Source organism: Budorcas taxicolor, chromosome 9, assembly GCF_023091745.1.
Source record: "Budorcas taxicolor isolate Tak-1 chromosome 9, Takin1.1, whole genome shotgun sequence".
Taxonomy (NCBI): Eukaryota; Metazoa; Chordata; class Mammalia; order Artiodactyla; family Bovidae; genus Budorcas; species Budorcas taxicolor.
The window spans coordinates 45,507,290-45,651,468 of NC_068918.1; positions in this window are offsets into that span (position 1 = coordinate 45,507,290).

A 144,179-nucleotide genomic window follows, 5' to 3' on the forward strand; every position below is an offset into this window, starting at 1 on the left:
TTGAGGCATATTCATCTCACATGAAAAAAACAGGTTTTTGGCTATTTATGATATTACATGGTCCCTTCTGGGCTACATATAGAGAATGCTGAAGGCAGAATGATGGCCTATGGAGTCTGGCTCCAAAGACTTTTTGCTGTATCACCATGGGTACCACTGCCCATGCAGAAACCACTCATGCTCATTGTTATCAAATGTTTTTCCAAAAATCAGAATCCAGTGCAGGCCTAAATTCTTATTGGCTCAATTTTTTTCTGAATTTTTTATTTTGATATCTAACAGGAAGAACTGAGATTGAAAAGGTGAGGGAAAATCTTTAAATTGACAGAGTTGTTGTTGTTGTTGTTTTATTTTTTTCCTCTTCTCCAGTATCTTGCCACTGTGACTAGTCCAGTGATATTTAAAATGACTTTTCCTGTCTCCAGAGACCCCTGAGTCCCAACAGTAGTAATTCCTTCAGTACTAGCTTCCTTAACATGTGAACTATATCTACGTGTCCTGGAATCTAATTACATCTTCTCTTAATAAACGTATTAAAACATCCTGACTGGATCTCTAGCCAACCTATTCTTCATTTGACACTTTTTTCATTGACTAAAAAACAGTTGAGGATTTCAGTGCCACATGCTCAATTATTTCTAGATTTCTCTCAAACTCTACAACAAACGAATGAGTATTGATTGCCCTTCACTTCATCTCTTTTCAGAACACAGCTTTATCTTTTTACACATGTGAAGTTTTACTCGATGAGACCTTTACCAACATTTAGCATCAATAGCTGTTTGCAGGCAATTTGAGTTTCCAATCCATCCAACTCCTTCACAGAATAGGAGTCATAGTAACTATTTCAATAAAATGATTTTCTTAATGCATCTATCACCTAATTTTAATTTAGTTTATCTTTTTGTTTCTGAGTCATTCTTTTTAAAACGTGCTTTGGGAAGCAAAGAGACTTTAGAACTATTTTCTATCATTAAATTACACACTTCTGAAAGGTTATCTTACAGACCATTATGTATCTGGATAAAAATATAAAAGTTAACAAATTTATTATAAGTTTATTTGCTTTGCATTAAGTCCATGGTGACATGTCATTAAAAACTTAGAAGATATTTAGTGTTTGTTAGGTTGTTCTCTCTAAAAGGAAAATGTGTCATTTATATAAAGCCTCAAAGTGAATGTGATTCCAAGAAAATCTTGTAGGCATAAATTCTGGTTATTTCCTAAAGATCAATAAAATCATTTCCATGCTATGAGATATTTATGGTGTTCTCACACTATCTTCTTCCTTCAACTGCAAAAATAAGGGTTAATTTGAGTTTCTCAGTCTCTTAAATATATGGCTTATAATGAAAAACTCTATTGAAAAAGAAACCATCTTTGTAATATATTGTAATTTAAAGTTGTAGTGAGAATATACTATGAAATATTTAGGGATTTGTCCACGAGAAAAAAATTGAAGAGACTGCTACATACTTATTAGAATGGCTACACTTTTAAAAAAAATATGGGCAATACCAGAATACTGATGAGAATATGGAGCACTTTGTAAGTACATCATTTATTAAGGGAAGCCCAGCCTATTCAGATTGTTTAGAGTATTTACTATTTTATTGATTAAATGCTGCTCCAATGTAAGAATACATCACCTTCATTGTATGAATGTAGATTTGGGGACATTGAAGGTTTCAAAGTAGAGACAAAGATATGGTAGAACCTTGATGTCAGGACCCATGATCATTCTATACCTCCAAGATTTCTACTGCTTTCTGCAGAGAAGTCTTGCTTCCTGCAAAGTGGAACAGTGCCTTGGTCCTCAACCATTGCCCTTTGAGCACCACGGTATAAGCACTGGGTGGGTTATGTATGCAAGAAGGAAAGATACTCATTTGTTGTTGTTTAGTTGCTAAGTCATGTCTAACTCTTTCGTGACTCCATGAACTGTAACCTGCCAGGCTCCTCTGTCCATGGGATTTTCTGGGCAAGAATACTGGAGTGGGTTGTCATTCCCTTCTCCAGGGGATCTTCCTGACCCAGGGATTGAACCTGTGTCTCCTTCATTGGTAGCCAGGTTCTTTACCACTGAGCCACCTGGGAAGCCCAAGATACTCATTTATCTTTAGACAAATGGTAACAATGTTACAAAAAAACAAATACAGATGGATCATTTTAAGATGGAATACAGAATAGGGTCACAAATTATTTTTTACCCCAAACAAAGACATCAACAAAGATAATTTAGAAAAGGTTACAACTGCAAGGAATTGTAGCTATCTTTTATAACATCAGAGGGGGCTTGGGAACAAATGGTGGTTCAGGTGATTTCTGGTAGTTAAGGGGTAAACAGTTTACAAGCTAAGCAACCAGTGATCTAAGGGGAGTTGGGAATTACAATGGGCAAATATGATAGAAAAGAGTTCAACAGAGGCCCTACTGGAATGGACAACAGAGACATTAGCAAAACTCAACACACGTAATAGGGTGCTAAGGAAACCAAGGTATGCAGAAGTAAATGCTCTATCAGGTCTCGTATACCACTTTAAAATGAAATAAAAATCCCCAAACTGATAGATTATATGAATGGGTTTTGCAGATTGAGCTCAAATGAAATTTGAGTTTCTATGTGCATTTTACATATTTAATGTGTTTTGTTTTTCTGCTAAATTAACACATCAATATCATATTGTGAAAAAGTGCTTGTCCCTTAATCAGATTTTCTCATGAATATATAACCTGAAGAGTGTTAGCTGCTCAGTCATGTCTGACTCAGGCTCCTCCATCCATGGAATTCTCCAGGCAAGAATACTGGAGTGTGTAGCCATTCTCTTCTCCAGGATAACCTGAAGGAATCCCTTTTAAAAATATGCTTGAAGTGATGTAAAGATTTCTGGAGAAATATGTATTTTTCATTATAATTTTATGATATAGCTTCTTGGGAAAGAAACTTGAGTTAAAAACATAAAGTATTAAAACTCATCAGATTTACACTTTAGCAGTATTCATCATTAGGGATTTATCAATCTATGTACATTTATTTCTACATCTACCTCAATGAAGCTGAGTTTACTCCAATTTTATAAAAAGGAAAGTAGAGTTCTAAAGATTATAGACTTATATGAGGATAGTATGACCAACATGAAAATCCTAAATTTTCCATTTTTATTTTGTATTTATTTTTCTCATAAGAACATAAACTTAAGTTCAGTTTCTCATATCCTCATTGGTTGTATATATTAATAATAGAAAAAATTTAAAAATATCTTTACACTCAATATTTATTAAAGATCTGTTATTGTTAAGTACTTGAATATGATGATTTGAGGAAATAAATAGGAATATACTAGTAGCAATTTCAGATAGCCCTATTTTTAGCTCTATCTGTGGTTAGCAAATGTTTTATTTTGGTTTCACTTTGAAACAAATGACAGAAAATTCATTCTAATACCTACTTTTAAAATATAATCACAAGCTGTTATATATTTTTTTTCTGTTTTATATTTTTAAACCATGTGGCTTTGCAGATCTAGCTATTTTGAATAAAAAATATGCAATGTAAGCAGCATAGGTTAGATATGCTCACATTTGAGACTGTAAGAATGCAAATTATACATACATGTTTATAGACATATTCATAAATCTCTTTATTGTAGATAACTTTATTAATAGATAAAAATAACTGCAACAAAAATTACATTCTTTTAGAAATGGATATTAGATTTTACAGAATACCATACCTAGAACAATGTGAATCATACCTCCATCTCTGATTTTAAGAGTAAAATTGGAAATGATTCTTGAGAGTGAGAAACCAAAGAATAAAGTAATTCCACATATTTGAAATGAAAAATAACTTTTCTAAGAAATTCAGGAATCAAAAAAATGAACTAAATTGTTGTTGTTGTTCACTTGTTCAGACATGACCTCTTTGTGACCCTATGGGCTTCAGGACGCCAGGCTTTCCTGTCCTTCATTGTCTCTCAGAGTTTGCTCAAACTCATGTCCATTGATAGATGATGCCATCCAACTATCTCATCCTCTGTTGCCCCCTTCTCCTCCTGCCCTCAATCTTTCCCAGCATTTTCCAGTGAGTCGGCTCTTCACATCAGGTGGCCAAAGTATTGGAGCTTCAGCTTCTGTATCAGTCCTTCCAATGAGTACTCAGGATTAATTTCCTTTAGGATTGACTGGTTTGATTTCCTTGCTGTCCAAGGGACTCTCAAAAGTCTTCTCCGAAACCACAGTTTGAAAGCATCAGGTTTTCAGTGCTCAACCTTCTTTATGGTCCAAATCTCACATCCATACATGACTACTGAAAAAAACCCATAGATTTGACTATATGGATCTTTTTTGGTAAAGAGATGTCTCTACTTTTTGATATGCTCTCTAGGTTTGTCATAGCTTTTCTTCCAAGAATCAATTATCTTTTAATTTCATGGCTACAGTCACCATCTGTAGTGATTTTCAGTTCAGTTCAGTTCAGTCACTCAGCCGTGTCCGATTCTTTGCGACCCCATGAATCGCAGTACACCAGGCCTCCCTGTCCATCACCATCTCCCGGACTTCACTCAGACTCATGTCCATCGAGTCCGTGATGCCATCCAACCATCTCATCCTGGGTCGTCCCCTTCTCCTCCTTCCCCCAATCCCTCCCGGCATCAAAGTCTTTTCGAATGAGTCAACTCTTTGCATGATTTGGCCAAAGTACTGGAGTTTCAGCTTTAGCATCATTCCTTCCAAAGAAATCCAAGGTCTGATCTCCTTCAGAATGGACTGGTTGGATCTCCTTGCAGTCCAAGGGACTCTCAAGAGTCTTTCCCAACACCACAGTTCAAACACATCAATTCTTCGGCACTCAGCCTTCTTCACAGTCCAACTCTCACATCCATACATGACCACAGGAAAAACCATAGCCTTGACTAGACGGACCTTAGTCGGCAAAGTAATATCTCTGCTTTTCAACATGCTATCTAGGTTGGTCATAACTTTTCTTCCAAGGAGTAAGCGTCTTTAAATTTCATGGCTGCAGTCACCATCTGCAGTGATTTTGGATCCCCAAAAAATAAAGTCTGACACTGTTTCCACTGTTTCCCCATCTATTTCCCATGAAGTGATGGGACCAGATGCCATGATCTTCGTTTTCCGAATGTTGAGCTTTAAGCCAACTTTTTCACTCTCCTCTTTCACTTTCATCAAGAGGCTTTTTAGCTCCTCTTCCCTTTCTGGCGTAAGGGTGGTGTCATCTGCATATCTGAGATTATTGATATTTCTCCTGGCAACCTTTTTTTTTCTCCCGGCAATCTTGATTCCAGCTTGTGTTTCTTCCAGTCCAGTGTTTCTCATGATGTACTCTGCATAGAAGTTAAATAAGCAGGGTGACAATATACAGCCTTGACATTCTCCTTTTCCTATTTGGAATCAGTCTGTTGTTCCATGTCCAGTTCTAACTGTTGCTTCCTGACCTGCATACAGATTTCTCAAGAGGCAGGTTAGGTGGTCTGGTATTCCCATCTCTTTCAGAATTTTCCCCAGTTTATTGTGATCCACGCAGTCAAAGTCTTTGGCATAGTCAATAAAGTAGATGTTTTTCTGGAACTCTCTTGCTTTTTCCATGATCCAGCGGATGTTGGCAATTTGATCTCTGGTTCCTCTGCCTTTTCTAAAACCAGCTTGAACATCAGGAATTTCACGGTTCACGTATTGCTGAAGTCTGGCTTGGAGAATTTTGAGCATTACTTTACTAGCATGTGAGATGAGTGCAATTGTGCGGTAGTTTGAGCATTCTTTGGCATTGCCTTTCTTTGGAATTGGAATGAAAACTGACCTTTTCCAGTCCTGTGGCCACTGCTGAGTTTTCCAAATTTGCTGACATATTGAGTGCAGCACTTTCACAGCATCCTCTTTCAGGGTTTGAAACAGCTCAACTGGAATTCCATCACCTCCAATAGCTTTGTTCGTAGTGATGCTTTCTAAGGCCCACTTGACTTCACATTCCAAGATGTCTGACTCTAGATTAGTGATCACATCATCATGATTATCTGGGTCATGAAGATCTTTTTTGTATAGTTCTTCTGTGTATTCTTGCCACCTCTTTTTAATATCTTCTGCTTCTGTTAGGTTCAGACCATTTAGGCTAAGAAAATAATTAAGACATACTTTAAATAGCAATGAAAATATGAGATATTAAAATATTAGGATGAATCTAAATAGCAGTTTAGAGGAAAATTTACAAACTTAAATGCAAGTATTTGAAATGAAAATTTTTGAAAGATTGAAAATTATTGATATTAATCATTCAGTATATAAATTTAAGAAAGATAAACAGAAAAGTCATATAAAAACAGAAGTAAGAATCTGCCTGCAATGCAGGAGATGTGGGTTGGATCACTGGGTCAGGAAGTTCCCCTGAAGGAAGAAATGGCAACCCACCCCAGTATTCTTGCCTGGAAAATCTCATGAGCAGAGGAGCCTGGACGGTTACATTTCATGGGGTCACAAAGAGTCGGACGCAACTGAACTACTGAGCAGGCACAGCATGCCATGATGAGGCAAAAAAGAATAAAATTTTGAAAATAGCTAAGGTTTTTGAAAAACTGATCAGATAAACTTTTGTCAAATTGAGCAAAAACAGAAATAAATAAGCTAAGAGAAAGCGCACAGATAACAAAAGCTATTTGTATTTCACATGTATTAACTAATTTAATCTGCACTCACCTAACAGAGTAGAGAGTATTACTAGTCTCAGTTTACTGTTGCCCAAGGACACAGATCTGACCAAGGCCACACCACAAGTCAGGAATTAACTTGAGGCAGTGTGCCCTAGGGCCCTTTTGCTTAACCACTGTGTTGTACTTCATCACGAAATAAAATGCTTTTGCTTCCAGAAACTCACCTAAAATAAAAGTATGAAACAATTTATACCAATGAATTTGAACAAAATGGAGTCTTGTGACTAGTAAATGCATCTTGCCTAATTCTGACTTTCATGAAGAGATTTTTCTAAACAATTTTAGTTTTTCTCTTTCCCTTCATTCACTTTCTCTAGGCAAGTGGGGATAATCTGATCAATACGTCTGGGCAGAATAAATGGTACCTTCTCAACTCAGTTCCTCCTGATTCCTCTGGGGAACTGGCTTGCCAGGAAAGCATGTGCCCCACTCCTAGAGGTAGTGTGGGTCATGGTACAGATCTGTCCTCTGGGTTTGGCAAGGCCAGTCTGAGTGGATACACTGAGCTTTTTCTGGATTTTTATAATAGTAAACATGATTGGTTCTCTCCTCAGCCTATTCTTCAAAATCAGCTTTGTTAGCAATATTGGTGATAGTGGAAAGATAACATGTAGAGATGAGATTTCAGTGGTCAGAACATGTGTTTGTTTGTTTTTGGTGGGTTTTTTTTTTTGGAATATAATTGCTTTGCAATGTGTTAGTTATTGCTGTACAATGAACTGAATCAACTATATGATTTATGATAGAACAATGTTCCCAGTGCTTAAAACCATATGTTCCATGCAAATAAAAACTAGAACATGTTGTTTTAAGCATTGAGAATGTTGTTCCAATTTGACCTTGGTAGTTTGCTGCAGCCTATGTCGTAGAGTGTAGCTGCTTTACCATGCGTATGGATGGATTTAACATCAAAACTTAGGTCTGGGACTTTCACCCTGGGTCACTGAAACTTCTGGCGGATGATGAAGTATGATAAGGACCTGGATATGTAATCCTCACTCCTAACTCCTTCCTTTTGAATGGGCCAAATACACCTCCACTGCTCCCTGTTGTGATTGTAAAAGGAATCTCCTTTTGAAAGAGATGACTTTGTTTCCCTTAACCTTCTGCGGCTGACAGATAAACATTTAACTTTGGCAGTCAGGATTAGGGGCTCTTTTACCTGTGGTTATAAGCTGTATTTTTTTTGAACCAAATTTCTTCAATAAGATAAAGGTGATATTTTTATCTCCCACTTCTCCAGTCATTTATTTGATGCATCAGTTTGTTCAGAAGTCATATATGGAACAGAACTGATTTGTATTGTTCACCTTTGTTGCAGGAAGGGGGACCTCTTCCAGGATCTGAGAGTGAACTCTTGTCTAACGCTCAGGAATGAATTGCCCAAGGAGACGCAAGGACAGCCAAAGCAAAAGACTTCATTAAGAAGGGGTAAGGGGACCCAGGAGAAACAGTCTGCCATGTGGTTTGCTGCCTCAGGTTTTATGGTAATCGGATGAGTTTCCAGGTTTTTTCTGGCCAGTCATCGTGTTTGGCTCATATGCTGTCTGATTCAGGATTCTTCTTGGTGGTGCCTGCATCTCTCAGCCAAGATGGACTCCAGGTTCAGGGTTTCTGGGAGGTTGGAAAGACACCCTTTCTCCTCCCTCCTCCTTTCAGCCCCTCCTGAATTCTCCCTGTTAATTTTCTGCAGCAGCATCACCTTCCTTATTGACACCTGCTATTGTGAGGTGACTCATGCAAGCAGTTATCATTGTGCCTGGCCAAGGCAAGTGGTTTTGGTCAATGGTTCCCTAACACTTTAAACTCCAAAATCTCATGTTTCAGTTGAATTCTTGAGTTACAGTCAATTAGTAAAATTGGAAGTTCATAAAAATATATGCATACTGAAGCTTCTGGCAAGGCAGGAAACTTCAGACTTTGATGATACCTTTGTAAAGGAAGGACATATGGAATTTCCATCCAGGTGAGACTCTTCAGTATATGTATAGCAGTTTTCCCCCACCTGGATTTATATACCTGAAGCCATCAACAATAGATTTCCCTGGTGGATTAGTGGTAAAGAATCTGCTGGCCAATGCAGGAGATGCAGGTTTGATTCCTGGGTTGGGGAGATTCCCTGGAGGAGGGCATGGCAACCCACTCCAGTATTCTTGTCTTGGAAATTCCATGGACAGAGGAGCCTGGCAGGCTATAGTCCATGCGATGGCAAAAGCATCAGACAGGACTTACAACTAAACGACAAAGCCCTCAGCAAAAGCACCAGCCTCATGCAGGCTGTTTAGCTACACCCAGGCTTTAGGTCATAGGTTGCTAAAGCTTGTCATTGGAGCACAGCTTTTCCCAAGTGGAAAGAGCTGTAATGAGCATTAGTGTAAAAAAAGGTCATCGTTTAGTCTTAGTAAAAACTTGCTTTGAGCCAAAGGAGTCTCCAATGAAAATTATTTTCTGTTTCACTATGTGACTTAATCAAGTCTGAAAGGGACTTATCAGTGTCAGATGTCAGCAGACACTATAGATTAGCTGTCCTAAGTCCTGTCCCTATTCTGTTTTTTTTTTTTTTTTACTAACCTGTCTTTTGGGTCTGATTCCTATATTTTGTTCATAATCTCTAGTGTCACTTGCCACTAAAAGACATCAGATATTTTGGATTTGTTAAGTTATAAAAGCTCTGAGCATTTCAGAAGTTCAACCCATAGCATTGCTCATAAAAAGGTAGATTTTTATTAAGAAGCAAATGGAAAGGAAGAATGGGGCTTTTTATAGTGACAAAAGTACATAACTTACTGACACAAATTATCACAAACCCTAAGGAAAAAGAAACAATTAACAAGACATATACATATAATGGTCTGTCTTCTAGAATCAAGCTTATCCATGAAATCAAGAAGAAACTAGAATGGTTACCACTGGAACAGGAGCAGTGGAAGAATGAAAATAATGTAAATTGATTAAATTGGAGACAGAGATTTCTTTAGATGAATGTCTGATCAGAGAAAGTTAGGAAAATAAAATATTGAAGGACATTATAGACTGACATGAAAAGGAAACTTACACCTACCAGTATACTTCTATGTACCAGTTTCAATTTCTCAGGATGAATTTTCAGTATGGTGGTGATTAGCTGTTATTAGTTTGGAAGTTGTGTTTTGTGTCCAGTGAAATCTGAAGATGTGTAATCTTAGAGAGTGAATTTGGATGAGTCCAAATTATTGGATCTGTTTCAAAGTGTCATAGATATTCTGGGAATGATGCTATTATTTGAGCTTATGTTCAAGATATTTATGCAGAAAAAGATATGGCAGACATGCAAGGCTGGGGTATTCAAAAGCTGAGAAAAGACAAAACAGCAAGTGTTGGTCCTCCTATGCTCTTGGGGCACTGACTTCAGACGCATCAAATGCAAATTTATTTCAGGAATCCTGCTGAAACACATGGGGATGAGAGAGAAATCATGTCTAGTAAGATGAGGATGGAAAGACACATTATAAACAGATGAAGGAAAACAATTTTGTTGCTGCCAGATGTTACACTCAACTCAGCAAAATTCTTGAGTATGATGAATTAAAAAGAAAGACACCTCATCTGAAGCTTGGTGCTGAGAGAGGGCAATATTGCAAATTTGTGAGTTTCCCAGAAGTTGCAGTGGCAAAGAATCTGCCTGACAGTGCCGGAGACTCAGAGATATGGGTTTGATTCCCGGGTCAGGAAGATACCCTGGAGTTGAAAATGGCAACCTACTCAGTATTCTTGCCTGGAGAATTCCATGGACAGAGAAGCCTGGTGGGCTACAGTCTATGGGATTGAAAAGAGTTGGACTGAACTGAGTGACTGAGCATGCACACGCTGTAAAACAACCCATGACAGCCATACCTGAAGGACAAAAATTTTCTTTCTGGGTCAGAGTACAACCCCATGGATTTTGCCCACTGTAAGTCCCTGACTATTTCTCTTCCCCAGAACACTCTAATTTTTACCCAAATCTGTTTCCCGAATTGAAATTTTTAGGACTTCAAATAAAGTTTTATTTACGACCTTCTGCATTTTTTTTTTTTGGTTTGACACAAGCTAATAGAAATAGGTATACAAAAATGCAAGAAATTAAAAAGAGTAACTTTAAACAGATTGATCAAATAGAAACAAAAAGGTAACATGGTGAGATAAAACAAAGCATACGAATAATAATATGACATGTAAAGGATTAAGTATAAGCAAAATACTAATATTGACAAGTTATGCAACCAAATAAGCCAGTTATATATTTTATACTAGAAGCACACATTTTATACAATATAGAAAGCTTGATAACAGAAAGAAGGATACAAGAAGCTGTACTATGCATATAGTACTTGTACCTTAGCTAAATAAAGTTAATGTAGCTATTTTAATATCACACTAGGCTTTAAATGTTCAAACTATCTCACAATTGCATGCATCTCACATGCTAGCAAAGTAATGATCAAAATTCTCAAGGCTAGGCTTCAACAATAAATGAACCGAGAACTTCCAGATGTTCAAGCTGGATTTAGAAAAGGCAGAGGAACCAGAGATCAGTCGGTAAAGAATTTGCCTGCAGTGCAGGAGACCTGGGTTGGATCCCTGGGTTGGGAAGATCCCCTGGAGAAGGAAATGGCAACCCACTCCAGTATCCTTGCCTGGAAAATCTCATGGACAGAAGAACCTAGTGGACTGCAGTCCATGGGGTCGCAAAGAGTCAGGCACGACTGAGCGACTAACACACACAGAGATCAAATTGCCAACATCCACTGGATCATAGAAAAACGAAGAGAATTCCAGAAAAACATTTGCTTCATTGACTATGCTAAATCGTTTAACTGTGTAGATCACAATAAATTGTGGAAAATTCTTAAAGGGATGGGAATACAAGATCATCTGACTTGCCTCCTGAGAAATCTTTATGCAGGTCAAGAAGCAGCGGTTGGAAATGCACATGGAACAACAGACTGGTTCCAAATTGGGAAAGGAGTAGGTCAAGGTTGTATATTGTCACCCTGCTTATTTAACTTTTATGCAGTATACATCATGAGAAATGCTGGGCTGGATGAAGCACAAGCTGGAATCAAGATTGCAGAGAGAAATATCAATAACCTCAGATTTGCAGATGCCACCACCCTTACAGCAGACAGTAAAGAGGACCTAAAGACACTCTTGGTAAAGGTGAAAGAGGAGAGAGGAAAAGCTGGCTTAAAATTCAACATTCAAAAAATGAAGATCATGCACCCAGTCCCATCACTTCATGGGATGCAGTTAGGGAAATGATGGAAACAGTGATAGACTATTTTCATGGGCTCCAAAATCACTACAGATAGTGACTGCAGCCATAAAATTAAAAGATGCTTGCTCCTTGGAAGAAAAGCTATGACCAACCTAGACAGCATGTTAAAAATCAGAGACATTACTTTGCTAACAAAGGTCCATTTAGTCAAAGCTATGGTTTTTCCAGTAGTCATATATGGTTGTGAGAATTGGACCATAAAGAAAGCTGAGCACTGAAGAATTGATGCTTTTGAATTGTGTTGGAGAAAACTCTTGAGAGTCCCTTGGACTGCAAGGAGACCAAACTAGTCAATCCTAAAGGAAATTAATCCTGAATATTCATTAGAAGGACTAATGCTGAAGCCGAAGCTCCCATACTTTGGCTACCTGGTAGGAAAAGTTGACTCATTGGAAAAGACCCTGATGCTGGGAAGGACTGAAGGCAGAAGGAGAAGGGGATGACAGAGGATGAGATGGTTGGATGGCATCACTGACTCTATGGACATGACTTTGAACAACTCTGGGAGATAGTGAAGGACAGGGAAGCCTGGTATGCTGCAGTCCATGGAGTCACAAAGAGTCAGACACAACTGAGCGATTGATCTGAGCTGAACTAAATTGTTATATGGAGACCTTAACATATCTATCTCATTAGCCAATAGAAGAAGGAAACAAAATTCAGTAAAAATATAAAAGATCTGAAAAAAAATTAACAAGCTTGACATAATGGAAATTTGTCAGCAAATACAAGTGAAAGTATACATGGGCTATTAACCTAAATTATCCTATGCTAGTCAATAAAGACAGCCCTCAATAAATAGCAAAGGATCGAAATGATTCAAAGAATGCTATCTCAACACAGTAGAACTAAGCTAGATTTAAATGACAAAAGAAATTAGAAAATTCTCAACTATCTGGATATTAAAGCACTTCTGAGTAATCTATGCATCAATGATACATATTTTCACAAATGTCTTTTCTAGTGTACTTACGTAAATATATAGACATAGGGATATCTTTCTTTCTCTTTCTACCTATCCTAGAGAAATGCTAATACATGTGCAAAAAAATTTTGAATGATGTTTAAGAACATTTATGTAATTGAAAAAAAGACTTTCATTGAAAGTAAATTATATATATATATATATATATAAAGATGCATAATCAGTATTATATAATTGTTATTGTTCAATTGTTAAGCCATGTTTAACTCTTTGTGATCTCATGGACTATAGCACACCAGGCTTCTCTGTCCTCCATTACCTTCCAGAGTTTGCTCAAATTCATGTTTATTGAGTTGGTGATGCAATTTAACCATCTCATCCTTTGCAGTCCTCTTCTCATTTTGCTTTTGATCTTTCCCTGAATCAGAATCTTTTCCAATGAGTTGATTCTTCACATCAGGTGGCCAGAGTATTAGAGCTTCTGCTTCAGAAACAGTCCTTGCAATGAATATCCAGGGCTGATTTCCTTTAGGATTGACTGGTTTGATCTCCTTGCTGTCCAAGGGATTCTCAAGAGTCTTCTCCAACACCACAGTTCGAAAGCATCACTTCTTCGGCATTCAGCTTTTTTTTTTTTAATTTATTTTTTTAATTGAAAGACGCTTGCTTTACAGAATTTTGTTGTTTTCTGTCAAACCTCGACATGAATCAGCCTTTTTTATGGTCCAACACTCACATCCATACATGACTACTGGAAAAACCATTGCTTTGACTATATGAACCATTGTCAGCGAAGTGATACCTTGGCTTTTTAATGTGTGCGTGTGTGCTCAGCCGGGTCTGACTTTCTGCTTTATAATATGCTCTCTATATGGTGGAATTTATTAATAATTTCATATGTGTGTATACTCAGTTGCTCAGTCGTGTCCAACTCTTTTCGACCCCATAGACTGTACCCCTCCATGCTCCTCTTCCCATAGAATTTTCCAGGTAAGAATACTGGAGTGGGTTTCTATTTCCTACACCAGGAAATAATTGGATGGGCAACCCCAAAGACATTCCAGGCCTGGTGTCAGAATATATATTAATAATTTGTCCTTCTGATACTGGGCATTCTCTGGTAAGAGTACTGTTCTCTGCGTGTTGCTTTGCTTTAGCTAGTGGGAGATTTACCCTCTCAAGTATTTCATACTGAGCAGTAATAGCATAACCAGCTTGGAAATTCTGTTTTTATTTTTACATCACAAACTAAAAAATTAATAAACAGAAACATCCATCAAGAGAGCTGGGAAACCAGAAGAGGGAGCTCTCACACTCTTCAAAGTTTGCAGAGCCCATCAGGAAGGACTCCCTCCTCTTTCCTGGGAAGGACTCAGCCAATAATAATCCAAGGACTCTGTTTACTAAAGCCTTCCCAACTTTCCTTTCCTCTGTATAAAAGGGTTCTCTTTTCTTTCTGTAGGGACTTGCACATGGCTCACCATGGTCAAATAAAATCTATATATGGAACAATCATTACCTTCCATGAAATTCTCCCTGCCATACTAATTCAGGTGATGAGGCAAGGGGCTAAAAATCAGACCATTGGTCATAAGTCTGAACTGGGAAAGTTAAACCTCACAATCTCCTGTCCAGAAATCAGAGCACTATCAGTACAGCTGCTACACAAACAGGGAATGGGAGTGAATTCTTTGAAAAATTCTAAATTCCCCAAAACAAAAATCTATAATGTAAAGAATACTCCTCTGTCTACTCTCATTCCCCTCCAAATATATATACACCCAGTGGCCTTATACTGAGGATCACAACTCCAGTCATAGAGTAGTAAGGATTTTACCAGTATCTCCAGGTGCTTAATCTTCAACCTTGTGTGCAAATCTACGTCAAGAGAATGATGCTGAGATAGCAATAAAAAGTAGAAGAGACAGTTAGGGTGACTTTGAATCTTGATCAGTAGAGGCACCACATCTTACCAAAGTGAGTGTTTCTTATTTCTCTTTTTTATTTTCTTTCCTATTTGGTGACAAGTCACATCTGATATATATTTTGTATCCAAAACGTCATGAATAGTCTCTTGAGTTTTGTTTTGTTTTTTTTTTTTTAATGAGGCATCATTGAAAAATGTGGCCAAATCATTTTAACTCAGTTACACACAGTTACAGTAAGCTATTAAATCAATGGACAATGTTTAATACTGTGTCTTAGTTTCTTCATCTAAGATATGGTGATAAGCATAGTTCAGTTCAGTTGTTCAATTGTGTCCGACTCTTTGTGACCCCATGAACCGCCTCATGCCAGGCCTCCCTGTCTATCACCAACTCCTGGAGTCCACTCAAACCCATGTCCATCAAGTTGGTGATGCCATCCAACCATCTTATCCTCTGTCGTCCCCTTTTTCTCCTGCCCTGAATCTTTCCCAGCATCAGAGTCTTTTCAAATGAGTCAGCTCTTCGTATCTGGTAGCCAAAGTATTAGAGTTTCAGCTTCAACATCAGTCCTTCCAATGAACACCCAGGACTGATCTCCTTCAGAATGGACTGGTTGGATCTCCTTGCAGTCCAAGGGACTCTCAAGAGTCTTCTCCAACACCACAGTTCAAAAGCATCAATTCTTCGGCACTCAGCTTTCTTTATAGTCCAACTCTCAGATCCATACAGGACCACTGGAAAAATTATAGCCTTGACTAGATGGACCTTTGTTGGCAAAGTAATGTCTCTGCTTTTTAATATGCTGTCTAGGTTGGTCATAACTTTCCTTCCAAGGAGTAAGCATCTTTTAATTTCATGGCTACAATCACCATCTGTAATGATTTTGGAGCCCAGAAAAATAAAGTCAGCCACTGTTTTCACTGTTTCCCCATCTATTTGCCATGAAGTGATGGGACTGGAAGCCATGATCTTAGTTTTCTGAATGTTGAGCTTTAAGCCAACTTTTTCACTCTCCTCTTTTACTTTCATCAAGAGGCTCTTCAGTTCCTCTTCCCTTTCTGCCATAAGGGTGGTGTCATCTGCATAGCTGAGGTTATTGATATTTCTCCCAGCAATCTTAATTCCGGCTTGTGCTTCCTCCCTCCCAGCATTTCTCATGATGCACTCTGTATATAAGTTAAATAAGCAGGGTGACAATATACAGCCTTGACATACTCCTTTTCCTATTTGGAACCAGTCTGTTGTTTCATGTCCAGTTCTAACTGTTGCTTCCTGACCTGCATACAGGTTTCTCAAGAGGCAAGTCAGGTGTTCTGGTATGCCCATCTCTTTAAGAATTTTCCACAGTTTATTGTGGTCCACACAGTCAAAGGCTTTGGCATAGTCAATAAAGCAGAAATAGATGTTCTTCTGAAACTCTTTTGTTTTTTCCATGATCCAGTGGATGTTGGCAATTTGATCTCTGTTTCCTCTGCCTTTTCTAAAATCAGCTTGAACATCTGGAAGTTCACGGTTTATGTATTGCTGAAGCCTGGCTTGGAGAATTTTAAGCATTACTTTACTAGCCTGTGAGATGAGTGCAATTGTGTGGTAGCTTGAGCATTCTTTGGCATTGCCTTTCTTTGGGATTGGAGTGAAAACTGATCTTTTCCAGTCCTGTGGGCATGGCTGAGTTTTCCAAATTTGCTGGCATATTGAGTGCAGCACTTTCACAGCATCATCTTCAGGATTTGAAATAGCTCAACTGTAATTTCATCACCTCCACTAGCTTTGTTCATAAGGATGCTTCTTAAGGCTCATTTGACTTCACATTCCAGGATAATGTTAGTACCTTAGGATTATAACAATGATATTATGGGAAATGCATAGTGCTGTGCTGACACGTACAAAGCACTCAGTGAATGTCAGGCATTAATATCATTATTATTGGCATTTTATATATCATTAATCATTCAATTAGATATGCAGCTATTTCCTGAACTATTATGTTTGTCAACTTAATTTAGATGTTGGAAATATACACTGTTACATGAAGTGATAAATGACAAAGATCACCCTCTCAATTTGTCATCTTGAATATGTTTATTTTTTAGGAATCATATGTTATCTTTTACATTTTGAACCATACCTTATAAAATAAGGGTGTTCATTATTAATATTGACAATATAGCATTAATAAGTAATGCTATTATGATATGCATATACTCTGTGGTCATTATTAAAGTAAAATAGAAATGAAAATGAATCTAAGCTCAATCAATTTAAGGATTCCCCTGTTTTATTGTATTATATTTCTTGTATCTAAGTCAATCTTTCTTTTTAAGAAATCATCCTGCTTTATTGATTCTGCTAAATGAATTAGATTATTCTGACAGATTTGAGTGTTGCAACTTGATATCTCTATCATTATCCAAATCTTTTCCTTAAAGATTTCTTTTTCTGTTGACAACATATATAAGTTCAATTTGAACTGCAATCTTTTCAGTATTCTTTTACTATATGGGAAAAAAGGTGGATAAAATCTGGAGTTAAATAATGTTTGTAGGAATTATTAGGTAGTTGCAGATATCATGGATTTTTCTACATATAAACTTAAAGAGGCATCTGACATCAGGAAAAAAAAATGAGACTGAAACACTCATTTTTTAAATACTCATCCTAAACATTTGTGTTTTAACTAGCACGTAAGTTTTGCTCTGTTTCCTTCCTGGAGTATTTATTCCTCTGGTAAATTGTAATACGGACACAGAATGAAAAGAATATGTGTATGTGTATTTATTTTCATAATATCAAAATACCAATATTAATACTAGTATTTGATTAAAAATTACCCAGTATATACTAATAAAAAGCAGTTGAAACTAAATATATAAACAATTCAAAGACTTGTACATATTATAAAGCAAATACAAAATATAAATATACATGATTTATAATCTATGATGCACAGATGCATAAATTTAAAATATACTATAAATCAAATACAGAAAATTATAAATAAGTTATAAAACATCAATTATACTATGAATTAAAATATATGAAATTCAAATTTAACATTCTATTAGTATATTGGTAGCATATAAATTCCCCAAATGAACAATATAAAATGAAAAAGTTATTTAGCATGTAGATTGAAAATGAAATATTATTTTTAAACAAGTGAATTTAAAAATATTGTGCATTCAGGTTGCCATGGTTGAGCTAAAGTATCTTTTCGAGCATTTTTTCCCCTGCTAGATGAAAAATCTCTTTATGTTTCCATGGCATAATGTTGCTAAATTTAGTATGAGCACATTGCAAGCCAAAACCCTGGAGCTCAGCAATCTTGCAGTTTCTGCCTCTTGAGTAGCTAGTAGCATAGGCATGTAACATTATACCCAGTCATTCATGGTACATGTGTGACAGGGGGGAAATTTTCATTTACAACCATTATTGAATTTTAAGAGATGATTCCCGGTAGCATCAGGCTTTTTTGCTAAGTACTATCTTGAACTTTGGCAAATAAGTTTGAAGGCTGGGGCGATGCTAAATATCTTGGTGTAATAATTGGAGTGAAGGAAATTCAGAATTAAGGAATGGAAAAGCCTTGAGACTAGTGCCTGTATAAAAGGCAGAATAGAGCTGTGTCCATTAGAGATGATGGTGGGGAAGAAGGAAATTGCGAAGATCAGATATGTTGGTTTAATGATTTAAAGTAATTTTACTTTGGTTTGTGCTCAGGGCAAACAAGTGACTATAGAGTCAAGAAATATGACGTATGAATTACCTGGTGAAGCTCTATATTTACAACTGTAGAGTTGGACTTTCATGTAGATGCCATTTTACATTCTTGTCAGTGGAGTGCCTGATTCATGTCTTTCTCTGATGGGCATAGTATCATGGAAAGCTTTTTGTAAATCAAATTATTTAGAATTTTATCTGAATTCCAGACACACTATACTCTCTAAAGTTTTACATAAAGTTTGAGCTTTGAAGATAAAATTTCCTCAGTCATTTGGGGTCGAATTTTATTTAGTATTTGGATGCTGCCTTGAGCCAAAATACTTAATTTCCTATTTTGAAATTCAGTTCAGTTCAGTGGCTCAGTCATGTCTGATTCTTTGCAACTGCATGGACTGCAGCATACTAGGCTTCCCTGTCCACCATCAACTCCCAGAACTTACTCAAACTTATGTCCATCAAGTTGGTGATGCCATCCAAACATCTCATCTGTTGCTCCCTCTCCTCCCACTCTCAATCTTTCCCAGCATCAGGGTCTTTTCCAATGGGTCAATTCTTCACATCAGGTGGCCAAAGAATTGTACTTTCAGTCCTTCAAATGAATATTCAGGATTGATTTCCTTTAGGATGGACTGGTTGGATCTCCTTGCAGTCCAAGGGACTCTCAAGAGTCTTCTCCAACACAACAGTTCAAAAGCATCAATTCTTCAGCATTAAGCTTTCTTTAGAGTCCAACTCTCAGATCTATATATGATGAATACTGGGAAAACCATAGCTTTGACTAGATGGACCTTTGTTGGCAAAGTAATGACTCTGATTTTTAATATGCTGTCTAGGTTGGTCATAGCTTTTCTTCCAAGGAGGAAGCATCTTTTAATTTCATGGCTGCAGTCACCATCTGCAGTGATTTGGGAGCCCACAAAAATAGTCTGTGTCTATTTCCATCATTTCCCCAACTATATGCCATGAAGTGATGGGACCAGATGCCATGATCTTAGTTTTTGAATGTTGAGTTTTAAGCCAAATTTTTCACTCTCCTCTTTCACTTTCATCAAGAGGCTCTTTAGTTCTTCTTCACTTTCTGCCATAAGGGTGGTCATCTGCATATCTGAGGTTATTGATATTTCTGCTGGAAATCTTTATTCCTGCTGTGCTTCATACAGCCCAGCATTTCTCATGATGTACTCTGCATATAAGTTAAATAAGCAGGGTGACAATATGCAGCCTTGAGGTACTCCTTTCCTGATTGGAACCAGTCTGTTTTTCCATGTGTGGTTCTAATTGTTACATCTTGACCTGCATACAGATTTCTCAGGAGGCAGGTCAGGTGGTCTGGTATTCCTATCTCTTGAAGAATTTCCATAGTTTGTTGTAATCCACACAGTCAAAGGCTTTGGCCTAAAGCAGAAGCAGATATTTTTCTGGAACTCTTTTGCTTTTTTGATGATCCAACAGATGTTGACAATTTGATCTCTGGTTCCTCTGCCTTTTCTAAATCCAGCTTGAACATCTGGAAGTTCATGGTTCACATACTGTTGAAGACTAACTTGGAGAATTTTGAGCATTATTTTGCTAGCGTATGAGACAAGTGCAATTGTGCAGTAGTTTGAGCATTCTTTGGCATTGCCTTTCTCTGGGATTGGGATGAAAGCTGACCTCTTCCTGTCCTGTAGCCACTGCTGAGTTTTCCACATTTGCTGGCATATTGAGTGCAGCACTTTCACAGCATCGTCTTTTAGGATTTGAAATAGCTCAACTGAATTCTATCACCTCCACTAGCTTTATTCATAGTGATGCCTCCTAAGGTCCACTTGACTTCACATTCCAGGATGTCTGGTTCTAGGTGATAGATCACAGCATTGTGATTATCTGGGTCATGAAGATCTGTTTTCTTGTATAGTTCTCTGTCTATTCTTGCCAGCTCTTCTTGGTATCTTCTGTTTCTGTTAGGTCCATACCATTTCTGTTCTTAATTCTGTCCATCTATGCATAAAATGTTCCCTGGTGTCTCTAATTTTCTTGAAGAGATCTTTAGTCTTTCCCATTCTTTTGTTTTCCTCTATTTCTTTGCACTGATCACTGAGGAAGGCTTTCTCATTTCTCCTTGCTATTCTTTGGAACTCTGCATTCACATTGTTATATCTATCCTTTTCTCTTTTGCCTTTCATGTCTCGTCTTTTCACAGCTATTTGTAAGGCCTCCTCAGACAGCCAGTTTGCCTTTTTGCATTTCTTTTTCTTGGGGATTGTTTTGATCCCTGCCTCCTGTACAATGTCACGAACCTCCATCCATAGTTATTCAGGAACTCTATCAGATCTAATCCCTTAAATTATTTTTCACTTTCACTGTGTAATCATAAGGGATTTGATCCAGGTCATACCTGAATGGTCTAGGGGTTTTCCCTACTTTCTTCAATTTAAGTCTGAATTTGGCAGTAAGGAGTTCATGATGTGAGCCATAGTCAGCTCCCAGTCTTGTTTTTGCTGACTGTATAGAGCTTCTCCATCTTTGGTTTCAAAGAATATAATCAATATGATTTTGGTGTTGACCATCTGGTGATGTCCATGTGTGGCGTCTTCTATTGTGTTGTTGGAAGAGGGTGTTTGCTATGACTTTGTGTTCTCCTGGCAAAACTCTATTAGCATTTGCCCTGCTTTATTCTGTACTCCAAGGCCAAATTTGTCTGCTACTCCACATATTTCTTGACTTCCTACTTTTACATTCCAGCCCCTTATAATGAAAAGGACATGTTTTTTGGGTGTTAGTTCTAGAAGGTCTTGTAGGTATTGATAGAACCATTCAACTTCAGCTTCTTCAGCATTGCTGGTTATATTACCAGCTACTTAAATCTCAGGAAGTGATATAATTTAGATGAACATTCCCTTAGGTACACAATTTGGACAAAATAAAAATGAATTAATTACTGAATTGCTGGTTGTTCAAAATGGTGGTGTTCATAATTCTATCATGTTCAACATTTATTACTTGTTGTTACTTTTACAAGCTGTTCCAATTTCATCTTTACATTCTCTACACCAGAATGAAAAATATATACACTTGATCTTCGCTTTGTATAAGTTTAAAAAAAAAATATTTTCCAGTAAATATAATTTTCCAATAGTAAGTAAATATATAAATATAATCTCACTTGTGACAGAAATTCACTAGCAAATAATATTTAAAAAGAAACCGAACTTCTTTCTTTTTCCTTTGTCTAAACATTGTAGGGCATTTGTATAAGAAGATGCCAGCTCATCCTGTCAGAACAGAGCACAGTGAAGAGGGGTGGATTGCCTGGAACAAGATGTTGGAATCTAAGGAGGATGAGGAAGGCATCTATTTACTGGGGGTGGAGGACTGGAGGGCAGCTGTAATGATCAGCGCGTTGGCTATGCTGGAGCTCTGTGTGTATGCTTGGTCACTCAGGTATATCTGCTCACCAGGTTCCTCTGTTCATGAGACTTTTCCAAGCAAGAATAGTGGAGTGGGTTGCCATTTCCTACTCAGAGGGTCTTCCCAACTCAGGGATTGTACCTGCAAGTCTTGTACCTCCTGCATTGGCAGGCAGATTCCTTATCACTGCACCACCTAGGAAGCCTGTTGAAGCTGTGTACTTTTTTCCAATGGAGAATATGCACAGAATGAGCTTTTCTAGTTTAGTATCCTGAACTATAGAAATAAAGTAAATAGAAATATTGTTTATGACAAGCATGCATTATTTGTATTAATAGAGTGAATCATAATCTTTATTTACACCTAGGTTAAATATTCATTCTGTACCTTTAAATACATTCTTACTGATCCCCACAAAGCTTTGGATACTTTATAAGGGATTGTTTTCTTTAATCATCACAACACCTTTATAAAAGAATTCCCATTTTACAAAGACAAAATTGGGATTGAGAGTGAATAAGACATGTACTCTTTTCTCAGAGATCCTTAAAGGTGGGATGTACATAGAATTTAGTACCATATTTTCAAAATATTTTAGATCAGTTCTTTCCATGGTGTCGTAAGGAAGGCATATTCAACTCTGCAGTGGTTCTCAAACATATTTCTTTAGGCAACACAAGGTTTTCTCCAAAGGAAGTGTCTGGGTAAGCACCATAAGTACATCAAATAAAAGACTCAGGTTGGAGTCCAGAGTTTCTCAATCCTGGTTATACTTTAGATCTGTCTGGAAAGTTGTTAAATGCCTTGGGTCACCAACCTTCTAGGGGTGGAGGGGCATCAGTATATCTTAAACATTCCCCAGATGATTTTATTGTACAGTCGGGGATGAGCTTCACTGTAGCAGTTAAAAAGGGAACACTTAAAGCTGACTGCTATGTTAGGAGTACAGAGGATGACTGAGGGAGAATGCTAGAGGATGGGAAACTAGGTGACACTAGTGAAACCCAGACTTTGGAGGCCAGTTTTAATGAGGTTCTTAAAGGTTTAATTTCTGATACCTGTATATTTTTTATGTAACCCATAAACATATTGGCATAATACAAACTCCTGGCACACCAAAATGACAGATTCTAAGTGTGTGTGTTAAAGAATCTAGAAGTAAAAGACATTTTTTCAATGTGCAACAATGCAGAGAAAAATCAAGGTCAACAAATTAATTGAATGAAATGTTTTTCTGGTGCTAAGTGAATCTAAGAAAATTGATAGGTAAATCGTTATGAAATAACCTTTAGTTTCTTTTTGAAAGCTCTGAATACTTAATAGAATTCTCGACTGTGTCAAATAATTTGAATGTAGTGTCTTGTTAAATGTTTCCTAAACAGAAGTTAGATAAAGAAGCATAAATAATAAGTAAAGACCCTGGCTTTTAATTTCACAACAAATAATCATAGTATTGAATAAGATACAAATACCTCCCAGCAAGAGCTGTATTGTTGAAATTTGGGGGGATAATCTTGGGGAGATATTTTTAAAGGCCTAGGAAAGTATCATTTACAAGTACGAACAATAAAAATGACTGTGCCTGTATTATTCTCAGTTAGTCTGTTTTATAGGACTTTGATTTTGTCTAAGGTTATATATATTACTTAATCATTTTCTCACAATATAAAAATTATATCTTAAATCATGATAAATTAAAGGATAAAAAGAATAAATTTTAGAGTTAGATAAACCTGGATTAGAATTGTGAATTTTGGCTCTGCTATTTGGGTATTGTATGCTTTTGAAATGGTATTTGATATTACTGAGCCCAGTTTTCTCATCTGTAAAATAGTCTTAAATATAGTACTTACTTCACAGGGTTGTTGCAAAGATTGAATTAGTTGACAAATATTAAGTGTCTAAAATAGTGGCTAAAATACAGTCTCCTTCAATAAATGTGATGTGATTATTACTGTACTAATTTATTCAATAGTGAATTTCGGAGAAGGCAATGGCACCCCACACCAGTACTCTTGCCTGGAAAATCCCATGGATGGAGGAGCCTGGTGGGCTGCACTCCATGAGGTCACTGAGAGTCAAACACGACTGAGCGACTTCACTTTGACTTTTCACTCTCATGCGTTGGAGAAGGAAATGGCATCCCACTCCAGTACTGTTGCCTGGAGAATCCCAGGGATAGGGGAGCCTAGTGGGCTGCTGTCTATGGGGTCTCACAGAGTCAGACATGACTGAAGGGACTTAGCAGCAGCAGCAGCAGTGGAATTTGGAGGAGAACAAGGGATTCCACTGGATAGAATACACTCTAAAACAACTAGAATGTTCTAACGGAGTCAAGAAAATAAAACAAATAGAAATCATAATTCTCTATTCAATGATCATATAAATCTTGTATACAGAATTTATTCTACAGACCTTTTATTTTACTTGCATCTTTACAGAATTATAAAAAATTGGCGATCATTATTAGGACAGAATTAGAAATCCTATAACCTATAAGGCTTGAGGAATTTGGTCTCTAAATGTAAACCAGCAAACATACTAGCTATCTTTGGGGAACTAAACTCCCATAAATCCTTCTCACAAAGTTCACATATACTAAATACATAGTACTTTTTGTCTGAGTACTTCTAATTTTGATTTTTGCATGTTGCCACTATAACTCTGTTTTGTCTGTGTACAATTAGCACTGTATTAGACATTGCTTACAATGATAAACAGATTAGATGTGGTCCTTTCCCTCATGGGCTTATAGGATAATAGTCCAAAATAAACATTAACAAAGGAAAAGCACTGGCTGACAAAAATAAATGTGGTTAACCTATCTTAGTCAGCCAATTGTTGTTTGTTTATTCCCTTATGTCAGTTGGAAAGATAAAAACACCAAGGAGGACTTTTATGAGTACAAAATATTCAAACCCATTTGAAAATCTGACACAAAGGATTATGATTAACTGTATCCCAGGAGGGAACTCATGACTGGAAAGCTCATAACAAGGTCTGAAAAAACCACTTTCCTTTTCACAGTTCAAAGCCCAATTTAAATAAATACTATAGTGTATACTCACCCAACTTACCTAGAGTCCTCCGATCAGCTTCAATGCATAAGTGCTATAAAGATGCAGTTTGGTGAGACTAACAATGATTCAATTAAACAAGAAAGATTCTCTTGGGTGTTAGGTAGAATGGTTGCTAAGAGATTAGAGAACAAATAATTTATCTGTCAGAAAAGCTGGGAAACAGATCATTTCTCAAAGTCAGTTTGAAACTTTAATGTTAAGATGGTATCACAAGGAAAATTATACTGGACAAAGTTGAGCAGTCAAGGAAGATTTTATTCAAGACAACTGCAATAGGCTGGCAGAGCCGGAACTCAGTCTGAATTCAACTCCTCTGAAATAAGGGTGGGATTGATTCTAGGAGACAGAGTGGGGAGAATCATAGGCCATCAATGTTTGCTAATTGGCTTTCCTCCAAAGAAACGAGGCAAGGTGCCCACATATGTTAAGCTCCTGACCTTCCAGAAACTGAAAGAAGAAAGCTTAATGATGACATTTCAAAAGGATGACCTCCAGGTACTTGAGAAAGATAGTCCTGGGTAGTAAAACTGGCAACTGGCAAAAGGATTTTAGAATGATTTATATTTCAAAAGAGTAGAGACAGAATTTGCAGTTACGTGTTTTCTAAAATAAATGCTCTAAGAGGTAGATCAGTGGCATAGAGGTAAAAAAAAGAGCCTGTCTAAAGTTTGGTTAAGCTGAGGGAAACATTAAGGTCCTCTTAGTTAGTAGGTGAAAATAAATAGAACTTTTAATAGCAAAAGAATCTCTCTCTGATGGGATCCTACAAGGAGACTATCTTCAAACCTGTAAAAATTTTGTGAAGTAGGAGAGTTTGTGATTATGGTTTAAAACTTAATTAGGTCACCTCTAAAGATTTCTAAATTATCAGAACTTTAAACTTCACTGTCTCATCTCAAAGACCAATTTTTTCCCCACACAAACAAAAAAAGAGACATCCAAAATGACTTTCACTTCAATGAAAGCAATTCTAAAAAGATGTCCTACTTAAAAACGCTATGTGAGCATGTGAATTTTAAATATTATTTTATCATATCACAGTTCATCATATTTCAAAAAAGACTTGCTTTATCCAATAATTTAACAGAGAATTTGCTGAATAAGGAAAATGTGTACCATGAAGTTTAATATAAAAATTGAGCTATACAAGAACTTTTGCCAACACTTTGAAAAACATATGCACAGAAATGATTTTTACACCTAAGTGTGCATTAGAACCACATTTGGACCTTTTAGAAAACACAGATACTAGCCCAAACTCTTAGGCCTTCAGTAAAAAGACACTGATTTGTATTTATTGTATATTTATTTTTTTGGCCATGCTTTTCAGTTTGCAGGATGACCTCAACCAGGGATTCAACTTGGGCCATGACACTGAAAGCTCTGAGTCCTAACCAATTGGACTCCCAAGGAATTCCAGTTAGGTATAAAAATTTCTAAATATGAGTTCTATTGTTTTAAAAAAATGCTTTCACTACATGCCCTCCAGACCAGTAGAGCTTCTGAGAAATGTAGGATCTTAGGTTTTGCCACATCCACTAAAGTTCATGATTTGAAAAAAATTTGGTTGTTGATATCCATATGAAGTCTGTTGTTCAGTTGCTAAGTCCTGTCTGACTCCTTTCTACCCAGTGGACTGCAGCATGCCTGGCTTCACTGTCCTTCACTATCCCCCAGAGTTGCTCAAACTCACATCCATTGAGTCAGTGATGCCATCCAACCATCTCATCCTCTGTTACCCCTTCTCCTGCCCTCAATTTTTCCCAGCATCAGGGTCTTTTCCAATGGGCTGGCTCTTTCCATCAGGTGGCCAAAGTATTGGAGCTTCAACTTCAGCATCAGTCCTTCCAATGAATATTCAGGACTGATTTCCTTTAGGATCGACTGGTTTGATCTCCATGCTGTCCAATGGACTCTTGAAAGTCTTCTCCAACATCACAGTCCAAAAGCATCAGTTCTTTGGCACTCGGCCTTCTTTATGGTCCAGTTCTCATATCCCTACATAACTACTGAAGAAATCATAACTTTGACTCTACATACCTTTGTTGGCAAAGTGATGTCTCTGCTTTTTAATATGCTGTCTAGTTTTGCCATAGCTTTTCTTCCAGAGAGCAAGTGTCTATTAATTTCATGGCTACAGTCACCATCAGCAATGATTTTGAGTCAAATTTTATTTGGAGAAAATAAAATCTGCCACAGTTTCCACTTTTCCCCTATGTATTTGCCATGAAGTGATGGGACTGGATTCCATGCTCTTAGTTTTTTTGAATGCTGAGCTTTATGCCAGGTTTTTTCACTCTCCTGTGTTACACTTATCAAGAGGCTCTTTAGTTCCTCTTCATTTTCTGCCATTAGAATAGATCATCTGCATATTTGAGATTGTTATTTCTCCTATCAGTCTTGATTCCAGCACGTGATTCATCCAACCTGTCATTTCTCATGATGTACTCTGCATATATGTTAAATAAGCACAGTGATAACCAGAGATCAAATTGCCAACATCCACGGATCACAGAGAAAGCAAGGGAATTCCAGAAAAAAACCCCATCTACTTCTGCTTCATTGGCTACTTTAAAGCCTTTTACTATGCGGATCACAACACAATATGGAAAGTTTTTAAATAAATGGGAATATCAGACCACATTACCATCTTCTGAGAAACCTATATGCAAGTTAAGAATCAACAGATAGAACCGGACATAGAACAACAGACTGGATCAAAATTGAGAAAGGAGTTGTCAAGGCTTTATATTGTCACTCTGCCTATATAACCTGAAGCCTGAAAAGCATTGTTCTATAGGAGGTTTTGCTGCATAGCCAGAATCAAAGCCATTCACCAGGTTAGGATGAACTAGCCTCTGGCACTGTGAAAGCAACTTCGCTAAAATTATGGATCCTAAACATTCAGCTTTGGTTTCTATTTAAGTCACATGTTTGGAGAACAGTATTTTGGACCAATAAAAACCAAAGGACAATACAGAGAAAGATGGTGGATACTCACATTAATGTGTGCATGTGTACCCAGTTGCTCAGTCATGTCTGACTCTTCGACCCCATGGACTGTAGCCTGCCAGGCTCCTCTGTCCATGGGATTTTCTTGGGAAGAACAGTGGTTGCCATTTTCTCCTCCAGGGCTTCTTATCCCAGCCAGGGATTAAACCCACATCCCTTGTGTCTCCTGCTTTGGCAGGCAGATTCTTTACCACTGAGCCACCTCAGCATTTGAAAACAAATCTAAAATTTCAAGAATCTTAAATAAGGATTTCTTTGCTGAGAGGGAGATGAAGAGAGCAATCCACCAGACTGGGAAATGGACTCGCCAATGACTCACTGATTAACTTTGGCCTGGGGCAAGCTACCTGTACAATTTCTCCAGGGGTTCCCGCAGATGATAAGAGCTATTATTGCTTCTTTTAACAGCTACTTAAAAGCAAATTAGGACATCTTAAAGTAACTTCTGCTTCTCTGGGGAGAAAGCTTTATTAAATTAGTAGTAGATAGAAATATCATTTATTAGTTTACCATATTTTTCTGATGTGCTGCTGTCCAGACCCTTGTTGGCAAAATGATGTCTCTGCTTTTTAATATACTGTCTAGGTTTGTCATAGCTTTTCTTCCAAGCAGCAAGTGTCTTTTAATTTCATGGCTACAGTCACCATCAGCAATGATTTTGGAGTCCAAGAAAATTAAATCTGCCACAGTTTCCACTTTTTCCCCATCTATTTGCCAGAAGTGATGGGACTGGATGCCATGCTTAGCTTTTTTGAATTCTGAGTTTTAAGCCAGGTTTTTTCACTCTCCTCTTTCAAATTTATCAAGAGGCTTATCATACTTATCTAGGGGGTCACAAAGAATCAGATAAGATTTAGCAACTAAACAGCAAATATTTTTCTCAGGCTAATGACAACACTGTGTTTAGTCTCTTTCCCTGTTAATATGCATTTGTGTCTGTGTATAAATATTTATGTGGAGAAGGCAATGGCACCCCATTCCAGTACTCTTGGCTGGAAAATCCCATGGATGGAGGAGCCTGGAAGGCTGCAGTCCATGGGGTTGCTGAGGGTTGGACACGACTGAGCGACTTCACGTTCACTTTTCACTTTCACACATTGGAGAAGGAAATGGCAACCCACTCCAGTGTTCTTGCCTGGAGAATCCCAGGGACGGGGAAGCCTGGTGGGCTGCCGTCTATGGGGTAGCACAGAGTCGGACACAACTGAAGTGACTTAGCAGCAGCAGCATAAATATTTATGAAATTTAAGAATTTTGGAATGTAAGGTAAAAGAAGATAAAGTTTTGCTCAGTAATGATTATTTCAAAGTTATTGTTATATTTTACCTTTCTGTTCTCTACTTTTGAAACTCTCAAATGCAATGTATTATTTGTCTATTTATAGCAAGTAAGTAGAAGCAATTGTCAAAAAAAAAGAAAAAGGTAACAAAAATTTTTTAAAATTCAAAGAGGTAAAGTTGCCTTTTTAAAAAATTTTTAAAAATTATATTTATTAAGCCATTTCTTCCCTATCCTAAGCACTATAGTTTTATTTTCCAAATTATTTCAAATACCGGGAACTACTGGCTTGACATGTTCTAGCTACTGTAAATAGTGCTGCAATGAACAATGAGACTCGTGTGTCTCTTTCAATCTTGGTTTCCTCAGGGTATATGCCTAGGAGTAGGATTGCTGGGTCATATGGTGGTTTTATTCTTAGTTTTTTAAGGAGTCTCCATACCCTCTTCCATAGTGGCTATATCAATTTACATTCCCACCTACAGTGCAAGAGCATTCCCTTTTCTCCACACCCGCTCCAGCATTTATTGATTGTAGACTTTTTGGTGATGGCCATTCTGACTGGTATGAGGTGATATCTCATTGTAGTTTTGATTTGCATTTCTCTAATAATGAGTGATGTTGAGCATCTTTTTATGTGCTTTTTAGCCATCTCTATGTCTTGTTTGGAGAAATGTCTGTTTAGGTCTTTTCCCCACTTTTTGATTCTTTTTTTTTTTTTGTATTGTGTTATATGAGCTGCTTGTATGTTTTAGAAATTAATTGTATCAGCTGTTTCATTTGCTATTATTTTCTCCCATTCTGAGGGTTGTCTTTTCACCTTGTTTATGTTTCCTTTGCTGTGCAAAAGCTTTTAAGTATTATCTGTCCCACTTGTTTTTGTTTTTATTTCCATTACTCTAAGAGGTGGGTCATACAGGATCTTGCTTTGATTTATGTCATTGAGTGCTCTGCCTATGTTTTACTCTAAGAGTTTTATAGTTTCTAGTCTTACATTTAGGTCTTTAATCCATTTTGTGTTTATCCTTGTGTATGGTGTTAGGAAGTGCTCTAATTTCAATCTTATATATGTAAATGTCCAATTTTTCCAGCACCATTTATTGAAGAGTCTGTCTTTGCCCCATTGTATATTCTTGCCTCTTTTGTGTAAAATAAGGTACACATAGGTGCATGGGTTTATTTCTGGGCTTTCTATCTTGTTCCATTGGTCTATATTTCTGTTTCTGTGCCAGTACCATACTGTCTTGATGACTGTAGCTTTGTAGTATAATCAGAAGTCAAGAAGGTTGATTCCTTCAGCTCCAATCTTCTTTCTCAAGACTGCTTTGGCTATTTTGTGTCTTTTGTGTTTTCATATGAATTGTGAAATTTGTTGTTCTAGTTCAGTGAAAAATGCTATTGGTAATTTGATAAGGATCGTATTGAATCTGTAGATTGCTTTTGATAGTATAGTCATTTTCACAATATTGATTGATTCTTCCTAACCAGGAACATGGAATATCTCTCCATCTGTTTCTGTCATCTTTGATTTCTTTCATCAGTGTTTTATAATTTTCTGTGTACAGTTCTTTTGTCTCCTTAGGTAAGTTTATTCCTTGATATTTAATTCTTTTTGTTGCAATGGTAATTGGGATTGATTCCTTAATTTCTCTTTCTGATTTTTCAGTTAGTATATAGAAATGTAAATGATTTCTGAGCATTGATTTTGCATTCTGCAACTCTGCTAAATTCACTGATTAGCCCTAGTAATTTTCTGATACTATCTTTAGGGTTTTCTATGTACAGTATTATGTCATCTGCAAACAGTGAGAACTTTACTTCTTCTTTTCTAATCTGGATTCCTTTTATTTCTTTTTCTTCTCTGATTGCTATAGCTAGGACTTCCAAAACTATATTGAATAATAGTGGTGAAAGTGGACACCATTGTCTTGTTCCTGATCTTAGGGGGAATGCTTCCATTCTTTCACCATTGAGAATAATGTTTGCTGTAGGCTTATCATAGATGGCCTTTACTATGTTGAGGTAGGTTCCTTCTATGCCCATTTTTTGAAGAGTTTTAATCATAAATGGGGGTTGAATTTCTTCAAAGGCTTTTTCTGCATCTATTGAGATTATTATATGGTTTTTATCTTTCAATTTGTTGATATGGTATATCACATTGATTGATTTTCATGTATTGAAGAATCCTTGCATCCCTGGAATAAACCCAAATTGATCATGGTGTATGAGCTTTTTGATGTGTTGTTGAATTCTGTTTGCTAACATTTTGTTGAGAATTTTTGCATCTATGCTCATCAGTGATATTGGCCTGTAGTTTTCTTTTTGTGTGTGTTGTCTTTGTCTGGTTTTGGTATCAGGGTGATGGTGGCCTCATAGAATGAGTTTGGAAGTGTTCCTTCCTCTGCAATTTTTTGAAAGATATAGAAGGATAGGCATTAACTCTTCTCTAAATGTTTGATAGAATTCTCCTGTGAAGCCATCTGGTCCCAGGCTTTTGTTTTTTCAGAGATTTTTGATCACAGTTTCAATTTCAATGCTCATAATTGGGTTGTTCATAATTTCTATTTCTTCCTGGTTTAGTCTTGGAAGACTGAACTTTTCTAAGAATCTGTCCATTTCTTCCAGGTTTTCCATTTTATTGCCATATAGTTGTTCATAATAGTCTCTTATAATCCTTCATATTTCTGCATTGTCTGCTGTAACCTCTCTTTTTTATTTATAATTTTGTTGATTTGATTCTTCTCTCTTTTTTTCTTGATGAGTCTGGCTAAAAGCTTTTCAATTCTGTTTATCTTCTCAAAGAACCAGCTTTTAGTTTTATTAATCTTTACTATCATTTCTTTCCTTTCTTTTTCAATTATTTCTGCTCTGGTTTTTAATCACTTCTTTCCTTCTGCTAATTTTGGGGTTTTTTTGTTCTTTTTCCAGTTTTTTTATGTGCAAAGTTAGTTAGTTATTCAATGTTTTTCTTTTTTCTTGAGATAGGATTGTATTACTATAAACTCTTCTCTTAGAATTGCTTTTGCTATATCCCATAGACTTTGAGTTGTTGTGTTTTCATTGTCATTTGTTTCTAGAAATTTTTTTATTTCCCTTTTGCTTTCTTCAGTAACCTGTTGGTTATTTAGAAAGGTATTGTTTAATCTCCATGTATTTGTGCTTTTTTGCAGTTTTTTTTCTCTTAATTGATATCTAGTCTCATAGTATTGTGGTCAGAGAAGATGCTTGATATGATTTCAGTTTCCTTAAATTTACTGAGGTTTGATTTGTGACCCTAAATGTGGTCTATCCTGGAGAATGTTCCACATGCACTTGAGAAGAAAGTGTATTCTTCTGCGTTTGGATGGAATGTTCTGAAGATATCAGTGAGATCCGTCTCATCTAATGTATCATTTAAGACTTGTGTTTCCTGCTTAATTTTCTGTTTTGATGATCTGTCCATTGGTGTGAGTGGGGTGTTAAAGTCTCCTACTATTATTTTGTTACCGTCAGTTTGTCCTTTTACATCTGTTAGTGTTTGTCTTATTATTGAGGTGCTCCTATGTTGGGTGCATAGATGTTTACAATTGTTATGTCTTCCTCTTGGATTGATCCCTTGATCATTATGTAGTGTCCTTCCTTGTCTCTTGTAATCTTTATTTTAATGTCTGTTTTGTCTGATATGAGGATTGCTTCTCCAGCTTTCTTTTGCTTCCCATTTGCATGGAATATATTTTTCCATCCTCTCACTTTTAGTCTATGTGTCTTGAGGTCTGCAGTGGGTTTCTTGTAGACAGCATATATATGGGTCTTGTTTCTGTATCCATTCAGCCAGTCTGTGTCTTTTGGTTGGAACATTTAATCTGTTTACATTTAAAGTAATTATTGATATATATGTTCCTATTGCCATTTTCTAAATTGTTTGGGGTTGATTTTGTAGATCTTTTTATCTCTTGTATTTCTGACTATATAAGTCCCTTTAACATTTGCTGTAAAGCTGGTTTGGTGGTACTGAACTCTCTTAACTTTTGCTTGAATGAAAAGCTTTTTATTTCTCCATCAATTTTGAATGAGATTCTTTCCAGGTATAATAATTTCAGTTGTAGATTTTTCCCTTTCAGTATTTTAAATATATCCTGCCATTCCCTCCTGGCCTGCAGAGTTTCTGCTGAAAGATCAGCTGTTAAGCATATGGGGTTTCCCTTGTATATTACTAGTTGCTTTTCCCTTGCTGCTTTTTAGATTCTTTCTTTGTGTTTAGTCTTTAAAGTTTGATTAGTATGTGTCTTGGCATGTTCCTCCTTGGGTTTATCCTGTATGGGACTCTGTGCCTCTTGGACTTGATTGACTATTTCCTTCTCTATGTTGGGGAATTTTTCAACTATAATCTCTTCAAAATATTTCTCATACCCTTTCTTGTTCTTTTCTTCTTCTGGGACCCCTATAGTTCAAATGTTTGTGAGTTTGATATTGTCCCAGAGGTCTCTGAGACTATTCTCAGTTCTTTTCATTTTTTTTTTTTAACTTTATTCTGCTTTTCAGACATTATTTCCACCATTTTATCTTCCAACTCACTGATTTGTTCTTCTGCTTCAGATATGCTGCTATTGATTCCTTCTAAAGTATTTTTAATTTCAGTAATTGTGTTGTTTATCTCTGTATGTTTATTCTTTATTTCTTATATGTCTTTGTTAATTGATTCTTGCATTTTCTTCATTCTGTTTTCAAGATTTTTGATCATCTTTACTATCATTATTCTGAATTATTTTTCAGGTAGTTTGCCTATTTCCCCTTCATTTATTTGGAGTTTTATGTTTCTAGTTTGTCCCTTCATTGTGTAGTATTTCCCTGTCTTTTCATTATTATTATTATTATTTTTAACTTACTGTGTTTGAGGTCTCCTTTTCCCAGGCTTCAAGGTTGAATTCTTTCTTCCTTTTGGTTTCTGCTCTCCTAAGTTTGGTCCAGTAGTTTGTGTAAGCTTCCAGGGTGAGATTTGTGCTGAGTTTTTGTTTGTGTGTTTATTTGTTTTTGTTTTTCCACTGATGGGCAAGGCTCAACGAGGTGGTAATCCTCTATGCTGATGATTGAGTTTGTATTTTTGTTTTGTTTGTTGTTTAGATGAGGCATCCTGCACAGGGTGTTACGGGTGGTTGGGTGATGCCAGGTCTTGTATTCAAGTGGTTTCCTCTGTGTGAGTTCTCATTATTTGATACTCCCTAGGGGCTTCCCTGGCGGCTCAGATGGTAAAGCATCCACCCACAATGCAGGAGACCCGGGTTCGATCCCTGGGTTGGGAAGATCCCCTGGAGAAGGAAATGGCAACCCACTCCAGTATTCTTGCCTGGAGAATCCCATGGACAGAGGACCCTGATAAGCTACAGTCCACGGGGTTGCAAAGAGTCAGACATGACTGAGTGACTTCTTTCACTTTCACTTTCACGGTTAGCTCTCTGGTAGTCTAGGGTCTTGAAGTCAGTGCTCCCACTCCAAAGGTTTAGGGCTTGATCTCTAAAAGGACAAATCCATGTGCTTCTGTCTCTGGTACTGACGGTTTTTTAGATTCCAGAGGCTTTCTGAAGAAGTGAAACATTGCTGCTTCTTCTGTTACCTCACGCTTGCACTGCATTCCCCTTTCATACCAGCACCAGAGCCCGCCACCTTGCTTCTGGGCTTCAGCCCACCTTTTGTTTTTATTGAGAGATGTAGAGAGCTGCAAAGAGTGATGTTCCCAATCTTCAGGTGAAGAAAAAAACAAACAAATACAAAATACATAATCATCCTTGAGTCCATTGGAGTGCTGACATTGCACAGCAACAAACTGGCTCAAAATCTAAGGAGAAGCAAGCAAGGGAAGATAAGATTGGAGCACTAGTTTTGACAAGACATGGACACTCCATAATAGGAATTCAGCTAGGGTACATGGCTCACTGCACAGTATACTGTGAGAGACGTGAACATCTTGGGGTTATAGACGTATGTGGTATCCTCATCTTTTTTCCAGGGTTTTCCCTCACAAACTTCACCGGTGCTCACACATGAAAAAGGGTAATTCTTAGACTCTCTCATGGTACGAAACAGGAGGGGAGGGGAATAGCAGCTGCCAGTGGGGCTTAGCTGTGGGGCAATGCTGAGATACTCATTCCACCTCCTTACTGAACAAAAGCTAAATCTGCTGGGAGGGCAACAAATGCTGCCATTACACTGGTGGAGATTCCTTGCAAGTGAGGTAAAACAAGAGAGAGAGGGAAACAAACAAACAAACAGAAAAAACCCAAAAACCCTTTCGCTAGTGGAAGGGCAGCAGAAATAAAGACTGAGGCTTTATTCAAACATAGAATACTCCTACTCCAGCCCCTAGCAGGCCAACAGGCATAGAATAAAAACAATATCTCAAGGGTGGCAAGAAGAATGAACAGGAAGAGTAGAGAGAATTTTTAGACGATAAAAATACTCTGCATCATAATAATGGATAAGTGTCATTATATTCTTCTCCATAGAATGCATAGCATTGAATGAAATCTAAGGTGAACTCTGGACTTTGAGTGATTGTGATGTGTCAATGTAGATTTATCCTTGGTAACAAACGTGACATTTTGGTAAATGATGTTGATAATGGAGGAGGCTATGCATGCATATGGGAAATCTCTATATTCGCAGTTTTTCTGTGAACTTAAACTGTTCTAAATTATAAAGCTTTAAATTTAAAAAGGAATCCTGCTAGAGACAAACCACTTCTGAGATGCAATGCCAAGGGCTAAAACTAACAGAGCAGCAGGCACTCAGGACCAAAAAAATTAAAAACCTATGAAAACCTAGCCTTTACTCTAAATGCAAAGTAATTATTTAGAGGAATTTTAAGCCTGTGGTGCACTAAGGTAATCATAGTAACAACAAAAAACATACCCAGCCCAACTTTTAATTAGAGTCAATCAAATCTGCTCACTACAGGCCTTGATTAAAGAAAAGTATGCCCATTTCCAGGTATAAAGCTACTTACTTCAGTCTTTACTATGCTATACAAGAAGCCCAGCTTTCAATAACAATGAAAAACTAGGAAGCATATGAAAACAAAAGCTAAAGTTCTACCTTCCGAGAGAGAACACAATCATGATATAATAGTTGGAATGATATGACAGTAAACTTAAAATAACTGTGTTTAATAGGTTAACAGTTTTTATGGGAAAAGGTAAAGAGAATACATGATTAAATGGCTAATTTCAACAAAGAGGTGGAAATTATAAGAAAGAATCCAAAGGCAATGTTAGAAATGAACAACATTAACAAAGATGAAGTGTCTGATAGTCTCTTCAGTAGACTCAATTCAGTAGTAGAAAGAATTGCCTAACATCAAGATAGGTCAATAGAAATTAAACAAACTGAAACACACACACACCACATATACATATACACACTATATGGATTTCTACTGATTACAGAATTTTATTTATCTTTGTTATATTATAGACTGGATGGGTTTGGCATCAGCCTTAGAAGCAAGTCCTTTGAAAAGAATTCATTGCTGATGGTTGACTTTCAGGGGCCTGCTTATCAAAGTGAATCATCATTAATCAGGAAGATTTAAAGCCAGTTCTAATGATTAATAATTAGTATAGCTATAGAAAATTATAGGGACTTGATTATAAATTCTCAACTGTGTGTATATTCTAATTACTGACTTGGTCTAAGAGTAAATGAAAAGCATACTTACAACTGTTAATAGATATTTTCCCCAAGTTTGTTATGGTTAGTCTTTATGTTAAGCTATACTTCTAATTGGGGTTTCTCAATTGGCACTAATGGTAAAAAAAACCCACCTGCTAATACAGGAGACACAAGAGACATGGGTTCGATCCCTGGGTCAGGAAGATCCCCTGGAGGCGGGCATGGCAACCCACTTCAGTATTCTTGCCTCGAGAATCCCATGGACAGAGAAGCCTGGCAGGTAGTGGTCCATAGGGTTGCAAAGATTCAGAATGACTGAAGCGACTTAGCACACATGCACATACTTCTAATTGCTAAATATTCCAATGTTTATGAGATATTAAGGTAAACCAAAATAGGCTCCCATTGTAATAACAGACTTTTATTTTTCATAACTGTGGGATAAATGTCTTGAGGTTATTCAGAAGATCAAAATCTCTAATATTTTAATCAAATATTGTTTAGAATTCCTCTCTCCACTATTGTAGATCACAGATTCAGGCAAAACCATTAATTTCTGTAATATTATTACAAATTTACAGAGTAATTTCAACGGTAGACATTAAAAATTAAATTAAATGTGAGAAGAAGCAGCAAATGACATTTGATGCATTGCTGTGGTACAGCTTAGTGTGTGGGATTTTAATTTAGAAAATACTGTAGGAGTGAGTTGGGGGAGAAAGAAAATTATCTATTGCAGAAACAACTCATCTCAAGATAGTGTCTATGTATGCGATTACTTTTGTCAGAAACTGTGTAATTGACAATAATTTGCTTGCTAATCTAATTAAACTATGAACAAATGGTGCAAGCAATTGTAAAGAATTCTGGGTAAAGCCTTGGGCTCTTCTTGATGGATGTTACTGAAGGTACTAAGCTCATTTTTCTGGGTCATTATTTTATGCATTGGATAGTGGAGAGAGGATTGAAAAATCATTTTTGCAGTAGTTCTGTGTTTAAACTCCCAGACAACCTACTAGTATTTGAGGTGTAATCATCAGTGGGTGGGGTGGAGAAGGAGGAGTTAGGTAGCTGGCAAGCCAGCAATGAATCCTTTAGCTATAACCTCACTGACCCATGCCTTCTGACCCTCAAGGACCCCCACGTGTCTCCAACTACAAGCTCACACCAGTCTTCTGAGACCAAATGGGCCCTGCTTCAGAGGGGTTCTGCCGCAGAAGCTTGCCTTGGCATCAAACCTCACTTTTCTTTTCATTATGCTTAAAAGGTTCAAAATTTTAAAGCAAATCATCAATATGTGCCTGGCAAGCAGGAGTGTCTTTGGGGAACTACAGGACAAGCTATTTCAGAAAATCTTGAATTTTTGATCATTGTATTCATGATATTTGCTGAAATATATGTAGATATACCCCTTCCTTTTTAACCCTTTTTGTTATCATTCCACCTGTCTGTATATTGTTTCCCTCATTAATAATCTATTTATTTCATTATTCAATAAATATATATTGAGGTCACACTATGCACCAGGGCTTCCCTGGTGGCTCAGCTGGTAAAGAATCTGCCTGCAATGCAGGGGATCTGGGTTTGATCTCTGGGTCAGGAAGATGCCCTGGAGAAAGGAATGGCAACCCACTCCAATATTTCTTGCCTGGAGATTTCCATGGACAGGGGAGCCTGGCAGGCTATGGATGGAGTCACAAAGAGTCAAACACGACTGAGCTACGAACATTTTCACACCATCCACCAGGTGTGTTGCTGTAGTTGTTTAGTTGCTCACTTGTGTCCAACTCTTTGTGACTCCCTGGACTGTATAGCTCACCAGGCTCCTCTGTCCATGGGATTCTCCAAGCAAGAATACTTGGAGTGGGTTGCCGTTTTTTTCTCCAGGGGATCTTCCCAACCCAGGGATCAAAACAGCATCTCCTGCATTGGCGGGTGGGTTCTTTACCACTGAGTCACCTGGAAAACTCATCTACCAAGTGTATTGTGGGTATATTTGTAGTTTGCGTATATCTGACAAATGCCTGCATTTTATTTTCTCTAAGATCTACTAAATGCTTCTGCTTCTTGTAGTGGTTCACATATGCTTTTTTAAAAAATAAATTTTTATTGGAGTATAGTTGATTTACAATGTTGTGTTCATGTTAGATGTACAGCAAAATGAATTAGTTTTACATATACATATATCCACCCTTTGTTTTGTTTTGTTTCTTGTTTGGATTTTTTTCCCATATAGGCTGTTTCAGAGTATTGAGTAGAGCTCCCTGTGATATACAGCAGATTCTACTCAGTTATCTATTTTATATATTGTGGTGTATGTATATCAAGGGCTTCTCTGGTGACTCAGTGGTAAAGAAGCCACCTTCTACTGCAGAGACATGGGTTCTACCCTGGGTCAGGAAGATCCCCTGGAGAAGGAAATGACAACTCACTCCAGTATTCTTGTCTGGGGAATCCAATAGACAAAGGAGCCTGGCAGGCTACAGTCCATGGGGTCACATGATTTAGCGACTAAACAGCAACAAATATATATCAGCCCCACTCTCTCAGTTTGTCCTCCCCCCTTATCCCTTGGTAACCATAAGTTTGTTTTCTACATCTGTCACTCTACTTCTGTTTTCTAAAAACAGTTTATTGTATCATTTTTTTAGATTCTACATCTCAGTGATATCTTATGATATTTGTCTTTCTGTGTCTGACTTACTTCATTCAGTACAACAATCTCTAGGTCCATCCATGTTGTTGCAAATGGCATTATTTTATTCTTTTTATGACTGACTGGGCATTTAGGTTGCTTCCATGTCCTGACTATTGTAAACAGAGCTGCAGTGAACACTGGGGTACATGTGTCTTTTTGAATTGTTTTTCTCCATCTTATTTCCATTTATTTGTTTGCTTCCATTAAGATATAAACTCCAAGGGGTAAATATCATGCCTACCATTTAGTCTAACACATGGGCACCACAGCCCTGGGAATAAATTTCAATAAACATTTATAGAATAAATTCTTCTGTAGCAAGACTTGTTCATTTTTATGTTTCCTCAAGTTTTGGTTTATTGGATTATCTGTAAATGTTTAATGGATAAAGAACTAATTAATTAATATATTCTAACCTCTAATTTTCTAACCCCAAATCCTTGGACTTTTTTTAACTTTTATTTTGACCATTTATTGAATTTCTGCCACTTTGTTCCATAACCTCATACTTATTACTGACGCATTTACTGCCCAAACCTTTCTGTATTTCCTACTTGAACACTGTGTCTCTAATCATTAGTCCTTTTAGGTACCTGGAGTTCCTCTCCTAACAATTCAAATTTCCACAGCTAATGTTCCTGTTCTGCCTTATCTTACAGCCATTCAAGTCCTGGCATAATAGCCTCTGTTCATCTTGTGCTCAAACCTCCTGGCTTAAGAGGGCCAGCCTGTCCTGAACCTTACTAACATACCCCAAGTTTAAATGAGGTGACAAGATAACATTTTCTGACTTGAAATTTTGAGTTCAGTTATTTATGCATTCTGACTATATGCAACATTTTCTCTAAAATCCATTTACTTCATTTGTTTGATTTGGAATATCTATTTTTCCCCTGAAAATAAAGTCTGTGGAGGCCATTGACTATGCTGTATCTTTATCTTCCTATTTTCTGTTACATTTCTGCCATTGTAACATCTAACTCAGTGCATTATTTTACATAGTTGTACCATATATAAGGTAAAATCGAAACCAAATAATAAAATATAGTAATAAAATCAAGTAACAAAATAGGGACAAATTTGGAAGATGATGAAGTATTTCTTATATAATGAGCTCTCTCAAATATATAAATTATTTACAAATCCACACTATTAGAAGCTAGTATATTGTTAAGCTTCAGATAGGGAATTTGTCCCATGTGAGCCTTCCAAACTATCTGGGTGTTTTGAATTGATGACAGTTTTAATCTGAAATTTTGTATTATAAATTTCAAAACATAATTTCAGTTTTGATGAAGTTATCTGGAGACCCTCAGGTATTATTGCTAATAAAGATGTACAAAGTGAGTGAAAGTTGGCTCAGTCATATCTGATTCTTTGTGACTCCTTGGACTATACAGTCCATGGAATTCTCCAGGCCAGAATACTGGAGTGGGTAGCCTTTCCCTTCTCCAGGGGATCTTCCCAACCCAGGAATCAAACTCAGCTCTCCCACATTGCAGGTGGATTCTTTACCAGCTGAGCCACAAGGGAAGCCCCAAGATGTACAAAACTGATATATAATATAGCTAATGCATAATATTCAGAGAAGGCAACGGCAACCCACTCCAGTACTCTTGCCTGGAAAATCCCATGGACGGAGGAGCTTCGTAGGCTGCAGTCCATGGGGTCGCTAAGAGTCGGGCACGACTGAGCGACTTCACTTTCACTTTTCATTTTCATGCATTGGAGAAGGAAATGGCAACCCACTCCAGTGTTCTTGCCTGTAGAATCCCAGGGACGGAGGAGCCTAGTGGGCTTCCGTCTATGGGGTCACACAGAGTCGGAGAGGACTGAAGCGACTTAGCAGTAGCAGCAGCAATGCATAATATTATCTTACATTTGTAAAAATATCTGTAGTTTAATAATCGTCATTTTGTACATTTCTCATTTAACCCCCCAGGATAGTACTCTGAGGTAAGTGTATTATCTCCATTTTTAAGGTATGAAGCTTGGAGATGTTAAAGTGACTTGCCCAAAACCAAAACTCACCACTTCTCATGTTACCTTTTGTACTTTTTTCAAAATTAATACATCATCCTCTGTTCTGAAGTTCAGTAGAATATGACTGACTGACTCTTTGTGTTGGTTTTTAATTTAGAAGAACTCATCATTGGTAGGTGAAAGCATGATACTAATTTGGATTTAATTTGGACACATTTAATTTTTGGTATATTTCAATAACTTAAAAATTATTTCTACTGTAAGTTTCTGAGTTATTTTAAATGCACAGTGGTAACTATCACAATCTATCAAAATTGAAGTAAGTATTAGAGCTGGAAAGATCAGAGAGCACCTATAGACCCAGTATGGTTAATGACTTACCCATAGACATTCTGTTGATCAGGACAAGATTAGCAAACAAAACTCATTTAATATCTGATGCACTTCTCTACATGATGTTAAAAGTCATGGGCATATAAATAAATATTAAATGCTGACTATACCAGGTGCTTCATGCCAGCCTCCATAGTCAGATTGAGCTAGTCACACAATATTCCCAACTGTTTCCATCATCAGATGTCAGCACCACATGCATTATCTCACATTTGTATTAATCTAAGAGATGTCCCTGGAGAAGGCAATGGCACCCCACTCCAGTACTTTTGCCTGAAATATCCCATGGATGGGGGAGCCTGGTAGGCTGCAGTCCATGGGATCGCGAACAGTCAGACACGACTGAGCAACTTCACTTTCACTTTTGACTTTCATGCATTGGAGAAGGAAATGGCAACCCACTCCAGTGTTCTTGCCTGGAGAATCCCCGGGACGGGGGAGCCTGGTGGGCTGCCCTCTATGGGGTCACACAGAGTCGGACACGACTGAAGCGACTTAGCAGCAGCAGCAAGAGATGTCCCAAATGCACAGCAAAAGGATGGGTAAAACTCATGAGGTGAATCTGTTTTATTTATAATCATACAGTTATCTTTCATGTTGATTTTCCAATTATGGATTTTGATAATATATTTTTTTCAAAGTGTTACATGCTTTTATGATTTGCTTGTTATATATGTTTGAATTTGTATCTTTAACCATCAGTGTGTAAATTTATATAAATATATATATATGTTTATTTATTTTTTAATTTTTATTTTTACTTTATTTTACTTTACAATACTGTATTGGTTTTGCCATACATTGACATGAATCCACCACGGGTGTACATGTGATCCCAAACATGAACCCCCCTCCCACCTCCCTCCCCACAACATCCCTCTGGGTCATCCCCATGCACCAGCCCCAAGCATGCTGTATCCTGCATCCGACATAGACTGGTGATTCGATTCTTACATGATAGTATACATGTTTCAATGCCATTCCCCCAAATCATCCCACCCTCTCCCTCTCCCTCTGAGTCCGAAAGTCCGCTATACACATCTGTGTCTTTTTTGTTGTCTTGCATACAGGGTCATCATTGCCATCTTTCTAAATCCCATATGTATGTGTTAGTATACTGTATTGGTGTTTTTCTTTCTGGCTTACTTCACTCTGTATAATCAGCTCCAGTTTCATCCATCTCAACAGAACTGATTCAAATGTATTCATACATATAAATATATTTTTAAAATATTTTATTTTATTATTTTAAAATTATTTTATGTGTTTTAATTGGAAGCTAATTACTTTACAATATTGTAGTGGTTTTTGTCATACGTTGACATGAATCAGCCATGGGTGTACATGTGTTTCCTATCCTGTACCACCCCTCCCACATCCCTCCCCATCCCATCGCTCAGGGTCATCCCAGTACTTCGGCCCTGAGCACCCTGTCTCATGCATCGAACCTGGACTGGCAATCTATTTCACATATTGTAAATACATGTTTCAGTGCTATTCTCTCAAATCATCCCACCCTCACCTTCTCCCACAGAGTCCAAAAGTCTGTTTTTACTCTTTTGATGTCTTGCATATAGGGTTATCATTACCATCTTTCTAAATTCCATATATATGCATTAATATACTGTATTGGTATTTTTCTTTCTGACTTACTTCACTCTGTATAATAGGCTCCAGTTTCATCCACCTCATTAGAACTGACTCAAATGTGTTCTTTTTTTTATAGCTGAGTAACATTCCATTGTGTATATGTACCACAACTTTCTTATCCATTTATCTACCAATGGACATCTAGGCTGCTTCCGTGTCCTAGCTATTGTAAGCAGTGCTGCAAAGAACACTGGGGTTCATGTGTCTTTTTCAATTCTGGTTTTCTTGGTGTGTATGCCCAGCAGTGGGATTGCTGGGTTGTATGGCAGTTCTAAGGGATTCTAGAGCTATCAGGGACTTTTCTTATAGCTTAGCTGGTAAAGAATCCACCTACAGTGTGGGAGACTCCAGTTTGATCCTGAGTCAGGAAGATCCACTGGAGAAGGGATTAGGCTACCCACTCCAGTATTCTTGGGCTTCCCTGTGGCTCAACTGGTAAAGAATTCACCTGCACTGTGGGAGACCTGGGTTGGGGAGACCCCCTGGAGATAGGAAAGGCTACCCACTCCAGAGTTCTGGCCTGGAGAATTCCATGGACTATATAGTTCATAGGGTCGCAAAGAGTTGGACATGACTGAATGACTTTCACTTTCACTTTATGGCAGTTTTATTTCCAGTTTTTTTTAATGAATCTCCTCATGGTTCTCCATAGTGGCTGTACTAGTTTGCATTCCCACCAACAGTGTAAGAGGGTTCCCTTTTCTCCACACCCTCTCCAGCATTTATTGTTTGTAGACTTTTTGATGGCAGCCATTCAGACCAGCACGAGATGGTACCTCATTATGGTTTTGATTTGCATTTATCTGATAATGAGGGATGTTCAGCATTTTTTCATGTGTTTTTTAAGATATTAACTCTTTTACCACTGCCATTAAGCAAGGGGCCATGTGTGCCTTGCCTTGGCTTTAATGAAAATGACAATTAGAAGGAGAAAAATAGAATTGGAATGCCCAGTTCTCTAGCATGAGGAATATTTCTTTACCAAAGACATAAAGGATAAAATTGATTTTCAACAACTATAAATGATGTTTTTCTGAAGTTCCTAAAGTACTGATTTTTCACAATTTATCACATGTCCAAAAGATCATGATTTTAAGAACTTTTGTAGTCTCCTTCGGGAAAAGTAATTTGATTTGTGGGAAGCTTTCATTTATTATTGTTATTATTTCTGAAAATAAATATGGCAAATCAAATTTTTGAAATCCCTTTCCCTCTCAGTCTTTTGAGTTAAAAATGTTATGAATTATTAAATACAAACAGATATATCTGTCTCTACCTTTTAAAATCAGTGGCATTCTTGCTTTTTACCCTTAAACATAAAGGCCAGCTATTTACAACCCTGCTTTTTTATATTTTTTAAAAAAATTTCTCGTGATTGGGGAAAATGCTTCTTACTTGTTGACTCTGTTATAAATGTAGAAAGATAATATCTATAATCTTTACAACCTCTCACTTCAAAGACCTTACAAATATGCGAATCTCATTTATTTTTCAGTTCTCTGTGCTGTTTGTAAAGATACCCTCCAGGCACAAGTACAATCAACTAGCAGTAGTTCAAAATTGTCTAAAAGAAACAGCAGCAGAAAAAAAAATCAAACCCTAACAAATCAAATAACATAGCATAAAATAACAATTATAACCTTCCCAGCCCAGGAAAATAGGCTTTTAAATGACAGCAGTAACAAAACTTGCTTAGTTGGACAAACAGCACTTTAAGAGATCATGTAACATCCAAACAGCGTGGAACCGAACGTATATTTTAAGAACATATTTCTTTAATACTTTCTCTTGAGAGTTATCACTGATGCTTTGGCTATTGGAAATAACCTCCTTATACAACATCTAACTTCAAGTGTTCTGAATCCCCTAAGAAATTCACATACATGTGTCTGTGCCTGAAAGAATGTATAAATCTGAAGACATTTGGCACTGTGTATATTTGACACCCTGCCATATCTTGTCCCCCCTTTTTTTCTTGCATAAACTGCTTGTATAAACCTGCATAACACCCTTGTTCACAAACCACCATCAGATTGAATTTTTTTTTTATAATCCAGACTATAGATATAATTTAAAAAGCAATTCATAGGTCTCAGTCTCTAGAATGACTCACAAACTAGCACAGACGCTAAATAGAACCTTGTTTTCCCTTTGTTGCTATATAACACAAAACTCATATATCTATGAGGACTTAGCACTCTTTGGTTCAAATCTACAGTTTGAAGACAACTCCTTGGCATATTCAATGTTTTTCTTTTTGCCAGGCTGTATCAAAAATGCAGAGAAGTGGTGCTGGTCAGGGAAAGTGGGAGACATACAGACTAGACCAGGAAATGGACAGAAAGGAGAAACGCAGCAGCAAACTGGTATTGTAATAATGCCTGGCTGGCCACGCATGACCCTCAGTTCAGTTCAGTTCAGTTGCTCAGTCATGTCTGAGTCTTTGCAACCCCATGAATTGCAGTACGCCAGGCCTCCCTGTCCATCACAAACTCCTGGAGTTCACTCAAACTCATGTCCATGGAGTTGCTGATGCCATCCAGCCATCTTATCCTCTGTCGTCCCCTTCTCCTCCTGCCCCCAATTCCTCCTAGCATCAGAGTCCTTTCCAATGAGTCAACTCTTCGCATGAGGTGGCCAAAGTACTGGAGTTTCAGCTTTAGCATCATTCCTTCCAGTGAACACCCAGGGCTGATCTCCTTTAGAATGGACTGGGTGGATCTCCTTGCAGTCCAAGGGACTCTCAAGAGTCTTCTCCAACACCACAGTTCAAAAGCATCAATTCTTCGGCGCTCAGCTTTCCTCACAGTCCAACTCTCCCATCTATACATGACTACTGGAAAAACCATAGCCTTGACTAGACAGACCTTTGTTGGCAAAGTAATGTCTCTGCTTCTGAATATGCTATCTATGTTGGTCATAACCCTCATTCCAAGGAGTAAGTATCTTTTAATTTCATAGCTGCAATCACTATCTGCAGTGATTTGGGAGCCCCCCAAAATAAAAAGTCTGACACTGTTTCCACTGTTTCCCCATCTATTTCCCATGAAGTGATGGGACCAGATGACATGATCTTCATTTTCTGAATGTTGAGCTTTAAGCCAACTTTTTCACTCTCTTCTTTCACTTTCATCAAGAGTCTTTTTAGTTCCTCTTCACTTTCTGCCATAACTCGGCCAATGCTGCAAGCCAGTAACCCGTACCCCATTACTAGGCAACAGTTACACAAGCCCATTAACTGTCCTCGCTCAGCCATTGGTTGGTGCCAGAGTGGGTCTCTCCCCCAAGCAAGCACCTGTTGCTGAGTGACCATTAGTGTGGGCCATTAGGCCAAAAGTTGGTGGAGTGGTGGTTGTCATCAGGTGGAGTGAAGTAAGAGGCGGATCCCGGCCACCTTCCTTTCAGTCTCCAATTCACCTGGCCTCAGGCCAGTGGTGAGCTTGGGGGACCCCGGGAACAGGCTGGGGCTTGTGTCTTACAGGATTCAGAGCCCTCGCCATGGTCTGGCCCAGGCCTTGAGGTGGAAGTGAACCTCCCCCCACCGTCCCCCCCCCCCCCCCCCCCCCGCCCCGTGACCTAAGGGCAGCAGCGGTAGTCTGCCTGGGATGCATTCTCTGGGGCCTGGTGCCTGCCATTTGGGTGCCCTGAGGAGCCTGAGGGCCAGTTGGGTCCTGGCACCTGGGTCCCTCAGTGAAGACAGTTGGGCCGGGTCTGGGGACTTGGCCTGAGGGAGCCGCCAACTGAGATCTGTCTCCTCTTCAGCTAGGACCAGGACCACAGAAGGTGACAGTTGTGCCTTGAGACCTTTCCCTTTCTTGTCAGAACAGAGAACATTTGTCTGACAGAGATTTACAGGAACATTAGTATCTTACCTCAAGAACAAAGGCTCTGACACCAAAACATTCGCAACAATTAACCATGCCCCTCCCTCACCTTTCCAAGAAAAGGGCTTTGTTGAAAGCTTTTGGGGAGTTGGGTGGTTTTAAGACATGAGCCACTGATCTTGCATGGCCCTGCAATAAACCTTTCTCTGTTCCAAATTGATGTTCTGGTGTTGTGTGGCCTTGTTATGAGGCAGGCACACAGACTTAACAATGGTAGAGGGTACCCTGCCATGCTGAGAGGTGATCATGTTAAACAAGGGAACTGAGATGAGGTAAGAACAGAATGTGAGCACCACCATCTTTCAGCAGAGCTCCTGATTGCTTTCAGAGTTGAGATAGCCAAGGTCTTGTTTTCTTCCTCTAGGAAGCAAATGAAGGTTTTGACAGGATCACAGTCAAAGAATACTCAGAAAGCAGGTAACAAAAGGCAGTGCTCTGTATGGTAGCCTTGCTGGGCTTCTTTTCATGGATATTTTATTCAACTTATTTAAAATTATCATCAATATGAGTGTCTCTGGCAGCTAACAGGTACCCTGGTGCATCTGAAGTAATGCTGTTAGGAAGAACAGGTGTCTCTTACCTGCATTATGAGTCTGTTTGCTGGTGTGACTGGAAGCAGTCCTGCACAGTTGTTTCTGGGAATGGCTGATCCATTCCTTATTAATTACTTAGTCCTCCTAACTGCCTCACTGGTTATCCTCATTTTCTGAAGTACTCAGGAGAGGCAAATGAATAGCCTGACATACTTTCCAATGAGAAAAAATGCAGCTTGGGCAACAATGATGTGGCTAAGGCCAATCTCTTTCTATAAGTAGAGTGCTTAGTATAGAAACCATTTTTTGTATGTTTTAGTGTTCATAATTAGCTAGAAGTGAGTGATACGCACATTCATGTGGATGCATGCTCTCACATGCATGCATATACATATATATTCCTTTCAGAATACTATAGAAACTACATGGTACAAAAAGATAATTATATATTTAAAACATGCTGGGACTTTTGGCATTAATTGTTTTTGTACAGGTGATGAGAGTGGACTCTGAATTTCCTATCAACACTGTAATGTAACTTGTCATTGGTTAGAAGGGATAAATTTTCCCTATGGTGCTGATTGATACAATGATGTTTTTATTGCTGTGTTGACTGTTTCAAAAATATAATTTATAGGTTGGCAAATATTATCACAGGTGTACTAATGTTACATGGAGCACTTGTAGAAGCATTGGAGTAGCTAAACTATTAAATCCTTTTTGGTTTATTGGGGGAACTGGTTCATTACCTTAGGTTTTCTAAGCATTGATACTTTTTGAGTTACTTTTTATACTCTTTGCACTGGTTGTGAAATGATAACTAGACCTGACTTTGAGATTTCAGAAATGGTGCTCAGTTCAGTTTAGTTTTCATTCCAATCTCAAAGAAAGGCAATGCCAAAGAATGCTCAAACTACCGCACAATTGCACTCATCTCACACGCTAGTAAAGTAATGCTCAAGATTCTCCAACCAGGCTTCAACAGTAGATGAACCATGAACTTCCAGATGTTCAAGCTGTATTTAGAAAAGCCATAGGAACCAGAGATCAAATTGCCAACATCTATTGGATCATGGAAAAAGCAAGAGTTCCAGAAAACACCTACTTCTGCATTTTTGACTATGCCAAAGCCATTGACTGTTGGATCACAACAAACTGTGGAAAATTCTGAAAGAGATGGGAATACCAGACCACCTGACCTACCCCTTGAGAAATCTGTATGCAGGTCAGGAAGCAATAGTTAGAACTGGACATGGAACAACAGACTGATTCCAAATCAGGAAAGGAGTGTGTCAACGCTGTATATTGTCATCCTGCTTATTTAACTTCTATACAGAGTACATCATGAGAAACACTGGGCTGGATGAAGCACAAGCTGGAATCAAGATTGCTGGGAGAAATATCCATAACCTCAGAAATGGTACTAAACATTATTAATTTTATCCCTAAGCATTGTTTTTGTCTCTGTCTACATCATAGCTTCTATTATGTTTCCTGGATATTTCTATACTATGTACTTTTCCTTAACCCATGATACTTTTCAAATCTGTTAACAGAAACTAAATGAGATACTGGGGGGAAAATGAGCTCTAAAAATTTTTGCACTTCTCAGAAATTTCTGACCCTGAGCATAGATACCTGATGTCAGTTGAGCAGTCTTTAATCACCTTTTAGAGAACAGTTTTCATTCCTCCTGTTATGTGCTGTGATCTGTGGGACTGAACCAAGATTTCAATCCTGACTTCTGTTCTGGTTATAAACATGATTATATGGTACTAGGAGTTCATATAACATCTTTCTCTTAAGCAACATAAAAGATTTTCCTATCCCTCACCTCTGTTATTACCTATAAGCAATCACAGCTGTACATATTTTTCCATGTCACAAAGGGAGTAATGGAGAGAAAATGATAAAATGATTTGTTTGTCATCATAGTGACAGTCTAGGTTTGAGCCTTGTTCAATCCCTGAGTCGGGAAGATCCCCTGGAGAAGGTTTGGCAACCTACTCCAGTACTCTTGCCTGGAGAATTCCATGGACAAAGAAGTCTGGCAGGCTACAGTTCATGGGATTGCAAAGAATTGGACACGACTGAGCAACTAACTTTGGCTTTTTTTTTTTAACTGAATCTCATACTCTTCCTTCTATTAAGCAACTCAGTAAGAGAGTAGATGAAGGAGGGGTGAGATAGGAGTGGGAGGAGAGTGGATGCAACATAACAGATTGGAAGATATTCTGATAGGTCTCCTAGAATGCCATCTGTAGAAATCCCTCCTGATTTGGAATGATCCTGGTCTAAAGTTGTTGCAGAAAGAAGAAACCCCTTCTAGGACCCAAGAGTGGGCTCCTGCCTAACACTTGGAAATAAATTTGTCTGAGGAGACACACATGCTGGCAAAGCAAGATAATTTATTGGGAAGGAGCTCCAGAGAGGAGAGCAGCAGGAGGAAGGGAACTGAGGAGGACTGTTTGGTCACTTGGCTTGCAGTCTCAGGTATTATGGTAATAAAGTTATTTTCTGTGTTGTCTCTTGCCGTTTTTGTCAGGTCTCACTGTTGCTGTGTGTGAAATGGCAGGATTAGGTGTATGCATTATTAAAACTCTAGATGCTTAAAATTAAAGATAACTGTAGGGAATAGGAATTTATGTCTTGGTCATAAGGTGAACTATCAATCAGAAGCCTACAGAGATGACTTTCATTTATATGGGTTAATTTTTTAACCATAGACTGGGATTTCAATGCTCATTTAATTTCAAGTTCTGATTCTAACCAGAACTTCCCTTGATATTTATTGCCAAGAGTGACAACTCCATTACCAAAAAGCATAAATTTCTTGATATATATTTGTTTTGCTTTGTTTTGCAAGCTAAACTACTTTATAAATATGTTTTCCCTATGTTTACTGCCTGAGGAGCCATCTGGCAAGGTGTAAACAGACTCACAATGCACATTGACAGAAGCTTGGTATGTCAGCAGAAAATTAATAGTTGTTTTGCTTTCATTGCTAATACAATTGATCATATGAAACTGTGTAATTTTTTGTTTATCTCCAAGTTTTTCCACATTATTAACACCTTGGTTTTCCTTTCTTTTAATTATAAAAATTAATGAAATCTATAATAACTCTTTGTGTGAAACACTGCTTAATACAGCAAGGATGTATCACGGCATTATTATCTCTCCCTTGTGTCCATACCATGAAAATAACTTTTAGTACTTTTTTATTTTTTGATCACAGAATTCTACACATAAAGAGCGCAATACACACGAGAAGTCCTAAAATCAGGAATAGATGATATCAGTGACCCTCCAGCACTTACAAAATATTGTCCAAATTGTCCTTTAGTACTCACTGGACATTACTCTCTGAGAGAAGAAAACAATCAGGTCTAGAGTATAAATTATACAGTGAACAAAGCAGATGAAATCAATAGTAGAAAAAACATTCACATATTTTTATTAGTAGATACTCATAGCATGCTGGGGATTTCTACTACCTCTCCTCTTTTAAGGTTATTCTTTGGCTCTACCATTTTAGGAAAGTTTGACAATGGCAGGACAACATTATAATCGAAATAATCTCTTCTCAACCCTTACAAAATTGGCAGAGTAGTCATTTTTTCCCAGTGGTTAATGATATTATTTGGTAAACACTTATCTGAAGATACTGATTTTTAGCTTTGATTGTCTATGTGACTTCAAACATTATTCATTTTCTCAACCTCCCAAAAGTGATAAAAATTTCCTTCTAAAATTCTCTGATTAAAGATGATTATGTAATAACACTTTTAGTCCTCTATTTTTATAAAGCCTACTGCCAAAAAAAGGAGATAAACTCTCTTCAGTGAAACAAGAAAGTAGCTATAGCTATCAAACAAACTATAAAAGCCCACTGCAAATATGGTAATGTTTGAAGTAAGGCTGGGAAGGACACAAAGAGTCAACAGAGCTCTGGCTAACTTTTAAGTTTCTCCAAGAGCCAGTGGAGCAAGAGATACAGGCCATGACCTGGCAATGGACAGTGTGGTGAAACTGTAATGAACGTAATGCTGAAGGACCTGGAGTCAATGAGGGAGGAAAGCAGAGGGAAGGTCAGTCCCTGCTAGAGCTGTGATTTTAAAAACACAGAGACTTTTTTTTGCATTTTTATTGAAGTATAGTTGATTTACATTGTTGTGTTAGTTTCTGCTGTAAAGCAAAGTGAATCAATTACACATATACATATGAGTGAAAGTTGCTCAGTTGTGTCCAACTCTTTGTGACCCCATGGACTATCCAGTCCATGGAATTCTCCAGACCAGAATACTGGAGTGGATAGTGTTTACCTTCTCCAGGGGATCTTCCCAACCCAAGGATCAAACCCAGACCTCCTGCATTGCAGGTGGATTCTTCACCAGCTGAGCCACCAGGGAAGCCCAAGAATACCGGAGTGAAGAAGCCCACTGAAGCCCACTCCAATGAAGAAGCCTATCCCTTCTTCAGAAGTGAATCTTTTGACCAAGGAATCGAACCGGGATCTCCTGCACTGCAGGTGGATTCTTTACCAACTGAGCTAACAGGGAAGCCCTATATACATATCTATTTTAAGGTACTTTTCCCATAAAGGCCATTACAGAGTATTGAGTGGGGTTCCTTGTGCTATAAATAGGTTCTTATTAGTTATCAATTTTATGTATATGTTGAGCCCAATCTCCCAATTATCCCTCCATTCCCCTTACTGTTACCACATGGTAACAGTAAGTTTGTTTTCTATATGTGTAATTCTATTTCTGTTTTGTAGGTAAGTTCATTTGTACCTTTTTTAGATTCCACATATAAGTGATATCATGTATTTGTTTTTTTCCTGTCTGACTTCACTCAGTATGAATCTCTATGCTCAGGAAGATTTTGAATGAGGAAAACCTAAAGAGATACAATCCCAGGTAAAAGGAAATAATAGATTTAATAAGACACTAATCCTGATAGTGTCTAACTTGAATCAAAGCTCCAAGTTTCCTCTAGTTCATTCTCAGACTCCCCCACTGGTCTTCAGTAAATAATCATTTCAGCTCAATGACAGGCCATATAATGAATTTGGCCTTTTTAAGCTGCATTCAGCAAACGACAGTTTGAAACAAAGACCGAAGAACATATATCACAAGAGGATTTACACAAGTCAGTAAGTGAAGAATTTTAAAATAGGATTCTATTTCTCAAAGAATTCATAGTTAACATAATCTCTATTTAAAAAAATGTATGGCAAAACCAATACAGTATTGTAAAGTAAAATAAAGTAAAAATAACAATAAAAAAAAAGACAAATAGGTAAAAAAAAATGGTTTAAAAAGAGACTATAAGGAGACAATGACAAGTAAGGATAAGTACATATAATGAATAAAGACCAATGAACATTGAGCAACAAAGGGCATACATCAAAAACAGATTATTCATCAGGAAAACAGACAATACGTCTGAACATTCAAATTCCTTTCTGATTATGTTTGCAATGAAAGCAATCTGCTTGGAATAACTGATTTCAGTGGATTGGGGGGATATGTATGGAGAGTATGTTTCCATAAAATGCACAATTCGTGAAGCACTACATTTAAAGCTAAGATATATAAAGTCATTAAAAAAAAAGTAAATTTTCCATTGAAAAGACATTCTAAAATTTATAGGGAATTTTCCATGTGTATTAGGAAAAATTATCTGTTCAGATTAATTGCATTATTAAACTCACAGTGCAATAGCAGTAACCAAAGGATAAGTTTTTTTTTTGAAGTAAACTTCCAAACCTCAATTCCTGCGAAGTGAAGTGAAGTCACTCAGTCGTGTCCGACTCTTTGCGACCCCATGGATTGTAGCCTATCAGGCTCCTTCGTCCATGGGATTTTCCAGGCAAGAGTGCTGGAGTGGATTGCCATTTCCTTCTCCAGGGGATCTTCCTGACCCAGGAATCAAACCCAGGTCTCCCTCATTGCAGGCAGACACTTAACCATCTGAGCCACCAGGGAATTCCTGCAGGATGGCACCAAAAGGACCAAGTGACACCTGTGTATGCAATGAATTGCATGACAGAAAAGGAACCCTGACTTTAGTGAACATGAAACCTTAACAATGGACAATAAGCCTGTCTTGTGTTTACTTCAGAGAAGACACCATTTCTTCCAGGACTGCCAGCAATGTTGTTTGCTATACAGACACCTGTGAAAAAATAGTCTGGAAGAAACACTAGTCAGTCTTTCGCTCATAAAATCTGCAGAAAACCGAGGCCCATAGAGAAATGATCCCAATAATTACTTACCCCTTGTTTCTATGTCTCTTGACTTGTGAAATTTCCCATGAGTACATCACACTGCAAACTACTATAATTATTCTGACTGATGAAGTGGGACCATATTTGTTCATTTGTCATTTAGGGTTTGGCACAAGTGGGACCTCTATCAGTCAAGGGGTGCAATGTGACAATGCTTCCAATGTAATTTCTTGGCTCTCTGGTAAGCCTTAGGGTTCCCAATCAGTTTAAATAATTATGTCTAGCATTTGCTGTTGAAGAAACCACTTGTGGGTATCCATGTTATCAACCAGGTTGTGTCAGTCTGTGCTGTGGAATGACTGACCAACAGTTATAGAAACGTGGGATGCAGAACGTATTCAGGTGTTTTGCATGAGAGTTGAAAATACAGAGGCTGTCCTCCACTGTTTGTGATACATTTCTCAGGAAGTCTAAGAGTTATAGCAATCAAATTTTTGTCAGAGCTATTTGTCAGGGAATGGCAGACCTAATTCCAGGTGGTTCAGTGGTAAAAGAATCTGCTTGCCAGTGCAGGAGACAAAGAAGACATGGGTTCAATTACTGGGTTAGGAAGATCCCCTGGAGGAGGAAATGGCAACCCACTCCAGAACTCTTGCCTGGAGAATCCTGTGGACAGAGGAGCCTGGGGGGCTATAGTCCGTAGTGTCAACAAGCATGAGTCGGTTGGACTGACCCAAGAGTCAGTTTAATTTAAGGTGTTTGCAATAGTTTGGGAGAGCAATGTCAGGCATAGCTTGAGTGAATAGCTGCAGAATTCAATTCTGAAAGATGAAAATTATTAATGTTCTTTCCTCAATTCCCAGATCCCAATGTCACTGTTGCCCTTCCACTGCCATAAAATAAGTGTGTCCCATTTCCCGGTCTAGTGGACAGTTTCACCTTTCTTGCAAGCATCCCCTACTTGCATCTGTTTGCTGGGAGGATCAGGTGCAAGAGGGACAAAGACATTTTTCTAAAGCTTACAGAAATCACTATTTTCTTACTTTAGCCTACACGAAGCACTGTAGGGGGACCTCAACAAGAAGTGTACTTGGATAAGTGGTTGTTATCCTATGGTCAAGCACCAGGTCAGTCCAAATAGAAAATGCAGGTGACTGAACCAGAATTAAGCTTGAATCCTCTAGGCCCATTTTAAAACAGTGTAGCAATATGCCAGCCTAAAGTTGGTGGATTCTGGTGAGAGCTCTTCTCCTGACTTACAGATGACTGCTCTCATACTCTGTGTTCAAATAGCCTGTCCTTGGTATCCACTCTGAGAGAGAGAGAGAGGGAGAGGAATCTCTATCTCTGCTTAGAAACCCACCAAATCTAATGGCTTAGGACCTTACCCATGTGACCTTATTTAATCTTTATTAGGTCCTAAAAGCTACATCTTCAAAAACAGTCACATTGAGAGTGAGGGCTTCAACATATGAATTTGAGGAGTGGGGGGAGACTTAGGCCATACTATGGAATACATTTTTGTTAAATAGTCTTAGCTTTGCTGTATTAGCAAATATATCCTGAAACCTCAGTGAACAAGCCCAGTAAAACTTTATTTCTCTATCAGACACAGAGATCTAGACTTCTTCAATCCTGTGATTCGTCCATCTCAAATGTGATTTTCAGGGACACTTCAGCAAGGAAAAGACAGTGTGGAACTGGAAAACCAAATATTGAATAATTCCTTTATAACCATAAAATTATAAAACTGGAGGGGGAAATAGAATTAAGTCCAATCTTTTTATCTATATTTTATAGGTGAGTAAAAGGAGCATAAAGAGGATAGATGAGTCACGCAGAACAAGATGTTGACTGGGTAGAAGTTGAATCCAGATCTCCTAGTTTAGTATGAGTTAACCAGTAGTTAATCAGTTTCATCTGGTTGAGATATTAGGTCCTGGAAATCAGAAAAACAAAGTAAATATGCTTTTAAGTCTAATTCTAGTTTAAAAATATTATAGAAAAATTTACATTCAAGAAATTTAACTAATTTACAAATTTGTTTCTGATATAGATCTTGGTAATGATTTTTTGAGTCTGATACCAAAATAACAAAAGCAAACAAAAAAACAAAAACACAACGGAACTACATCAAACTAAAGGACTTCTGCACAACAAAGGAAGCCATGGGAGGAAATGTTGCAAATCGTGAGTTAATATTAAAAATGTAGAGGGCTTCCCAGGTGGCGCAGTGCCAATCCATTTGCCAATTCAGGAGATGTAGGCTCGAGCCCTGGGTCGAGAAGATTCCCTGGAGAAGGAAATGGCAACCCAACAGCTAACTCATACAACTCAATAGCAAAAAAAAAGAAAAAACGTAATTAAAAGTGGTGAGAAGATCTGAAGAAATTTTTTTCCAAAAAGACATACAGATGGCTAACAGGTACATGAAAAGATGCTCAACATTGTTAATCATCAGGGAAATGCAAATCAAAACTATAATGTGGTATCACCTCATATTTGTCAGAAAGGCTGTTGCCAACAAGACAAGAAATAACAAGTTCTGGTGAAGATGTGGAAAAAAGGGAACCCTTGTTCACTGTTGGTGCGAATGTAAATTGGTGTAGGTACTATCGTAAACGATATGGAAGTTCTGTGAAAAATTAAAAATAGAGCAATAACATGATCTGGCAATTCTACTTTTGGGCATTTATCTGAAGAGAAGGAAAACACTAACTTGAAAATATATAGGGGCTCTCATATTCATTGCAGCATTATTTACATTATCCAAAATATGGAAACAGTGGATGAATAGGTAAAGAAATAAACTGCGATATATACATATACATATATGTGGAACATTTCCTATATATGTAATATATATGTAATATTCAGTCATTAAAGATTTAATGGAATAAAATCTGGCCATTTGAGACAAAATGGATGAACTTCAAGGGCATTTCATTAAGTGAAATAAATCAGACAGGGAAAAAAATGTTGTATTATTTTCTTATATGTGGAATCGGAAGGGAAAAATGCTCATAGATTCAGAGTAGAGATTAGCAGTTGCCCCAGAAACAGTGGAGTTGGAGGGGAAAAATAGGTGAACTTTTTTTCAACTAAATTTAATTACATTTTAAAATTATTTGTCCCCAAATTTCCATAAATTTAACAATATAGTTGGATCATACAAACAAAAACTTGTGTTGATATATTATTATATGGAAAAATTTTGTTGGTCTTATTTTTTCAATATTTTTTTTTTTGATTTCTAGTTGCAGAATATATTTAACCACAGTTTCTTTCTATCCTCTGTGTCTACAATATGCTTTGTAAGTATAAAACTTGACCTTGTTAGAGCTTTCTGAAAACTTATAACATACCATAATAGCAAAAATTCACTTCTAAGACAAATTCTTCTAATAAATGGAACTCAAGGTAATTCAATTACTTATAAAATATATTCATTATTATTTCTAGTATGTATGGCATATTGGATTTCTTTTACATAGAAAGGGAAATGAAATCAAACCCACCATATATTCTCTTCTCAATTCTGTATCTATTCAACGATTCTTAATTGTGTTCTCCTGTGTTGCCATTTTAATCATTAAAGAAATAATTCTACGACTCAGGCATTAGACATAAATATCAAACTCATTTCAAAGACTTTTTGTTAATATAAAATAATTTAGAATTTTATTCTGTTGCTATCTTTTGACTAGCAAGAAAGGAAACTCTTGTCCTTGTGAATCACAGATATTTTGAATATTTTATAAATTGAGTATGAATTATCTCTGTGCAGAGAATTGAACCATTTGTTCAGCATGACCTTGGAGCAGAAAGACCAAATCGGCCTCAGTTCAATTTAACTTCAGTATTTCCAGAGTTTGTTAGCTATATGACTGTTTTAGTCTACTAATGTTGCCATAACAAAATAACATAAACTTGGTGGCTTAAACAACAGAAATTTATTTCTTATAGTCCTAGAGGCTAGAAATGCAAGATCAGTGTTTTGAGCAGGCTTAGTTTCTCCTGAGGGCTTTCTTCTTGACTTGCTGATGGCCATCTCCTAGCTGTCTTCACAAGGCCTTTTATGCAGATGTACATCTCCGGTGTCTTCTCATAACGATACTGGTCCTGTTAGGTTAGAACTCTACCCCACAACCTCATTAAATGTTCATTGTCTCCTCAAAGGCCCTATCTCCAAATATAGTCTTTACATGGGTTTAGAAGTGACAGAGTTCAGTTCATAACAATGACCCTAGGCAAATAATCTACCCATGAGCCTCCTTTTTCCTGGTGTGTACAATGGAGATATTAATAATTGCTATGCAGAGTTATTATTAAATGGTATACTATGTATCAAGTTACCAACACAATATCTATGCTTAATAAATAGTATACATACGATGACTGCTATTCTAATTGTAAATTTGCTATGTCCACCCCTGATTTTCCATCTGCTATTGGTTGTTGCATGGGTATTAAAGAAGCAAAGACAATAAAGATATGGTTTTGTCTTATTAAAAATATATAATTTATGGCATTTGAGACAGTGATTTTTATGATAAAAAAGATATTTTATATATAGGTATACAGATAAGATTTATACTGATTGGAGATTTGATAGGTCATGACACTATACCATTTGAAGTAAAAATTAAAGGATGTATATTATTTTGATATATACAGAGATATGGGAAACGGGGTATACAGTGGGAAATTGGAAGGATATTCTACAACAGATTTATCAAAGAAACATGAAAATAAAAGCAATATGCAGGTATCGTGGGTATGAAACTTACAGACTTTATGACTATCTTTAAGAAAAAGAACACACATTTGAAAATAAAAATTAGAGACAAAAGTATTTATTAGAAAAAAAGTAAATCCTACCAAATTACTAGAAGCTTATAGATTATGACTTTTCCCTATTAGGCAGTTTATTGGAAATGGTGCAGAGAAATCCCTCCTGATTGCAACCTGACTTCCAGATCCTCTCTTGAACTATTTACAGCTCCCAGCAATTTCTAGTCTTGGAGATGCTTGGGCAATTAAGAGTCCCTGGTATATCAAGTTCATCTGAGTCAAGGTAAATCTAAGTGTGGTTAGGAATAGTAAGGCTATATACATAGAACAGCAGGGGCAAAGGCAGGAGGGGTGGGGAGAGTAGGGTTATCTAAGATAAAACTGAAATGGGGAAAAATGAGGCCAATCATGGGATGCCTTAAAAGCTTTCTCAGATCTTTTGCTTTATTCATTGAAAGAATCTATGAGGAGTTTGGAAAAGGAATTCTTATATTTCAGAACTATGTTCTTATAATACAAAGCTCAGAAAATGATTTGCAGATATATCATTCTTCTGTGGTGTTAAAGTGGAATATGTATTCACATAGGAATTGATTTGACCTCTACTTACTCCAATCTAATGTGTGCTATATATAGTAAGATGACTTATGATAGTGTTTTAAAGTCTATTTTCAATGCTTATAAAAATATAGTTTTCATTTTCATGCCTTTAAAAGACCAAAGGTACTCAGCAAAAAATAAATTTGATGAAATTTTCATTATTTCCTTATTTTCTTTAAAAGTGATTTTATTTTAATGATAGCTTTGGAAAAATAATGGGATTAAGATATTGAATTTCATGATATGCTACATTGATGGAGACAATTGTTTTCATTATTAATCTCCCATGCATAAGAGCAGATAAACAATAAAGAAAGATGACAAATTAGCAAGTAATTTTTTCTTAATTAGAAATAAGAATACAATTGCATATTTGGGGAAAGTGAAAGAGCTAAACCTAAGCAAGCTAAACTTTGTCTCTCTCCTGTTGAATTCCCCATTTGCTCTGTAGGAGTCAAAGATCAAAGTCCCTATGGGATGACACTCAAAATACTCATATAGTTTGGAAATTATCTGTCATGATGAATCATTAAAGGGAAACTTTATCATAGTATTGCTCTTTATAGCCTCGGACCTTGTTTCTATCACCAGTCACATCCACAGCTGGGTATTGTTTTTGCTTTGGCTCCATCCCTTCATTCTTTCTGGAGTTATTTCTCCACTGATCTCCAGTAGCATATTGGGCACCTACTGACCTGGGGAGTTCCTCTTTCAGTATCCTATCATTTTGCCTTTTCATACTTTTCATGGGGTTCTCAAGACAAGAATAATGAAGTGGTTTGCCATTCCCTTCTCCAGTGGACCACTACGGAATGAGGTTAGTGACATTGTACAGGAGAAAGGGATCAAGACCATCCCCATGGAAAAGAAATGCAAAAAAGCAAAATGGCTGTCTGGGGAGGCCTTACAAATAGCTGTGAAAAGAGAAGTGAAAAACCAAGGAGAAAAGGAAAGATATAAGCATCTGAATGCAGAGTTCCAAAGAATAGCAAGAAGAGATAAGAAAGCCTTCAGCGATCAATGCAAAGAAATAGAGGAAAACAACAGAATGGGAAAGACTAGAGATCTCTTCAAGAAAATTAGAGACACCAAGGGAACATTTCATTCAAAGATGGGCTTGATAAAGGACAGAAATGGTATGGACCTAACAGAAGCAGAAGATATTAAGAGGAGGTGGCAAGAATACACAGAAGAAATGTACAAAAAAGATCTTCATGACCCGGATAATCATGATGGTGTGATGGCTCATCTAGAGCCACATCCTGGAATGTGAAGTCAAGTGGGCCTTAGAAAGCATCACTACGGACAGAGCTAGTGGAGGTGATGGAATCCCAGTTGAGCTATTTCAAATCCTGAAAGATGATGCTGTGAAAGTGCTGCACTCAATATGCCAGCAAATTCTGAAAACTCAGCAGTGGCCACAGGACTGGAAAAGGTCAGTTTTCATTCCAATCTGAAAGAAACGCAATGCCAAAGAATGCTCAAACTACCGCACAACTGCACTCATCTCACATGGTAGTAAAGTAATGCTCAAAATTCTCCAATCCAGGCTTCAGCAATATGTGAACCGTGAACTCCCTGATGTTCAAGCTGGTTTTAGAAAAGGCAGAAGAACCAGAGATCAAATTGCCAACATCTGCTGGATCATGGATAACGCAAGAGAGTTCAAGAAAAACATCTATTTCTGCTTGATTGAGTATGCCAAAGCCTTTGACTGTGTGGCTCACAATAAACTGTGGAAAATTCTGAGAGAGATGGGAATACCAGAACACCTGACCTGCCTCTTGAGAAACCTGTATGCAGATCAGGAAGCAACAGTTAGAACTGGACATGGAACAACAGACTGGTTCCAAATAGGAAAAGGAGTACTTCAAGGCTGTATATTGTCACCCTAGTTATTTAACTTCTATGCAGAGTACATCATGAGAAACACTGGACTGGAAGAAACACAAGCTGGAATCAAGATTGCCGGGAGAAATATCAATAACCTCAGATATGCAGATGACACCACCCTTATGGCAGAAAGTGAAGAGGAGCTAAAAAGCCTCCTGATGAAAGTGAAAGAGGAGAGTGAAAAAGTTGGCTTAAAGCTCAACATTCAGAAAATGAAGATCATGGCATCTGGTCCCATCACTTCATGGGAAATAGATGGGGAAACAGTGGAAACAGTGTCAGAATTTATTTTTTTGGGCTTCAAAATCACTGCAGATGGTGAGTGTAGCCATGAAATTAAAAGATGCTTACTCCTTGGAAGAAAAGTTATGACCCACCTAGATAGCATATTCAAAAGCAGAGACATTACTTTGCTGACTAAGGTCCATCTAGTCAAGGCTATGGTTTTTCCTGTGGTCATGTATGTATGAGAGAGTTGGACTGTGAAGAAGACTGAGCACCGAAGAATTGATGCTTTTGAACTGTGATGTTGGAGAAGACTCCTGAGAGTCCCTTGGACTGCAAGGAGATCCAACCAGTCCATTCTGAAGGAGATCAGCCCTGGGATTTCTTTGGAAGGAATGCTGCTAAACCTGAAACTTCAGTACTTTGGCCACCTCATGTGAAGAGTTGACTCATTGGAAAAGACTCTGATGCTGGGAGGGATTGGGGGTAGGAGGAGAAGGGGATGACAGAGGATGAGATGGCTGAATGGCATCACTGACCAGATGGACATGAGTCTGAGTGAACTCCAGGAGTTGGTGATGGACAGGGAGGCCTGGTGTTCTCCGATTCATGGGGTTGCAAAGAGTCGGACACGACTGAGCAACTGAACTGAACTTATAGTAGAGTTGATTCCTGCCAAGTGAGGATAACTCATGGGTGTTCTGTGTTCACATTCTCTATAGATCTAAAATTCTTCTATGTAAGGGGTGTCATGGGGTGATGTTTCCACAATGGGCATCTATTTTGTACCAAATTGTTGGATAGGAAATGTGCATCCTATTTCCTTCCAGTCTATATCAGCTCCCCTCAAATATCACAGCTTGCTCTCCTGCTCACATAGGTCTTCACTCTTCTCATGTAGGCTGTCCCTAGAACCTGATGCTGTCTGCTTTGATTTTTAGAGAGGTATATTCAGGCCTACCAAATCTTAGTGACTGGGAGAATTTGTTAAAATGGAGACTATCTGGGCCCTGAGTCCAGAATAAGATCTAGAAATCTGTACTTTTCACAAGCAGCTTGGAGGTATTTTGAGCTTCAACTTTGAAAGGCTCTCTTCATGACTAAAATGCCAAATTGATAGTCAGAAGACTCAAATCCTACCTCACCAGTATGCATCAGTGGTATACATTGCTTTGAGCATGACTCATTTTTCTTATTGGAGATAGGCTTATACACAAGCACTGTGAATTTTCTAACACTAAAGATCTATGTGCTAAGTCAGGCTGTGGAACACTCTCCTTTAGTCCTTCCTTATTATCCTTTCTACACCATTTCCTAATCCAGTGGTTCTCAATGTGTATCCTGAGACCAGCACTACCAGCATCACCTGGAAACTTACTAGAAATGCACATTTTTGGACCCCATTTGACTTCATCTGAACCAAGAAAACTGGGGTGTGGCACACCCTCCCAAAGATTTTGATACATGCTAAAGTTGAAGAAACACTGATCTAGTCAGTTCCTTTGAGTCCATCTCAGTGCCTACTGATATAGGGGCAGGAAGGAATCTGTTAAATTAATTCACATTGAATTTTAAGGATATTTGTATTTCAATAGAAAATCCTGGTAAAGAGATTGTTGAACCCACAGAAATCTAGTAGTAGAAGAATTTATATTATCATAAATCCTGGAAGGAAAGGACTTTAATGAGAGGTTGCTTGGGAATGCTATCAAGCAATTATATATTCTATACTTAAACTATGGGCTTCCCTGGTGGCTCAGAGGTTAAAGCATCTGCCTGCAATGCAGGAGACCTGGGTTCGATCCCTGGGTCGGGAAGATCCCCTGGAGAATGAAATGGCAACCCACTCCAGTATTCTTGCCTGGAGAATCCCATGGATGGAGGAGCCTGGTGGGCTACAGTCCACGGGGTCGCAAAGAGTCGGACACGGCTGAGCGACTTCCTTTCCAGTACCTATTTCTGTGTAGATACATCAGAATATGTTGTGCTGTGCTTAGTCACTCTGTCGGGTCTGACTCTTTGCAACCCCATGGACTGTAGCCCACCAGGCTCCTCTGCCATGGGGATTCTCCAGGCAAGATTACTGGATTGGGTAGCCATGCCCTCCTCCAGTGGATCTTCCCAACCCAGGGATTGAAACCAGATCTCCTGCGTTGCAGGAGGATTCTTTACCATCTGAGCCACCAGGAATCCTATATTACCCTTCCTTGTTCTCTTCTCTATAGGGAAAAAAGTTAATAGATGAACTAATCCATGTTGATATACAAATACTTTACTGATTTTAAGTAGCTTCTGTTTTCACAGGGGTCTTTTGGAGATGATCTCTTAGTCACATGAGCTGGAAGAATCTAGATAACATGGTAGATTGATGAGATAGAAAGATTCCATTAAGTTCACTCTATCTCCTCATGACTCTGGTATTTCTTTCTTCCTTTAAAGGAGAGTTTAGATTTGTGTCTGGTATACCATAAAAAAAAAAAAGAAGAATATAGGGAAATCTAATTGCTTTATTACTTTATTTGATGTGCAGTTAAAAAGTATTAAACTTAATCTGAAATTTATAGGAATGCATATTTCTACTCAGTATAAGGAAAAATTTTCTAAGAACTAAAGTTGTTCATCTGGAAAGCTCAAAGACACATAGTATAGATATTAAAAGCACATTCTTTGAAAGCAAAAGGAACTGAGTTCATATCAATTCTTTGACCTTGAACAAATTAGTAAGTGTTGTAAACCTCAGTTGTCTAAAAAAAATGATGATAATGTCTTCTTCATAGGGTCATTTCGAAGAATAGGTGGGAGAATTATGAAGTACTTAATACAGTGACCACTTAGAAATGGTAGCTCTTTTTACAAAAAATTTATCTTTTAATTGGAGGAAAATTGCTTTACAATATTGTATTGGTTTCTGCTGTACAACAATGCAAATGAACCATAATTATACTTATACCACCTTCCTCTTAAGCCTCCCTCCCCTCCCCCACCCCATCCCCTCTAGGTCATCACAGAGTGCCAGACTGGGCTCCCTGTGTTATATAGCAACTTCCTACCAGCTATTTATTTTATACATGATAGTGTATATATGTCAATGCTACTTTATCCATTAGTCCCATCCTCTCCAGATCAGGTGGTAAAGCGTCTGCCTGTAATGCGCGAGACCTGGATTCGATTCCTGGGTTGGGAGGATCCCCTGGAGAAGGAAATGGCAGTCCGCTCCAGCACTCTTGCCTGGAAAATCCCATGAACGGAGGAGCCTGATAGGCTACAGTCGGGCACGCCTGAGCGACTTCACTTTCCTTTCCTTTCCTCCTTCCCCTACTGTGTCTGTAAGTCTATTTTCTACACCTGCATCTCCATTCTTTCCCCGCAAATAGATTCATCGATACGGTTTTTCTAGATTCCTTATACATGCATTACTATATGATATTTGTTTTCACTTTCTGGCTTCACTCTGTATAACAGGCTCTAGGTTCATCTACCTCACTAGAACTGATTCAAATTTGTTCTCTTTATGGCTGAGTAATATGCCATTGAATATATGTACCACAGCTTATTTACCGGTTCATCTCTCAATGGACATTTAGGTGCTTCCATGCTATTGTAAATAGTGGTGCTATGGATATTGGGGTACATGTGTCTTTTAGAATTTTGGTTTTCTCAGGGTATATGCCTAGTAGTGAGATTGCTAGGCCATATGGGAGATTTATCCCTAGTTTTTTTAAAGGAAACTCCATACCATTCTCCATAAAGGCATTATCAGTTAACATTCCTATCAACAATGCAGGAGGATTCCCTTTTCTCCACATCCTCCTTAGCATTTATTATTTGTAGATTTTTGATAATAACCATTTTGATTTGTTGACATGATTCCTCATTGTAGTTTTGATTTGCATTTCTCTAATAATTAGTAGGAGAAGGCAATGGCACCCTACTCCAGTACTCTTGCCCGAAAAATCCCATGGGCGGAGGAGCCTGGTAGGCTGCAGTCCATGGGGTTGCTAGGAGTTGGACACGACTGAACGACTTCACTTTCACTTTTCTCTTTCATACATTGGAGAAGGAAATGGCAACCCACTCCAGTGTTCTTGCCTGGAGAATCCCAGGGACGGGGGCTCCTGGTGGGCTGCCATCTCTGGGGTCTTACAGAGTCAGACATGACTGAATAGATTTAGCAGCATAATTAGTAATGTTAAGCATCTTTTCATGTGTTTATTAGCCATCTGTATGTCTTTTCTGGAAAAATTTTTTTGTTGTTTTTCTGATATTGAACTGTATGAGCTGCTTATATATTTTGGAGACTGATCTTTTGTCAGTTGCTTCATTTGCAACTATTTTCTCCCATTCTGAGGGCTGTTTTTTCATTTTATTTTTTCCTTTGCTGTGCAGAGGCCTTTAAGTTTAATTAGGTCCCATTTGTTTATTTTTATTTCCATTACCTTAGGAGGTGGATCAAAGAGGATCTTGGTGTGATTTATGTCAAAGAGTGTTCTGGCCGTGTTTTCGTCTATGTAAGTAGTGGTGCTGTGAACAGTGGGGGCTTCCTAGGTGGCACCGGTGGTAAAGAACCTGCCTGCCAATGCATGAGACACAAGAGATGTGGGTTCAATCCCTGGGTCAGGAAGGTCCTCTGGAGAAGGGAATGGCTACCCATTTTAGTATTCTTGCCTGGAGAATTCCATGTCACATCATCTGCAAACAGTGATAGTTTTATTTCTTTTCCAACTGGATTCCTTTTATTTCTTTTTCTTCTCTGATTGCCATGGCTAGGACTTCCAAAACTATGTCAAATAATAGTGGGAAGAGTGGGCTGGTACCTCTTATTTTTATAGTTTCAAGAAGAAGCTGAATCACTACCTTGCAGAGATGCTATAGAAAATGAGGTGAAAACACTGCTAATGTCTATTTCAAATCTATGAATCTCACACCCTAGAAAACTATCCATTCTTTAACTCCTCCATTTTGATGAGAACTATATTTGGGAAATAATTAAATAGAAAAAAATCCTCAATGAAATTGTAACCTGCATTTTGGCTGGTTTATTTTTGCAGTGATTTATAAAATAATCCTAAATCATCCTCAGTATATTTTTCCCATTATGAGACACTTCTATCCTTAAAGCCCATTTTCTTCGATGGTATTTCCATCTCTCACAGAAAAACTGAGACATAGGTGTACATTCACATTCACACGTGTGTATCTATGTCACTTGCATGTCTCATGAAGCTCATTGAACACACTCTGGGTTGGCTTCACATGCTAACTGGTCTCTGGCAGAGAATTTTTTTTTTTGTTTTTCTAGTCTGTTTCAGTATAGTTTTCAGGGACATAGCTTTCTGCTTTCCCTGGATTAGGTGATGAATAAAGTTTTTTTTTGATATGGCAAGTTATTTCTTGCCATTATTCAAAGAATTGACATTGGATGCTTTTACTTTGTGATTCCTTGACTGAATTTGAAAAACATCCAGCAATAATCAGCAGTGTTCTAAAAACTTTTAAAGAAGCGATCTTCTCTGGTATCCTTGGAAAATATGATTTTAAATGAACACTGAATGGATAAAAGCATTTTCAAAAAGTGGGAAAAACACTTTACCTCATAAACAAAGGCTGTTTATGAGGTAACAGCCTCATAAACAGGAGGCTTATTTTGTTTGTTTTCCAAATGAAAACAAACCTGAGACTTTAATCAAAATTTTAACTATTTCACTAGCTTTGTTTAGAAATTTCATATCTTGCTATTCATTCTACAGACTCTTTGGCAAAACTTGTGTTAGAATTAGAGCTAGAAATGCAACTTGAAAAAGTGAACACTTTATATTTATCACTTGTGACAATCTTTCTTGACTTCATTCCCTGCCAAATAGATGCACTATTAATAATGCATTTATTTCACTATTGCCTACATTTGCTTCCACACTTGGTAAGGGCCCCTTGGGGATCTAGAATGCCAATAGAGTAGATTCCAGCTGGAGATTTATGCAGTCAGTGATCCTGGGTCCATAGCAACAGTCTAACAATTGATTTAGTCAATTGGACATTCAGTCAATGTCAGTGACTTTGGCAGGCAATAAGTTTATGGGAATCTATGATCTTAACACAGACTCGGGCCTCTGGTTTGGACTCTGCAATGTTTTGTTTATCATCAACCCACTTTGGTAAGGAAAATGGAACTACTGCATGTTCTATGTAATTATGTATCAGGATTATGAAATTCTTCCATTTACATAAAATTCCAAGGGCAGGCAGCATGGAGTTAAGAGGAAAAAATAACTTAAAATCAGAAATTCTGGGCAGAAATTATCTTCCATCTATTAGCTGTATGGTTACAGACAATCTTCTAAGGTTAGTGATTATAACTTTTATTGATCTTATTTTAATATAAATAACTATATAAAAGTTTTATGTACAGTATTTTTATCAAACATGTACTTTCATTGTCCCAATTTTACAAAAAGAGGAATCAAAGTATATGGAAGTTTAGTACTTGTCCAAAGTCACATAACTTGTGTGTGTCTAGTGTTGGAGTGGAGGGGTGACTGAAATTTAAACCAGGGAATCTAACTTAAGGGTCCATATTCTTAACAATTAAACCTACTACCTTAGTTTTCTTATCTGTAGATTACACAAAGAAAAAAATAGCATCTTTGATATCAACAGCTTGAGGTTTTTGTTGGTCCCCAACATAGCAATGTTATTAAGTATTCTCATTGTTAAATTAAACATAAAATAGTATTACATCGAATTATGTAAAAATAGAGAGTAAACTATTATTATTATTTCAGTACCAGATATTCCAACATAATTTTTCAATCATGTCTATAAGTTAAGATTTATAGCATTAATCATTTTTTAAAGGTGAGGGAAATAAAATTCTAAGAGGTAAAATGATTAGCCAAATTCCTCATAGTTAAGAAGTGGTAGAACTGAGATTCAACTCTAAAATCCAATTTGAGTCTATCATATTAACCTTAATAATCATAAATAATATTTCTACCTTTTAGAATTTAATGCTTTATTCGTTAAAAGTACATATGGTTCTGAAAAACTATTGTGTACTTTTTTAAAAAGCATATTGATATATTGTTTGGAGAAATAAAAGCATTATTATCTTCCCTCTGAATTTCAAAAAATTCTTCAGGAATAATATAGTGATTGTCTGTTTTAGATTTTATAAATTATATACTTTATACTCAACTGAAAGCTCAAATTGATTTTTTTGGCAATGACTGAAAAAAATATGATGTCTACATGAAATGTTCTTTCCATAAAGCAAGCAATTGGTCTCTGCAATTATAAATATTCGTTGCTTAACAAAATGTTTATGGGCTACATTAAGTCATCTAGAAAGAGTTTTGCATTGTCAATGCCCCTTGGACAAAAGAGTGCTGTCTTGGTAATTGTAAATATATGTGGAGGCAAAGATTCTACTATATGCGGAGAGGAGAAAATCCAGACCTGCTACAGAATCCAAGTCCAATTTAGAGACTAAAAGCAAATGAAGTCTGGCTTTCCATGGGGCCCTAGTTTCAAACCCGTTTGAAAGGGTCAGAGGTAATGGATATTCGATATGCATATATACTGCAGCAATTATATTTTTATAAGGTCAATTGGAGTCATATGGGTAGTTTAATACAGCATGTCTCTTTTATACCATCAAATAACCACTTGGCTTAAAAATCCTCAAATCAGGTCTGAAATAAGAAGATCGTTTTAAAACCTTAGATATCTAGGGGTGAAAGCCCTGAGAATCTGCTCTGTTTTACCAGATTAACTACAATAATTTTGGACTTGGACTGTAATAGAGATAATAGTACAAACCAGTAAGGGTAAACAAAATCAATATTTCAGGTGTGTAACTTATAACAAGGTAGCAATTGCCAGCAATTAAGTCCAAGAACACCAGGGTAGAGTATATTAAAGTGGGTTTAAAATGACATTAGAACCAAGACCTAAAAATAACCCAAGATTTGCCATTCCTCTTGATAGGATTCTTGAAAGAGAATTATACTTAGATAAAGAAAAATGACCATTTTACAATGCTGCTACTGCTAAGTCGCTTTAGTCGTGTCCGACTCTGCGTGAGCCCATAGACGGCAGCCTGCCAGGCTCCCCCATCCCTGGGATTCTCCAGGCAAGAATACTGGAGTGGGTTGCCATTTCCTTCTCCATTTTTTTTTTTTTTTAACAATGGGTGGACTTTTATCTTGAATCCTCTGTAACTTGCTAATTGGCTAGACTGAGACAATGAAGGTGATCCCTAAGCTAGGTAAGTCCAAATGGGCCCAAACCAAAATAGGCTGAAAGATTTGTTCCACTCACACCCTCCCCCAACCTCAAACCCAATTTCAAACTCCAGTCCTAATAAAGGCCAACACACATGTGCCCAAATAAGAGCATGAAAAACATTTTTTTAAAGATTCGCTCTAATAGGTTCCCTGCCTTACACTTACTTCAGATGTCTTCTGAAAGATTTCCTTTAACTATGTGGGAGAAGAGAGTGTTTGAAGAAAGATATAAACAAACAAACAAAACCTCACAGATACAGAGAACAGAGTGGTGTTTGAAAATGGGTGATGGGTTCAAAAATACCAACTTCCAGTTATGAAATAAGGCATGGATATGTAATGTAAAGCATGGTGACCATAGTTAACAACACTGTGTCGCATATTTGAAAGTTCCTAAGAAAATGAATCTTTTTATTTTATTTATGTTTTCATTGAAGGATAATTGCTTTACAGAGCTGTGTTGGTTTCTGCCAAACATCAACATGAATCAGCCATAGATATGAATATGTCCCCTTCCTCTTGAACCTCCCTCCCCACCCTATCCCTCTAGGTTGTTACAGAGCCCTGGTTTGAGTTCCCTGAGTCATATAGCAACTGCTCATTGGTTATCTACTTTACATATGGTAATATAAGTTTCCATGTTACTCTCTCCATACACCCCTCCCTTTCCTTCCTCCCACCCCCGAATCCATAAGTCTGCTCTTTCTCCATTGCTGTCCACAAGTCTGTTCTCTGTCTGTGTCTGTTGCTGCCCTGCAAACAATTTCATCAGTACCATCTTTCTAGATTCCATATATATGTGTTAGTGTATATATATATTTTAAGTTTCTGACTTACTTCCCTCTGTATAATAGGCTCTAGGTTCATCTACCTCATTAGAACTGACTCAAATGCACTCTTTTTTATGGCTGAGTAGTATTCCATTATATTTATGTACCACAGCTTCTTTATTCATTCATCTGTCAATGGACATCTAGGTCACGTCCATGCTTTAACTATGATAAATAGCGCTGCAATGAACATAGGGGGTACATGTTTCTTTTTCAGTTTTGGTTCCCTCAGGTATATGCCTAGTAGTGGGATTGCTGGATCATATGGGAGTTGTATTCTTAATTTTTATGTAATCTCCATACTGTCTTCCATCGTGGCTGTATCAATTTATATTCCCACCAAGAGTGCAACAAAGTTCCCTTTTCTCCACACCCTCTCCAGCATTTATTGTTTATAGACATTTTAATGATGGCCATTCTGACTGGTGTGAGGTGATATCTCATTGTAGCTGTCATCTTCAATTTCTCAATAATAAGTGATGTTGAGCATCTTTTCATGTGTTTGCTAGCCATCTGTATGTCCTCTTTGGAGAAATGTCTGTTAAGGTCTTTTCCCTACTTTTTGATTGGGTTGTTTGTTTTTCTGGTCTTAACTTGTATGAGCTTCTTGTATATTTTGGAAATTAATCCTTTGTCAGTTGTTTCATTTGCTATTATTTTCTCACATTCTGAGGCTTGTCTTTTCACCTTGTTTATAATTTCCTTTTCTTTTTAGTTTAATTAGGTCCCACTTGTTTATTTGAAAGTAAATCTTAAAAGTTCTTAACACAGGAAAAAAATTCTGTAAATATGCATGGTGATGAATATTAACTAGAATTATTGTGGTGATCATTTAACAACATATACAAATATCAAATTATTATGTTGCACACCTAAAACTAATATAATGTTGTATGTCAGTGTGTTAGTCGTTCAGTCATGTCTGACTCTTTGAGACCCCATGGACTGTAGCCTCTGTTCATGGGATTCTCCAGGCAAGAATACTGGAGTGGGTTGCCATTCCCTTCTCCAGGGGATTTTCCCAACCCAGAGATAAAACCCAGGCCTCCCTCGTTGCAAGCAGATTCTTTACCATCTGATCCACTGGTTGGTTTGGGTTTAGTTCACTAAGTTGTGTCCGACTCTTGCGACCTCGTGGACTGTAGCCTGGCAGGTTCCTCTGTCCATGGGATTTCCTAGGCAAGAATACTGGAATGGGCTGCCATTTCCTTCTCCAAGGGATCTTCCCAACCCAGGGATCGAACCCAGGTCTCCTGCATTGTAGGCAGACTCTATCAACTGAGCTATGAGGGAATCCCTACACCTCAGTTAAAAAATAATAAAGAAAAACACCACCCAGACACACAAAGCTTTTGAAATTTCTTCCCTTTAACTGTAGCCCATTGTAGTATCTTGAATCTGGAAAGTTTAGATTGAAAACTCTCCTCCCAAAGGATGAAGTTGGGGCTGGATGGTAAAAAAAGGGAGCAGATGAGAACCTTGAACTTCCCCTAAATAACACCATATTCGTGCTTTTTTAATGTACCTTTTATTAACCCCAGAGAATTAATACTAAATCCCATAATCAACCAAGAATGTTAGAATCCCTTTTGGGAGAGGTTATCAAAGATTATCAGAGAAGCCCTGTCCACAACTTCTCCAGTCCATGCCACTATAATACCTTCTTAATCAATGAACTGGGAACTTTATGCCTTTTTATTTTACCTCTAATAGTTTTTTTTCATTTTAATAGTTCAGGGAAGTACAGCTATTCAAAGTTCACCTTACTGCATAAAATGAGAAAGTCTTCTGAATTTCACTTTGAAATTTTCCATTATCCAATTAGGCTGAAAAACATGGTTTTCCAGTATATTTGAAATAACATCATAATTTGAAAATGCCAGCATGCCAAATATAGCAGCAGTGTGCTAATCCTCTCTAACAGTTAACAATAGACAACTTTCTACAGATAGTTTCTTCTTCCCACAGAAAAGTTAAAGTCCTGAGTTTGAAATTTCTCCCTTAATTTTTCTCCCAGAAAATTTGAACTCATAAAAGTACCCTTCCTCCCTGATTTCTTATTCCACCTTGTACTAGCCAGATGGGTTTTATTCTGTAGAAGCAGTTGGATCATCCATCACTGAAACAAGTGGAGCTCCTTCCGCACTTCCAAAGCTGTGCTCCACCGCCAAATAGTTTATGCAGCCAGCATTTGCAAAGATCCATACAGTCAATAAAGCCACCAAGATATCCAAACATTAATCCTACGTCAATGCAATTTAGAAATCACAAGTATTGCCAAGCCCATTAGAGCACTTTAAACACAAGTCACCAATTTCACTCTGCAATATTATGTTTCAATTAGAAGTAATGTTCCCCGAACCCTATGTAGACCTGTATTGATTTGCTAGCCACAATCCAAAACAAAGAATTGCCATTTTAGGTAGAACGAAGTAAAAAGGAAAGGCAAACAAAATTATCAAGTAGAAAGATAGCCTTCTTGGTTTTGTTCTCTGCTTTGTATCAATAGATATCAGTGGTCAGAGACCCACAATTTATAAAAGTAAATTACAATCACTTAGAAAGTGAAAGTGAAGTCGCTCAGTCGTGTCCGACTCTTTGTGATCCCATGGACTGTAGTCTACCAGGCTTCTCTGTCCATGGGATTTTCCAGGTAAGAGTACTGGAGTGGGTTGCCATTTCCTTCTTCAGGGGATCTTCCTGACCCAGGGATCAAACCCAGGTCTCCTGCATTGCAGGCAGACACTTTACCCTCTGAGCCACCAGGGAAGCGTATGTCCACCCTAATCTCCAAATTCATCCACTCTCCCCCTCCCCCACTGTATCCACATGTCTGTTCTCTATATCTGGGTCTCTATTCCTGCCCAGCTCATAGGCTGATCTGCACCATTTTTCTAGATTTCACGCATAGGCATCAATATGGAACATCCACTTTTCTATTCCTGGCTTACTTCACTCTGTATGACAGATTCTAAGTTCATCCACAGCTCTACAAATGACTCAATTTCTTTCCTTCTTATAGCTGAGTATATTTCATTATACATATAGTATTTCATTGTATAGATGTACCACTTTTTTATCCATTCTTCACTATCATGTGTAAAATAGATAGCTCATGGGAACCAGCTGTATAGCGCAGGGAGCTAGAGTGAGTGCTCTGTAATGACCTACATAGGTAGCTGAATGGGGGCTGAACGAGAGGGAGGTCCACAAGGGAGGGGATATGTATATACATATAGCTGATTCACTTCATTGTATGGCAGAAACTAACACAATATTGTAAAACAACTATACTGCAAAAACTTTCAATCGCTTATAAAAATATTGTGTACTGGTCACAGCAAACACTCTTTTCTAACAGCACAAGAGATCATTCAGATATGACATAAAGCAAATCCCTTACAAGTATACAGTAGAAGTAACAAATAGATTCAAGGGATTAGATCTGATATAGTGCCTGAAGAACTGTGGATGGAGGTTCATAACATTGTATGGGAGATGGTGATCAAAACCATCCCAAGTAAAAGAAATGCAAAAAGGCAAAATTGTTGTCTGAGGAGGTCATACAAATAGCTGAGAAAAGAACAGATCCAAAAGGCAAAGGAGAAGAGGAAAGATATCCATCTGCAGAATTCCAAAAAATATTAGGAGAGATATGAAAATCTTCCTCAGTGATCAATGCAAAGAAATAGAGGAAAACAATAGAATGGGGAAAACTAGAGATATTTTCAAGAACATTAGAGATACCAAGGGATTATTTCATCCAAAGATGGGGACAATAAAGGACAGAAGTGGTATGGACCTAACATAAGCAGAAGATATTAAGAAGAGGTGGCAAGAATACACAGAAGAACTATACAAAAAGATCTTAATGACCAGATAGCCATGATGGTGTGATCACTCACCTAGAGCCAGACATCCTGATGTGAAAAGTCAAGTGGGCCTTAGGAAGCATCACTATGAACTAAGCTAGTGGAGGTGATGGAATTCCACTGAGCTATTTCAAAACCTATATGATGATGCTGTTAAAATGTTGCACTCAATATGCCAGCAAATTTAGAAAACTCAGCAGTAGCCACAGGACTAGAAATGTCAGTTTTTGTTCCAATCCCAAAGACAGGCAATGCCAAAAAATGTTCAAACTCCCACACAATTGCACTCATCTAACATGTTAGCAGAGTAATGCCCAAAGTTCTCCAAGCCAGGCTTCAACAGTACATGAACCAAGAATTTCCAGATGTTCAAGCTGGATTTAGAAAAAGGCAGAGAAACCAGAGACCAAATTGCCAACATCTGTTGGATCACAGAAAAAGCAAGAAAATTCCAGAAAAACATCTACTTCTGCTTCATTGACTATGCTAAAGCCTTTGACTGTGTGGATCACAACACACTTTGGAAAATACTTAAAGAGATGGGAACACCAGACCACCTGACCTGCCTCCTGAGAAACCTGTATGCAGGTCAAGAAGTAACAATTAGAACTGGACATGGAACAGCAGACTGGTTCCACATTGGGAAAGGAGAATGTCAATGCTGTATGTTGTCACCCTGCTTATTTAACTTACATGCAGAGTACATCATGAGAAATGCCAGCCTGGATGAAGCAAAAGGTGGAATCAAGAGTGCCGGGAGAAATAGCAATAACCTCAGATATGCAGATGACACCATCCTATGGCAGAAAGCGAAGAGGAACTAAAAAGCCTCTTTCACTTGATAAAAGTGAAAGAGGAGAGTGAAAAAGTTGGCTTAAAACTCAACATTCAAAAGACGAAGATCATGGCATCTAGTCCCATTACTTCATGGCAAATAGATGGATAAAAAGTAGAAGCAGTGAGAGACTTTATTTTCTTAGGCTCCAAAATCACTGCAGATGGTGACTGCAGCCATGAAATTAAAAGATGCTTGCTCCTTGGAAGAAAAACTATGACAAACCTAAACAATATATTATAAACCATACATTACCTTGCTGTCAAGGTCTATATAGTGAAAGCTATGGTTTTTCCAATAATCACCTATAGATGTGAGAGTTAGAGTATAAAGAAAGCTGAGCACCAAAGAATGCTTTTGAACTGTGCTGTTGGCAAAGACTCTTGAGAGTCCCTTGGACTGCAAGATCAACCCAGTCAATTGTGAAGTAAATCAGTCCTGAATGTTCATTGGAAGTACTGATGTTGAAGCTCCAATACTTTGACCACCTGATGGGAAGAGCTTACTCATTAGAAAAGACCCTGATGTTGGGAAAGATTGAAGGCAGGAGGAGAAGGGGATGACAGACGATGTGATGGTTGGATGGAATTGCCAACTCGATGGATATGAATTTGAGCAAGCTCTGGGAGATTGTGAAGGACAGAGAAGCCTGCCGTGCTGTATTCCATGGGGTATAAAAGAGTTGGACATGATTGAGTGCCTGGACTGAACTGATAATGATATTGGTTACCATTTCCTGGAGGAAACAACCTCTATGTATAAAATTAATTCTGTCAGATATTAGAACCTAAAACACCCCTGGTTTCTGCATATTGAGAGATTTGCAAAGCATACCCCTAGATTTTTTTATTTTCTTAACGTCTGCTCCTCTAGTGTATGAATGTATTCTATCAGCCCCTTAGTTTTTATTTTCTCCTCTCTAGAAAACCCACTTTTGACCTGAGACAAATTATGAAAATTTTCTGTGTCAGTCAATTCCCTCATCTATTAAAGGGCATAATATTAATAGCACCCTACCTCATAATGTGGTAGAGGGATTAAAGAAGACATGTAAATAAAAAGTTTAGCACAGTGCATGGCACACCATGGGTGCAGGACATGTTTTCAATAGGCCACTTCCAAACAAATGTCCAGACCTTGAGGAACTCCTGCTGTTCCTCCCGGTGCTTCTTGGTCCTCAGCAAAAGGTGATAGGGTCCTTGAGTAAGGGAGATAGTCCAGGTGACACACCCAGAAAAGAGATGGGATAAATTTAGGCATTGTGAAGACACCAAGTGTGTAGCACCATGAAAGAACATCCCAAGAGTTGTACCATAGGCTTATACATCACTCAAAAGTTTTACTCCAATATACCCCTCACAATTCACATGGCACCCCAAGGTCTAGTATCTGTTTACACCTTTGTATGTTTTTCTTAACCTAAAAAGCTTGAAAGCTAATAGAAATCAAGATTCTAGCATTTTCTTTTTTTCATGACAGAGTGATTATTTTATTTTTGTTGTAAGACTGTAGTTTTTTTTTCTTCTATTTTTAATGTTTAGTTTATATTGGAGCATAGTTGACTTACAATGTTACAGGTGTATAGCAAAGTGATTCGGTTATACCCATTCTTTTCCATATTCTTTCCCCATATAGGTTATTAGAGAATATTGAGTTGAGTTCCCTGAGCTAAATGGTAGGTCTTTGTTGATTATCTATTTTATATATAAGAGTGTGTATATGTTAACCCCAAACTCCAAATTTACCCCACCCTACTCACCTTTCTACTTTGGTAACTGTAAGTTTGTTTTATTACTCAGCCATAAAAATGAATGAAATAATGCTATTTCCAGCAACATGGCTGGAATTAGAGATTATCACACTAGTGAAGTAAGTCAGACAGGGAAAGACAAATATCGTATGATATCTTATGTATGGAATCAAAAATTGATACAAATGAATTTATTTAAAGAAGCAGAAACAGACTCACAGGATTCTCCCATTTTAACTTCTTTCTATAATTTGTATTACCTTCAGTATTTAACATAGTACAGGCCATAGTTCACTTTCTTATTGGTTAACAAAAGGAGAAATCAGATTTGATTGTTTTGTGTCTCTCAAAACTATGAAGATATGTGTGAAATCCTGTTTTAAAAAAGGCAGACAAAAGAAGATAACATAGAAGAAATGAATTCAAGAAAAAACTTGGTATAATTATGGACTTTGAATAATTCTAATGTTTTAACACTTTTTTTCACACTTTCAACATAGTTTGGTGTTGTTCCTCAGGTATTATAATAATGTCATAATTTTATCTATATTAATCCTTCAAGAAATGACTGGACATAGAATGCTTGTCAACATACTAAGTAAATGGTCAACAAGTGCATTTTCAACATCTTGGCAACAAACAAGACAAACATAAAAATCCGTCATTGTTTAAAGCAAAGTTTATGGAATCTTGTCTATTCTATTACATGTTCTCACAGAGCAAAGTACTTCCTAGTAATGTAAGTGTGCTATAATGTTTGAACATTCAGTGTTCTTTTGCAGGTGACTCTGTGATTTAGAGTGTTTATGAATGAAATGAAATATATCCTGTGTGAATTTCTTCTATTTTGATATTTTTCTCTCTTTCATTAGTCACAAAGAAGAAAAATTGTGTTTTTATAGTATATCCAGAGCCCAAAACTTCATTTTTGTTCTAAGTAAGCAGTTCCTTTCATAAAGATTATTTAACTCACTTTTAGTGACTTCTTATCCCTCAGCAGAGAGCTGGTGTCACACTATAACCACATCTTCTTAGACAAAGAGAACACAGTTCAGCTCCCATGCTAGTGGGTCACTGGTTTGAGAGAAAAGTCAGTTTGTATTAGGTAAACTCTGTACATCTACACATCCCTGGAAAACGGAATGAATCATGGTTTGATCTCCTTTCAATAAGCAGTGGAGGAGATGGAGAGGCAATGAGACTTAAAAGTCCATCCAATCAAGTTCTTGTACTTATGTATTTTGATAATTATGCATAAATATTTATTATTGAGAGCAAGAAGATAATTATAAAAAGTATTTTTGAATAAGAAACCCTCCACTTAAAATCTTGTTGACTGTAAATAGAATTTAATATGGAGTCTTTGTGTTTAAATGCATTTTCCCTTTAGCCAACTGAGCTAGACTCAGGGATAAGGAGCGATCTTTTTTGTAACCCCTGAAGAAAGCCAGTGGTACTATCCAGTAAAATTAAACACATGCCCTTCCCTGCCAAGGGCCTGGAAAATTCTGATAGCATGCATGTGACTCCACTGGAAAGTAGTCACCAGCTTCCAGAAAGGTGAAGGTTGCAGTTGGTTGCTTCAATCACAGCTCAAGTAATGAAAAGGGTGAAATCTATCAAGAAGGGGAAACAGTTGTTGAACCAGAGGTAGAGCTGAGGTGTTTTGTCACCTGTCTTTGAAACTCTGCAAACATATACACTTTGGATAAAGCTGGAGTTGACAAAGATCAAGTGCCCACTGAGTCTCTCCTGCCAGCCCAGAAAAAGGAATAAATGTCAGTGATTGTAGTGATGTGAGCTCACTTTGCAGATCAGTGTTACTTAGGAATCTTCAATACTTTATGCACTCTACACATTTAATTTTTAATATGAATATGTAATCTGTATGTTGATAAAAATCTTAATGTTGTATTATATTATTCATAATAGTGCTTAAACCATATTGTAGATATTCCCAGGAGGGCTGAGAAAAGTATACCTCCCAGCAAGATGGCATAAAACTAATTATCAGGGGGGATTGATGAAAAATCAGCCAGGTTAAATTGCTATGTATACAATATAAACATATTATCAGTAGATATTTGAATATAATCTACTTCTCAATAACCCAATTGACTGTTCTATTCTTCAAGCACTTAAAGACAAAACAAATATTTCAGTTCTATTGTTACATCTTTCTTTCTAGTTCTATTAGTTTATATTCTTCTTAAATTATCAATTTAATGTCTTCTGGAGATAAACTTATTGTCATTTATAATAAGTCATCTTAGAATCAGAGAAATCTAAAGTTATTGTTTTCTTAATCTCAGTTGGATTCTGTAATGAACACAGAATGTGAGATATTCTCAGCACCTCATGTGGTTTTCTAACATCTGAAACGATATGGTTGAAATGTATAAGATGTGCTGCTTTTATGAGAAAAAGTATAAAATCAGATCTTTTGCAATAAAAATAAGACAAGAAAAAATATTTTGAGGGGGGAATTATCCTATGTCACAGTGTAAAAATCAGGTTAGAAAGCTCATAAATTATTTCCAATTTTGGAAAGCTAGAATGGATCTAGTCTTCCTTATACCTCCCACTAAGTACAGTTAAAATCTTTTGACATAGTATAAAGTACAACCTTAGGAAGACTCTAGAAAAAGATAGAGAGAAGACAGCAGACAGTCTAGGGATCTTGTGATTAAAGTAATGACATTGATGATTCTCTGGGTTTTCTTTTTGCTTAGTATTGATTAACCAAGCCAAATTTAGTTTGGGAGAAGCCAGTAATCCAGAAATACTGGAAACACTAAGGCACACAAGCAAAAATGGCCCCAATAAAATTTCATTCCTTTTAATCAGAGGTCCAGAAAAAGGAAAGCCAACAAGACAGAAAAATTGTAGACAATAATCACTCTTATCTAGCAAACACCAGAGGAAAAACCATGGCCTTACTACCATACTTGCTGACAAAGGCTGAGACTGGAACTTTTTTGTCCATTCTTACCAATGTATAGGCCTTCCCTGGTGGCTCAGCTGGTAAAGAATCCGCCTGCAGTGAGGGAGACCTGGGTTCAATCCCTGGGTTGGGAAGATCCCCTGGAGAAGGGAAAGGCTACCAACTTCAGTACTCTGGCCTGGAGAATTTCATGGACTATATAGTCCATGGGGTTGCAAAGAGTTGGACATGACTGAGTGACTTTCACTTCACCAAAGTATAAGATACCTCTTGGCCTACTATCACACTGCTAGTGTGGTGTCAAAGAAGCTCAAGTGGAGAGCCCTGAGTTTTTCCTCATTGGAGGCCAGTAAGAGGCCATTTGCACTAGCTAATAATCCTATGTAATTCAGAATTACTATACTTTTTTGAAAAATGTTTTGGTTGACAGATAATAAAACTAGACATTTTTAAGTTGCTACAAATGGAGTCACTAGCAGTATTTAAGTCTTTGCAAATTTGTGAAATAATTTCTCGTGACATCTTCAAATACTCCAAAGCAAAAGCATAATGGTATAAGCCATCATAAGAGTCTGCTGTGTCTCAGATGGTAAAAGAATCTGCCTGAACATGGGAGACTCAGTTTTGATCTCTGGGTCGAAAAGATCCCCTGGAGAAGTACCACTCCAGTACTCTTGCCTGGAGAATCTCCTGGACAGAGGAGCCTGGTGCACTACCGTCCATGGGATTGCAAAAGATCTGACACTACTGAGCAACTAGCACGTTCACTTTTTATAAACCAATCACATTTTCTTTCTTACAATTCATGTCTTCCCTTCATATTACCTGAGGTACCCATTTGAGTGATTTGCACATGGCATATTTTTCAATATGTGCCTGCTGAACTGAGATAGCTTAGTGTTAGGGAGACAGCACGGATCTGGGAACAGGAACATTTTGTTCTAGCCCTAGATTTAGTAGAACTGGTTGTGTGACCAAAGTAAATCATTAGTTGATTTTATACTTTGATTTCTTTGTAAAAAATTCAGAAATGGAGAAAGAACATACTAACTTATATCTAAGTCTTCCTGTATTGTTTTGTGATCCAATAAATACTATTAACCTATTTCCAGCTTCTTATAATAATTTCCTGACTCATCTCTAGTCTTCAAAGTTCACATTGTTAAAACAAAATTCAAAACAAAATTTAGCTGAGTGAATTATGAAGATATTATTGACCTCATTCAACAATTCATGAACTGTGCAGAATTCCATCTAACATGTAGAAAGGAGCTCCAAGGAGCTGAACAAAATGATAGACTTAAAGGCAGAAGGGAACAGGAGAAAAAAAAACAAAAAACCAAAAAACGTTATGCCAGACAAAAAGCGAGTTAATTATTTCAAGATAACTTTCCTTTAGAAGATAGCAGGAATCCATCAGCAATAACCTAACTAGTGCTGATCAGGCAATTCCTGATCGACTGGTTTAAAATTTCTTTCCTGGAGAGCCAAAATAGTAACTGTTAGGTCTTGGTTTGGTGATGTGGAGTTTAGTGACTCCATTTCAGGCTTGTTCTCACTTTCAACAACATCCATCATTGCTCCAGTTAAATCTTCCTAAAAGATTTTCTTGATCATGACACTTACTGTTAATAAAATTAAAACAAGAAAAACAAAGGAAATCTCTCCAGTGTGCACTAACAAAACTTAAAACCCAGACTTTCAGTTTTGCTTTACGAAATCCTCATGAATCATCACCTGTCATCACTTCCTGCAACATCAGAATTCTAGCCTGACAGCTCCCTGCCAATCAGCAAGCACAGCTGAGCTCTACTCCTGTGTTTTTGACATGCAACATCCCTTCCACACAGAGTGCCTCTCCTCTCTTTTCCTTTTTCCATTTTTTCTGCCTATAATAGCTCACATTTATTGAGTGCTAACTTATACTAGCAAACACAGTAAAACTTTTACTGCATAGTCTCATTTTTGATTCTCACAGTGGCTCTCTCAAACTGGCCCATTTTACTAAGTAAACAGATGCTGCTGCTGCTGCTGCTGCTGCTGCTAAGTCGCTTCAGTAGTGTCCGACTCTGTGCGACCCCATAGACGGCAGCCTGCCAGGCTCCCCGGTCCCTGGGATTCTCCAGGCAAGAATACTGGAGTGGGTTGCCATTTCCTTCTCCAATGCATGAAAGTGAAAAGTGAAAGTGAAGTCTCTCAGTCGTATCTGACTCTTAGTGACCCCATGGACTGTAGCCTACCAGGCTCCTCCATCCATGGGACTTTCCAGGCAAGAGTAGTGGAGTGGGGTGCCATTGCCTTCTCCGAAACAGATGCAGAGAAGGTAAATAAGTTTTCCAAGGTCAAGCAGACAATATACTCGTAAAATGGAGAAACAAGAACAAAACCTGTGTTGTAATTTGAATGAGTACATAAACTTCAACAGGAGACTAAGGGAAAAGTCATCAGGTTGGTTTCCAGGATAATAGTAATAAGATCTACTTTAAAAATAATTTAAATTTTACAAAGAAATTTTATTTCCTCTATCCTTTTTTTTTTTTTTTTAATTCATTGTCAACAGAAGCTTGGTTTGAGGGGGAAATGTGTAATGGACTTAAAAGAACACCATTTGAAAACTTAATAATTATTTTTCAATTTGAACACAAAGCTTAAAAATGAAATTGATTATTTCGTATTATATTTTGGTTGCAATAAAAATATTAAAGCATATTTTTAAAAGACTGTAAAGAATTTTATTAGAACATTCCTTTGCTTAAAGAAAATATGGAAATCTTGATGTTTAAAATTTTTAAACAAAATCATAAGTTTAGGTGAATGTAATAAATCCCTTCTCCTCAACACAAGGCCTGCATAATTGAAGGGTGAGTTTGGTATTATTAAGCTTATACATCTATAAGTTTTGTTGTTTTTAAATTTTGAGCCTTCAACCAACTGACTAGGGTAGGCTTTCCAAAGATTTAAGAGGCCTTTGTTTGTTGAACAAATACTTTATATTCACCACTGGAAAATAGGTTAAGCCTGCTGTGTCAATTAGCTTAATTGATGAGAACTTCAACTGGTCTTGGGGTGTGTTAATTTCCTGAGGTGAACCTGTTGAGAGAACTACTTAGAGAAACTTTCACAGTTGGGAAAGCTTTCAAATGCACTTGACTTAATCTAATATCTAGGTACCATAATTTCACATACATCAAATGCCTCCAAATCCTCGTTTCGTCAGCATCTTTGATGCCAAGACAACCTTTGCCTCCCTCTTCCTACAGTTTCTTCATCAGCCTCCCACTTAGACAAGAAGGACAGGATTTGTCCGGATCCCTCCAAGGGGTCGGAGAAGGCGATGGCACCCCACTCCAGTACTCTTGCCTGGAAAATCCCATGGATGGAGGAGCCTGGTGGGCTGCCATCTATGGGGTCGCACGGAGTTGGACACGACTGAAGTGACTTAGCAGCAGCAGCAGCTCCAGGGGGTAAAATTAAGACCAATAGCTTGGCTATGTAAGAATATTCTCAAGGTTGCCTGTACAATAGCATGTGTAGTTTAGGGCTGGGTTATGAATATATGTATGGTTGTGTGGGGGTGCATCCACACAACTGTGTACATCTTTTTCGTATATAACACCACACCATCCTAGCAGACCTATAAAATACTTATCCATCTTATAAATGGGATAAACTTATCCAAGATTGCATAGCAGATCCAGGATTTAATTCCAACATCAGAAATTGATCTTTTTTCTCTATATTGCACTATCTTATGAAAGGTGTGGCTTCCCTGATGGCTCTGTGGGTTAAGAATCTGCCTGCAATGTGGGAGACACAGAATAGGTTCAATCCCTGGGTTGGGAAGATCCCCTGGAGGAGGAAATGGGCACCTACTCCAGTATTCTTGCCAGAAAAATCCCATGGACAGAAGAGCCTGGTGGGCTACAGTCCAAAGGGTCGCAAAGAGTCAGACACGACTAAGTAAGCATGCATGCAAGGTAGACAGGCAACACATACTAAAAAATATTCAAGTATTTTTTGGAGAGAGAGAGATATTGGGCTAATATCTTGAACATATCTTAGAATGATTTGAAAGTTCAGTCTCTTTCTGAAGCATCTGAAAATTATGAGAGCTCTAAATATATTTAGAGGCTCTCTTCTCTTCCCTTTTCTTCTCCTCCTCTCTCCTCTTCTCTCTCTCTCCCTCTCTCTCTCTCTCTCTCTTAGCATGATGGTCCATGCACACAAAGTGATGAAGACAATAACAAGCAAAATGTAGGCCCCTGTAACCTAATCTTTTCTGACTTTGCAGATGATTGCCAGGTTTCCTCCCATCTACCCTTATCATCCCTGAATAATGAAGCTGTAGATTCATCTAACACCTCAGCCTCCTTGCTCATCAACATTCACTTCTACTGAACTTTTACATTATTTAACTTAAACAATCACACCTTATTACACTCTGAATCTTTTGTTCTTTTCAAGTGCCTGAAATTCTATGACTTTCAAATTTCTGTCTTTATTGTGGACAAGTATCTTTTTGAATATATCTATTTCCTCAATGGATCCTACTAGCTGGATTTATACTTCTTCCAATCTAAGATCACCAAAGTATACAGCATAATCTTTATCTTTACACCACTTTCTTCTTTGATTCTACTAAATCATAGCCCCTGGTGTCTTTGAATTTACCTTTGTCTTCTACTCTTTTCTAATCAAAGATCCAGTTGGTCACAATCAGGTTAATTTATTGGGACTTTTGCTGGGAGAAATATCAATAACCTTAGATATGTAGATGACACCACCCTTATGGCAGAAACTGAAGAGGAACTAAAGAGCCTCTTGATGAAGGTGAAAGGGGAGAGTGAAAAATTTGGCTTAAAGCTCAACGTTCAGAAAATGAAGACCATGGCGTCCGGTCCCATCATGGAAAATAGATGGGGAAACAGTGGAAACAGTGTCAGACTTTATTTTTGGGGGCTCCAAAATCACTGCAGATGGTGATTGGCAGCCGTGAAATTAAAAGACACTTACTCCTTGGAAGAAAAGTTATGACCAACCTAGATAGTATATTCAAAAGCAGAGACATTACTTTGACAGCAAAGTTCCGTCTAGTCAAGGCTACGGTTTTTCCTGTGGTCATGTATGGATGTGAGAGTTGGACTATGAAGAAAGCTGAGCGCCGAATAATTGATGCTTTTGAAGTGTGGTGTTGGAGAAAACTCTTGAGAGTCCTTTGGACTGCAAGGAGATCCAACCAGTCCATTCTGAAGGAGATCAGCCCTTGGTGTTCTTTGGAGGAAATGATGCTAAAGATGAAGCTCCAGTACTTTTGCCACCTCATGAGAAGAGTTGATTCATTGGAAAAGACTCTGATGCTGGGAGGGATTGGGGGCAGGAGGAAAAGGGGACGACAGAGGATGAGATGGCTGGATGGCATCACGGACTCGATGGATGTGAGTTTGAGTGAACTCCGGGAGTTGATGATGGACAGGGAGGCCTGGTGTGCTGCGATTCATGGGGTCACAAAGAGTCAGACATGACTAAGTGACTGAACTGAACTGAACTGAACTGAACTTACCACTTAATCATTTATTGTCTCATCACCCTTTCTCCTTTTGTTCTGAGACATGGCGCTCTACCTTTCTGGCCTGATCGAGAGTAGTCACCCTTCTTCAAAAGTTACGATTATAGAATAGATCTGATAATGTCTCTTCCAAGCTAAATTAATGTAAAATAAATGTTTATATGCATTATTTTTCCTTTTTTAAGTTGCAGAAAACACCTGTGTCTTATCAAAGTTCACACAGCCAATTAATTGCAGAACTGAATATCAATCTTTCCTTACTATCAGTTCAGTTCAGTTCAGTCACTCTGTCGTGTCCGACTCTTTGCGACTCCATGAATCGCAGCACGCCAGGCCTCCCTGTCCATCACCATCTCCCGGAGTTCACTCAGACTCACGTCCATCGAGTCCGTGATGCCATCCAGCCATCTCATCCTGGGTCGTCCCCTTCGCCTCCTGCCCCCAATCCCTTCCAGCATCAGAGTCTTTTCCAGTGAGTCAACTCTTCACATGAGGTGACCAAAGTACTGGAGCTTCAGCTTTAGCATCATTCCTTCCAAAGAAATCCGAGGGCTGATCTCCTTCAGAATGGACTGGTTGGATCTCCTTGCAGTCCAAGGGACTCTCAAGAGTCTTCTTCAACATCACAGTTCAAACGCATCAATTCTTCAGCGCTCAGCCTTCTTCACAGTCCAACTCTCACATCCACACATGACCACAGGAAAAACCGTAGCCTTGACTAGATGAACATTAGACGGCAAAGTAATGTCTCTGTTTTTGAATATGCTATCTAGGTTGGTCATAACTTTTCTTCCAAGGAGTAAGCGTCTTTTAATTTCATGGCTGCAGTCACCATCTGCAGTGATTTTGGAGCCCCAAAAAATAAAGTTTGACACTGTTTCTACTGTTTCCCCATCTATTTCCCATATTACCCCAAGCTAGGCCATCATAATCAACAAAAGAATCCAAAATGCAGTACTTGGATGCAATCTCAAAAAATTCAGAATAATCTCTGTTTGTTTCCAAGGCAAACCATTCAACATCACAGTAATCCAAGTCTGTGCCCTGACCAGTAATGCTGAAGAAGCTGAAGTTGAATGGTTCTATGAAGATCTACAAGGCCTTTTAGAACTAACACCAATAAAAATGATGTCCTTTTTATGATAGGGGACTGGAATGCAAAAGTCAGAAGTCAATAAACACCTGGAGTAACAGGCAAATTTGGCCTTGGAGTACAGAATGAACAAGGGCAAAGGCAAAAGAACATACTGGTCATAGCAAACACCCTCTTCCAACAACACAAGAGAAGACTCTACATAAGGACATCACCAGATGGCCAACAAAGATATCAGATTGTTTATATTCTTTGCAGCCAAAGATGGAGAAGCTCTATACAGTCAGCAAAAGTGAGACCAAGAACTGACTGTGGCTCAGGTAATGAACTCCTTATTGCCAAATTCACTGGATCATCAAAAAAGCAAGAGAGTTCCAGAAAAATATCCATTTCTGCCTTATTGACTATGCCAAAGCCTTTGACTGTGTGGATCACAATAAACTGTGGAATATTCTTCAAGAGATGGGAATACCAGACCACCTGACCTACCTCTTGAGAAACCTGTAAGCAGGTCAGGAAGCAACAGTTAGAACTAGACATGGAACAAGAGACGGGTTTCAAGTAGGGAAAGGAGTTCATCAAGGCTGTGTATTGTCACCCTGCTTATTTAACTTATATGCAGAGGACATCATGAGAAACACTGGGCTGGAGGAAGCACAAGCTGGAATCAAGATTGCCAGGAGAAATATCAATAACCTCAGATATGCAGATGACACCACCCTTATGGCAGAAAGTGAAGAACTGAAGAGCCTCTTGATGAAAGTGAAAGAGGAAAGTGAAAAGTTGGCTTAAAGTTCAGTGTTCAAAAAATGAAGATCATGGCATCTGGTCCCATCACTTTGTGGCAGATAGATGGGGAAAGAGTGGAAACACTGGCTGACTTTATTTTTTTTTTACTTCAAAATCACTGCATATGATGACTGCAGCCATAAAATTAAAAGATGCTTACTCCTTGGAAGGAAAGTTAGGACCAAGCTAGATAGCATATTAAAAAGCAGAGACATTACTTTGTCAACAAACGTCCATCTAGTCAAGGCTATGGTCTTTCTAGTGGTCATGTATGGATGTGACAGTTGGGCTATAAAGAAAGCTGAGTGCAGAGGACTTGATGCTTTTGAACTGTGGTGTTTGAGAAGACTTGAGAGTCCCTTGGACTGCAAAGAGATCCAACCAGTCCATCCTAAAGGAGATCAGTCCTGAGTGTTCATTGGAAGGACTGATGCTATAGCTGAAACTCCAATACTTTGGCCACCTGAGCGAAGAATTGACTCATTGGAAAAGACCTTGATGCTGGGGAAGATTGAGGAGGAGGAGAAGGGGATGACAGAAGATGAGATGGTTGGATGGCATCATCGACTCAATGAACATGAGTTTGGGTAAACTTCCGTAGTTGGTGATGGACAAGGAGGCCTGGTGTGTCCATGGGGTCACAAAAAGTCAGACACGACTGAGCAACTGAACTGAATTGAGGTCCATAAGAGACTCCTCTTTATGTAAAAATAAGCTTATGGTTACCTCGGGGTAAGGAGTAGTGGGATAAAATAGAAGAATAGAATTGATATATGCACACTCTGTTCATGGGACTCTCCAGGCAGGGATATTGGAGTGGGTTGTCATATCCTCCTACAGGGGATCTTCCCCACCCAGGGATCGAATCCAGGTCTCTTAAGTCTCCTGCATTGGCAGGTAGGTTCTTTACCATTAGTGCCACCTGGGAAGCTCATATACATACTACAATACGTAAAATAGATAACTAATAAGGACCTACTATATAGCACAGGGAACTCCACTCAATACTCTGTAATAGCCTATATGGGAAAAGAAGCTAAAAAAGAGTGGATATGTGTACATGGAAAACAGATTTACTTTATTGTACACCTGAAACTAATCCAAGATTGTAAATTATACCTCCAACAAATTTTTTTTAAAAGACTCCTTTTTATATGTAGGCTGAAGCTCAAATCCCTTTAACATTGTGCACCTTTAAAATTTCACCTTTTTTACTCCCACACACTTAGCTTATGCTTGTTTTCAAATTACTTGTTATTTCTCTGAATAAGCAGATCTTCATAAATTCATACATGCTCCACTGATTGTCATTAGAGCAGTTGCTAGTGTCCAGTCATTAATGATGAAACTTCCCTGTAGGACTTGGACTTTCCATGAGCAGGTTTCCAGGGGTGCCTCAGAATTATGCAACCCCAAAACTTGAGATTATCAAGAATGATCACTACATCATGCTCTTTATTTATTCCTTTTCCTGTTATTACTCCAGAAACCCCAGTCTTCTACATTAATACTCATCACTTAGAACTTTGATTCCTTTACATTCTGTAATTATCTTCTGACCTCAATTCCCACTCTTCTTCTGCTAAAGGGAAATTTAGATTCCCTATATCTCTGAATCTTTTATCACTAATCTGTCAACACCTCTCTCTCTTGGAGTCAATTATCGTTTCCTAGAATCAATACTCTTCCTCCTTTGATGTCAGGTCTGGATTCTCTATAGTCTTCTCCAGCAATACTGCTATCATAACTCTCAGATTTTGCCATCCGTGAAGATCCTTCCAATATTCAGAATGCTTAGTAGGTTGATCTCTTCTACATTATCATAGCCACACATTCTCATGGTTATACCCTAGTGCTTATGACCAATAACAACTTCCCATCCAAAATTTCAACATCAAACCTCCCACTTTTTCTATTTCTGGCTCACTTCCTCTAGTACTCCAACTCTAACAGTTCTCCAAACATAAGAACATATTTGATTTTCTGACTTCTCAAAAATCTGTTAGCTCCTTAAATTCTCACTTCCCTCCTTGTTTAGATTAAATTTCCTAGTCAGTTATTACAATGGTTCTGCTTCCTTTCATACACACTCAACCTCCTTGCCCTCCATGCAAATGAATATGTCTGAGGGAAAATACAGTCATGCTGACTGGACACTCTTTATAATTATGATCATTAACCTCTAGTGGTTTTTTAATGCTACCCAGTAATCATATTTTATTTTACTATTCCTATTCACACTTCCACTCAACCATAACATCTCTTTCCCCAAACTTCCAAAATCTCCTCTCTCATCATCATTCTTAGCTGATCATGTGCTTGCTGTTTCAGAGCCAGCCACATAATTTGCAGGATGGAATATGAAATTAAAAATGCAGAGCCTCTTATTTAAAAAGTAGGAAACAAAATGACAGCAAAAGTACTGAGATATAAAATTTTTTCCTTTCATGGTCTCTCTCTCTGACAATATCATGGCAGTTTTTTAACTTTGCATTTAATCTTGTCCTAAGTAAAGAGAAACTTAAAAAGTTTAATTTATTATCATGGATTTTACCATTAATCTTTATATTATACAATGTCAGTTTTCAATGTAAATATAAGAAAACATGTATGCAGAACCAGCAAAATTACAAAACTTACATTTTGTGTTTCGTATATGCATATGTATTTTGTTTTTGTCATAATAGAGGAAATGGACAAAATTAACCAAACATTTTCTTTTTCCCTCTTTATTCATGAACATTCTATTTAAACTGTCTACCTCAGCTTACTGCTGAGTGAGGGAAAACTGAAAGAAAAAGAAGTCTATGTTGCCCTGCGTTTCCCTTTCATGTCATCATTTTCAGTATAAGAAGTGAGCTACTACAGGGAAGTATTATAACTTGAATGAGAAAAGATATAATAAATTCTGGAGCTTTTTTGTGCTTCTTGGATCACTGTTGCTTTTTTTTCTGAGTTGCAAGCAAGTTCTTGTACAACTGATATTGTGGCTTCTTGGGCTGTCAGTGTCCCAGGCATTCGTAGTTAAAGGCTTGTCTGCCTTGTGCTTGCTCTGAGTCTTGCCGAATTCCCATGCCTAGCATATCCATTGGAGTTCTGTGTTCACAGGGCATCATGAATGTCATATGTGAAAGTGATAGCAAGAAAGAGAAGATACATCGATTGTGTCTATCTCCTCCGCTCACACTCATGTTACTTTGTCTCATTGGGCTTTACAAAAGTTCAAACATAAATCTTTTAAGAATTATATAACATCAACAACAGAGTTTCAAAATTCGTGGGACCCTTCTGAGCACTGGGTCCTGGGCAGTTGTATGGGTTGTACACCATAAAGCTGGCCCTGTCCTTTTTCATTAGAAATAGAAAGAGAACTTTCATAAGGACCTATTACTATATTCTCATCATAACTTGCCTCTCTGCCCATGCCTTCAACTTCCCATCTATATGATTAACAGTCCACACTCCTGTTTAAATTCAACCCCTCCATGTCTCTGTTGGAGGTTTCCCATTCCAACTATTCAAAATGTTGCATTTCTGTTTTTCCTTCTTCATCCTTTCTGCTAGATTACTCTCTTTAGCAAATATATTGCCACCTATCCCATATTTAAGAAGTAAAATCTTCTCTTGACTCCATCACAGAAGCTACCATGTCATTTTTCTCCCCATCTGTAAAGTAAAAATTTCCTCAAACGATTGTTTATTCTTACTGCATCAAATATCTCTCTTCACATTCTCATTTGGATTTGCTCCAATCAGGTACCACCATCCAAACCATATGTAATCATTGAGTTCAGTTCAGTTCAGTTGCTCAGTTGCGTCTGACTCTTTGCGACCCCATGAACTGCAGCACGCCAGGCCTCCCTGTCCAACACCAATTCCCAGAGTTTACCCAAACTCATGTCCATTGAGTCGGTGATGCCATCCAACCATCTCATCCTCTGTTGTCCCCTTCTCCTCCTACCCCCAATCTTTCCCAGCATCAGGGTTGACAAAGTAATGTCTCTGCTTTTTAGTATGCTGTTTAGATTGGTCATAACTTTCCTTCCAAGGAGTAAGCATCTTTTAATTTCATGGCTGCAATCACCCTCTGCAGTGATTCTGTAATCATTAGTGGCATTATTTTGCTAATTCTGATGGTCGGTTTATAGCCAAATTCTCATTTATTTTATATATTGCCTCATTCTCTTGGCTTTGATATCCTCTTTTTTAGTTAGCTTTTGTGATGGATAGTTTTGTGTCAATTTGGCTGTACTATGATCTCTAATTATTTGGTCAAACACCAGTTTCAATGTCACCATAAAGGTATAATTTTAGGTGAGACTACCATTTAAACTAATGGACTTGAAGTAAACTATGTTACCCTTCATAGTAGGGGTGGGCCTCATCCAAATAGTTAAAGGTCGTAGAGAAAAAATGATTAAAGTTCCCCCCAAAAGAGAGAATTCTGCCTCTAGGCTGCCTTTGGACTCAAGCTGCTGTTCTCTGGGTCTCCAATCTGCTGTCCTATCCTGCAAGTTTTGGATTCGCCAGCCTCCATAATTTTGTGAGCTATTGCATGGATAGATATAAATATAGAAATAGATATAGGTATTTCCTATTGGTTCTGTTTCTCTGAAAATTCTAATAAGCTGCTAAGATTTCAAAGTTTTCCATCTAATTTTGATCTTACCTCTCAACCTAGTTCAGCAGAGCCTTTTTTTTTTTTTTTCATTTCCCCCCATTTTCCCTTATCTCTAAACTTTGGGATACTGAAGCATTTTTCCTTAGCATTATTCTCTTTGCTATTTACACTCATTCTCTTGGTAATCTCATCTAAATATATATTTTCCCATATTGACTTTATCATTTCCTCTATGTATATATTGGGGGGGAGGAGTATAATTAATTTTTTGTACTATTTTACAGTAATTCACATACCTTATTCCCACTTTCAAGGTTTTCTCTTATATGACAATAATATAATTATAAAAATTAAGATTGATATATAATAATACCATTATTTAATGTAATAACTTCTTTAACATGTCATCAAATGTCCTACAAATGTCCTTTACCACAACAGGATCACATATCATATTTATTTTTCAAGTCTTTTGAGTTTCTTTTAATATAGAATAATTCCTCCATCTTTCTTTGTCTTTTGTGATATTGATATTTGAAAAGTACAGGGAATTAGTTCAATAAAATGTCTCTCAATTTGGGTTTGTCCAATGTGTCCACATGATTATACTCAGATTATATATCTTTGCCAGAAGCACCATGAATGACTACTTTCTGATTTCTAGCCTAAGCTTTTTGCTTTTCAGCAAAGTCATTTTGTTCTGCGAGAATGATATCATATTGGAATATTGTGGACCCTAATCCAATATAACTGGTGTCCTTATAAGAAGGCGGATTTTGGACACAGAGGAGAATGCCATGTGAAGATGAAAGCAGACATCAGGGTGATGGTGCTACAAGCTAGAATGGCCAGAAATCCACCAGAAGCTATGACAGAAACATAGAACAGATTCTTATTCTTAACACTCAGAAGGAACAAATCCTGTTGACAAAATTAGTTGACGTCATTGATCTCCAACTTCTAGAACGGCAAGGCATATATTTTGTATTTAAGACATGCAGTTTGTGTTACTTTATTATAGCAGCTCTAGCAAAATAATAACCCATTCATTCCACTTTTAGGTATTTACCTAGGAGAAATGAAAGTTTATGTCCAGCAAAGAATTCTACATGGGTGTTCACCATAGGTTTATTTATAATTGCCCCAAACCAGGAGTAGCTTAAATATTCATCATCAGGTTAATAGATAAAATAAATTTTAGCATATTTTTATAAGGAAATATGCAGTGGTTAAAAGAACAAACTACTGATAGACTCTACATGAATGAAATACATAATTAAAAAAAAACTACTGGATGAAAGAAGACAGGAATAAAAAAATGCATCCTATTATAATGATTCCTGTTGAATGAAATTCTAGGAAATGCAAAACTAACTTATATAGACATAAATCTCATCATTTGGGAGGACAGAGCTTGAGGGATTGGTTGGGAAAAGGGACCAAGGGACTTTCTGTGGTGATGAGACTATACTTTAGTGGTACTGGTGCTTATATTTGTGAAAACTTACACTTAAAAATGGCAATTTTTATTTTGGAAATTATACGTCAGTAAATTTGATTTTTAAAACTCTATGGTTAGTAAAAATACAGTTAAAAATACTTAAGATTGAAATAATATGTATAGAAACAACAGCAATTCCTTCTTTGATTTTAATTCTTAACATTATGGTGTTCATTTTCATAAACAGTGTAATAAAATGTCTAGCTATAGAGTCATTATTTTTTAATGGGCATACTCAGGATTTCTGGCATTGTCTCAAAGTTGTCACTGAGAAGGTTGTTGGGTGTTTTGATAGTAAGCTAGAAAACTGGAAATTAGGTTGGAAATGAACTCAAGTATAATTGAAAAACACATTGCATGGATTCGGATTATTGATAAGGGCTGCTTTTCACATAGAATTTAACAACAATGCACAGTATTTGCTATTTTTATGAAGTATTTTACCTATCTAGATATACACTTAAAATGGTAAGTTTAGGTGTAGCCTCTTACTTTCAAATTTCCATCCCCTCGGCTCTGTATATTTTTAGGAAAGTTGGATGAGGTAGATTATCTAAGAGCAACTTTCTGATCAACAGGGAAATTAACAGGGTTGAAAACCATTAAAAACTTAATTAGGTTTATATTCAGGTGCTGTCTGTTAGTACGGCTTTCATATTCCCCAACTCGGTTACACATGCAATCACCTTAAAAATACCTACACCTGAATTTCATACCTATTTGTTTTTAATTGTCCATGAAGTAAAATTTTAAAAATAGTTCCAGTTGATTCACATGTGAAACCAATGTCCCTAAATGACTGGGTAACTTTGCATGGTTGCCATATAACTATATATGTATGTATGTATGAATGTGTGTGTGATCAGCTGTGTCCAACTCATGTGACCCCATGGAACCCCATCGGGTTCCTCTGCCCAGGTTCGAACCTGAGCCTCCTGCATTGGCAGGCAGATTCCTTACCACTAGCCACCACCTGGGAAACCTGACATATAATTGATAATCTGTAATAAATTGGGAAATCATGGTTTCATGGCTCTGGTTGACTCTAGTCTTCACCTATGAATCAATTGGTTTCTGTGGATGGACAACTTGAGTTTTTTATTATTCAAATTACCACCTTTACAACACTTTATCTGAAGTTTCTACTTTGAAGTCATTGAGATTTAGAAATGGTTACTTTAGAGGTAAAGCATTATCAGTTAAAAATGTTTAAAAAGAAGAAGTATTCCAGTACTGTGAATTTCTAAACTACATTCTTGTTCAGTATAAAAGCCTCCAGTTCAATTTATCATAAAGGATTTAGAAGTGTGTTAAAGAATTCATAGTTTCAAAAGTTGTATGTTATCCTTAACTAATCACTTGCTAGATTAGTTTTGTCATGGACTGGAGTGTGTCCTTGCCAAATTCACATATTGACATCTTAAAAACCCAGTACCTTAGAACATAACTCTATTTGGAGATAGACCCTTCTTATTCATTAGCTGTGTGGAGTCCTATTTGCAGCTCCCAGGGTCTTTCTTGTGTGAGTTCTTTTGTGGTGTCACACGGGCTCCAGAACACGCAGGCTCAGTAGTTACTGTGCAGGTTTAGTTGCTCTGCAGCTTGTGGGATCTTAGCTCCCCAGCTAGGGATGGAACTTGAGTTTTGTGCATTATAAGGTGATTTCTTTACCACTGGACCGTCAGGGAAGGTCCTGGAGTGAGGTTGCTCGGGTGGGCCCTGATCTAGCATGACTGGTCTTCTTATAAGAAGAGATAAGGATAGAGATGCACAAAGAGAAGACCAGGTGAGGGTATGGGGAGAAGATGGTTAGCTACAAGCCAAGGAGGGAAACCTCAGAAAAAACCGACCTGCTGACACCTTGATCTCAGACTTCTAAGGGTTAGTATTTTGAGAACACACATTTTTCTTTAAGACATCTAGTCTGTGGTACTTTGTTATGGAAGCCCTAGGAAACTAACACAGTCCTTTTCAACATCAGCTGATCAGCAGGACCACCTGTAGCTACAGGAAAAATTTAAAAAATGATGTGCATACCAATTAACTTATAGTTAGGGAAAAAATGTAAGGTGAGTGAACATAGATTTTTTTTCTTATTTTTTAGTAACGTCTCCATGTGATTTCTTTGATCATTGAGGACACGTTTACATTTAACTAAGTTCTTTCAATAACAATCTGCTGCAAAGCTGCTTAGTAAGACTAACGAAACCTGATAAACAAGTCATAAATTTTTTACAGTCTACCCAGGTTCTATTTGTTATTTTGACAAGTATGTTCCTTAAATTATTTAGTATTTGTTCCTTGTGAGATATAAAACAAAAGTAAATGGGTTTAAATTTTTGTTATCTGTTATTAAAATAAATTCCTTCTTGTGTGACTTATGCAGAGAGATGTTATTTATTCTATTGTAATATTTCCCTTAAGATTCAGATCTCAATATGTTCTTGTTTTCTCTATGTGATATCATAGTCCCATAGAAAATATAAATGCCAAGATTTTAAGCCATTTCATGAGTACTTTGAGGATTAATTATTAAATTACAGCTTCTAAAATTCTTTGGTTTTATTTCTTCAGAGAGAATATGCTTTATCACAGGTAAAGAAAGGGAAAAAAATTCCTGAAACTGGAAAGAATACAAATAAGAAAACTACAGGAAATAACCATTGCAGAAACTGTTCAGAAATGCCAGTTAAAATTTAGTTCTTTCCAGGGTCTTTCCAAACAAGTTCTGTTGCTTACTAAGCTAAAAATAGTTACCACATAATAATTATCTGCACATGGGGATTTTCCAGGAACTGACCTCTATAATTTGGGATAAAAATCACCTGGAGACCTCTGGTCGCTTCTGATAATCAGTTCTGACACAAAGTCAGAATGTAAGAGTAAAAATTAAATGCTGGAATACATGGTACTCAAATCTTAGTTTTTCTCTTTCTTGGCTTTGTAAACTTGGGTAATTTTTAAAAAAATTTTTAATCTCTGTTTGGCTTATTTTACCACAGAGACTTTTTGTATGTGTGTGTCCATTTATTTAAAGCAGTAGTTAACAATGTTAATTTATATGAGAAATCATCTATTACAACTATGTACAAATCCTTGCATCTTTCTCTATCTTCCTTTATACTTCAGTAGTTGATGAATATTTTTCTTTTATGTCTTCTTTCTCTCTTCTCACTGTCTTTTACACTGGTAATTTATGTTCCATTTGTTACTATTCTGTATCAACCACACAGCAGTATGGTTCTATCTTAGTCTTCATGAGAAATTACTTCGTTGGTAATATCTTGAAAAGAAGCTCTTGCTATTGTCAATCACACTTATCTTACTTGTCATCCCCAACATCACCTTACAAGGAAAAGATAACTCTGAGATGATTGGTTGTTAAGGTAAAAGAGGAAAATTGAAGATGGTAGTGTCAAAATATCTCAATAAATCAGAGCAAAAAGTCTCTGCTTATTAAAGAAACTTCCTTTTTACCAACTTTACGCACTCAGGAAGTTCACCCTAATAAGCCTTCGGTTTTTTCCATTAGGTCATCACTTGATTCATCATCTTATGAAGCAGGGACACTAAAACCCTACCCTAGAACAACACCAATGTCAGCTGCTTAATTGCTGTAAATCATAATCTCTCTTAGTTTTCAGCTCCTTTGACTATCTTGTTATTCCTACTTGCTTCTGAACTTTAATATTCCTGACTTTCAATTATCCTTTTTAACATCTATAACATGCTTAACACTTGAGTATCTTACATGTGGAACATAATGTTATATAATCATTTGTTTTGTAAACAGCTGTTGCAGTTATGTCTTTTATTTCTCAATTGTTTGTGTACTCATGAGGGAAGAGATGTATTTTTTTACAGATCATTTAAAGTCATTTATGAATATTAAAACCATTAGATGAAAGACACTAGAGAGCAGAGCATCCCTATAGTGTTCATAAAACAATTGACCCTTGAATAATGTGGGGGTTAGGGAGCACCACTGTCTCTTCAGCAGGAAGTCCTCACATAACTTGACAGCCAGCCCTCCACATAAGCAGTTCCTCCATGAATGTGGTTTCAATTCTGTGGATTCAGTCAACCACAGATCACGTAGTACTGTTAACAGTACCTATTTAATGAAAGAAGTCTCTGTGTAAGTTGATCCGAACTGTTCAACCCCTGTTGTTCAAGGATCCACTCTAATTGAATGGGCAAAAACCCACATACTGTCACCATTAACAATTTTGGGAGGTTTCCACCTTAAATGATCAAAATCAACATTTGAAATAATGGAGCAATATGATATTGGGACATGTCATTTTGTACCACCTGATTTGATCCAGAATGAAGTGTACAGCATCACCTACATAGTATTACTGGAAAGAAATGTATGAATTTCATCAAGGAGATAGATGTAATTTCCATTTACAGGAAATGTATGAGCTAGAGGAAATCATTAAATGATGCCACAAGGAAACATTCAACCAAGCGCAGAGTGTGTGATATTTTATAAAAATACTGACCTAATCTTTTCAAAAATCCAATATCATGGGAGAAAATAAGGTAGGAGGATTGTCCTACACTAAGACTACAGACACATATTTAAAAGTAAGGCATAAATTTAGGCTACTTTATGATTTTGAAAAGTAACAAGTATTTAAGCAGAATTGGAAAAATCTGATTATAATCTGGATGATATATTATATTAAGAAATTGTTAATTTTATTTGAAGTGTGTGTTATTATTGCAATATACATAAATGTCCTTATTCTAAGGATCTGTGCTCTAAAGGATTTAGGAATAAAGCATCATGTTGTCTATAACTTACTTTAATTGTTTATAAAATATTATTTTTATTTCTATGTTTATATATAAAGGAGAGAATGCATATTTGAAAAATGCTAACATTAATACAATTTTTTGAATATTTCTTCACTGTATTATACTTTCAAACTTTTGTTCTAATTTTTATAATAAAAATTGGAGAAATGTATAGTTTTGCGAAAAGGCAATTGCAGCTGTAAAGATGGTACAGTTTTTTATTTTAATCAATCTTTATTCCTTAAACACTTATAAGAGTCAGACAGATTCCAGCATTCAAAATATAGTCAACTATTGTTAGTGGTAATGTAAATTGGTGCACCACTGTGGGAAAACAGTATGATGGTTTATTGAAAAACTGAAAACAGAATTCCAATATAACCCAGCAATTCCGTTTCTGGGTTTTCATCTGAAAAAAAAAAAAAGAAACAAACCGCTAAATTGAAAAGGTGCATGCACCCAAATAGTCATAGCAGCATTATTTACAATTGCCAAAATATTGAATAAACCTAAGTGTCCATCAACAAATGAATGGATAAAGAAAATGTGGTACATGCATACACAATGGAATATTACTCAGCCATAAAAAGGAACAATATTTTGCCATTTACAGCAAGATGTATGGACTTGGAGGGTATTGTGCTTATGGAGTAAGTCAGACAGAAAAAAACAAATACAGTATGATTTCACTTGTACATGGAATGTGAAAAATACAACAAACTCATGGATATAACAAAAAAGAAGCAGACTCACAGATATAGAGAACACATTCGTGGTTATTACCAGTGAGGGGTATACAACACAAGAATGGAGACGTGGAAGGCCCAAACTACTGAGTGTAAGATAGGATCATGGAGGTATTGCACAATACGGGAAATCTAACCAAAACTTTCTAATAACTGCAAGTGGAAAGCAACTTTTAAAATTGTATAAAAATATTTTTGAAAGTTTTTGCAATAAATTTTTTAAAGTTTGGTTAAATCTATGAAAATTGCATTAAAACAAATTACATCTCAGAGGAATAAAGAATATAATATGACATAAAGTAATAAAATATACATCTATAAAATAATACAGATTTCAAAAGAATGCAAGATTAGTTACCTTTAAGAAACAAATTTAAGGACATCTTTCTATAGCAAGTAAGATTAACAAACACAGGAAAAATTAAAAGTCTTTCAAGGTCACTAGAAATTCTATTTTGGAGAAGGCAATGGCACCCCACTCCAATACTCTTGCCTGGAAAATCCCATGGACAGAGGAGCCTGGTGGGCTATAGTCCATGGGGTCGCTAAGAGTCGGACACGACTTCACTTTCACTTTCACTTTTCACTTTCATGCATTGGAGAAGGAAATGGCAACATACTCCAGTGTTCTTGCCTGGAGAATCCAGGGTCGGGGGAGCCTGATGGGCTGCCATCTATGGGGTCGCACAGAGTCGGACACGACTTAAGCGACTTAGCAGTAGCAGCAGCAGAAATTCTATTTAAATAATAAAGAATATTTTATAATTAAGCAACTCCTAGAAGTGCTTCCTGTTTAGATATTGTTTTAGGCAGCCAGTACACTCTATAGTTTTTGTACAGCATAAAATTTTATGGTCTTGTTAAAGGGAAAAGAGGTGACATAAGAGCAGTAACTTGTAGTCAAAGGGATCTAGGCCATTTAACTTTTAGTGGTGGCAATTCCTTTCATTTTTATAGTGCTATAGTTTTTATCAAAAGGGCTTTGCCGTGCATTGTCTCAATTTTTGTTTCACAATACTCCTGTGGGTTAAAGTTGTGAATATCATGATTCTCTATACTGTTCAAAGGGCTTCCCAAACGGCGCTAGAGGTAAACAACCTGCCTGCCAATGCAGGAGATATAAGTTTGATCCCTGGATTAAGAAGATTCCCTGGAGGAGGTCCTGGCAATCCACTCCAACATTCTTTTTTTTTTTTTTTTGGATTCAAGTAGTCTTTTTTTTTTTTTTTTTAAATTTTTATTTTTACTTTATTTTACTTTACAATACTATATTGGTTTTGCCATACAGAGAATCCATTGACAGAGGAGCCTGGCGGGTTACAGAGCATAGGGTCACAAGGAATCAGACAAGACTGAAGGTACTTAGCACACAGGCACATACTAGCAAAAATCAAATAACTGAGAGATCTTTAGGTTGTGCCTTATAGAAATATTAACTTCCTTTATGTAATGGGAGTACTAAGAATAGTGCCTATCACACGGTAGATAATCAATAGAATTCTAAATAAATGAATCAATAGGAAAATGAATAAGCAAATTCTTGAACATTTGAGTTAGTTGGGGAAAAATGTAGGAACTCTGTTCCGCAAATCTCTCCACTTGTCTGCCATTAAGGAGTGGTTTGTTTTCTATGTAGGTCAAGGGGGTTTTATGAATGAGTGAAATATTTCTGCTCTGGAAAGACAAGTGGCCATGTAAGTTGTTTTTATTTAATTGTACATGGAAGGAAAGATTCAAATTTAAGCAAAAATTTCTCAACAATGCTTTCAGATCATAGGCCAGTAGTCTAACATAGTGCTGAAATATTCGATGCAGGATACAGCATGTTTGGGGCTGGTGCACGGGGATCACCCAGAGGGATGTTGTGGGGAGGGAGGTGGGAGGGGGGTTCATGTTTGGGATTGCATGTACACCCGTGGTGGATTCATGTCAATGTATGGCAAAACCAATACAGTATTGTAAAGTAAAATAAAGTAAATATAAAAAATTTAAAAAAAATTAAAAAATGAAATATTTTAAAATTTAAATTGAGTAGGGACATTATCTAAAGACTAAAGAAGAAGTAAAAACTGGTAAGCTTCTGCTTATGCAGGAAATCTTTCCAGGGTAATCACCTTAGAAAATTTCTTATTTTAAAAAAAGACACCTTTACAAACACATTTTAATGCAATGGTTATATTTATTTTTGAATGGGGCTCAGAATTAATTTTACTTCTTTGCTATTCAATTGATCATTTCCCAGCTTGCTTATAAAAATAGAGTTTTTAGGTAGGTGTAAATGCAGAAGTATTGTTATAGAAGCTGTCATGAATCACATCACTAAATGAAAGACACATTGAAGGATTATTGCTGTGTCTTTTCAAATGGTCTTTCCCATTAACAACCTACTAAAGTTTTATGGCACCTTGAATTCTGTTATCCTCAGAAATTTGTTTTCAAAATATATAGCTAATATTTTCAACTCAGTTATTCTGGTACCTCAGAAAAAACTGAGAAATTCTCTTCTTTTAATTTGCTTATATCCACAATATAAAGCAACTGTAAATTTATGAAAGGATTTTTATTTTTATTTTATTGTTTTTTTGTTTTTAAAATATTTATTTTTACTTTATTTTACTTTACAATACTATATTGATTTTGCCATACATTGACATGAATCCACCATGGGTGTACATGCGTTCCCAAACATGAACCCCCTCTCCCACCTCCCTCCCCATAACATCTCTCTGGGTCATCCCCGTGCACCAGCCCCAAGCATCCTATGTCCTGCATCAAACATAGACTGGCGATTCTCCCAAATCATCCCACCCTCTCCCTCCCCCTCAGAGTCCAAAAGTCTGCTCTACACAGCATATATAGTAGAAGGTTCATAAATGTCCTATATACCCCCAGCCTCACACATCATAGTCTCCATCATAATCAACATCCCCCACCAGAGTGATAAATGTATTTGTCTACTTCGACACATTGTTATTACCCCAAACCCATAGGCTTTGGATTTATACTCGGTGTGGTATATCCCATGGACGGAGGAGCCTGGTAGGTTGCAGTCCGTGGGGTCGCTAAGAGTCGGACACAACTGAGCGACGTCACTTTCACTTTTCACTTTCATGCATTGGAGGAGGAAATGGCAACCCACTCCAGTGTTCTTGCCTGGAGAATCCGAAGGACAGGAGACCCTGGTAGGCTGCTGTCTATGGGGTCGCAGAGTCGGACACGACTGAAGTGACTTAGCAGCAGTAAATTCTATGGGTTTCGAAACATAGACTAGTATTTACCATTATGGTACCATGCAAAATAGTTTCACTGCCCTAAAAAATTCCTCTGTGCTCTACCTATTTATCATTCTCACACCCCTAACCCATAGCAATAACTAACCTTTATGCTATCTCCATAGTTTTTATTTTTTCAGAATACCACATAGTTGGAATTATACAGTATGTAGCCTTTTCAGACTGGTGTCTTTCATGCAGTAATATGTATTGAAGATGCCTCCTTAGCAATCAATAATGTTCAGCTGTCTGGATGCATCACAGTTTGTTTGTCCATTCACCTATTGAAGGACATCTTGGTTGCTGCTAAGTTTTGGCAGTTATAAGTAAAGCTGAAGTGAAGTCGCTCAGTCGTGTCAGATTCCTTGCGACCCCATGGACTGTAGCCTACAACTCTTCTGTCCATGGAATTTTCCAGGCAAGAGTACTGGAGTGGGTTGCCATTTCCTTCTCCAGGGGATCTTCCCCACCCAGGGATCGAACCCGGGTCTCCTGCATTGCCGGCAGACGCTTTACCGTCTTAGCCACCAGGGAAGCCAAGAAAAGCTGCTGTAATCGTATATGTTCACATTTTTGTGTGGATATAAGTATTCAGGCTTATGTATTCAGTTGCTCAGTTATGTTCAACTCTTTGTGATCCCATAGACTGTAGCAGGTCAAGTACCTCTGTACATGGGATTTTCCAGGCAAGAAGCTGGAGTTACTTGCCATTTCCATCTCCAGGGGGGTCTTCCCAATCCAGGGAGCGAACCCATATCTGCTGAATTGGCACGTGGATTCTTTACCACTGAGCCATCTGGGAAGCCCGTAATTTTTCAACTCATGGGTAAACACCAAGGAACAAATTAGAAGACTGTATGATCAGAGTAAATTTAGTTTTGTAAGAAAGAGTCAAACTGTCTTTCAAAGTGGCTGTACTGTTTTGCTTCCCTGGTGGCTCAGATGGTAAAGCGTCTGCCCACAATGAGGGAGACCCAGGTTCGATTCCTGGGTCGGGAAGATCCCTTGAAGAAGGAAATAGCAATCCACTCTAGCACTCTTGCCTGGAAAATCCCATGGACGGAGGAGCCTGATAGGCTACAGTCCATGGGGTCGCAAAGAGTCGGACACGACCGAGCGATTTCACTTTCACTTTCATACTATTTCACATTCCCACCAGCAATGAATAAATGTTCCTGTTACTTCACATCCTTGCTATTAATAGCCTCTGGTATTGTTGTTTTGGATATTGAACATTCTAATAAGCATGTGGTAGTAACTCATTGTTCTAATTTGCATTTCCCTGATATGTGGTGGGGAGCATCTTTTCCTATGTCCATTTGACTGTATATCTTCTTTCATGAGGTATCTCCTAAGGTCTTTGGTCCATTTCTCAATTGGTTGGTTGTTTACTTATTAATGACTTTTAAGAGTTCATTGTATATTTTGGATAACAATACTTTCAAACACTAACTTCAAAATAATACTTTTTATATGATTCTTCTGCAAGCATTTTCTTCCAGTCTCTGGTTTGTCTTTTTATCCCCTTGACAGTGTCTTTCCCAGAGCAGAAAATTTCATTTTTGTAACATCCAGGTTATCAATTCTTCCTTTCATGGATTATGCCTTTGGTGTTCTATCTAGAAAGCATCACCATACCCAAGATCATCTAGATTTTCTCCTATATTATCTTATAGGAGTTTTACAGTCTTGCAATTTATATTTAGGTCTGTGATTCATTTTAGGTTAATTTGTGTGAAAGGGGTAGGGTCTGTATCTGGGTTCACTTTTTTACATGTCAATATCCATTTGTCTAGCATCATTTATTAGAAACACTGTCTTTGCTCCATTGTACTGCCTTTCCTCCTTTATTGAAGATCAGCTGACTGTATCTATGTGGATCTATTTCTGGGCTCTCTATTCTGTTCCTTTAATATATTTTCTGTTCTTCTTCAATACAACAATGCCTTGATTATTGTAGCCTTACAATATGTTTTTAAATTGGGTATTATAAATCCTCCAACTTTGCTCTTCGATATTCTGTTGGCTATTCTGAGTCTCTTGCCTGTCCATATGAATTTTAGAATCAGTTTGTCATTATCCATGAAATAATATTAGGATTTTGATTGAGATTGCATTGAATATATAGAGCAAGTTGCAAAGAATTAACATCTTGGCAATTCTGAGCCTTCCTATGCTTTGACATGAATTATCTCCGCATTTTCTTTTGTCCTTTTTTGTATTTTGTTCCTTGGAGTTTTGTAGCTTTCTTCTTATAGACTATGTACATATTTTAAATTCATATCTATTTCATTTTACTGAATAAAGTGTAATCAATATTGATTTTGAATTCACTTATTTATTTCTTATGCATAGAAAAGCAATTGACTTTTGTATATTAACCTTGTATCTTGCAACCTCGCTATAATCACTTAGTCCCAGGAATTTTTGTCAATTCTTTTCAAATTTTTTACATAGGTAACCATGTCATCTGTGAACAAAACCAGTTTTATTTCTTCTTAATTTGTATACTTTTATGCACTTTTCTTGTCCTGTTCATTAGCTAGCACTTCTGGTACAAGTTTACAAGCATTTGTGACAGGGTTTTTTTTTTTTTTTTCCCTGATGTTAGCAGGAAGGCTTTGAATTTCTCATTATTAAATATGATGCTAGTTGTAGGTTTTTTGGCATTCTTTATTAATTTGATTAAGTTCCTATTTATTCCTAGTTTACTGAGTGTCTTTATGATGAATGGGTATTGGATTTTATCAAATGGGTTTTTTGTATTTATTAATGTGATTATTGATTTTTTCTCTTTTGTTTGTTGATGTGATGAATTACATTGATTGATTTTCAAATATTGAACTAGTCTTTTGTACCTTGAATAAACCTCTTTTTGGCCATGGTATATAATGTTTTTCACACTGTCAGATTTGATTTGCTGACATTTTGTTGATAATTTTTGCATCTATGTCAATGAAAGATAGCAGTCTATAGTTTTCTTGTCATATTGTTATGTGTTTGGTTTTAGGCTAATACTGGGCTCAGAGTTAGGAAGTATTCCATTTGCTTCTCTATTCTAAAAGAGACTGTAAACAATTCATATCATTTCTTCCTTAAATATTTAGTAGAACTCACCAGTGAACACTGATGGCATGGTGTTTTCTGTTGTATTCATTAATGATTCAATTTCTTTCATATATATAAGCCTATGCAGATTTTCTATTTCATTTTGTGTAATTTGGGGAAGACTGTATCTCTCAGGGACTTGATCTTTATCATATACATTATCAAATTTGTAGGAACAAGGTTGTTAATCATATTTTTTTAATAAAATTTTAATGTTCAAGGGATCTGCTGTGATAATCTCATTTTATTTCTGATCTTAGCAATTTACGCCCTTTCTCTTTTTTTTTTCCTTAGTTAGCTTAGCTGGAGTCTTATTATTAGTTATGCTAATCTTTTCAAAGAAACAGCTTTTGCATTCACTAATTTTCTCTATTGATTTCTGCTCTAATTCTTGTTTTTTTCTTTTGTTTACCTTGAATTTGTTCTTTATATATATATATTTTTCTAAGGTGGACATTTAGTTGATTGATTTTAAGTCTGTTTTCTAATATGTCCATTCAATGTTATAAATTCCCCTCAAAGTGCTTCCTTTTCTGCATCTCATAAATTTTAGGCTGTGCTTTCATTTCCATTGAGTTCAAAATATACTTTAACTTCTCTTAAGATTTCTTCTTTGACTGAGTATTATTTAGAATGTGTTTAACCTCCAAATATTTTAGAGTTTTCAGCTTTCTGTTATTCATTTCTAGTTTAATTCCACTGTTGTATGAGAGCAGATGTCATAAGAATTCTCATCAAACATTTGCTTGTTTGATGGTGCAGAATGTGGTGTATCTTGGGGAGTAATCTATTGCACTGTTGTTGGATGAAGTAGTTTGTAGATATCTATTATATCCCATTGATTGATGCTATTACTGAGTCGACAATGTGCTTACTGCTTTTCTGTCAGCTGAATCTCTCAATTTCTGAAAGAAGAGTGTTAAAATCTCCAGCTGCAATAGTGGATTCATTTCTTTCTTTTTGTGGTCTTTTCACTTATTGTTTCACACAGTGTATGCTCTGTTGGGCACACCACACATTGACAATTGTCGTGTCTTCTATGAGGGTTGACTCCTTTATTATTATGTAATATCCTTCATTAGTCCTGATAACTTTCCTTGCTCCAAAGTTGACTCCTTTTGAAATTAATATAGCTGCTCATGCATTCTTTGATTAGCATGGTGTGTCTCAGTCTATTTACTTTTAATCTATATTAAATTAAGACCATTAACATTTAACATAATTGTGATATAACTTGTATTGATATATACTATATTTGTTGCTGTTTTCTGCTTGCTGGTCTTGTTCTGTGTTCCAATTTTCATATTTCAATCGTTTCCTGCATTTTGTGTTTTTTAATTGAGCATTTTATATGATTCCATTCTCTTTTTTGTAGCATATCAGTTACATTTCATTTAAAATGTGTTTTAGTTACTGCTGTGGAGATTGCAATATATCTTTATAACTAATACAAGTAGACTTTCAAATAGCACTATGTCACTTCATGGATAGTACCTTATTATTACCTGAGCTGGTGGCTCAGACAGTTAAGCATCTGTCTACGATGCGGGAGACCCAGGTTCAATCCCTGGGTCGGGAAGATCCCCGGGAGAAGGAAATGGCAACCCACTCCAGTACTCTTGCCTTGAAAATCCCATGGATGGACGAGCTTGGTGCAGGCTACTATCCATGGGGTTGCAAAGAGTCGGGCATGACTGAGTGACTTCACTCACTCACTCATCTTATTATTACAAAATAATTCTGATTCCTTCCTCTAACATGTTTATTTTGCTGTCATTCATTTTACTTGTCTGTAACTATATATATATATGTGTGTGTGTGTGTGTGTGTGTGTCTGTGTGTGTATGTATATCTACATACACTGTTACTCTTTTATTTTGAAGAAAGTATTCTGTTAGATCAAATAGAATAAGAAAAATAAATTTTTATCTTCACTTATTTCTTCTTGGATGCTTACTTCCTGCATCTTGTCTATGTTGTTTTCCTCCTCTCTAAAAATCTGCAAGCATTTATTGCAAGACAGGTCTACTGGCAATACATTTTCTCAATTTTTATTTTCCTTAGGAAGTCTTTCACTTTTGAAAGATAATTTTATAGGATGCAGAATTCTAGATTTTCTCTCTCTCTGCACTTTAAACATTTCAGTACACTTTTTTTTTTTTTTTTGGCATGGATTCTGAGAAGTTACAAATATTTCTTAGCTTTGTTCTTGCATATGTAAAGGTGTGTGTGTGTGTGTGTGTGTGTTTTCCTTTTAGCTTCTTTCAGGACCTTTTCAGTATCTTTTATTTCCTTTAGTCTGAAAATGATATGCCCAGGTTTAATATTTTAACATTTATCCAGCATGGTGTTCTCTTGGCTTCCTGGGTTTGTAGTTTGGTGTCTGACATTAGTTTGGGAAACTTCTCAGTCTTTTGGATGGAGCTGTGTGCTTAGTCATTCAGTATTGTCTGACCCTTTGTGATCTCATGAACTGTAACCCTCCAGGCTCCTCTTTTCATGCATGGCATTTTCCCAGCAAAAATGCTAGAGTGGGTTGCCATTTCCTTCTCTGGGGGATCTTCCTGTCCCAGGGATCAAACCCACATCTCCTGCATTGGCAGATGGATTCTTTACCACTGAGCCACCTGGGAATGCCAAGGGGCTTTACGCTTTGTTGTAATTTTTTCTTGATATCTGTACATGAAGTATTGGGTAAAAGAAATTGCTGTAAATAGACCTTTGGTAATGTGCCAGTATGCTGTGGGGGCAGGCAGGCATTCTATAATCCTGTGTTTAGGGGTGCCTCTGCACTGTGAACTTCACAAGTACTTCTCAGTATCCCCCTTTAAAATGGGCTAGAGTTGTGTGTTTTTGTTCTTTTTCATGGAAGCCGGAGGAGACTGGTATTTCTCATTTTCTTTTCTCCATGCAGGAGGCAAGAGCCAACTGGAGTTGGCTATTTCCCTTTCCCAGGTTACTTAGACTCTAATAACATCCCACCTGGTTAGGCTGTAGTTAATGAGTTTCCATTGAGAGCAGATCTTATTAAGAATCAAGGATTGCTCTACTGTATTTCAAAATGGTTGTTTTCCTCTCCTCACATGGAAAGCACAGGGTAGTTTTCTCTGGGATTCACTGTGAGAAACTAGTTAAGCTCCTAGGGTGAAGTTCACAAAATGTGGGGACCTCCCTGTGAGTTGTTCACCCTGAAGATTTTACTTCTCAGTCTTTCCACCCTGAGCCTCCAACAATTCTTCAGGTAGAATTAAGATTTTCTTACCCCACACTATCTTCCATGGAGGTTTCAGCTCATGGTTTTCTGTTCTGGTAAGTTGTGATTTCCTTTTCCTTTTTTAAAAAGTCTTTGTTTATCTGTTTGGCTTCACCGGGTCTTAGCTGTGGCACATGGGATCTTCAGTCTTCCATGCAGCATGCGGGCTCCTTAGTTGTCTGCAATACATAGGTAAGAAATTTTCCCCAGAGTACTGAAGTGAGTACACCAATCAGTATCTATCCGAAAGAATGAGAACTAGAAATTGACTGTGGAGGGAAAAAATACTTAAACAAAAATGGGACAACCTAAGGGGAAGGGATTATACAGACCTGACCCAATGAGAAGAAGAGAAAAGGAGTGGGGAATCTTTTGTTGTGCTAAAATTTTGGACTAAGGTTAAAACAAATCCACACATGCAAATATAGGTTTCAAACTAATAGAGAAAACTTAATCTCCACAGTTACTTATGATTTTTTCACAATTCCCAGGGCAAACAGGCAGTTGTGAATACAACTCACATCATATAAGAAATTAAACCATTGGGATGGGATTGGACAGCATTGACCTCTAAACATAATCAGTATTTGTGATTTCAGTTCAGTTATAACACTACATGGATCACTATAAAAATTTGTATAAAGCTGGGAAACCTATTCCCAGGAGTTTCATATATAGTTAATATAACAACTACCTTGAGCCTAAAGGATTAAAGTAATTCAAAGTATATTAATCCCTCCTGAGCCATGCAAAGCTTTGTTTGGTTTACCCCAGAATCACCAGAGCTTTCTTGAGCTTTCAGAATATTCATTGGTAGTTGAATTTAGTTCCTCATCTTTTTTCTTTTGTGGGGCATCCAAGATTTTGTAAAACATTGAAATTAAAAGATTACCATCATATTTACCATTTATTCTATAACTCTAAAATATTATTTTAAAAGTTTAGCAATTTTGTTAGAAATAATTCTCCTTCCCCCACTTATATGTCTCCTCCAAACACGGTGTGTACTACATAGCTTCAAAATAAAAGAAATGAAGCAAAACAGAAATAAATCTCTTAACAAGTAAAATAATAAATATGCAAAATAAATCATTTTATAAACATCAGAGCTGCATGTTCTTAACTCAGATGCAAATTTTTTTTAATGAAACCTGATAGTCTTGGTACAAAAGATTTGATTAGAGAGTAATTCAAAATGAAAAATATTGATAAAATGACTTTTTAAATATATGTCTCTACATCAAAAACAAGAATATATTTGTTTTAGTACTTGAAATTCTGTAATTTTTGAGCCCATGGCTATGTTCTTACACATTAAACTTTCCAGAAAAATAAAAGATCATGCTTATTGGCAATTTCTAATTCCTCTTGAACTGTTATGTTGTATGAAAACTATCATACACCTCTGCTCATACCCTGAAGAAAATGAATATTATTGATATATCAAGCTGTTAAAAACCTTTTAACTGGGGCCCTCAGGATATAAAGTTTTAATGAAATGTCAGAAAATGATATGTTAACAAAATATGATTTTAATAGGTGTTTTTTGGGGGGGATATCTTTTTTTTTTTATTTTTACTGCTTGGGTTTGATAAGGCCAACAGGTCAGAAGATAACTGCCATTGAATAGATAGTTTATACTCTCAGATTCAAGAGAGGGAGAATACATCACATCATGAGGGGCTACACTGGGAATCACCTGTTGTCAACTGAAGGGCAGACCATTAGCAAGAGCCTATATTGTAGTTTCCAAGGGAAAGCAGGTGAGACAGGGCAAGCAGGCTTAGAACTGGCTAAGTTTGAATACTTTCAGTGGCTTTAAAGAGTAGGGTCTGTCCATGGTTGCTTAGTACCTGGCCCTGGGTTAACTAAGGTAGGTGGATATTGGTCCAGAATATAAGAGTCCAATAGGCAAGGTAGTGGTGGGTATGGACTAAATAGGCTGCTCAAGAAAGCAGCTTGAGGGCACTCTTGCCAGGGATTCAATACTGGATCAAATAGTATTATAAAAGTGAAAGTCACTCAGTAATGTCCAACTCTTTGTGACCCCATGGATTATACAGTCCATGGAATTCTCCAGGCCAGAATACTGGAGTGGGTAGCCTTTCCCTTCTCCAGCAGATCTTCCCAACCCAGGGTTTGAGCTCAGGTCATCTGCATTGCAGGTGGATTCTTTACCAGGTGAGCCACAAAAACTGTTACAATTGTTTCCCCGATGTCTTAACACTAGTTTGAACTTGATTTTTTGGGTATTTGAGTGGCCCGAGCAGTAGGAGATACCTTAAAAGAGTAGGACATAGTTGGCCTAAACAGCATAGAAAACATTATGGGAGAAAAAGGAAAGAAACAAATAGAAGTATAAGCGGTCCTTATAGGCTGCTCATAACTTCAGTTTCTCATTAGGTGACATTAGCCAAGAGAACAGATCTGAAATTTCTGTGGTATCTGATAGTATCTCCATGGTATTATACTGTGATAAAAGTATTGAAGCTATGCCCCATAGAGTTAAAAAAAATATTTTGAAACCACACCCCAAAGGGTGAACAGAAACTGATGACTAATAGAAATCCTCGAGCTTGTCTTATAGTTTGTTAAAACCCCCTTCACCTTGGTCTATCTTCACAGAGCAAGCTCACCTTAATTATTTTGTTACAAACTGCATACCCTCCAAGCTTCATGTAACCTAAACAGTAAGGTGTTTGTCACAGTTGTTTCCCAGGAACTTGAATCAGCTGTGTCTAGTTCAAGCTTGAGCAGGCTGAGGCTGGCTGGGACCACCAACATTAAAACTGGACCTGTGCAGATTCCAATAAATAAACTTTTGACATTAGAGGGCCCCAAACTCTACCCTCAGTTCAGTTCAGTCGCTCAGTTGTGTCCGACTCTTTGCGACCCCATGAATTGCAGCACGCCTGGCCTCCCTGTCCATCACCAACTCCCGGAGTTCACTCAGACACACGTCCGTCGAGTCAGTGATGCCATCCAGCCATCTCATCCTCTGTCATCCCCTTCTCTTCCTGCCCCCAGTCCCTCCCAGCATCAGAGTCTTTTCCAATGAGTCAACTCTTCGCATGAGGTGATCAAAGTACTGGAGTTTCAGTTTTAGCATCATTCCTCCCAAAGAAATCCCAGGGCTGATCTTCAGAATGGACTGGTTGGATCTCCTTGCCATCCAAGGGACTCTCAAGAGTCTTCTCCAACACCACAGCTCAAAAGCATCAATTCTTTGGTACTCAGCTTTCTTCACAGTCCAACTCTCACATTCATACATGACCACAGGAAAACAATAGCCTTGACTAAACAGACCATTGTTGGCAAAGTAATGTCTCTGCTTTTGAATATGCTATCTAGGTTGGTCTTAACTTTTCTTCCAAGGAGTAAGAGTCTTTTAATTTCATGGCTGCAGTCACCATCTGCAGTGATTTGGGAGCCCCCAAAAATAAAGTCTGACACTGTTTCCACATCTATTTCCCATGAAGTGATGGGACTGGATGCCATGATCTTCGTTTTCTGAATGTTGAGCTTTAAGCCAACTGTTTCACTCTCCTCTTTCACTTTCATCAAGAGGCTTTTTAGTTCCTCTTCACTTTCTGCCATAAGGGTGGTGTCATCTGCATATCTGAGGTTATTGATATTTCTCCCAGCAATCTTGATTCCAGCTTGTGTTTCTTCCAGCCAAGCATTTTTCGTGATGTACTCTGCATGTAATTTTAATAAGCAGGGTGACAATATACAGCCTTGACGTACTCCTTTTCCTATTTGGAACCAGTCTGTTGTTCCATGTCCAGTTCTAATTGTTGCTTCCTGACCTGCATAGAGATTTCTCAGGAGGCAGGTCAGGTGGTCTGATATTCCCATTTCTTTCAGAGTTTTCCACAGTTGATTGTGATCCACACAGTCAAAGGCTTTGGCATAGTCAATAAAGCAGAAATAGATGTTTTTGTGAACTCTCTTGCTTTTTCCATGATCCAGCGGATGTTGGCAATTTGATCTCTGGTTCCTCTGCCTTTTCAAAAACCAGCTTGAACATCAGGAAGTTCGCGGTTCACATATTGCTGAAGCCTGGCTTGCAGAATTTTGAGCATTACTTCCCCACCATTTTTGAACACACATCCCATACAGAAGCAGTGTAACTGAGACTTCACAGAAAACTGATTACTTCACCTTTTCTCTGCCTCCAATTGTCTTTCCCCACGCCTAAGACCACCTGCTTCTGTATCCCATAAATTGTTTATGCCCCTCACCTTCAGGGAGGAAGATCTGAGACTGGCTTTCCCATCAACCTTGCTTAGCTGCGTTGTAAATAAACCCTTTTTTTGCTGCAAATCTTGGTGTCTCTGTTTTGGCTTGCTGCACATCAAGCAAATGAAACTGGTTCAGTAATAGTGTGCGTTAGGTATTTTTTTAAATAATATTTTGGTGTATCCCTGTATGGAAACAGTGACTGACTTTATTTTTTTGGTCTCCAAAATCACTGCAGATGGTGACTGCAGCCATGAAATGAAAAGACACTTGTTCCTTGGAAGAAAAGCTATGGCCAATTAGACAGCATATTAAAAAGCAGAGACATTACTTTGCCAACAAAGGTCCATCTAGTAAAAGCTAGGGTTTTTCCAGTAGTCATGTATGGATGTGAGAGTTGGACTCTAGAGAAAGCTGAGTGCCGAAGAATTGATGCTTTTAATCTGTGGTGTTGGAGAAGACTCTTGAGAGTCCCTTGGACTGCAAGAAGATTCAACCAGTCCATCCTAAAGGAGATCAGTCCTGAGTGTTCATTGGAAGGACTGATGTTGAAGCTGAAACTTCAATACTTAGGCAACTTGATGCAAAGAACTGACTCATTTGAAAAGACCCTGATGCTGGGAAAGATTGAAGGCTGGAGGAGAAGGGGATGACAGAGGATGAAATGGTTGGATGGCATCACTGACTCAGCGGACATGAGTTTGAGTAAACTCTGGGAGTTGGTGATGGACAGGGAGGCCTGGCATGCTGCAGTCCATAGGGTTGCAAAGAGTCAGACACGACTGAGCGACTGAACTGAACTGGCATATCCCTCAGGGCAAGGTGGCAGGCGCAGCAGCTATGGTTGTTGAAGGGTATGAACTGATAGATCTGTCAAGTGTACTCCCTTAGGTAGGGGTACATGAGATGGCAAGAGCAAGGAGTATACCAGAAATGTGGATTAAATGGACAGCAAACCCCCAGAAACTCTAATAACAAACTGCCCCCTGGTAGCTCAAACCGTAAAGACATTTCCTGCAATGCGGGAGATCTGGGTTCAATCCCTGGGTCAGGAAAATCCCCTAGAGAAGAGCATGGCGATCTGCTCCAGTATTCTTGCCTGAAGAATTCCATGGACAGAGGAGCCTGGCAGGCTACAGTCTGTGGAATCATAAAGAGTCAGACAGGACTGAGCAACTAACATTTTAACTTTCTTTCTAATAAAGAAGAATAGAAATAAATGTTTCATGTCCAATTTGTTAGCCACTTTGGAGAGGTAGCCTCTGGTAGCTAGAGGTAGCCTTTAACCATCTCACCCAACCATCTCATCTGGGTGTCTGTGTGACAGAGATTTAGTCTCTGGGGAAGTCATTGCAGGGAACAATGCCATCTCCAGTGGTAAACTCCTGAGCCTGGTGATATTGTCTAGGTTGAGGGACTGGGGATCCTATTAAGAGGATATTCACCAAAGTTGAAGTGTGTCTGGTGTTTGTGACTCTGACTTATAGGCAGTCCATAACATGTATGTTAATACATTTTTAAGTGCAATATTGTTTTACTGATTAAAAGACCAAAACATTTTTAATGTAGCAGGTAAATTAGAAAGACTAGAAATTGACAAAGTTGTTGATAAACATTTCCCTAAGTGAGATTTAAAAGGAAATTTTAATGAATTGTAGACTGAATAAAAGTTTGGTTTCTGGTAGGAATTTTTTTAGCCTTAGTCTTTGCCAGTTGGGGTGCCAAACTTAGACTTTTAAAAAATATAATATCACTTAGAAGATACAAAAATATTGTGAAGATACAAAAAACATTGTAAATAAATAATTAATAAGACTTTGTTTATAATCGTATACCTAGAGTTGCTGCCTTTAGGTACCCAGAGTGATAGAATGTATAGTTTGGGGCTTCAGTGAGGTTTACCATGTTGATGAGGGTGGGTTGAAATATCTTTATTCATGAAACTGTGAAGCAAAAATTTCAGACAAAAGGCAAATACATGATAGAAGGTGTGCTATGTGCTGTGCTTAGTTGCAGCCATGTCTGACTGTTTGCAGCCCTATGGACAGTAGCCCACCAGATAGAATGGTAGACAATTCATAATACTTAGAAAAACTTAAAGCAAAATAAAATAGTACAGAGAGCCCTTAGGTTGGAAAAAGCTTGATGGATATTAAAATATTTACCTATGACAATCTATAAGAAGGAACAGGGTAGATGAGAAGATAGGTATCTTTTTATTTATTATTGTTGTGGTTGTTTTGTTTTTATCTGATTAAAACTAAGCTTGTGTAGGAATGTAGCAGACAGAGTTCAGATACATAGAGTGAGAGACCAGCTTTATGTTCTAGGTTGCTCAGATTTCCTGTATAGCTGCTCAGAACAAATAGAGTTTGGATCACTAATGCATCAAAGGGAGGATGAAGAAAACCATTCAGAAAGCCACTGACACTCAGGCACACATCCAGCTTGCAAATGTGAGCTTGGAAACTATTCATTGAGTGCCCACTGGACACTTCACTTACCATATGCCTAGACCTACTTTTTTAAATGGAAGTATAGTTGAATTATAGTATGTTAATTTCAGGGGTACAATAAAGTGATTCCAGAGTATATGCATATATATTTCAGACTATTATCCATTATAGGTTATTATGAGATATTGAATAGTTCCCTGTGCTATACATAAATCCTTACTGCTTATTTATTTTATGTATAGTGATTTATATCTGTTAATTCCTAATTTATCCATCCTCCCTCTAATGGTTACCCCTTGGTAACCATTAGTTTGTTTTCTGTGTTTATGGATTTTCTGTTTTATATACAGATTTATTTGTATTAGTTTTAGATTCTATGTGCAGATGAAATCATATGGTATTTGTCTTTCTCTGACATACTTGACCATGTATAATATTGTCTAGGTTCATCTCTGTTGCTGCAGATGGCAGTGTTTCATTTCTTATGTCTAAGTAATATTTGATTATGTTTCTATATACTACATCTTAAGTTGGTCATCTGTTGACGGGCACTTGGGTTGTTTATATGGCTTTAGTTCAGTTCAGTTCATTTCAGTCACTCAGTTGTGTCTGACTCTGCGACCCCATGAATCGCAGCACGCCTGGCCTCCCTGTCCATCACCATCTCCCAGAGTTCACTCAGACTCACATCCATTGAGTCAGTGATGCCATCCAGCCATCTCATCCTCTGTCAACCCCTTTTTCTCCTGCCCCCAATCCCTCCCAGCATCAGAGTCTTTTCCAATGAGTCAACTCTTTGCATGAGGTGGCCAGAGTACTGGAATTTCAGCTTTAGCATCATTACTTCCAAAGAAATCCCTTCAGAATGGAATGGTTGGATCTCCTTGCAGTCCAAGGGACTCTCAAGAGTCTTCTCCAACACAGCAGTTCAAAAGCATCAATTCTTTGGCACTCAGCTTTCTTCACAGTCCAACTCTCACATCCATACATGACTACTGGCAAAACCATAGCCTTGACTAGACGGACCTTTGTTGGCAAAGTAATGTCTCTGCTTTTGAATATGCTATCTATGTTGGTCTTAACTTTTCTTCCAAGGAGTAAGAGTCTTTTAATTTCATGGCTGCAGTCACCATCTGCAGTTATTTGGGAGCCCCCCCCAAAATAAAATCTGACACTGTTTCCACTGTTTTCCCATCTATTTCCCATGAAGTGATGGGACTGGATGCCATGATCTTTGTTTTCTGAATGTTGAGCTTTCAGTGAACTTTTTCACTCTCCTCTTTCACTTTAATCAAGAGGCTCTTTAGTTCCTCTTCACTTTCTGCCATAAGGGTGGTGTCATCTGTGTATCTGAGGTTATTGATCTTTCTCCCAGCAATCTTGATTCCAGTTTGTACTTCTTCCAGCCCAGCGTTTCTCATGATGTACTCTGCATATAAGTTAAAGAAGCAGGGTGACAGTATGCAGCCTTGTCATACTCCTTTTCCTATTTGTAACCAGTCTGTTCCATTCCAGTTCTAACTGTTGCTTCCTGACCTGCATACAGATTTCTCAAGAGGCAGGTCAGGTGGTGTGGTATTCCCATCTCTTTCAGAATTTTCCACAATTTATTATGATCCACATGGCTTAGCTATTATAAATAATGTTGCTATGATCTTTGGAGGTGCATATATCTTTTTGAATTAGAGTTTTAATCATTTCTGGATATATGCCCAGAAGTGGGATTGGTGGATCATCTGGTAGTACTATTTTTATTTTTTTAAGGAACCTCCATACTGTTTTCCATAGTTGCTACACCAACTTTCATTCTTACCAACAGTATGGATTCCCTTTTCTCTCCAGTATTTATCTCTTGACTTTTGGTGATGGCCATTCTGATCAGTGTGAGGTGATACCTCATTGTAGTTATTTGTTTTTCCCTGGTAATCAGTGATGTGGAACATCTTTTGGCCATCTGCATGTCTTCTTTGGGAGAAGGAAGTGGCAACTCACTCCGGTATTCTTGCTTGGAGAATTCCATAGTCGGAGGAGCCTGATGGGCTACAGTCCTTGCAGTCAAAAAGAGTTGGACTTGACTGAGTGACTAACACACACACTATGTCTTCTTTGGAAAAATGTCTAATTTGGGTCTTCTTCTCATTTTTGATTGTATTGTTTGTGTTTTTGATATTGAGTTATATGAGTTGCCACATATTTTGGAAATTAACCCCATCTCAGTTGCATCATTTGCAAATATTTTCAATCATTCTGTAAGTCTTTTCATTTTGTTGATGGTTTCTTTTGCTGTGCAAAAGCTTTTAAGTTTGATTAGATTCCTTTGTTTATTCTTGCTTTATTTTCTATTGCCTTGGGAGACTAATCTAAGAAAATATTGCTATAATTATGTCCAAGAATGTTTTGCCTATGTTTTCTTCTGTGAGTTTTATGGTGTCATGTCTTATATTTATGTCTATAAGTCATTTTGAGTTTATTTTTTGTGTATGGTGTGAAGGAGTGGTCTAATTTCGGCTTTCCTAACGCCAGTTTTTTTTTTTTTTTTTTAATTTGCTGCTTTGAGTCTTATTTTATGAGTTCAGCTATTTTGCTTTTTTAAGAGACTGTTTTTCTACACTGTATATTCTTGCCTCCTTTGTCATAGATTAATTGATTATAGGTGTCTGGGTTTATTTCTGGGTTCTCTATTCTGTTTATTGAGCTATAGGTCCTGTGTTAATACCACACTATTTTGACTACATAACTTTGTAGTATTTGTCTGAAGTCTGAAAGATTTGCCTCAAGTTTTGTTCTTTTTCTTTGTGATTGCTTCAGCAGTTCTGGATCTTTGGTGGTTTCATATAAATTTTAGTATAATTTATTCTAGTTCTGTGAAAAATGTTATAGATATTCAATAGGGATTACATTAAATCTGTATATTACTTTGGGTAGTATGGCCATTTGAACAATATTAATTTTTTCAACTCAAGAGCATGGGCTATCTTTCTATTTCTTTGAGCCATCTTCAGTTTCATCAATGTTTTACAGTTTCAACATATAGGTCTTTTACCTCCCTAGTTAAGTTTATTCCTAGGTGTTTTTTAAATGCAATTTATATTGACTTTTTTTGCTTTATCTTATATTTCATTTCATTTTCAGCGTAAAGAAATACAAAATTTTCTGTATATTTATCTTGTATTCTTTTACCTTGCTGGCTTCTTTTATTCAAATAGCTTTGGTGTGGAGACTAAAGGATTCTCTTTAGAGCATATTGTGTCATCTACAAATAGTGAGTTTTGTTTCTTACTTCTGATTTGGATACCTTTTATTTCTTTTTCTTGCTGCATTGCTCTGGCTAGGACTTCAAATAATATGTTGAATAGAAGTGATGAGAGTGAGCATACTCATCTTCTTCCTACTGGGAAGGCTTTTCTCTTTTCACTGTTAAATATTATGCTAGCTGTAGGCTAGTAATAAGTGGTTTTTATTATGTTGAAATAATTTTCCTTCTATACCCACTTTGCCTAGGGTTTTTACCAATAATCAATGTTGAATTTTATAAAATGCTTTTTATGCAACCATTGAGAGGATTATGTGATTTTTTTGTCTTGTATTTTGTTGTGGCGTATCATAATGATTGAATTGCATATGTTGATCCAGCATTACAAATCTGGCATGAATCCAACTTGACCGTGGCATATGATCCTTCTTATGTATTGTTGGATTTGGCTTGCTAATATTTTATTGAGGATTTTTGCATCTGTATTCATGAAAGCTATTGGTCTATAATTTTCCTTTCAGACCCACTTTTAACAATGATCTTCCATTTGAACATATTATTATCACTTAGATCCCAAGATATTGAAAATAATGTTTTATCCTCAGCCTAAACTTCCCTTGAAAAATAGCTACTAGGCCTAATCCAGGCTCTCTCATTTAGAGATCCTGGGCTACTTTCCTTCTTTTCTAGCTCTTTATCATCTGTGCAAATGCAAAATACAAATCAGACCAAATAGACTTAAATGATGACATGTTATTCCTTAAAGGAAACCTGAAAACATTTACATTGACTTCTTTATTTTATAACTCAAATTATGCGCCAACTCAACTCACTCTTGGACATATAGGACTCTGACTATAGTCATACCACTTGACAGTGGGGACCAAGCAGAGATTAGAACTTCATCTCTGGATCCTAACCTAGCCTTTCTTTTCTTAATCCAAATTCTTTTTGACCAGTCTCCCCAGGCTATCATGGCTAGGGATCCACTGCATGATTCCACTGTGCATGCACTGCTGCAAAAAACAATATTTTGTTTCAGACCTGAAAAGTTGTTCAAAAGAGATAAATAAAAGAGAGTTAGTGAATTTACCTAAATGCAGCTGAATATAATAGAAAATGATAAACCAATTCATAATCACAGATGTGGTTTGTAAGTTACAAAAGAAATTACCCTGAGCCTTCACTGTTCCTTCACTGTGCCCATGGGGGAAGTATTGTACAATACTGACTGCTGTGTTGTGCTCACTTGCTTCAGTAGTGTCTGACTCTTTGTGATCCCGTGGACCGTTGTATGCCAGGCCCCTCTACGCATGGGATTTTTCCCAGCAAGAATACTAGAGCGGGTCCAGATTCAGGGGTCAAACCTATGTGTACTGCAGGAGGATTCTTTACAGCTGAGCTGCCAAGGAAGCCCACAATACTGACTGAACACATATTTCACAATGGGTGCTCTTCAGTCTATAAAGCTAATCATTATCTCCACATACCAACAATTTGTCTCATCCCCCTAAATTAATTACAGGTGCAGATTAAGCTGTTAACCTTGTCAGGTCCCTGCAAAGCACAAATTTTGTGAACTATGTTTTCATAGAACATCAAGATCCAGAATTTTGTTTATTCATAAATGAGAAACATTCCAAGATCATCTCTGAGAGTGACAGATTCCATTATCACCTAAGAAGGAATTTATTTTCTCTAACCAACTGTTAAGCATACATAAGCTTCCACTTGAACTGTAGTAACCCAATCTAAAGTCTTTAGTTCTTCTTAAGCATAAGCTTTGGGCATTAGGATCATTAATCAAATTTATCTTCCTTTTCACAAATACCAACAAATTAGAGTAAAATGAGAATAATACTATTACTTCAATTTTGAAGTTTTTACTAAAAGCCTATATGTGAAGTAAAATTCTTATTATTCTTTGGGTAAGCCAGTCTCTGCATCTAGCCTGCCATCTGCTCACCCACTTAAATCTCAACTTTATTTAGGCAGAAATGCTTTTAAGCACAGTCCACCTGAAAATTTCTGAGTATACACATAGGCATAAAGTTTATGAATTCAGCATGCAGCCCAGGTGTGCACACTGTAAGAAGTTGCTCTTGAATTTCTTAAAATCTATTTTCCAACTGCTCCTTAAGTATTGTAGGTCTTATCATTCTTGGCCAGATGCTAATTTTCCAGATCAGTGGACCTGAGGTCAATACCGGAAATACTCATAGGCCTAGTCTTCAATTTATTTTTTATTATTTCTGATAGGATTTCTCTAAGAATGTCAAATATTACATTAAATGTTTCACTTTTTGTAGCAGTTAGCATGTGCTTAAGCCCTTTCCTATATTCAGAGCCTCTTTAAAACTTGCAAAACTGGTGAGAAGGAACACAGATTAAAAAAGTTTTTAACTCACCCTTTGTTTGAATTAAAAATTGACGTTGAAAGTTGAAGGCATAGTACCAACTTTATTTATATCAGATATTTAAAAAGTTGCTGATGAGTCAAATGAAAGAAAAATTGAAAATAAATCTTCTCAAATAAAATTTAATGTGAAAAAGTATACATTTCAAAGTTTGTGTCTACTTCTACATATTGAACATTGGAAGGTATGATTTTTAGTGAATATTTTTACTGAATATAACTTTTATTAATATTAAAGTAGTTATCAGACAGCAAAGTTAGTAGGAAAACACATAAAATTTAGGAACACTGGCAGATTCATGAGTGTGGATGTATATAATTTTCTAAAGAAAGTTCTCACTCAAAGAAGAGCTTAACGTGAGTATGACCTTCAGAAAGAGTCATGTCCAGTTCCTCCATTTGAAAAGCCATAGGGATTCAGACTGAGGGAAAATACACCCTGAATGATGTGAAGATAAAGCAGACTTGATAGATTCATTGTTTTCAATATAAATACTCCATGGCTTTGAAATTGGGAATTCTTCTAAACTTTACTCATTCATTTGGTATCTAATTGAGATAAATTTAAGAACTATAAGTTTGTTTTTGTACATAATTCCCTCTAGGCTGCTGCTGCTGCTAAGTTGCTTCAGTCGTGTCCGACTCTGTGTGACCCCATAGACATCAGCCCACCAGGCTCCCCCATCCCTGGGATTCTCTAGGCAAGAACACTGGAGTGGGTTGCCATTTCTCTCTCCAATACCCTCTATAAAACATGTTTAAAATGATTTTTATTTGGTCTCACTTGGTGAAGATGCACATGCATACAGATATACACAAATTTTAAAGAGAAGACAACTTTTTGTAGTGCAGAAAATATAATAAATTCTTATACCCTACTTCATATAATGTGGGCATCATCCTAACTATTTTTTGAATTGTCCAACTCATTAACGATTGTGAAAATCAGTTTGGAGATGTATAGTGAGTTCTTATCTTTGAAGAATCATACACATATGACATATATATTTAAAGTTTCCTTTTTGTATATTTACATATGCTAGAATAAGTACTTATATAAGAAGCCAGGGAAGGACCTAGGAGAATAAGAACCGTGGACTACTAACTTTTAGAGTAACAAGTCATAATCATTTACTTCAGTCTTATAAACAGTGACATTTCTGTTAGAGTTATGATGTATATTTTAAAAAATGTTGAAAAGCATTCCTCTTCGATAGCCATTTGCAACTTCCAAGCTTTCCACAACATGGAAACATCAGCCCTGTCTTAGATTTGAATCATCAGCAGGCTTCACTCTTCATATTGTTCTTCCTGATTTGAAAATAGCTCCTTGAGCCCCATTAGGTTTCTCCTTTAGAGAAAGCCTTACTATGAAGCCATTTTACAGACATTTAGCCACTCAACTCAAGAATGACTATCATCAGAATGAATACAAATAACAAACGTTGGCAAGGATGTGGAGAAAGTGAACCCTTGTACACTATTGGTGGGGATGTAAGTTGGTGCAGCCACCATGGAAAAGAGTATGAATGTTTCTTGAAAAATTAAAAATAGAACTATCATATGACATAGCAATTCTATTCCTGAATACATATCTAAAAAAAACCCCAAAACACTAATTTGAAAAGGTACATGCTCCAATGTTCACAGTAGCATTATTTCCCATTGCCAAGACACAAAGCTACCTAAGTGTAGGTTGCTTTATCAACAGATAAATGGATAAAGCAGCTGTGGCAGAAGAAGACAAATGTTGCATTATATCACTTATATGTAGAATATAAAAACTGGTGGATGTAACAAAAAAGAAACAGACTCAAGGCATAGAGAACAAACCACCAATGGGAAGAGGGAAGGAAGGAGGGACAAGATAAAGATAGGGGTTTAGAAGGCTGAGCACCGAAGAATTGATGCTTTTGAACTGTGGTGTTGGAGAAGACTCTTGAGAGTCCCGTGGACTGCAAGGAGATCCAACAAGTCCATTCTGAAGGAGATCAGCCCTGGGATTTCTTTGGAAAGAATGATGCTAAAGCTGAAACTCCAGTACTTTGGCCACCTCATGCAAAGAGTTGACTCATTGGAAAAGACTCTGATGCTGGGAGGGATTGGGGGCAGGAGCAGAAGGGGTTGACAGAGGATGAGATGGCTGGATGGCATCACTGACTCAATGGATGTGAGTCTGAGTGAACTCTGGGAGTTGGTGATGGACAGGGAGGCCTGGTGTGCTGCGATTCATTGGGCCGCAACAAGTCGAACACAACTGAACTGAAGAATTAAAAACTATTTGTTAGGGACCAAACGACGGTCTCTAGGACCTGAGTCATGTTTACCAGAAAGAGACAGGATATGCGCTCATCCTGCCTGGCCAATCATGTAACGCCAGCTACTCCTGTAACTGAGACAAAGAACTGCCTGTATATAAGCCGCCATACTCCTTTGTTCGGGGCTCTTGTCAGATTCCCTTGTGTGGGATGAAACTTGGGCCCTAGAGCGCTAGGAATAAACAAACTCCCTTCTTGCGTTTGCAATACTGTGGTGGACTTGCTCTCTCGGTCGGTTCAGAGATACGGGCTCGGAGCATAACACTATTACGTCTAAAATAAGCTATAAGGATACATTATACAACATGAAATGTGAAGTGAAGTGAAAGTCACTCAGTCATGTCCAACTCTCTAGTATTTTATAATAACTATCAGGATCAAAGGGCTTCGCTGTTGGCTCAGACAGTAAAGAATCTGCCAGCAATGTGGGATACCCGGGTTCATTCCCTGGGTTGGGAAGTCCTTGGTGAAAGGAATGGCTACCCACTCCAGTATTCTTGCCTGGAGGGCTCCATGGACAGAGGGGCCTGGCAGGCTACAGTCCATGGGGCTGCAAAGAGTTGGACACAACTGAGTGACTAACACACACAGACACACACAGAGGGATCAAACCCTGGTTTCCTGTACTGCAAGCAGATTCTTTACCATCTGAACCACAAGGGAAGTCCTTTTATCACTTTCATCTATTCACCCATCTCTTTGAAAAGTACTAGTAGGTCAGTAAATTCTGATTCATGTCTTGTATAAATCAAAGATTAGAGTTTGAAGATGATGTGTTACATAAGATACCTGTTAGTGCTTAGGATTCAAAGGATTTTATATATATATATATATATATCTCCAGTTGCTAACAGAAGTAAAATGCTTAGAGTCAATTCAAGCTTATGAATCTCTTCAAACTACCATAGACTCTGAGTTTATATATTTTGTGATTTCATTTGGGTGGTTGATCTTTTCTAACGAAGTGAAATCCACAATGAAACATCTACATTTTAAATCCAGACAGGAATTTTAAGCACTATCTGACAATAAGCCAAGTGCAGATTTTATCCTTTTTTGCATGACATAATATCATATAATCCACATACTTGACAATGTCTGCATCTACTACATTTATTTAAAAATGAATCATTTAACCATAAGTAAAAGTGACTGCTTACACTGCTGCTGTTATATTATCGCTTCCTCATTTTATTATTTGTAAGCCACTGACCACAATTATCTTTTCAAGCATGAATTATGTTCATTGACGTTCCTTTTCAATATTTCTCTTAATAAATTTGTGTACACATTAAAGCAAAATCTTTTGGAAAAAGTGAAATATTTATATATGAAAATGAATAGCAATGGCAATAATTTATTCCCAGATCTTATTTCCTTTTGCAATAATGTTTACCACTGTTTATTGGAATTCATCTGTAAAATTACAGATTTTTGGTGTTGAAGTGTAAATAAAGTGTTATTTAAGGTTTAAGATGACAATGGAGAAACTTAAGGTCATCTAGAAATTACCTTCTGGAATTGTCCAGAACGATTAGGTATGGTATCACAACTTCATTGACTTTATCCTTTTCTTTTCTTGGGTTAAAGAAGAGTTTCTCTGCAATGTGATATCCAATATTTATGGACTTAAAACATATACACACACTCACACACCCACTCAATAGACTTAATCACCTCCCAACTTCATGTTTCAAGATATTCCCACATATACTGAATTCTTTTTAATTAATTGCATAATGATGATAGCCCTTTCAAACTCTAGATTTGAACTTCAAAGTAATTATAGACATAAACAAAATGATGAAACTGCTAGAAATATATACTGTTTCTTCAAATGGTGAAAGCTGGAATAGTTTAATTTGAAGAAAAAAATGCTGTGATATGGAGAACTGAACAACTGAAGCAGGGGAAAGGAATGCACACATGCTGATGCCATTGGGTGAAGAGACAGTTCTCATTTTAAGCTTTTGGCTCATTTGCCAAAATCACAATAATGAGGCCTTAGAATCCTGAGCTTTCTGTGTACTCACCTGGAGGTCTGGCAATGTACATAACTGAAAATGATATGGAGAAATGACTAATTCCACAATGTTTTGCTTTCCAAACTATATTTGCCAATATGAATATTTTAAAGCCCACAACACCATTCTGTTGTCCCACAAGATGGTAGCTTAAAATTTGGAGACAGAGACCAGAAGGCTGATAAATTATCTCAATGGTTGCATTAAAATTACTCTTCACTTTACCCAAAATAGTCTAGGAATTTATTACCTTTAAAAATATCTTGATACTAACATAAAGATTACACTTTGATCTTATTATGCCTCCCTCAAGCTGTGTGATGTATGTAATTTTTAAAAAGTTGCTGATTCAGAAGACTGAACAAGTGGAACGAATTATAGATAAGGTAGATAATCTTTTAAAACTAAAAGGCACAAGACAAATAGTTCAGAGGTATTAAATGTACAGATTTTTTAGGGTCTCTTAGACTTTCTTGTCTCCTTCTTTAACTCTCACATTAATGAAATATATTTTTACTTCCTCTTCTACGAAATAAATAAAATCTAAGAGTTAATTACATCCTGCTGATTGATGGTAACACTAGAAACAACAGATAGCTGAAAAATCCCCAACAACATGGAGATTAAACAACATACTTTTAAATAGTACATGTGTCAAAGAAATCTCAAAATATATTTTGAAATCAAAGAAAATAAAAACATAAAATAAAAAATTGTGGAATTCAGCAAAGTCAGGCTTAGAAGAAAATTTATAGCATTAAATGTGTAACCTAGCAAAGAAGAAAGACCTCAAACTAATTATATAAACGTCTACATTCAGTTCAGTTCAGTTGCTCAGTCATGTTCGACTCTTTGCGACCCCATGAATCCCAGCATGCCAGGCCTCCCTGTCCATCACCATCTCCTGGAATTCACTCAAACTCACATCCATCAGATGCCATCCAGCCATCTCATCCTCAGTCGTCCCCTTTTCCTCTTGCCCCTGATCCCTCCCAGCATCAGAGTCTTTTCCAATGAGTCAACTCTTCTCATGAGGTGGCCAAAGTACTGGAGTTTCAGCTTTAGCATCATTCCTTCCAAAGAAATCCCAGGGCTGATCTCCTTCAGAATGGACTGGCTGGATCTCCTTGCAGTCCAAGGGACTCTCAAGAGTCTTCTCCAACACCACAGTTCAAAAGCATCAATTCTTCAGCGCTCAGCTTTCTTCACAGTCCAACTCTCACATCCATACATGACCACAGGAAAAACCATAGCCTTAACTGGGCAGACCTTCGTCGGCAAAGTAATGTCTCTGCTTTTGAATGTGCTATCTAGGTTGGTCATAACTTTTCTTCCAAGTAGTAGGCATCTTTTAATTTCATGGCTGCAGTCACCATCTGCAGTGATTTTGGAGCCCAAAAATAAAGTCTGACACTGTTTCCACTGTTTCCCCATCTATTTCCCATGAAGTGATGGGACCAGATGCCATGATTTTGTTTTCTGAATGTTGAGCTTTAAGCCAACTTTTTCACTCTCCTCTTTCAGTTTCATCAAGGAAACTAGAAAAAACAAGATCAAATTAATCCAAGGCAAGTGGAAAAAAATAAATATTAATCGGAGCATAAATCAATACAACTGAAAACAGGAAATCAATAGAGAAAATCAATGAAGCTAAAGCTGATTCTTTGAAAAGAGCAAAAAATTCAGTGAGCTAAGAAAAAAAGACACAAATTACTATTAGAAATAAAAAGAGAGTTATCAGGGTAGATCCCATAAATATTAAAGGAAAACTGAACCATTCTATGCCCATGAATTTGATGAAATGGGCTGATCACTTGATTGACAATATGCCAAAATTCACACAAGAAGAAATGGACAATCTAAATAGGCTGACAACTAATAAAGAACTTGAATCAATAATTAATATTCAAAACAGTACCAGGCATACAGGGATTCACTATTGAATTCTACCAAACTTTTAAGGAATAGATTATACAATTCTCTACAATGTCTTCAAGAAAAGAGAAGCAGAGAGAATACTTTCTAACTAATTTTATGAGCCCAGTATTACCCCTTAGGATGGACTGGTTGGATCTCCTCATAGTCCAAGGGACTCTCAAGAGTCTTCTCCAACACCACAGCTCAAAAGCAGCAATTCTTTAGTGCTCAACTTTCTTTATAGTTCTACTCCCACATCCATAACATGACTACTGGAAAAACCACAGCCTTGACTAGACAGACCTTTGCTGGCTAAGTAATGTCTCTGCTTTACAATATGCTGTCTTAGTTGGTCATAACTTTTCTTCCAAGGAACAGGTGTCTTTCAATTTCATGGCTACAGTCACCATCTGTACTGATTTGGGAGCCCCCAGAAATAAAGTCAGCCACTGTTTCCACTGTTTCCCCATCTATTTACCATGAAGTGATGGCACCAGATGCCATGATCTTAATTTTCTTAATGTTGAGTTTTAAGCCAACTTTTTCACTCTCCTCTTTCACTTTCATCAAGAGGCTCTTTAGTTCTTCACTTTCCGTCATAAGGGTGGTGTCATCTGCATATCTAAGGTTATCGATGCTTCTCCTGGCAATCTTGATTCCTGCTTGTGCTTCTTCCAGCCTAGCATTTTGCATGATGTACTCTGCATAGAAGTTAAATAAGCAGGGTGACAATATACAGCCTTGACGTATTCCTTTCCCTATTTGGAACCAACATGTTCCATGTCCAGTTCTAACTGTTGCTTCCTGACCTGCGTACAGATTTCTCAAGAGGTAGGTCAGGTGGCCTGGTAGTCCCATCTCTTTAAGAATTTTCCAGAATTTGTTGTGATCCACACATTCAAAGGCTTTGTCATAGTCAATAAAGTAGATGTTTTTCTGGAACTCTCTTGCTTTTTCGATGATCCAGCAGATGTTGGCAATTTGATCTCTGGTTCCCCTGCCTTTTCTAAATCCAGCTTGAATATCTGAAAGTTCATGGTTCACATACTGTTGAAGCCTGGCTTGGAGAATTTTGAGCATTACTTTACTAGCATGTGAGATGAGCGCAATTGTGTGGTAGCTTGAGCATTCTTTGGCATTGCCTTTCTTTGGGACTGGAATGAAAACTGACCTTTTCCAGTCCTGTGGCCACTGCTGAATTTTCCAAATTTGCTAGCATATTGAGTGCAGCACTTTCACAGCATCATCTTTTAGGATTTGAAATAGCTCAACTGGAATTCCATCACCTCTACTAGCTTTGTTCATAGTGATGCTTCCTAAAGCCATAACATACATTATTTAAACAACATGATACCAAGAAAATATTAATTGTGATTTTAAAAAAAATCCTCTTGTACTTACACTTCAATGTGTTATTTCTGATTTTTTAATGTTAAATACTACAATTGGGTTAAAAAACCAAGAATTATTTGAGGACTTTGAGTACATATTACAGTTCTGTCCATGAAAGCCTTACCACATTGCATATTTATCTGTACAACATTAGTATGAGACTGCCTGGTCACCATGCCAGTGGTTCGCAACCTGGCAGCTCATTAGCATTGTCTGGGTGACTGTACAAAAGCAAAAAGGTGATAGTTTAACTCACGACCTGAAGATCAAGGGCTGGAATTAATTGGGAAGTATCCCTTTCTCTTCTGTTTTCTGAGTTTGTATAGCTTTAATATCATTTCTTCCTTCGGAGTTTTGTAAAATTCACTAGCGAAACTATCTGATCCTGGTGTTTTCTTAGTTGGACGGTTTTAACTAAAATTTTCAATTTCTTTAATACATATAGAACTGCTTAGATTTCTGATTATTCTTTCTTGAGATTTGATTTGTATCTTTCAAGAAATTAGTCCATTTTACTGAAGTTGCTGAGTATATGGCATCACCTTGTTTACAATATTTCCATGTTATGTTTTTAATATCTACAAGTCTATACTGATACTCTATTAATTTCAAATATACATTTTAAAATTAATGTCATTTATATTTTTTCCTGACGAAAGTGAAAGTGAAGTAGCTCAATTGTGTCTGACTCTGCGACCCCATGGACTGTAGCCTACCAGGCTCCTCTGTCCATGGGATTTTCCAGGCAATAGTACTGGAGTGTATTGTCATTTCCTTCTCCAGGGCATCTTCCCAACCCAGGGATCGAACCCGGGTCTCCCGCAGTGTAGACAGACACTTTACCACCTGAGCCACCAGGGAAGTCCTTTTTCTTGATAAGTCTGCTTAATTTCCTCTACTTGTTCCGTGGTTATTACTCTATTTCTGTGTGGTTTTTATTCTACTTTCTAAGCTAACAATTTATCAGTTGATTTATATCTTCTGTTTCCATTTTTTCTCTGATGCATCTATTATTTTTATGATTTGTTTTTGTCTTTTTTAAATGTCTAGTTGGCCTTTTATCTTTAATTTTTCCTCTAAAGAACCTGCTTGTTAATTCATTATTTCTAAATGTTTTCCTTAGTCACAAATACATGATTTTTCTTTCTTTTTCTCTCCAAGATTCTCTCTTTGTTAAGTCTACCCCAGACAAGGGAAGGGAGACAAACCATGGTTACCGTGATGCCCTCTACCCTTGCCCCAGGACATAAGGAATCTCTTCTGTCTTTTCCCTATCTCTTCCCCCTGCCCAATAAATAAAAGCAGACAAGGAAATACAGGGCAACACAGGTATGCTTTTCTTTGTTAATTATTTTGTTACCAAACCAAATTTGGTCAGTTTCCAGTGGACAGCAAAGTCAAATTATTGACACCAGGCTGTGGTGAAGGAAAGTATAGAGTTTATTGAAGGCACTCAGTGTCAGGACAAACAAGGTGAATGGGGCCAGTGTTGGTCAGTGTGAGCTTGAAAATTATGTGTATTCTGTGGCTGTTGGGTGAAGTAATCTACAGATGTTAATTATACCTGCTGATTGATGGTATTGTTGAGTTCAACTCTGTCCTTTCTGAATTTTTTTCCTTGCTGAATCTGTCATTTTTGATAGAAGAGTGATGAAGTCACAATTGTAAAGTGGGTTCGTTTATTTCTCCTTGGAGTTCTACCAGTTTTTGCTTCATAGAATTTGATGCTTTTTTTGTACACAAAAAAGTGTGTACACAATGAGAATTGTTATGTCTTCTAGGAGAATTGACCCCTTTATCATTGTGCAACGCCCTTCCTTATCCCTGATATTTTCTTATTCTGAAGGGTATATGATCCAGAACCCAATATAGCTAGCTACCCTCACATTTTTTGAAAATCTGTTATACCTTTCTTCATCCTATTAACTTTAATCTATAAGTGTTCTTGATATTTAAAGTATAGGGAATATATAGTTGTGTCTTACTTTTGATCCATTCTGACATCTGTCTTTTGGGCTGTTTAAATTATTGATATTCAAAGTGATTATTAATATATTAATTAATAATATATTTAATATATAATATATTTGTGCTATTAATATAGGAAATATATTTGTAATGTACACTTACAACTAATGCAAGTATAGTTTAAAATAACCTATACCACTTCACAGTTAGTGCAAGTACCTTACAATAACAAAATGATCTTAATTCCTTCAATTTGCCTCTTGTACACTGATGTTATTCATGTTGCTTATTCATATTAATTTTTGTTATCTTTATTTTGAATAAAGTGTTATGTGTACAATCTAGAAAAATTAAGATTTTTATTTTATCTTCACTTATTTCTTCTCTGTACCCACTCCAGTATTCGTGGGCTTCCCTCTTGTCTCAGACGGTAAAGGAGCTGCCTGCAATGCAGGAGACCTGGGTTGGAAAGATCACCTGGAGAAGGAGATGGCAACCCACTCCAGTATCCTTGCCTGGAGAACCCCCATGGATGTTGGGGAATGGTGGACTACAGTCCATGGAGTCGCAAAGAGTCGGACACGACTGAGCGACTAAGCGCAGCACAACATCCCTTCTCTGATACTCTTCTTTTATGTAGGTCCAAGTTTCATACCTATGTAATTTCCTCCTTACTAAAGAACTTCTTTCAACATCTCTTGCAAGGCTGTCTACTAGTAACAGATTCCCTCAATTTGTGTTTTTCTGGCAGTCTTTATCTTTCATTTCTGCAAGATATTTTTGCAAGGCATAGAATTCTAAGGTGGTGGGTATTTTTCCTCAACATTTTCAATATTTTCTCCACGGTAATCATCTTTGCATGTTTTCTAAGGAGAAGTGAGATAAAATTACTTCTATGGAAGTATCCAACTCTCAAGCCGCTTTCCTTTCAGGATTTTTTTCCTTTGTCCTTTATTTTTCTGTAATTTAAATATAACATGTATAGGTGAAGTTTTTTGGCATTTACCTTGCTTGTTGCTTTCAAAGCTTCCTGGATGATGTGTGGTTTGGTGTTTGGGATAATTATCAGTCATTACTGTTTCAAATATTGTTTCTAATCCTTTCTCTCTTGTTTTTCCATTATTTCTATTATCCATATGTCACATATTCTGCAGTTGTCCCACAGCTCTTGGATATTTTGTTTTTTTTTTTATTCCCCTGAGGCTTTTTGCCATTTGCTTTTTGCAGTTTAGGTGATTACTAGTTAGATATCCTCAAATCAGAAATTCTTTCCTCAGCTGTGTCCTGTCTGCTAATAAGCTCATCAAAGATATTCTTTTTGTTACAGAGTTTTTGATCTTAAGCATTTCTTTCTGGGTCCTTACAAGTTTCATCTCTAATCTTATATCACGCATGTGTTCATGCATGCTATCTACTTTTTCCACTGGATCTCTGAGCCTACTAATCCTAGTTATTTTAAATTCCTTGTCTGGCATACACACTGAGGAAACCACAATAGAAGGAGACACATGTACTCCAATGTTCATCGCAGCACTGTTTTTAATAGCCAGGACATGGAAACAACCTAGATGTCCATCAGCAGATGAATGGATAAGAAAGCTATGGTACATATACACAATGGAGTATTACTCAGCCATTAAAAAGAATACATTTGAATCAGTTCTAATGAGATGGATGAAACTGGAGCCAATTATACAGAGTGAAGTAAGCCAGAAAGAAAAACACCAATACAGTATACAAACACATATATATGGAATTTAGAAAGATGGTAATGATGACACTGTATACGAGACAGCAAAAGAGACACAGATGCGTAGAGCAGACTTTTGGACTCTAAGGGAGAGGGTGGGATGATTTGGGAGAATGGCATTGAAACATGTATACTATCATGCAAGAAACGAATCGCCAGTCTATGTTTGATGCAGGATACAGGATGCTTGGGGCTGGTGCACAGGGATGATCCAGAGAGATGATTTGGGTGGGAGGGGGGGTTCATGTTTGGGAACTCATGTACATCCGTGGTGGATTCATGTCAATGTATGGCAAAACCAATATAGTATTGTAAAGTAAAATAAAGTAAAAATAAAAATTAAAAAAAAAATAAATTCCTCGTCTGGTAATTCCAACATCATTGCCATTTTGGGGTCTGGTTCTGATGCATTCTCTGTCTCGTGCATGTTTTGTCTTTTATCTATGTTTTTGCCTTTGAATATACCTTGGTTTTGTTTTTGGTAGTTGGACAAGATATACTGGATAAAAGAAACTTCTGTAAGTAGGGTTGGAGTACTGTAGTGGCAAGTTGTGGAGGGAGAGAAAGCTGTAGGATAGTGCTATGGTTAGATCTCAGTTTTTCAGTCTGCCCATGCCTCTGGACTGTGAACTGCACACAGTGTTTCTCATCCCCAGCCTCCCTTATGAGGGACAGAATAGCTAAAGTGAACTGGCAATGGGTCTTTTTGTCTCTCCAAGGATAAAATTAGAGACAGCAGCGGTGCATATTTCTTTTCCCCCCGATTAATTAGGCTCTAATAATCCCCAGCAGTTTAGAATCTGGTTAAGCAGTTTCCTCTGAGTGCAGGCCTTATTAAGAAAAACAAAATGCATTGGTGCATTTTAAAACGGCTCCTCTTCCTTTTTTGCCTGCCTGAAGTCCAAGTGGAATTTTCTCTGGTATTCACCGTGAAAACTTGGTCAGGTTCCTGGAGGTAAATCTCACCAAATTGTGAGGCTCCTCTCTGGCTAGGTTTTTTGGAGGTTTTAACTCTCAAATTCGCCCACAGTGGGCTTCTAGAAATGCATCAATAATAGTTCAGGCTTTCCTATTTCAACTAACTGTGAAAGTTTCAGCTTATGGTTTTCTGCTCAGGTATGTTGTAATTCTCTGTATTTACCTGTGAATAGCTCCAATTTGGGAACAATAATTTGTCTTTTGGTGCCATCACTACCCCTGAGGGATCTTAGACGAGTTGTTGCTGTTTTTGGTTATTCAGTGTTTTTTTTTTTTTTTTTTCCATTGTTAGGATGGAGTGTTAGCGTCTAACAGGCTGAACAAGAAACTCGAAGTCCTGTTCATAACAATTCCTGTTTCAGTGACCCTTTGCCAGTTACAGATTCAGCAATTTAGAAATTTAAGAACCATTTTCTTCCTTAGATTTCTGAAGTGTTTTCCCATTTATTTTTCCTTTTTTTGTACCAGCGCTATGTAAGCTTTTAAGTGGAACTATAGTTAATTTACAATATTAGTTTCAGGTGTGCAGCAAAGGTATTCAGTATTTTTACAGATTATACACCATTAAAAGTTATTACAAGGTAATGACTACAATCCCCAGTGCTATACAACATATCCTTGTTTATTATTTGTTTTATACATAGTAGTTTGAATCTCCTAATCCCATATTTCTAATTTATCCTCCCAGATTCTCTATTGCCTTGGTAATCATAAGTTTGTTTCCTATATCTGTGAATCTCCATTTTGCACATACACTGACTTGGATTATTTTTAGCTTCCATATATAAGTGATATTCTACAGTATTTGTTTTTCAGTGTCCAAGTTATTTTACTAAGCATAATATTCCTAAGGTCTATCCATGTTGCTGCAAATGCAGGAATTTCCAGGATCCTGTTTTAATAAATTGCCCTCCCCTGCCCTCTCTAACGCTCTTCCTTGTTTTACTTTTTCTATAGCATTTGCCACATTTCAATATATTGTAGGATTTAACTACTCATTTTGTTTGTCACCTATCTTCCATGAGTTAAAAAACTCAAAAGTATCCTGAGCAGGTATTCTTGAACCATTCTTATGACCTATTTTAAACTGGTGTCATGGACATTCACACACACTCTAAAAGATATGTATTGTTTACTCCCCTTTCCCTTTTTGTGTTATGGATATCATATCTTATATCATCATACTTATCTCTTCATTATTTATTGTAGTTATGCTTGCTTTTATACTATTTTGTCTTTTAATCTACCTTCTGGCTTTTTTATCTCTAATCTGTACTATAGATTTTCCTTTCCAAGTGGAATTTTTCCTTTTCTATATATTCTATTTTCCATTTAGAGAAGACCCTACAGCATTTATCTTAGGGTAGGTATAATATTGATAAATTCTTGTATATTTTGCTTGTCTAGACATTCTTTATCTCTTCTTGTATACTAAGCAATAATCTTGCTACCTAGAATACGCTAAGTGGGGGTTTTTCCCTTTCAGCATTATCCCCTTCTGGTGTGCACTTTCTGCAGAAGTATCAGCTGATAGTCTTAATGGTAATTCCTTTGTATATGATTCTTTGTATTTCTCTAGGCACCTTTGGAATTACCTCTTTAATTTCTGTTATTTTTAATTTTTATATTACTTTATGTGGCTCTTTGGGAGGTTCACCTTATTATGATCTTCTGTGAGTCCTATGAAAGTGAAAGTCACTCATCATGTCCCACTCTTTGCGACCCCATGGACTGTATAGTTCATGGAATTCTCCAGGCCAGAATACTGGAGTGGGTAGCCTTTCCCTTCTCCAGGGGATCTTCCCAACTCAGGGATAATATCCAGGTCTCCTGCATTGCAGTCTTTACCAACTGAGCTATCAGCCAAACTATTTCCTCCTTCAAGTGTGGGGCATTTCCAGCTATAATTTCTTCATATTTTATTCACATTTTTCACATTTTTGATTCCTTACTTGTTCTCTTGCACTTCTGTAACACTTATAATGCAAATATTGGAATGTTAATCCTAGCCATCTCTTAAGTTGCTTTCATTTCTTAAATTGTTTTTCTTTCTGTCATCCTGATTGGGTGATTTCCTTAATTCTATCATCTAGATAACATATGTGTCCTTCTACATCACTTAGTGTCCTATTCATTTCTTCTAGTGTGTGTGCATTTTTTTTTCCTTCCTTCATTTTATTATTATTTTTTTTCTGAAGTAGTCCTTTTATTTGTAACAAGAAGTTATTTCCAGCCTCACCCTGCCTTCTGTGTTCACAGTAATATCCACAGAATACCAGCGCACTCACCTGTTCTGTTTGCTGCCATTTTCCTTGAGCTCTACTGTTTTTTTGTGACCTTCCTCTTTTTTTTTTTTTTTTTTACTTTACAATACTGTATTGGTTTAAAAGCCAGAAAGAAAAACACCAATACAGTATACTAACACATATATATGGAACTTAGAAAGATGGTAATGATAACCCTGTATGCGAGACAGCAAAAGAGACACAGATGTAAAGAACAGACTTTTGGACTCTGTGGGAGAGGGAGAGGGTGGGATGATTTGGGAGAATGGCCTTGAAACATGTATACTATCATGTAAGAAACGAAACGCTAGTCTAGGTTCGATACAGGATACAGGATGCTTGGGGGTGGTGCACTGGGATGACCCAGAGAGATGCTACGGGGAGGGTGGTGGGAGGGGGGTTCAGGGTTGGGAACTCATGTACATTTTTGTTTTATAAATTTCAGTTATTGAATTATTAATTTTTGACTGGGTCTTTTCTATATTTTCTAGTTCCCTGTTAAAATGTTAAGTATTTAGATTATTTTCCCTAATTTAACAGTCTATTACCAATGTTTTGAATTCTTTATTTTGTAAGTGTTTTGTTTAAATTAGGTTTCATTATTTTGTCAGGGGTTTTCTCTTGCTCTTTCAACTGGATGTAGTTCTTCTGCCTTAAGATTTTAACTTCCTCTTCCTCTGTGCATTTAGGTAAAACATTTGCCTATTGTGTTTTTGAAGGTGTACACTATTGTGGGAGTGTCCCAATGCAAACTGCATGTGCCCAAGGCTTTTGGTGGAATGGCTGGATGTGAAGTGGATGCCAGTCACATCTTTCCTCAGGTTGTGCTGGCAGTTGCCACCTTGGTAGCACGTTGGGCTGGAGATGGAGGAGCTGGCACCATGATAGAGGTGGAACTTCCTCTCTTCTCAGTGGCCATCACTGCCCTGTGATGCGTAGGGTCTGATTCCAATTTGCTGGAGCAGAAGCCCTGAGGTTCAGGCTGCAGCTGACTTTGTTTTCTTCTCTGTGTGTTTTTCCCCTACTTGAACCATATTCTTTGCCCCAGAGGAGGGGCATGATTAAGGAAGTGGGGCTTGTGCATATGTAGAGGTCCAGGGCACTGCCTGTGTAGATATCTTCATCTCCACTCAGAGTTCACGGTTGAGTCTTATCTCTGGTCTTGGCCACCCCAGACTGTCTGTGATGGGGACTGAGTGCAGAACATTTGCTTGGTCTGGGCTGGGGCACATGGTGAGGTGCTCTTAGGACACCTAGCATTCACTCGAGCAGACTTTTCTCCACTTGGCCTTGGGGCCAAGTCGCCTTTGTCTCTCATGGCTCCTCACTGACCTCAGCCTCTCCTGCTTTCCCTCTGTGTGAGACTGCCCTGCAGGGGAGTGTGAGGGCCGTGTTTTTTCTCTGCAAGTATCCAGGGTGAGCTGTATCAGAGTTGCTCCCATCAGAAATCTGCGCTGCTTCTGGGACACCACTTGAGTAAGTGCCAAAGAATTGCTATCACCACCCAACCTGGGCTTCTCCTGGGACTGGACCCCTCTGTGGGCTGAGGTCAACTTTTTTCCCTGGCTCTGTTCAATCCAGAGCTAGTGATTTACTGTGATGTGGAGTGAATGGGGCTGGCGCATTCACTCATCTTGGGCTGGGGCGGGGCAGTGTGTGTGTGTGTGTCTGTGTGTTGTGTGTGTATCTGTGCGTGTGTGTGTGTGTGTATTTTGTCCTTTCTATTTGTTTTTGAGGTCCTCCAACCATCCAACGGTGCTTGTCTCTTCCTCACAAGACCCCAGGATAGGGACTCCTAGTCCATGCCTTGATTAGCTCACTCCCCAGGGTGGTTGCCACCCCTGCGAACTCCCTTTTCCTCTAATCCCCTGCCAGTCTCACAGATCAGAACTGGATCTCTTTTCCTCTCTTCCTAACCAATTAAGTGTGTATCTTAGAGCCTTGGCTGTACAGGAGTCCTTCAGCTAGTTTCCAGTGAGAATATTTCCACGTGTATATGTATTTTTGATGTTTTCATGAAGGGATGTGAGATCCAGGTCCTCGTACTCTGCCATCTTGATGTCTTTCTCTCCACTTATTCTGTTCTGTTCCTAAGCATCTGTTTTATTTTTTTATTTTTTTTTGTCTTCCTGAGTCTCTCTATGTCTTTTGAAAATTTTTCATTTATTTTCTTTTTCTCAATATTCAGAAATACCTCCCAAATATCCTCTCAAAATAATGATTTTCTTCATGAAATTTTAATCTCATGGTTTGTTTTAATGCCTTCAGTTATATGCTTTCTGACTTTAAAAATAATACCAGGTTATTTTTCTTCTCAGGTGCAATTTTTCTCACCTTTCCTCTTGTTTTGTACTATGTTCCTTTTCCCCTTCAGATTGTAAATCCTCTAGTGTGTAGCAATTATTTCTATTTTATGCATTACATCTCCTAAAGTATGTTCTTTATCTCTTATTGTTTATTTTTTTTACCCATTGCAGAATATTTACATAGCATCCATATTATTTTTTTATGTGTGTTTGAATGAATGCAAAATATTCAAGACTCCTACTTTCCTCTTTACTCCATCTGAAAACTAAGTGAAGTTTTTCCCCTACATTTTTACATCTCTATTTGACTGGGTACTTCTACTAGAATCTTTTTAAAATTTATTTTGTTTACTCAACCTCTGAAGAGGTATTGTTGAAATAAATTAGCATCAGACGTGCAGAAAGATTAAGGGAGAGGAGAAAAAGGAGACAAGGAGTCTTAATAGATTAACACAACTGCAGAAGTGTGCTTTTTGAATGAATTTGTTGAGACTGCTTTCTCTTACAAGAAAATAATATTGCTGTGCCCAATACCTTTCATGGGATATCTGCCAAAAATTGGCAGAATACACATTTCTTATTTAGGAAGGGAATCATTTTATTTTAGGGAAATTCATGTATCCTCTTTGAACGAACCACACAGTGATACAGTATGACAGAGAGTGATTTTTGCTGGATTTGCTGTATGTATGGTGAAATATCTAACTGCTATTGAGTATACATTCAATGATATGTATACCTAACTATCCTTCTAAGGCTGGCTTTTTTCTAAATTCCACAAATTTTGATAAATTATATTTGTGTTTTCATTGACTTCAAAATATAATTTAACTTTTTTTTGAGTCTTTTGTTCTTTGACCCAGGTATTATATCAAAGTGTTTTGTTTAATCTCTATGTATTGGGGATTTTTCTGCTGTTATTGATTTCTAGTTTAATCCTGTTTTTGAATGAGAGAGATGTATCAAAGTCATTCTTTTAAATTTATGTTTTTATGTCCCAGAATAGGGTCTACCTTGGTCAGTGTTCCATGTGAGCTTGAAAATAACATGTATTCTACTCTTGCTGGATGAAGTAATCTATAGATGTCAATTATATCCTGTTGATTGATGGTGTTGTTGAGTTCAAATCTGTCCTTTCTGGTTTTCTGCCTTCTGGAACTCCCCATTTTTGATAGGGTCAGTGATGAAGTCCCATACCTAAACTGGGTTCATTTCTCCTTGGAATTCTATTAGATTTTGCCTCGTAAATTTGACACTCTCCTGTTAGGTGCATAAGCAATGAGAATTGTTATGTCTTATAGGAGAATTGACCCCTTTATCATAGAAAATGCCCCTCTTTATTCTTGTCACTTTCTTACACTGAATTGTGCTCTGTGCAAAGACTAATATAGCTACCCTCACATTTTTTTGAAAGCCTGTTACAAATTTCTTCATCCTTATACCTTTAATCTGTAAGTGTCTTAATATTTAAAAATAGGGAACATACAGTTGTCTCTCCTTCTTGATCCATTCTGACATCTCTCTTTTAATTAAGGCATTTAGACTATTGATATTCAAAGTGATTATTGATATAGTTGTGTTAATATCTACCATATCTGTTAGTACTGTCTATCTCTTGCTTTTGATCTTTGTTCCTACTTTTATCTTCCACTGTTTCTGACTTTTGTGATTTTAATTGAGCACTTTATGATTCCATTTTCCCTGCTGTCTTATTATTTCAATTTTATTTATTTTTCCACTTTTTTACATGACCATCCTAGAGTTTGCAATGTACACTTACATCTAGTCCAGGTATACTTTCAAATAACATTATACCCTTTCACTGGTGGTGGGAATACCTTACAATAACAAAAGGATCCTCTGTTTAGTCCCTTGTATCACTGTTATTTATGCTGTTTATTCATGTGCATTGTTGCCTTTACTATTTTTAATAAACTGTTATGTGTTAGCATAGTCCATAAAAATTAAAAATTGTCTTTTACCTTCAGTTACCCATTTTGTGATACTCCTTCGTGTAGACCCGAGTTTTATACCTGCCTAAACTTCTCCTCACTAAAAGGACTTCTTTTAGCATCTCTTGCAAGGCAGTCAGCTATTAACAAATTCCCTCATGTTTTGTTTGGCAAAGGCTTTAATCTTTCACTTCTGAAAGATAATTTTTCAAGGTAACAGAATTCTGGTGTGGCAGGTTTTTTTCCTCAGTAATTTCTGTATTTTACTCCACTATTGTCTTAGCATGCTGTTCTAAAGAGAAATCAGTTATAATTGCTATAATTATCTTTATGATAATGGTAAATACTTCCTTCCCAGCTTTTTTCCTTTCAGGATTTTTTTTCATTTTCCTGTTTTCTGTAATTTGAAAATAATGTTTCTAGGTGACAGGATTTTGTTTTGCATTTATCTTACTTGTTGTCTCCAAGCTTCCTGGATATGTGATTTGGTGTTCGGAGTAATTATCAGTCATTATTGTTTCAAATATTGCTTGTACCCCTTTCTCTCTTGCTTTACCTTCTGATACTCCTATCATATGTTACATCTTTGCAGTTTTCCCACAGCTCCCTGGTAGCTCAGATGGTAAAGAATCTGCCTGCATTGCAGGAGACCGGGGTTTGATCCCTGGTTCGGGAAGATCCTCCGGACAAGAAAATGGCTACCCATTCCAGTATTCTTGCCTGGAGAATCCCCATGGACAGAGGAGCCTGGCAGGTTACATTTCATGGGATCCCAAAGAGTTGGACATGACTGAGCAACTACCACTTAATCCATGCAGCTCTTGGATATTTTGTTCTTTTTTCTTTTTTTCTCATAGTTTAATTGATGTTTGCTTTTTGCTCTTTGGGAGATTACTATTTAGATATCCTCAAACTCAGATATTCTTTCCCCAGCTGTGTCCAGCCTGCTAATAATTAGCTTGTCAAAGGTATTCTTCATTTCTCTTATAGTGCTTTCAATTGCTCGTGTTTTTTGCGGGGAGAGTCTCGCTCAGAATTTTCATCTCTATTCTTATATCACCCATCTGCTTATGCATGCTATCTTCTTCAGTCATTAGAACTCTAAGATAGTTATCCTCAGTTCAGTGCAGTCGCTCAGTTGTCTCTGACTCTTTGCGACCCCATGGACTGCAGCACGCCAGGCCTCCCTGTCCATCACCAACTCCAGGAGTTCACTCAGACTCACGTCCATTGAGTCAGTGATGCCATCCAGCCATCTCATCCTCTGTCGACCCCTTTTCCTCCTGCCCCCAATCCCTCCCAGCATCAGAGTCTTTTCCAATGAGCCAACTCTTCGCATGAGGTGGCCAAAGTACTGGAGTTTCAGCTTTAGCATCATTCCTTCCAAAGAAATCCCAGGGTTGATCTCCTTTAGAATGGACTGGTTGGATCTCCTTGCAGTCCAAGGGACTCTCAAGAGTCTTCTCCAACACCACAGCTCAAAAGCATCAATTTTTCGGTGCTCAGCTTTCCTCACAGTCCAACTCTCACATCCATACATGACTACTGGAAAAACCATAGCCTTGACTAGACGGACCTTTGTTGGCAAAGTAATATCTCTGCTTTTCAATATGCTATCTAGGTTGATCATAACTTTACTTCCAAGGAGTAAGTGTCTTTTAATTTCATAGCTGCAGTCACCAACTGCAGTGATTTTGGAGCCCCCCCCAAAATAAAGTCTGACACTGTTTCCCCATCTATTTCCCTTGAAGTGATGGGACCAGATGCCATGATCTTAGTTTTCTGAATGTTGAGCTTTAAGCCAACTGTTTCACTCTCCTCTTTCACTTTCATCAAGAGGCTTCTGAGTTCCTCTTCACTTTCTGCCGTAAGGGTGGTGTCATCTGCATATATCTCCCAGAAATCCAGCAATAGTTATCTTGCTGTTTTATATTCTTGGTCTGATAATTCCAACATCTTTGCCATTTTGGGGTCTGGTACTGATGCATGCTCTGTCTGATGCATGTTTTGTCTTTAATCTTTTTTTGCCTCTGAATATGTCTTGTTTTTGTTTGGTAGCTGAATACAAGGTACTGGATAAGAGGAACATCTGTAAGTAGGCTTGGAATATTGTAGTGGTAAGTTGTGGAGGGAGAGGAAGCTCTAAGACAGTGCTCTAGTTAGATCTCAGTATTTCAGTCTGCCTATGCCTTTGGACTGTGAGCTGCACAGCGCTTCTCATCCTCATCCTCTTTTAGGTGAGACAGAATACCTAAAGTGCGCATTGAGTATTTCCTTCTCCCCAAGTAAAAAGAAAAATAGAGACAGCAGTTTTTATGTTTCTATTTCCCCAGGTCAACTAGACTCTTAATAAAACCCATCAACTTAGACTCTGGTTAACTAGTTTCCCCTGAGGGCAGGCCTTGTTAAGAACACATGCTCTGGTGCATTTTAAAAGGGCTCCAATTTTTATTTCGCTTCTGGAAGGCTGAGTGGGGTCTTTTCTGGTATTTACTGTGAACACTCACTCAAGATCCTGGAGTAAATCTGACCAAACTGTGGAAGCTCCCCTCTGACTGGGTTTCCTAGTGTATTTACCACAAAAGGTTGTCCACAGTGGACTTCCAGTAATCCGTCAATGTCAATTCAGGCTTTACTACTGCATGGCTGGTTCTTGTGGAAGTTTCAGCTTGTTTTCTGCTCTGGTAAGTTGTGAAGTGAAGTGAAAGTTATTCAGTCGTGTCTGACTCTTTGTGACCCCAAGAATTCTCCAGGCCAGAATACTGGAGTGGGTACCCTATCCCTTTTCCAGGGAATCTTCCCAACTCAGGGAAGATCAAACCCTGGTCTCCTACATTGCAGAAGGGTTCTTTACCAGCTGAGCCACCAGGGCAGCCCTGAAAGTGAAAGTGAAGTCATGTCCAACTCTTTGCCACCCCGTGGACTGTAACCTATCAGGCTCCTCTGTCCATGGGATTTTCCAGGCAATAGCACTGGAGTGGATTGCCATTTCCTTCTCCAGCGGATCTTCCCGACCCAGGGATTGAACCCAGGTCTCCCTCATTGTAGACAGACGCTTTACCGTCTGAGCCACCAGGGAAGGCAAGCTGTAATTCTCTGTATTTACTTGTGAATATCTACAATGTGAGAACACATGGTTTCTCCAGTACTCCTGCTCCCAGCCCTCCGTTCAGAGATCTAAGTTTTGCTTTTTCAGGTTGTTCATCATTTTGATTGTTGTTAGGATGGAGTGGCAGCTTCTAAGAGGCTGAAAAGCAAAGTGGAAGTCCTATTATAACTTTTTCATAATAATCCCTGCCTTAGTGAGCTCTTGCCAGTTAGAGATTCAGGGGTTTAGTCATCTTATTTTCTTAGATTTTTGAAATGTGTTTTTCCACTTAATCTTTTTTTTTTTTTTTCAGTATCAAAGAATTTTTTTTCTGCTGAGGCACAGTCACTTTACAATATTATATTAGTTTCAGGGGTTTAGCATAGTGATTTTTGTATTTTTACAAATTACACCTTATTAAAAGTTATTATAAGGTAATGACTATAATTCCCTGTGCTGTACAATATAACCTTGCTGATCATCTGTTGTATACATAGTAGTTTGTATCTCTTAATTCCATACCCCTAGTTTGTACTCCACCCCTTCCCTTTCCTTTGGTAACACTAATGTGTTTCCTATATATTTGAGTCTGTTTTTGTATATACACTCATCTCTATTATTTTTTAGGTTCCACATATAAGTGATGTTGTACAGTATTTGTCTTTCTCTGTCTGGCT